The sequence below is a fragment of the Polypterus senegalus genome, chromosome 4 (assembly GCF_016835505.1).
Source record: "Polypterus senegalus isolate Bchr_013 chromosome 4, ASM1683550v1, whole genome shotgun sequence".
Classification (NCBI taxonomy): Eukaryota; Metazoa; Chordata; class Cladistia; order Polypteriformes; family Polypteridae; genus Polypterus; species Polypterus senegalus.
In genome coordinates this window covers 222,195,306-222,339,484 of record NC_053157.1, presented here as the reverse complement: position 1 = coordinate 222,339,484, position 144,179 = coordinate 222,195,306, and the positions used below count along the sequence as shown (strand labels likewise).

The window sequence follows — 144,179 nt, the reverse complement described above, 5'->3', positions numbered from 1 at the left end:
TTTGCTAGCTAAGTTAAGGAACACCCCCTGAAGTTGGCGAGTGAGTGACGAAGGCCCTTCCCCTCGGCCTGTAGCCTCTGTTTCGGATTTGCGCAAATAAATTGGTACTGCAAGCAAACTATGATACATGGCGAAATCAACCGGAATGTTCAAGCAAATTATAGAAAAAACCCTGATCTAAATCCGTTAAGTAGTTCTCTCATGAAAAGCGGACAGACATACAGATAGACATACATTGGATTTTATATATTATATGTTAGTAAACCTTCAAAATAATGTGCAGTTAAAGTCTCAACACTTCTGGAGCTTAGTAGAGCCAGATAACTATAAGAATCTTCACCAAGCAGCTCTGAAAATGTCTGCTTTGTTTGGGTCTCCATACCCCTGTGAGTCTGACATGAATGTCATGAACTTAAAGTTCAGAACAAGACTGACAGATGAACATTTAAATGACTCCAGAAGAGTGAAGCCAAGTGGCTCCACTCCACCAGACACCCTGCCTCTCTTGTTGACTCCATGCAGTGCCAGTCATCTGACTAACTAAAAAACACATCACACATGCAAATGGACATGTGAAATGAAACAGTGACATGGAACAAAATGACAAATGAATAAGTCATATCTGTTGTGGACTATGGCCGGCCACTTATCCCAGCCAATACCCCCAAGCCACCAGATGGAGACCTCCCTGCGACATGGAGATGCCCCGAATTCCAGCTGGGCATCATGGTATGTGGAGTTTTAATGCACGGCCCTGCTGGATAATTTCGGGGCTGCCAGGGGACGCTGCAGGGAGGCCCAGAGACGTATATTTTCCATACAGCCTGGAAGTACGTCACAGTCACGAGGATGGAAGAAATAAAGCACTTCCTGGCTGAAGAAAAAGAGTTTTCATCTGACCCGGAAGTGCTGGGAAATCACATGGACTGGGGGATCAGAAGCACTTCCGGGTCAAGGACTATAAAGGACTATAGGAAACCCCAGCGAGTTGAGCTGAGTTGGGAGGAAGGGTGAGAACACATCTGGGAGTTGGAGGATTTAGTATTGTGTAGTGATTATTGGTTCTTTATTGTATACTGTGTAAGTGGAGGTGCTTTGTGCACTTTATTATTATATTAAATCAAATATTGGGACTTTTATCTGGTGTCTGGTTTCTGGTCTGAGGGTTCAAGGGGATGACAGCGCCCCTATCTCTCACACTGTGTATTTGGAATTGCATTGTTTTGTTTTGACAGCTTTCATGTTTTAATTCAATAGTGTGAGATTAGAAAATGCATACAGACATACGAAATGCACTTGCAGGTGAACTAAATATTTTTTGTGATGTTTTAATGCAACATGTAAGTTGTAGACACCAACATTTTGTAAATGTTCAGGCAAAACAAGTTTATTCAGTTTGTTTGGGTTGAAATAAGCTATGAGAATAAATGTTAGAAAACATGAGTAGCTCGCGGCCATTTTCATTTTGTAAAATTAGCTCTCAGTGGAAAAAAGGTTGGAGACCCCTGTTATACAGTATTTAACAAAGAAAAAGGTAGGGTCAAATGGCCCAGAGGACAGAAAAAAACAAAACAAAAAAAATTCCAGTTAGACTGGGGAAAAAAAAAAAATCTGCAGGGGTTCCAAGGCCAAAAGACCACCCAGCATCCACAGGACATTCTACCTACTGTAAATGTTTTCAGATTTCACATGGAAGAAATTGAAGATGATGGTGGTCATGTGAACATCTGAGATGGCCGCCATTCAATCCATTAGCACATGGAACTGGAGCAGCGTGGCACCTTGATCAGGAGGTGGTGGCGCAGATCGTCACCACAGCAGAAAAGGAAAAGACAGAATAGAATAGTAGAGATTACTGTAGTAGGGAAATGCAGAACCTAGAGGAAAATGATAATTCAGTGCCCAGATAGACTAAAATGTAGCTATGAAAAAGCCATTTTTATAATAATTGGTTTTTAGCAGTTTTTAAAATTATTCCACAGTATTAGCCTGGCAAATTTCTACTGATAAAGTATTCCAAATATTACGTGCACAACAGCAAAAAGCCGCCTTACCTCATTTTTTCTGGTTGGCTTTTTGAATTATAAGCAGACCTTTATTCGAAAATCTGAGGTTACGACTTGCAGCGTGAAGGGACAAACATTCCAAAATATAGGACTTGATGAAATTATTTAAGGCTTTGTAAACCATTAGTAATATTTTAAAGTCAATTCAAAGTGACACAGGTAACCAAAGTAACAGTGCTAAGACTGGGGAGATGTGCTCAGATTTTCTTTTTCTAGATATAAAATTCTTGCTGCTGCATTCTGCACTAATTTCAACTGACTGATGTATTTCTTAGGTAATTCTGTAAGGAGTGGATTGCAATAATCTGGACGACTGAAAACAAAAGTGTGAACCAATATTTCAGCATCTTGCAAAGTTATAAGAGATCTAGCTTTTGCTATATTCCTTAAGTGAAAAAATGCAGTCCTAGCAATCTGATTTTAATATGTGATTTAAAATTTAGGTCAGAGTCAATAATTACCCCTAAATTCTTTACCTCATAATTGACTTTTAAGCCTAATGGTTCAAGTTATTTTTCTAATATCCTCACTGTATCCATTTTTTTACATTCACTAAGCTTTCTGTTTTCTCCTTATTTAGTCTGAGAAAGTTGCTGCTCATCCTTTCAGAAATACAAGTAAGACACAGGATCAGAGATCCAAGAGCATGAGGGTAATCAGGCGCTATCAATAAATACAGTTGTGTGTCATCAGCATAGCTGTGGTAGCTCACGTTATGCCTTGACATAATCTGACCTAACGGAAGCATGTAAATCGACAAGAGCAGCGGACCCAGGATATAGAATATCATGTGTCTTTGAAGTATAACAACTAACAAAGAATTTTCTACCTGTTAAGTAAGACTCAAACCAATTTAAGGCACTGCCGAAGAGGCCCACCCATTGACTAAGGCGATTTCTAAGAATATTATGATCAATGGTATCAAATGTGGGACTCAGGTCCTAGAGCACGGGTGTTGAACTCCAGGCCTGGAGGGCCACAGTGGCTTCAGGTTTTCATTCTAACCACCTTCTTCATTAGTGAACAGTTATGGCTGATAATTAACTTTTTTTGCATTATTTTAATTAACTTGACTCAGGCTCCTTAGTTGTCTCTTTTTTTAATTAGCAGCCAAACAATAATGAGACACAAAACGAGCCGCCACATAACCAGCTCACCTGTGCCCGTCACACAATATCTGAAAATAAAGAAAAGTGAAGATCTCAGTAAGGTTGATCTCTCAGGTCACCAAAATAGTTTGATGAACAGAAAATAAACAGTTTTGGAAATGTCTGCTGTGGCAGAATGAGAGCAGCAACAGACCACAAAATTAAATAGCGGGCTTAATTAACAGCAAGAATAAGCTTCTCATTAATAGATTGGGTGGAGTGAAATTGGTTGGAGTTTGAAATCCCAGTTTAGCTGCTCATCTATTGGCTCGTTTCACATCTCATTTCTGTTTGGCTGCCATTTCATGAAGAAACGAATCAATTCAGAGGACTGAATCCTTAAAAACAGGGCTATTAAAATGAAGGGAAAAGGACTTAATTAGCAATGAAAACTGGTCAATGATTAGGAAAAGGGTCAGAATGAAAACCTGCAGCCACTGTGGCCCTCAAGGCCTGGAGTTTGACATCCCTGTCCTAGAGGATGAGACCAGATACACGACCTCTGTCTGCATTTACCCGCAAGTCATTTACCACTTTAACTAGCGCAGTTTCTGTACTGTGATTTGTTCTTAAGCCTGACTGAAACTTGTCAAGAACAGAATGTGTATTCAAGTAATTATTTAGCTGTGTAATAACTGACTTTTCTAGGATTTTACTGAAAAAAGACACGTTAGATGTTTGTCTAATATTGGCAAACCTAGAAGAGTTGATTATTTCTCTTGAACAGGGGTTTAACAACAGCAGTAGACCCCAATATCTAATGATGAGTTCACTATGTCAAGTATATTGTCAGTTAGCACAACAGAGACTTCTTTAAAAAAAGGTTGTAGATATTGGGTCAAGGATGCAGATGGAGGGTTTCAGTTGAGAAATTATTCCATATAGAGGTAACATATATGTAACATCAAAGCTCTCTTTTTGCCCCCTTCCATTCATAAAATCTTCTAGAAATGTCACTGGTTTAAAAGGCTGACCAAGCAATAATAAAGCACAACTTATCAGCCATTTCACTTCTCCAATTAGCAGTAGAATAGTTTGATTTTAACACCATATCAATTATGAAGTAGATGGTGCCATTTTCCTTGATTTTGCAGAGCTCATATAAATCACCAATTAAAATTATTCTGAACCCAGGGCCACTTTGGGTATGACTCTGAAGAACACCCGGATTTTACTCAGCATAACCAATTGAAATCCTTTTGAACTCATTTAGAACAACTATACTGTCTTGTGTATGACTCCACAGAGTAACCTTCATCATAAGAATGAGAGTCTCTCACAAATCTGGATTACCTAACTTGCATATGCTGTGACACAAAGACCTTTCCATTTAAACACAGAAGAAGAAGAAGAAGAAGAAGAAGAAGAAGAAGAAATTGAAAACCAAAAGATTAACAACATCAGAATGTAAAGAAGATGACTGCTGTAAAGATAAGCAGTAATATACAGTCTGCTTTCAAATTAAGAGCTTTGAGTTATGTTGCGTTATTAATGTTATTAATATTAGACAGTAGGTGGCACTGTAATAAATGATATATAAGGAGCTGGGTTAGGGAATTGGAAGAGAGGTCTCAGAGTGAGAGTTATGAGATGGAGAGTTTCCTGTAATTTGGAAATTACAACCAGGAGATTTACAGGATGTACTGATCGATAAAATGCAATTTGTGTTTGTGTGTGTGTAGTAAATCTTCTGTGTGTACATGTATTCATCTCAATTATTCATTTGCTGTTTAACCTTTTTATATTGCTATAAATTGGTATTATTTCCTGATATAAAGACACCTCCATACAGGACAGGTTCAGTGCTAACTCTAAACAGGCCCTTTATTAGTGAGTGAGTGTGTATGTGTGTGGGACTGTGATGGACTAGCATTAAATCAGGGTTGGTGGCCTCCTTGTAAGTCTACGAGTGGATTACACAGGTTTATAAAAACTGAAGGTAGGATGGATGAGTTATAGAAGGCCAGATATCACACCATACTGCAGAAGGTAAAAGCTACACTGCTGTGTTTATCAACATGATACAAGGAAGAAGGAAGGAAGAGCAAAAGGAGACATCAATTTCAAATTAAACAAGGTTTAAAAACATGGATCTCTACTTGGTCTGGCACTTTTCCTCACAAAAAAAGCCCCCACTCACCTTCTGTAATTCATTCATTCACCCTTTTGTGCCTTTGAAATAAAAAAAGGATTGGTAAATCTTTTTATTACTGCAATAACAAATCTCAAAAATTAGTGCAGGCTTCAAAAACTGCAAGCCATAATTGCCCTCTCTACAGGTCTGGGTTCACTGGTTAGCTGAAGGTCTTAAGGGGGTTGTGAAGATGTAACTCCCTTCACAACAATACAGATGTTGTGACACAAATAGACAAAAGACATCATAAAGGTTTGGAGGCTGCCACCCGTATAATATGTCCTGGCTGCAAAAAGTTGAGTTCTTTACAAGAATGAGTCCAAAACAGAACTGATTTAACAAAAGCAAGATGGTGGCTTTAAAGGTCTGTATAGGAAGTGACATCCTCCTGGGATCCGGAACCAGAAGTGACATCGTCATAGGGGCCAGAACCAGAAGTGATGCCATCCGAACCAGAAGTGACATCATCTAATGCATCAGAAACGGAAGTGATGTCATCTGATGCCCTAGAACCGGAAGTGACTTCATCGAAGGTGCCGGAACTCGGCGGGATTACCTGGGAAGAGTCTGCAAGGAACTGAGAAAGACAGCCAATGCACCCTGCCACCCCCCTGGTCTGATGTGGTATTACAATTACTTGAGCCCTTTAGCTGCCGCCTACTCGCACGTGTGTGACAGCATATATATTAGCGTTTATCAGCTTCTTGCAGGGAAGTTTATAGTTCATCCCAGAGGTGTCCTGATGATTATAATTCACTGTGCTCTGTCCATCCTCGTTAATATAAATAGAAACTTTGAGAAATGGCATGTACCTGCATCCTTTAGGTAGATATTAAATTTCAAAACCTTGATGTCAAATTTTATAAGCCTGATATCAAAATTCATAAACGTGATATCAAACTGACAAAATATGATGTGAGTGTTTAAAATGCATATATATTAGCATTTAAGCTATCATTTAAAATTTCAAAAGTGTGATAACAAATTTTAAAAACTTTATAGCGTGATATCACATTTTATACACCTGATATCAAATCCCTAAGTGTTGATATCAAATGTAAAACTCATGATGTCAATGTTTTGAAAGCAGATATCAGATTAAAGGAATTACATATTTAAACGGCTTGCCATAATTCTGCACAGGTGCTACATTCAAGCTTCTCAAGGCAGGTATTAAATAGGCTAGTGGCCTTGCGTGGGCGCCAGAAAGAGTGCACACCCGCCCGGCGCGCTCATCTTCGGAGTGTCAACTGCTGATCAGTTCTATGAAAGTAAGTTACTTTTTTTTGTAACCTTACCTCTGAAATTTATGTTGGGGATCCCCTTCTCAGACTAACGCATGTATGCTCGATATTAGCTACATTAAAACACTTTTTCTTTATCCATGGCAGGGGTAAAGGCAAAGATAAAATTCTTGTGGAAACGCACTCCCGCACTTCAGCAATTAAAACAGGTATGTATTTTTTACTTTTTAGTCCATAAAAGTTGACGTTACCCTATTTTTAATGCCTGGTTAGGCCGATTTCCTTAGGATGGAAGGATGGGCAGTGAGCAGTTTGTATTACAATTGACAATGAACCCCTCTGAAGTCTGAGGAGCCTTGCTATCAGTGTTAGCAAAGGGAGAAAAACAAAATAAAAAACATCACCTAAGAATTAAAGGAGTGCTAAGCCACAGGTCTGTGAAATGCCAGGAGAGTTCATATATATTCAGAACGATATATTCCAGCTTTACTGTATATAATTCCTTTTGTGCAAAGCTATTAACAGTTTGATACCAGATGAAGCTAGAGATCTGATAAATTCAGTTGTCTGTTGTTACTGGAGAGTGGAGGCGTGACCACGGGGGGGCTGGGGTGGGCACTGCCCCCCCAGAGACAAGCCGTGCCCACCCAGCGAAATGCTCTGTCTGTCCAATGAAAACTCTGGAGAAGAATAACATTTGATTTTCACAGTTCACTTCGCCGCACATTTTGCAGCACGTTTTGAACCTGTTGACCGCATTCTTTAATTAAAACAGCATATACTTTCCATTCTTCTTTTATTTTCTGGTTGGTAACACCAAAGGCTATGCATAGGTGGCTTATTAAAAAGCAGACATCTTCAACCTCTGTCCCTCCACGAGCTGCTGGCTCCACAGTTGAGCCCAGCACCGCCGCTACCAACACGCAACACAGCGTACCCACGTCGGGAACTGAAACTCCAAAAGATGTAGATAAGCCTACACAATCTTCCAGCTCTGCACCCGTGTCGGGTACTCCAAACCTTTGCCTTCAACAAAATATACAGTCTGGCCTACCTGACTTAAATATGGATAGCATGTTCCAGCCTATTTTAATTAATTATCCTAAGCGCGCATTCGGAAAGACACTAAGATGTTTTAGTGCAAACTGGTATCAGTCTCGACCATGGCTTGAATATTCTGTTGTCCGTGATGCCAGCCTTTGCTTTGCCTGCCGCAAATCTAGTGTTTCCAATTCGGACCGCGAAGACGTATTCACCAAACACAGCTACACTAATTAGAAAAAAGCTCTAGAAAAAGACGGTGGCGGCTTCCACAAACACGCATCTAGTATCCCGCATGTCAGAGTCATGTCTGCATGGCAAGAGTATCGGCGCCAGGCAGAGACGGGTGAAAGCATAGTTCAACTACTGGGTCCAACCCAGACAGAAAAGAATATACATATTATGTGAAAAGCATTGCGGAGGCCGTTCAGCTCCTTGCAGTCAATGAACTGGCTTTGCGTGGTCACAATCACAAAGGTGGGGAGAAGGGACTATTCCTTAAGTTCTTTGATTACATAATCAAAAAGGATGCCAAACTTGCAGAAATTGTAAAATACATACCAGACATGCAAAATACACATCCAATGTAATTCAAAATGAAATAATTGAAACTCTTGCCAAAATGGTGGTTAAAGATATCAGGACCAAATATGAAAAAGCTGACTCTCCTGGATTTTGCATTAAAAGTGATGGTACCAGGGATCGCTGTAACATTGAGAATTTGTCTGTAGTGATTAGATTTGTCCAGAACTCCATCCCTGAAGAACACCTGATTGGCTTAATTCAACTGAATCAGCTTGATGCTGAATATATTTGTAACCAAATTCTGTCGCATCTCTCTGAGCTAGGTTACAGCCCAGACAATTTAGTGTGTCAGTGTTTTGATGGTGCTTCTGTCATGTCTGGTGCAAGGGGTGGTGTCCAGGCTTTGTTACAAAACAAAGTTGGTAAGTATATTCCATATGTACAGTACACTGCTATAACCACCACCTCCATTTAGCAGTGATACATGCAATGGAATCAGAACTTCTGGCTAAGAAGTTCTTTGACTGGTCAAATTCATTGAACACATTTTGTCACAGACATTATGTTTCACACACATACAATATACCCACACTGGCAAGACTTCTAGAAATATGATGGACCAGTCATTATGATGTCACAAAGTCCATTGTCAACAATGAGGAAGCTATAAGGGGGCTTCTCTCAGAGGTAGTAGAGGCTGACACTGCCCTTTTGACATTTGCATAGAGGCATGTGGTCTTCTGACCCAATTAAAAAAGCAGAATTTCTTCAATACAGGAAAATTCCTCCTTCATGAGCTTGGTGTGCTGAAACCAGCCAATGCAATTTTACAGACACATGCAGTGGATTTGTGCACTGCTGGGGAGGTGGTGACAGATTCACTGGCCACACTGAAGGAGATGAGATGCGACTCATTCTGGGAGCAGCATTTCTCTCAGTGTGAAAGTAGGCCTACCAATTCACTCAAAAGGAAACGGAAAGTTAATTCACAGCTTGATGATAGTATTGTCGTGTCTACGCTTGGGCATGGTGACTCTGATGAACAAATTGCTCCTAATCAGACTTTTAAAAGGGCTATGTTCAGCATTCTTGATAGAGCTATTGTGGAAATGGAGACAAGATTCTCTCAGAGAAATGTTGAATTATTGAGGGCCACATCGCTTCTCCTGCCAAAATCAGAATTATTTCTTGATCATTCTCTCCTGAAACCACTTCAGGCACTTGCAGGCACAGAGCAAAACAGCATGAGCTTGCAAAATGAAATTGCTGTGGCAAAAGCAATGTTGATTAATAAACTGCCAGCTGATGCTAATCTCTCTGAAGCATGCAAATGCATTCAGCAGTACAAAGAGGCCTTCCCTATGTTGCATTCGCTATATGTCACAGCACTCATCGTTGGTGTGTTTTCAGCTGCATGCGAAAGCTCTTTCTCTACTTTGAACTGCTTTCTCATTCCACTCCGCCCAACAATGCTGCATTCAAGGAAGAGAAATTTAGTCATTCTGGCACATGAGAAAAACATCACAGAAAATCTAGACATGAATGAATTAATTTCAGAATTTGCCAAGAGTAACTGCAGACCGGTCCTATAGATAATATCCAAGTTAAACACTGGAAACTGATATCCTATAGCCTCCCTGATGACTACAATGAGCCACGTTTCTGTTCTTGCTCTCATATGTTGCATACATTTGACTTTATTGATATTTACCTTGTATATGTAGTTCTATATTTGTTCACAAAAAATAATACAAGTTCCATTGCCTCTGTTAATTTTATTGAACAATAGGCTATGATTTATGCCACAATTTTTGCTTTTATATGTTATATAAAACTAGGTTGTTATTATTATTTGACCCCCCTACAAAAATGGGGATGGATGGATGGATGGATATTTTTTGACCCCCAGACAAGCCAAATGCCCATGATGTTCTGGTCAGACCTCTGCTGGAGAGACATGAGCGTTGCTCTACCAGGACAGTAATTCACTTCCAACCAATAAGCTTTAAACTTTGCCTGTGACATTATATTGAAAGACCTGCCTTATGGTAGATAACTAAAGAAGAAGGTTGAAGGTAAATGCCTGCGTGGAACAACAGCTCTAATGTACTTTCTGAACAACATAAATACAGTAATGAAATAAACATATCCTTACATTAAAGTTAAATCATTCATGTGAACAAAACTCTGATGTTCTTTAAAGAGCACACTGGCCTTCAAGTATCTGATTGTGTCTCCTTCTGTCTGCAGGCTCATCTAAGAAGAGTGTAACATCACCAAATTCTGGCTGAATCCCAGCAATGGCACATCAAGTATCCAGTTTAAGTTCCACATTTACAGTATATACAATACTAGCAAAATACCCGCGCTTCGCAGCGGAGAAGTAGTGTGTTAAAGAAGTTATGAAAATGAAAAGCAAACATTTTAAAAATAACGTAAGATGATTGTTAATGTAATTGTTTTGTCACTGATATTGAGTGTTGTTGTCATATCTATTTATATATATATATATATTTATATATATCTGTATATATCTATATATATATATTTGTATATATCTGTATATATATATATCTGTATATATCTGTATATATATATATATATATATATATAGCAAAATACCTGCGATTGGCAGCGGAGAAGTAAAAAGAAAAGGAAACATTTTAATAATAACGTAACATGAATGACAATGTAATTGTTTTGTCATTGTCATGAGTGTTGCTGGCATATATATATATATAAATATATATATATATATATACATCTATACACATATATATACACAGTTATATATATATATATACATATACACACATACATATATATACATACTGTATATATACATACTGTATATACACATATACATATCTACATATATACTGTATATACACATTTATATATACAAATCTACATATATATATCCACATATATATATATATATTAGGGGTGGGACTCGATTAAAAAATTAATCCAATTAATTAGAGGCTGTGTAAGAATTAATCTTGATTAATCGTATGTAATCACACACGTAAATTTGCCCCAAATCGCAAATGTTTTTTTTTTTTAATTTAAAACGGTTTTAGTGGGCGACAGAATCAAATAATAGACATGTACATGAATATTGTAAACTGAACCTGTTTTAATTTCTGGAAAAAAAAAAGCCTTTAAACTGCATTTGAATTCAAAACAGAAACAAAAATATCATCCCTGGTTAAAATTGGGCAGACTTAAAAATAAAGTGGTAGTTTAAGTACTTTAAGTAGATTTTCAGAATAGTATTGTCTTTAAATAATAATAACCAAAATTTCAACATAAAGTGCAGTTTTTCTTCTTAAAAAATAAGTCAGAAACATAAAAGGTAATTTGACCAACTTAATCTTTAAACTCTGAGTAACCTTAGCCAAAATTATTTTGTACATTAGGCTAAAACAGTGTGATCATTGAACATTTTGTAATTAGATGTATTTAGAACTACTAACGGTCACGGAAGTCCAATGATCCCCAGTAAGAGCCACAAAGTCCGCTTTCTGTAATGCATCTAATTTTGCTTGCTTTTCAGTGTGCACAAAACCATGCTTTTATCAAGGCTTCGCTCGGGAAGTCGAAATGATCAGTCGTAGGAACGCGCTTTATTCCGACTCTAACATTTTTGTAGCTGTGATGTGTGCATCAGTGTAATGGATGTACCAGGAAATCATGCATTGACAAAAGTTCCCGTTTGCTTGGAATTGAAAGTGTGATTAAATGCGTTATTTTTTTAACGCGTTATGGAGTACATGCATCGAAGCTTCTCAGCTGTGCTTGTGCTAATAAAGGGAAACATTTTAAAAATAACGTAACATGATTCTGCGTTAACCGAATATTTTTTCATACGTCCCAAACCAAGGAGATGCGAAGGTAAAATGAATCAGTAGCGCGCGTACATACTCAGTGCATCCCCTCTCGGGAATCGAACCTTGAATGTCGGCATTAGAGGCGAAGACTCTACAATTGCGCCACAGCATGTGGGCTTGTCTATGCGAGAGTATTTACTGTAGATCGGGGTATATATATACATTTAAATATATACCCGCGTATCGCAGTGGAGAAGTAGAAGTTATGAAAAAGAAAAGGGAACATTGTAAAAATAACGTAACATGATTGTCAACATACAGTAATTGTTTTGTGAGTGTTATTGAATGTTGCTGTCATCAAGGATTTGATTATCATTATTTCTTTCAATCAGGGTCGTATTTGTACGATGTGTTGTGTTCAAGTTACATTCCGTGTTTGTCAATCGTTGTAAAGATGACAGGTTTCTTTCATCGATTCGTTTCTTACTGCATCAATAAACAGCTCATCTTCTTCTTTATCTGAGACCTGACACACTGCATGCACGGGTTTTTTTTACACTGTCTTCCTTTAGCGGGACATTGACTTTTTCCACCGTGTGCTTTGTTTCCACAGTAGCTGCGCCTCTCCCAGCAGCCGAGAGTCGAGGTCATTCTTGGTAGCGAGAACCAATCGGATCGCTCTCCGCTACCAAGATTCTACCAAGAATTGAAAGCACGGGCCAATCGCGGCCCGTATCGGCTACCAAGAATTGACCAATCGCGCCCCGTTTCGGCTACCAAGAATTGGCCAATGACGGCTCGCTCTGCTACCAAGAATTGACGAATCACGACTACCAAAACTCGGAGAGGGCGGGCCAACCTCTTGTCAGTTAATGTATTCTGCAAAAGCTTCTTGAGTCGGCACACACACTAACGCTTCGCGATTTGCGTGCGCCTTTTGAACTGTCTAAAAATGTTACTCACTAGTGTCGGTTTGTGCAGATATATTTACGTTCACCTACACATGTTCTGAATGATTTTTTTAAACATTCTTGGTTAAGTTTCTTACATTTACTAAATATTTGTGCAACACGTGTAAAGACAGATATAATAATGTATAAATACAGTATAATAAACATTGAATTGTATAATCATAGTTTAATTTTACAGAGTGAGCTTTAAAAATACTAATATGAAGTGCTCATTAATTATAAAAATACAAATTATAGAAAATCAACTATGTGTACATATTTCCTACAAAAGACCCTTGGGAAGTCTTTCTGGTATATAAATATATATGTATATATATGTACCTGTAAAACAAAAGATTGGTATGCTTTTTTTTAATACTTAACACTAAGTTATTCTTATAAAACAGACCTACACCTTTAATACTCAGATGATTCTACTCATGCTGTAGAATTGCATATATATTATAGATATACATGCTGTAAAATAGCATGCATATTATAGATATATATAGTTAATTATATATATATATATATATATATATATATATATATATATATTTATTTATATATATATATATATATATATATATATATATATTTATATATATATATATTTATATATATATATATTTATATATATATATATATATATATACACTCAGCAAAAAGAAACGTCCCTTTTTCAGGACTGTGTATTTCAACAATAATGTTTTAAAAATCCAAATAACTTTACAGATCTTCATTGTAAAGGGTTTAAACAATGTTTTCCATGCATGTTCAATTAACCATAATCAATTAATTAACATGCACCTGTGGAATGGTCGTTAAGACCTTAACAGCTTACAGAAAGTAGGCATTTAAGGTCACAGTTCTAAAAGCAGGACACTAAAGAGACTTGTCTACCGACTGTGAAAGATGCCCAGGGTCCCTGCTCATCTGCGTGAGCGTGCATTAGGCCTGCTGCAGGGAGGCATGAGGACTGCTGATGTGGCTATGGCAATAAATTGCCATGTCTGCACTGTGAGACGCCTAAGACAGTGCTACAGGTAGACAGTGGAAGAGCCCGGATCTCAATCCTATTGAGCACGTCTGGGACCTGTTGGATCGCAGGGTGAGGGCTAGGGCCATTCCCCCCAGAAATGTCCAGGAACTTGCAGGTACCTTGGTGGAAGAGTGGGGTAACATCTCACAGCAAGAACTGACAAATCTGGTCCAGTCCATGAGGAGGAGATGCACTGCAGTACTTCAAGCAGCTGGTGGCCACACCAGATACTGACTGGTACTTTTGAATTTGAGCCTCCCTTCATTCAGGGACACATTGTGAAACATTTTTAGTTTATGTCTTATGGTGTTGACTCTTTTAGTGTTCATACAAATATTTACATATTAAGTTTACTGAAAGTAAAAACAGTTGAAAGTCAGAGGACGTTCTTTTTTTGCTGAGTGTATATCTATCTATCTATCTATAGATATAGATATATATCTTATATATATATATCTTATATATAGATAGATAGATAGATATACTGTATATAGATAGATATAGATAGATAGATATATCATGCAGTAGAATAGCATATATATATATAGTTAATTATGCTTGTTTACTAGAACACATATAGCTGTTTTGCACTAAGTATATAAACATTTCCCTCTGCAATATTTCCAAATATTTATTTTTACCTACTTCAAGAATGTCAGTTTGTGCAGATATAATTACATTTACCTGCACATTTTTTGAATGATTTTTTAAACATTCTTGGTTAAGTTTATTACATTTATTAAATATTTATGCAACAAGTGTAAAGACATGTATAATAATCTATAAATATAATAAACATTGAATTGTATAATCAGTTCAATTTTACACAGTGAGCTTTTAAAATAATATGAAGTGCTCTATAATTATAAAAATACAAATCATAGAAAGTGAAAAGTTTTTTTTTCTTTACTTTATCTTTGCCAATTTAAAACTTTAAACTGAATTGTTTGGGTGAGTTAATTTTTATCTGAAAATGATAAATCAACTATGTGTACATATTTCCTACAAAAGACTCTTGGAAAGTCTTTCTGGTATATAAAGACCAATGAATTACTGCAGTAAAAATTATATATATACTGTGTATATATGTACCTGTAAAAACAAGAGACCGGTATGCTTTTTTTAATACTTAACACTAATTTCACAAATCGTTCATATCAAGGCCAATATAGAATAATAATAATACTCTATATTAACATTGATGTTATAAATTATGCTTATAAAGTAGACCTACACCTTTAATACTCAGACAATGCTATATATATATAAGTGCTGTTTACTGTTTACTTTGCAATATTTCCAATTTACCTACTTCAAATTAATTGTCAGCATCAACTAGAATATACAGGTATTACTTTCCAAATGTTACAAATATATACAAACACAAATCTGTGCACTATTATTTATTAAAGTGCTTTCATTTTTATTTCATCCTTCTTGATTATGCTGTGCAGCCGTCTCAGACGATAGTAAAGGCACTTTATAAGGAAGTGAAATGCATTATTATTTGTTATAATTATGATTCAATAGAATGGGCAGGCAGTTTGTTTAAGTGTGATTTTTAACTTTGCTTGTTGTCTGTGTGTTCCTTGACAAATCATACACTAAACAGTTTTCGTTTAATCAAAAAAATTTTTTCCATTCGGCAATGTGCCTTGAGCGGGATTCGAACTCGTGTCCCTGCAGTAATTTTTGGTAGTTCGTCTCTCAAGAATTGCAGCCGTACCTCGACTCATGCGCGATATTCTTGAGAGACGAACTACCAAAAATTACTGCAGGGACACGAGTTCGAATCCCGCTCAAGGCACATTGCCGAATGGAAAAAAAAAACTTTCTCTTCAACGAACGGTGCTTTGAATCCTACATTGCAGTTGTAGTTTGTTTATTTTTCTTTTTTGATTAAACGAAAACTGTTTAGTGTATGATTTGTCAAGGAACACACAGACAACAAGCAAAGTTAAAAATCACACTTAAACAAACTGCCTGCCCATTCTATTGAATCATAATTATAACAAATAATAATGCATTTCACTTCCTTATAAAGTGCCTTTACTATCGTCTGAGACGGCTGCACAGCATAATCAAGAAGGATGAAATAAAAATGAAAGCACTTTAATAAATAATAGTGCACAGATTTGTGTTTGTATATATTTGTAACATTTGGAAAGTAATACCTGTATATTCTAGTTGATGCTGACAATTAATTTGAAGTAGGTAAATTGGAAATATTGCAAAGTAAACAGTAAACAGCACTTATATATATATAGCATTGTCTGAGTATTAAAGGTGTAGGTCTACTTTATAAGCATAATTTATAACATCAATGTTAATATAGAGTATTATTATTATTCTATATTGGCCTTGATATGAACGATTTGTGAAATTAGTGTTAAGTATTAAAAAAAGCATACCGGTCTCTTGTTTTACAGGTACATATATACACAGTATATATATAATTTTACTGCAGTAATTCATTGGTCTTATATACCAGAAAGACTTTCCAAGAGTCTTTTGTAGGAAATATGTACACATAGTTGATTTATCATTTTCAGATAAAATTAACTCCCAAACAATTCAGTTTAAAGTTTTTAAATTGGCAAAGATAAAGTAAAGAAAAAAAAACTTTTCACTTTCTATGATTTGTATTTTTATAATTATAGAGCACTTCATATTATTTTAAAAGCTCACTGTGTAAAATTGAACTGATTATACAATTCAATGTTTATTATATTTATAGATTATTATACATGTCTTTACACTTGTTGCATAAATATTTAATAAATGTAATAAACTTAACCAAGAATGTTTAAAAAATCATTCAAAAAATGTGCAGGTAAATGTAATTATATCTGCACAAACTGACATTCTTGAAGTAGGTAAAAATAAATATTTGGAAATATTGCAGAGGGAAATGTTTATATACTTAGTGCAAAACAGCTATATGTGTTCTAGTAAACAAGCATAATTAACTATATATATATGCTATTCTACTGCATGATATATCTATCTATCTATATCTATCTATATATAGTATATCTATCTATCTATCTATATATAAGATATATATATATAAGATATATATCTATATCTATAGATAGATAGATAGATATACACTCAGCAAAAAAGAACGCCCTCTGACTTTCAACTGTTTTACTTTCAGTAAACTTAATATGTAAATATTTGTATGAACACTAAAAGAGTCAACACCATAAGACATAAACTAAAATGTTTCACAATGTGTCCCTGAATGAAGGGAGGCTCAAATTCAAAAGTACCAGTCAGTATCTGGTGTGGCCACCAGCTGCTTGAAGTACTGCAGTGCATCTCCTCCTCATGGACTGGACCAGATTTGTCAGTTCTTGCTGTGAGATGTTACCCCACTCTTCCACCAAGGTACCTGCAAGTTCCTGGACATTTCTGGGGGGAATGGCCCTAGCCCTCACCCCTGCATCCAACAGGTCCCAGACGTGCTCAATAGGATTGAGATCCGGCTCTTCCACTGTCTACCTGTAGCACTGTCTTAGGCGCCTCACAGTGCAGACATGGCAATTTATTGCCCTAGCCACATCAGCAGTCCTCATGCCTCCCTGCAGCAGGCCTAATGCACGCTCACGCAGATGAGCAGGGACCCTGGCATCTTTCACAGTCGGTAGACAAGTCTCTTTAGTGTCCTGCTTTTAGAACTGTGACCTTAAATGCCTACTTTCTGTAAGCTGTTAAGGTCTTAACGACTATTCCACAGGTGCATGTTAATTAATTGATTATGGTTAATTGAACATGCATGGAAAACATTGTTTAAACCCTTTACAATGAAGATCTGTAAAGTTATTTGGATTTTTAAAACATTATTGTTGAAATACACAGTCCTGAAAAGGGACGTTTTTTTTGCTGAGTGTATATATATATATATATATATATAAATATATATATATATAAATATATATATATATAAATATATATATATATATATATATATATATATATATATATATATAATTAACTATATATATCTATAATATGCATGCTATTTTACAGCATGTATATCTATAATATATATGCAATTCTACAGCATGAGTAGAATCATCTGAGTATTAAAGGTGTAGGTCTGTTTTATAAGAATAACTTAGTGTTAAGTATTAAAAAAGCATACCAATCTTTTGTTTTTACAGGTACATATATATACATATATATTTATATACCAGAAAGACTTCCCAAGGGTCTTTTGTAGGAAATATGTACACATAGTTGATTTTCTCTATGATTTGTATTTTTATAATTAATGAGCACTTCATATTAGTATTTTTAAAGCTCACTCTGTAAAATTAAACTATGATTATACAATTCAATGTTTATTATACTGTATTTATACATTATTATATCTGTCTTTACACGTGTTGCACAAATATTTAGTAAATGTAAGAAACTTAACCAAGAATGTTTAAAAAAATCATTCAGAACATGTGTAGGTGAACGTAAATATATCTGCACAAACCGACACTAGTGAGTAACATTTTTAGACAGTTCAAAAGGCGACGCAAATCGCGCTAGTAGTGTGTGCCACTCAAGAAGCTTTTGCAGAATACATTAACTGACAAGAGGTTGGCCCGCCTCTCCGAGTTTTGGTAGTCGTGGATTCGCCAATTCTGGTAGCAGAGCGAGCCGTCATTGGCCAATTCTTGGTAGCCAAACGGGCGCGATTGGTCAATTCTGGTAGCCGATACGGGCCGCGATTGGCCCGTGCTTTCAATTCTTGGTAGAATCTTGGTAGCGGAGAGCGATCCGATTGGTTCTCGCTACCAAGAATGACCTCGACTCTCGGCTGCTGGGAGGCGCCAATGAATATGCTTATCAGACGCTTCATATTTTTTGCTGCCTTTTCAATTGTGTAATTTGGTTTTTGTTCAGCGCTCTTTGGAACTGTTGCTTTTTATCTGTGCACTGCGTCAGTTCACGTGAGCCGCTCGGTGTACTTGCATCGAAGGTTCCCAGCTGTGCCGGTGCCATCTCGTGCTATGTCCATAGCTTTATTTAATGTTACCTTAGTCCTGGCACTTAAAACTTTCTCTCGCAGTTTCGCTGAGTTTGTGTCAAACACCACCCTGACCATCTCATCTTCCTCTCCATAAGCACAGTCCTTCACCCGTGAATATTTACCCGTGGCAGTTTGCTATTGGATTGCCGCTGATGGACGGCCTTATATGGGCAGGCACTAAATTACAAACGCCAGCGCAGCCTGTCTATGAACTTAATTTAAAGTGTAGGTTTACATCGTGCTTTGTTTCCGAAGTAGCAGAACTCGCTTCTTATTGTTTCGCTGCCTTCTCAATTATATAATGCATGTTTTCTTGAGTGCTTTTTTGAGGTCTTCCTGGTTTTCTATGTACTGCGTGATTACGTGGGAGGCGTGATGATGTCACACGAAACTCCGCCCCCACGGCGTTGAAGCTCATCTCCATTACAGTAAATGGAGAAAAACTGCTTCCAGTTATGACCATTACGCGTAGAATTTCGATATAAAACCTGCCCAACTTTTGTAAGGAAGCTGTAAGGAATGAACCTGCCAAATTTCAGCCTTCCACCCACACGGGAAGTTGGAGAATTAGTGATGAGTGATGAGTCAGTGAGTGAGTGAGTGAGTCAGTGAGTGAGTGAGTGAGTGAGTGAGGGCTTTGCCTTTTATTAGTATAGATATGGGCTTATAATGAGGGCTTTGAAATGATTCATTTAAGAAATGATGAAACAGAATAAACAAATGCATGTCAGAAATGACCAAGCTTTTTTATACAGTAAGCTTTCCTTTTGTTTTAATGAAGCCATTTGCCTCTAATAATGTATTCTGCTTTTGGATTTTTAAATAGATTACTTTTCTCTGGGACTAGCTTAAATAATGTTGGCTAATGTGTGTTTTGATTTTAATTATTCAGTAGAGATGGTGGTCCAAAATAAAGAGAAACTTGTGCTTATTCATAAAGAGCTGCTTCTTGTTATGTCCAGTACTGTATATGTGTGTGGAGCTCGCTTACAGACAAGCCTTTTTAAAGTAATCTTTCTGGCCTTTAGAACATCACACCCTGGTCAATATCAATTCATTAATAAATGCTGATTCTCGGAATACTCAGACCTACCAGAAGTATTTATCAGAACAAATAGTTTTACAGAACAAGCTTACATGTGAGAAAACCTCAGGCCTGCACTGCTCTGTATTTGTCAGTTTTACTAACCCCAAAGGAAGCGGTCGTAACTCTTTCAGCTCCTTCTGATACAAAAAGTAAATGTGACAATTATACATAAAGATGCATAAAGAAGGGCGGCACAGTGGTGCAGTGGGTAGTGCTGCTGACTCGCAGTTAGGAGACCCGGGTTCTCTTCCCGGGTCTTCCCCACATGGAGTTTGCATGCTCTCACCATGTCTGTGTGGGTTTTCTCCAGGTGCTCTGGTTTCCTTCCAAAGACAGGCAGGTTAGGTGCATTGGCAATCCTAAATCGTTGTGTGTGTGCCCTGTGGTGAGCTTATGCCTTACCCAAGGTTTGTTTTCTGTCTTGCCCCCTATGCTAGCTGGGATTGGCTCCAGCAGATCCCCGTGATCTTGTGTTAGGATATAGTGGGTTGGAAGCTGGCTGGATACATAAAGAAACAAAACATCTCATCTACTTCTTTTTCATGTCTTATCTATTACTCTAACTATGACTACCAATCTAATGATTACAAGCAGACAGAGTTTACTTTCTGATGTGAAAATGCAGAAGTTAAAATAAATGAATAGACAGTAATCAAGGAGTTAATATGTAACCACAAACAGCCTGTCAGTTAAGCTTATGAGCCCACTGTGCTTCCACCCAGGACTCCAGGGGTTCCAGAATTTCCCAAGCAGACCCCACAAGGTCATCATCTACAGGTAGTAGTGGGGTATTGAGTGGCTTGGGCTGAGCCTCTTCTGAGCTGAATAGTGAAGGTCCTGGTCTGCTCTGTGTTTTGGTTTGGAGGCCTCACACCCCTCATTTGCCATGTTTGAGACTTTAATTCACAATACTTGCATTGTTTTGATTGTCACGTGATTCCTGTCACAACAAGCTCAAAAATGGGGGCAGGCCTCAATGACCCATTAAAAACCAGACTTGCCCACCTTACAGGTTTGGTTGTGGTGAACAGGCCTCACCCTAAGTAACCTAGCTCCAAACTCACATTCAAGGCTTCAGGGTGACCAAGGCCCAAAATTGGGAATGAGCTTTTTAAACTCAAAGGGTTAGATGTAGTATCCTATGGGTTTAAGATGATCTGGACTTGGTTTACAGTAACATGACCAATATTTGGGTTTAGTATTGTGGCAGTGGGCTTCAGTGCTGTGGACTAACAGAGGACTGAGATTAAGACTAAGCGCAGTTGGAGTGTTCTTCTAGGAGTCGGAGAAGGAGAACAAAGTTGTGTGCTAACTTAGAGCACTTCATAAACGGGTTTAATGGACTGAGTATGGTGGGTAATGTTACAAAATTAATTCTGCATGTATCAGACAGACTGTTACGGACATGAAAAAGCATACATATTTAAATAAACAGTGTTTTATATTTAGACTTGGACTGAATTATAGCATCAAACCCTAAAAAAATTTATTTGTCACATACAATTATACGCATAGTGCAAGTGATAGTCACATGCTTATTTACTTTATACTTATTTAAAAATCTAAATCTGACTGAAGTCCATCCTCACGTTCTTAAGGCGTGTGCTGACCAACTTTGTGGTGTCCTCTGTCATCTGTTCAGTTTGTCCCTAAGGCTTCAGAAAGTGCCACTGCTGTGGAAAACATCCCGCATTGTTCCTGTTCTAAAGACAGCAGGCGCCTCCTCACCCATCAACTACAGACCTGTGGCACTTATTGTACATCGCACATCACAAAGCCCTTTGAGAGACTGGCCCTGCAGTCCTCTTGTGGTAGACCACCTAGACCCACTACAGTTTGCTTATTGGAAAATGACTGGACTGGAGGATGCAATTATCTCTCTGTCCAACAAGGCTTATTCTCTCTAGGACAAAGCTGTCAGCGCTGTGATGGTTATGTTTATTGATTTCGCCTTTGCCTTCAATACCATCCAGCCATCCCTGTTAATGAGTAAACTCAGAGATATGCAGGTGAATGAGCCTGTGGTGTCCTGGATAATGGACTATCTGTCAGGCAGACTGCAGTTTGTGAGACTCAAGGACTGTGTGCAACACTGGAGCACCACCAGGAACAGGCCTGTCTTATTTTCTCTTTACTCTGTACACATCAGACTAATAACACCAGGTTATGTCACTCACAGAACTTTTCAGATGTTTCTGCACTTATGGGGTGGAAAAATTTGTTTCTTGGTGCAAAGAGAATGGTCTGCATCTTAACATCTGCAAAGCCAAGAAACTGCTTATTGACGTCTACTGCACCAAAGGGCCTCTGTGTCCTGTCACAATTCAAGGAGTGGAGGTTGAGGTGGTCTACTGCTACAATTACTTGAGGGTCCACATTGATGACAGATTGGACTGGTATCAGAACACACAGGAAGGGCAGAGCAGGCACCTTTTCTAAGGAGGTTGTGTTCCTTTACTGTTGGAAGTGTCATTCTTCATATCTTCAATAACTCTGTGATGGCCAGTGCGATTTCCTTTGCTGTGTTGTGCTGGGCTGGTAAAATCACTTTAATAGAGGCCCACTGAATCAACAGGCTAAATAAAAGGGCAGTCTCAGTTATATCGCTCACTGTGGACCCTCAGGAGGTCATAGCAAAGGAGAGAATTAAAACAGAACTGAGTGCCATTATGAACAATGCTGCACACCCTCTCTGTGACACACAAACACTGAAGGCCAACACATTATACCGCAGAAGTGCGTGAAAAAACACAAAGGGGTCTTCTTTATATTGAAAGGAAATAGTCTGCATAATACCTCACTGGCCATTCCAGTGTGTGTTCAGACCAAACTATGTGTATTTATTATTTATTTATTTGTGTACTTGCCTATCTATCAATCTATCTATTTAAGTTTTTATTTATTTAAAGAGCTTCTGTTAAAAGCAAAATTTCCCCATGGGGCTATCTATCTATCTATCTATCTATCTATCTATCTATCTATCTATCTATCTATCTATCTATCTATCTATCTATCTATCTATCTATCTATCTATCATTATATAGTGCCTTTCACTATCTATCTATAGTGCCTTTCACTATCTATCTGTTATTATATAGTCTATTTCACTATATAATATAATCTATCTATCTAAATATTGTGGAGACTGGCCCGGATACAGACAGACAGACACGTTCATGTCACCCACAACATGTTTATTTACAATATTTACAGTGCTCACAAACCCTAAAAGTCCCTCAAAGTCCTGGCCAACACACAGCAATGCCTTCTCTCTTCAGGCCTCCTCCAGAGACCTCGTCCTCTTTCACCTGACTCAAGTCATTCTACGAAGGGAGGCGGCCCTTTTTATATTCCCCCAGATGTGCTCCAGGTGTGTCCCGGCAATCTTCCACCGTCATGCCCCAGTGTTGCGGAAGTGCTGGCTGCATCCCCGGAAGCATTCCGGGTGTCCCTGCTCCTCTTCCCCCCAGCGCAGGCCCCTACAGGGTTTAGCTTCAAAGCTCTGTACCCGTGACCCCCAAAGACACCAGGTCGATCGCCCCCACATGGTCTGGGGAAGGCATAAGCCGGGTCGCCCCCCCAGCCATCTCCGACACTATGTTAAAGTTAAAGACACTTTTAGATGGAAATAAGATGGTTCCTTATTTTGAAAGAACTCTAGAAAGCATAGCAACAAGAAGGCAAGAATTCATAAATTTACTTTGGACTTCCTTTTATACAGTAACTGAAGTGGCGAATTGTTGATCCCAACTTTAAAGCAAAATCTAAAAGTATCTTTGACCTTTGAATTACTTCCATCCATCCTTCCATTTTCCAACCCATTGAATCCGAACACAGGGTTACGGGGTTCAGCTGGAGTCAATCCCAGCCAACACAGGGCACAAGGCAGTTACCAATCCTGGGCAGGGTGCCAACCCACCACAGGACACACACACTCACACCAAGCACACACTAGGGACAATTTAGGATTGCCAATCCACCTAACCTGCATGTCTTTGGACTGTGAGAGGAAACCAGAGCACGCGGAGGAAACCCACGCAGACACGGGGAGAACATGCAAACTCCACACAGGGAGGACCTTAATTACTTTCTTTTTCTAATTCTTGATTTATTGTAAATATCATAACTTGATCAGGAGCAAGCTGTCTTAAAACATGTAGACTGCAAAGCAGAAATCATACAAGACATTTAATAGGTGGTTGGGGGTGGGCTGGCGTGTTGGTGGTTTGTTTGAGTGCTAACTTATATTAAAATATACTTCTGCCTTTCAAAGTGTTACATTTCAAAACTTCAAGACAGCTTTAAGATCAGACATTTGTTGAAATTCTGCAACACATTCTTAACATCTTTTTTTTCTGTCATCTGTAAGTATTCTGTATTTTATGTATTTAAATTGTCTTCTGAGTCTGACCATTTGTGCTGTGTGAATGTAGGTAGAGTACTGGGTTATTTCCAACAAAGAATACCTGCACCGGCTTTATATATTATTGTGTTTGAACTTTTAATGAAATTAAGCAGATGTGATTATTCATTTCATGCATTTATTTGGTAAATGTTTACTAATATTGATTCAGTAAAATAATGTTTACAATGTGACTAAGCAGACATGCAGACCACCACATGCAAGCCTTAGCAGTTGATGTTAACAGTAATGAGGGGAAATCAAGAAAAACTTTCTCATGGCTACCATAATGAAAGCAAACTTAACATGATTTTTAAAAATATTTTCAAAGTTACTATTAAATAATTTATATGGTGCTATCTATCTAACAGAGTGTAAATACTAAATATTTATGTGACTGACTTTCTGTTCACTTTTACAAAATGTAACATATGTAACATAAATATAAAATATGCAAAATATTTTATAAAACACACATATATATATAATAATATCTTTCATATATATTTCAGTATACTGAAATGTGTGTTAAATTTGTAAACTATTGTCATTTTTGTCTATTGCAATATTTTTTTCCAAGCTATAAAATATATTTCCTAAAATCTATTCAAATCTAAGAATAATATATTATAAAATTCATTTTAGAAGCTATTACACAATATTTTTTTTAAATATTCTGTTAATTCTAGTTATACTGTACAAAATATTTCTGAGTTTATATTTCGAGATACTTATTATTTTGATATAGTGTGGTATATTTTAGACATGCATTGATAATATCATCCCAAAGACAACTCCTAGGCGATCCTGATACTGAGATCTATCGTAGGCCAGATCACACTGTGAAGCACAAATTATAAACTTATTATTGACTGAGTTCAAGTATCTAATAAAGCTGTAAACTGTCGCCCACACATGCTGCCACATTTAGTCACTTGCATTACTTTTAGTGAGTTTCAGGGAATTCAAACAAATGTGAATATTTGGGAAGACGGGGTTTAGCTTTTTTCAGCTGGTAAAAACTCACCTCATGAATGATCTGCCCTGGGTCTGAGTGCACAGTGTAATGCACGTCTTATACTTAATACGTTTGGAAATGTGTTTGAAGGAAAATAGATTTCAAATATAGTTCAAAACCTGGGGTGGGCTGGTGCCCTGCCCAGGGTTTCTTTCCTGCCTTGCGCTCTGTGTTGGCTGGGATTGGCTCCAGCAGACCCCCCCGTGAGCCTGTGTTAGAATATAGCGGGTTGGATAATGGATGGATGGATGACTTTCATACTAATAAAACCAGGAAACTTGAAAATCACACTTTATATCTTTTGTGCCACATTACTTAACTCCTTTAATTTTTAACACCAGCCTTTTATCACTTTAAATGTATTCGTCATCCTGTTAATATTTACCTTTTCCAAGGTGCTGTAACTCATCCCTAGTAGAGTCTGAATTTTGCTTTGACATATCACTGTACCTTAGTCCTTCCATGAAGTGTTTGCTCTCTGGGTTTTTGGCCATTATGACAAGTCTTTGAAAAGCAACATAATAAGAAGTGAAAGGTCTTTGCAGTTGATAGTGTGTATAATTTAAAATGTTTTGTTGGTTTTATTTAGAAAATTTGTTTGTGTTAATCAGATTAGTAAATAAAAATTTATTTGGGACTTTAACAACAACTCAATGTACTGAATGTCGAAAAAACACAATAATGGGATTTCCCAGCCAAGAACTCTGCTCACTCCTTGTTTTGTCTTGGTAGATATTGCTCTACTTTCCCCTTTTTGTATTATTAATATATAGCCTATGTCAGAATGCCTCAAATCTCACAGACTTACCTCTGTTTATAAGGTATTGTACCTTATAACTTCTCCCCACTTTCCTTTCTACATTTATAACCTCAGTCAATTAGATGTAGTAAAAGACAAGCAGGAGTTAAGTTACACTTTAAACAATGTATTATTGATAATATTCATAAATAATAAAAATATGCAAAGTACAAGTACAAGTTAATATTACCAACCATACAACCTGATAAATGATCATGTGTAGTTTTAGGCGGCACACAGACTTGTTAGTTACTTAAAATGTCTCTAGTTAAGTCTTCATTTCCTGCTCTTCATTGTGTTGTCCTTTTCAGTTCATGGTGTGTGAGATGGTCTTTCATCACTTGGTGGGGGTGGGGGTGGGGGGGTAAAGCAAGCACATTTACAGGTTTTCTGTCCAACCCCTAGAGCCAATAGAGAATCATTGTACTTAAAGGCTTTTGATACAAGCCAATTCCAAACAGCCATACGTCAGACCAATGGGGCAGAGAACACCTTCACACCTGCCACCACTCAAAACCATTTGCTGAGCTGAAGTTTGCCAGCTAGGCAGTGTGGCTTTCCTGTGGGGGTTGACTGAGAGACTCCAGCAGAGAATCACTTGCCAAACTGGTTTGAGACACTTCCCCCAACCCTGTTGTATATTTACAAAGGTCTGGTTCTTAAAAGGGGTGGGGGGGGGGTTGGGTGGTTCTTAACCATCTAACCATTGCTGTTCTTATCAATGATAGACATTAGTGTTACATGTTATTATTAAAGATTTACAGAATATTTATCAACTTATATGCAAAATTTCACACCACAACACACCTCCTCTACTTGCTCAGAAAGTTTCTTTATTTTAGCTTACATCTCTTCTGTCTTTTATATTACTCTAGGAAACTGGGCTTTGTGTTTTATATTTGAGGATGAAGGAGCATACACAGTTTGGAGGAGGAGGAGGAGTGTCTTTGACATGACTCCTTGCATTTCAAGGTGTTGTCAATGAACAGACAGACCAGCACAGTGATTTGTGTTGCTACCTCAAAGCGCCTGAGAGCTGTTGTCCTGATTACTCTTTGAATGTTATTATGTTCCACTTCTCCAAAATATGCTGTATGTGTTAGGATATCACTCAGTCATTCATTCATTTAACAACAACATGTATTTCTATTGCACATTTTCATACAACAATATAGCTCAAAGTGTTTAATAAGATGACAAAGAGAAAGTTACAAAAAATGGAAAACAAGTTAGATTAAGTAATAACATTAAAGAATTGAGTAACAACAAGAAGGTGAAATCAGACAGCTGGGAGGACAGAAAAAAACAAAAACCGGTAGGTTGGAGAAAAAACAAAATCTACAGGGGTTCCAATGCCAAAAGACCACACGGCCCCTACTGCACCTTCTACCTAACACCTTTTTCTTTTGGTATATCCCATTAGGGGTCCCCACAACGGATCATGTTCTTCCATATCTTTCTGTCCTCTGCATCTTGCTCTGTTAAACCCATCACCTGCATGTCCTCTCTCACCACATCCATAAACCTTCTCTTAGGCCTTCCTCTTTTCCTTTTCCCTGTCAGCTCTATCCTTAACTTCCTTCTCCCAGTATACTCAGCATCTCTCCTCTGCACATGTCCAAACCAACGCAATCTAACCTCTCTGACTTTGTCTCCCAACCGTCCAACTTGAACCGACCCTCTAATGTCCTCATTTCTAATCCTGTTCATCCTCGTCACAGCCAATGCAAATCTTAGCATCTTTAACTCTGCCACCTCCAGCTCTGTCTTCTGCTTTCTGGTCAGAGCCACCGTCTACAACCCATATAACATAGCTGGTCTCACTACTGTCCTGTAGATCTTCCCTTTCACTCTTCCTGATTCCCGTCTGTCACAAAGTACTCCTGACACTCTTCTTCACCCATTCCACCCTGCCTGCACTCTCTTTTTCACTTCTCTTCCACAATCCCCATTATTCTGTACTGTTGATCCCAAATTTTTAAACTCATCCACCTTCACCAACTCTACTCCCTGCATTCTCACCATTCCACTGACCTCCCTCTCATTTACACACATGTATTCTGTCTTGTTCCTACTGACCTTCATTCCTCCCCTCTCTAGGACATATCTCCACCTCTCCAGGGTCTCCTCAACCTGCTCCCTACTATCACTACAGATCACAATGTCATCAGCAAACATCATAGTCCACGGAGACTCCTGTCTAATCTCGTCTGCCAACCTGTCCATCGCCATTGCATATAAGAAAGGGCTCAGAGCCGATCCCTGATGTAATCCCACCTCCACCTTGAATGCATCAGTCACTCCTACCGCAGACCTCACCACTGTCACACTTCTCTCATACATTTCCTGTACAACTCTTACATACTTCTCTGCCACTCCCAACTTCCTCATACAATACCACAACTCCTTATGAGGCACCCTGTCATATGCTTTCTCCAGGTCCACAAAGACGCAATGCAACTCCATCTGGCCTTCTCTAAACTTCTCGATCAACATCCTTAGAGCATCTGTGGTGTTCTTTCTTGGCATGAAACCATACTGCTGCTCACTAATCATCACCTCACTTCTTAACCAAGCTTCCACTACTCTTTCCCATAACTTCATGCTGTGGCTCATCAATTTTATCCCCCTGTAGTTACTACAGTTCTGCACATCCCCCTTATTGTTAAATATCGACACCAGTACACTTCTTCTCCACTCCTCAGGCATCCTCTCAATTTCCAGAATTCAATTAAACAATCTGGTTAAAAATTCTACTGCCATCACTCCTAAACACCTCCATGCTTCCACAGGTCATCTGGCCTTTCCATTTTTCATCCTATTCAAAGCTGTCCTTACTTCCTCCTTGCTAATCCATTGCACTTCCTGATTCACTATCTCCACATCGTCAAACCTCTTCCTTCTCTCGTTCTCTTCATTCATCAGCCTCTCAAAGTACTCTTTCCATCTGCTCAACACTCTCCTCGCTTGTGAGCACGTGTCCATCTTTATCCTTTATTACCCCAATCTGCTGCACATCTTTCCCAGCTCAGTCCCTCTGTCTAGCCAGTTGGTACAGGTCCTTTTCTCCCTCTTTAGTGTACAACCTATAGCCTTCGCCACCTCTCTCTTCACCTTACGCCTTATCTCCTTGTACTCTTGTCTACTTTCTGCATCTCTCTGACTATCCCACATCTTCTTTGCCATCCTCTTCCTCTGTATACTCTCCTGTATTTCCTCATTCCACCGCCAGGTTTCCTTCCTCTTTCCAGATGTCACACCAAGCACCCTTCTTGCTTTCACCCTTACTACATCTGCTGTAGTTTCCCAGCTGTCTGAACTCTTCACTGCCACCCACTGCCTGTCTCACCTCCTCCTTCAACTCAACCTTGCAGTCTTTCTTTTTCAACTTCCACCATTTGATCCTTGGCTCTGCCCTCACTCTCTTCTTCTTCTTGATCTCCAATGTCATCCTACAGACCACCATCCTATGCTGCTTAACTACGCTTTCCCCTGCCACCACTTTGCATTCTTCAATCTCCATCAGATCAACTCTTCTGCATAGGATGTAATTTACCTGTGTGCATCTTCCTCCACTCATGTACATAATCCTATGTTTCTCCCTCTTCTTAAAATACGTATTCACCACAGCCATGTCCATCCTTTTCGAAAATCCACTATTATCTGACCTTCTTCATTCCTCTCCTTGACACCATACCTACCCATCACCTCCTCATCTCCACTGTTCCCTTCACCAACATGCCCATTGAAATCTGTTCCAATCACCACTTTCTGTCCCTTGGGTACACTGTTCATCACTTCATCCAACTCCAAAAATCTTCTTTCTCACCCATTGCACACCCAACTTGCAGTGCATATGCACTAACAACATTCATCATCACATCTCCAATTTCTAGCTTCATAATCATCACTCTGTCTGACACTCTTTTCACATCCAAAACTCTCTTGACATACTGTTCCTTCAGAATAACTCCTACGCCATTTCTCACACCATGATAGAACAATTTGAATCCACCTCCGATCCACCTGGCCTTACTCCCGTCATTTAGTCTCTTGCACGCACAATATACAGTTTCAACCTTCCTTCTCTCCTCATATCTGCTAACTATCTCCCCTTACCAGTCATACTGCCAACATTCAAAGTTCATACCCTCAGTTCCACTCTCTTTATTTTCCTCCTCTCCTCCTGCCTCTGGACACGTCTCCCCCTCTTCTTCTCCTTCTTTTTCATCAGCCAACAGTAGCCCAATTTCCGCCAGCACCCTGTTGGCTAACAGTACTGGTAGTGGTCGTTGTTGACATGGGGCTTGACCAGTCCAGTATGGAAATTCGTATTATTCATAAATGTTCCTAAATCAATCCTCTTAGTTTTCAGGCTTCACATGATAGGAATTTGATGAAATTGTTGGACATTTCAGACACCCATCTTCATTCAGTCATTCAGGGAGCTGTATGGTGCCTTGATTAGGTGGAGATGGCGCAAACCACCACCACAGAAGAACTGGAAAAGACAGCAGAGAATAGTGGGGATTAGTACAGATTGAGGACCCCTGAAGAATATAATAATTCTATGTCCATATAGTCTATCAGGAATACAACTAAAATGTAACGGGTTTGTAGCAGTTTTTTAAAATTTCATCCAGCGTAGAGCCCACTTAATTCAGTCCAAAGAATGTATCAAAGTGTCATCTCTGAGTAATTCTAGCTGTGTAGTATGAGTGACTGTGCCCTACTATAGACTGGCACCCCGTACAAGGTTGGCTTTTGCCTTGAACTTAGTGATGCCATGACAGGCACAGATTCCTGCAAGTCAAGAAAAGAGCTTGGATGTTTTCTCTTTGTCTGGGCTCAACATCTTATGTTACAATTTACATCTCATTTTTGATCATTTTTCCTCCCCATTTGCGTTGTAAATAGAATATAATGTGGGCACGTCAGATATTGTAAATATAATGATGATATACATTATTGAATTATAGAATGTGAAAGAGTGAAACCCATGACCCTGTAGTTAGGATATAGTAGGTTGGATAAAGGATGGATGGATGGAAAGAGTGAAAACCAGAGGAAGAGTTCTTTGTAAGAATTCAGTGTTTTGACATATTTTGTTTCTTTCTTACAGAAAGGAGAAATAAAATTACAAATGTCTCCATCTGCTGTCTCAACAGTCCTCCTGCTGCTTTTTCTAATTTTTGTGGATGAAGCCAGTTTGGTAAGTCGTCTCTTACAAAGGCACACACCACAAATATCACTCACTATACAGTCGCACTCTCACACTGCCACACATCTCAATCAAAGAACTAGCCGTCTATCACACAAATAAAAACACTGGAGCAGCAGATATAGTCAGCATCGTTACTTATAATATATAATAATCCAGAAAAGGCATTTAGATGACGATGAGCTGGATCTGTAACCAGTGATCAGACAACAGATCTGAGCCAGCACAATACTGTTTAATATATAAAGTAAAAGCGTATTGAATTTGATTGTATCAGCTGCTCCAGCATCTACACCAAAATGAAACAAGTTAATGGAGAATGAAAATGAGCATTAAACATAGAAGAACAATATTAAAATAAAAAAAGAATATCTACATCACCGTTCAACTAGTTTGAACACAGAAAATTCAATAAATGATGATAAACTTTCTCCGTCTCTTTATTAAAGTAGATACACCAAGCAACGGAAAATGTTCCTGAGGATGTACCCAAGTGGCACTGCCCAAACATCCCTTCATACTGCTTAATGTGCTTGATGTGTGTGCAGATTATCTTTAAAGTGATGCTATTTATCTTTTAAGTCAATATAACAATTAATTGGCTGTTAACACTGGTCATAATCTATACTCATATACTGTGTAGTTTGTATTAGAATGTAGGGATTTGGGTTCATTATTATGCTGAATGTAAGTGTTAGCTGAGGTGGCACTGTGGTGTAGTAGGCAGCAATGCGGCCTCAAGAATTTAGTGACCTGGGGTCTCATTTATAAAACTTTAGATGCACTCAAGCATGAAAGTACACATATGCCAAAAAACACAACAAATAGATTTATAAAAGCTGCATATTTTTGTATGCAATTTACACTTTATTAATTACAATCACTTTATAAATGTGCATACATGAAGGCACCATGAACTCCACCAGGTTGCCACCTTGAATCAACCATAGGTGAACCTCGCTAATCAGCCTGCTTGGGCCGTTCACCTGACACTTCTGGCCGTCACATACAACACCCTCAATCAGCAAGTCATCTGCCAATGTTACTTTGCCTCCAAATAAATGAACCTCAGGTCACTGGGCCATGACATTTGTTAGTTTCATCTTGGCATCACAGATGACTTGTGTGCTAACGGAACGTAACTTCTTGGCAATTAACAAAAGCAGCTTCATTCTTGCTAGGCACCCTTATTGTAACATGAGTGCAGTAATTTATGCAGATTAAATTAGGTAAACCAGACACTGCTGCAAATGACATTTTAATGTTGGCTTGTCCACCCACACCATACAGAAAGTGAATGGAGTGCTTCGTCAGTCATTTACGGCTTCCAGCACAGTGGGCATGATGGAGCTGGAGCTTGGCTGAGGTATTCCTGATTTATTAGCCAATTCCTTCTGGTAGGTGCCTGTTGCCAGAAAGCCAATCGTTGACAAAACCAGGTTATGCTGCCCGATTTCAGAACATCTGTCTTTGTAATGTTGGGTCCAGCTGTACTCATACTACAGTTCCAAGAGAATGGCTTTTGAGAGCCTACATCGACTCATAAGTCCATCATCATCATGGGCAACAAAATCAAGCCGGTCCCTAAAAGATCATTCTCTTCATATATGAGCATTTACATAGTCTTCAAGCAGCGACCACCAAACCACGTTGTGTCAAACCGTTAGGCTGTATTTAGGATTCAGGGTATGATTTTTTTCAAAGCTGTGTTTCTGCTTCATGCAAGTATTGATAACAAGCGATGGCCCAGGTTTCTTATCCTGAGACGTGACAGCAGGTAGCCGATATAAATTAAGGACAAAAAAAGTTCTTAACTGCAAATATGTGCCGCATCGTCAATGATATGAATTATTACTCTTGTGGTTTGTTATTTCGCTGGTTAGCTGCAATTCCTTACTTGATCAAGGAGGTCTTCATTACCCATTTTCTATGAAATATTGCTTATTGATGCGGCAAATGTATTGCTGTAAATAAATATAAGTTCTCCTGTCAAGTTTTCTTTTGTATATTTTGACAATTACATGGAAAGTATACACAAAAACCCAAAATGTGCATACACAAGCTTTATAAATCTGACGCGGTATCCTGCCCTGTCCTTAGAGCTACCAGGAAAAACTCGGGCCTCCTTCAAACCTGAATGTATTTAAATGACTTTCAAAATGACATTTTTCATTACGTCAGTGTTAGTTATGAAATCAACAGGAAAGAGCCATATTCTCATATAGTGTAGTAATGTAAACTGCGTATTGTAGAATGAAATTAAACCGTTAATCCACCCATACATTACTGAACCTAACTGAAAAATGCACAAGTTTTTGCTCTGAGTGATCATCCTTTTGATTCTACTTTCTGTCTTGTTTTAGAATCCACACATACATGAAAATTCCTATGATGATGAATATAATGGGTGCCAAGGAGAAAGAGAAAAGGAAATTAGAGAGCGTTACTTGAATTATGAGTTAAGTAAGAACAAAAACCTGTCATCAGGCTGGAATGAATCGAATCAAACACTGGCACTCAATAAATAGATCTGGTTTGGACAACTACACCGCCCTGGCTGTTAGGGCATACACAACAGATAAATTCTATTCTGAGCTGAATGAAGTGGTGCAGTCTGGTGTGGATTCGGTGACAAAGAAGTACTACAGGTCTATGCATTTCCTGCTCACCAAAGCCATCCAGACCCTCAAAGGAAAAAAATGCACCAGGGTTTACAGAGGAGTTAAAGTAGAGATACGACCAAAAGTGAGTGATGCTTTCCGCTTTGGAAGATTTGCATCAACATCTACAAATATTACAGCAGCAAAAGATTTTGGCAATGGAACATTTTTCAGAATCAAAACATGCCATGGGGCAAACATTTCAACATATTCTGTTTATCAACATGAATCTGAGGTGCTTATCCCACCCTACGAAGAGTTTACTGTCACAGAAGTTAAAGGCAAAGATGTTACTCTTGAATCAAAGAAGGTTACCGTGTACAAGAGATGTGCGCCTCTGCCTGGTAAGTTGTGCGTTTATTTGAACTTCCATTTGTTTAGGAAACCATCTACCATGTCTGTTGCATTGACCTGCTTTGCTTTTTTCTAGCTCAGCAATGATCCATACTTTTATTGAGGTGATCATAATCTTGATTAAATGAACATCAATGGTCTTCTTTGTTAGTTTTTGTGTTCATCTAATATTTCAGCCAAAGGTAAAATATAAATTAGGGTGTCTCCGTGTGGTAGTGCTTAGTGATCCTGCTTCACTTCTCCAGAGTCAAATCCTGGCCTTTTCACTGCCTGTGTGGATGTTGCACATTGTTTTTGTGTCTGTGTGGGTCTTTTTTCTCCAAATTCTCCAGTTTTCCTACAATGTGCCGTATGATTGGTTGGTTCCAGCTTTCCAATGAATTGTGCTGAAGATAGGGTCAGGTTCACTGCCACCCAAAACTAGATTTTGTGTCAGAGTCAGAGCATTGGGTCAGCCATTTTATAGCACCCCTGGAGCAATTTTTCAAGTAAAGGGCCTTGCTCAAGGGCAAACCAGCTTAACATAATATGGATGTGTGACGGTGCAGGTCAGCTCCAGCTCCCAGTTCGGCTTTTGGGAGCCTCTTGAACTCGACACCGTCCGTACCATCAACGAGATGAGCCTGGCAGATGAGGACGAACACACACATAGCAAGGGGATGGTGAAAAGAGCTCTTGAATTGAGTTGGTATATTCTAACTACATCTTGTCTCTTTGACTATAGAATCGTGTCAGTTAGTGACCTGTCCTGCAGACAGTAAAGCATGGAGGGCACACAGTTTTAAACTAAGCCTTAACGTGCTCAATAGTATGAAAGTTAATGTGCTCTATTGAACTAGCAGTGCCGTACGTTTAGAGCGTACAGAAGAAAAGCTCAGTTTAGAGAAACAACATATTGTCCAGTTTTTTTGGCTTTTTATTCTAAGTGTGTAACAGCCTTTTATCTTTATTCTTCTGTGGACTGTTTGCTTTGAATTTTCACATAATCGTTTAAAACAAACTTTCTTTCGCCACGCGTCTGGATCCTGCCTTACGCACCAGCAGCTACAGTGCTCTAGTGCTTTTATTAAAAGACAATTCAAAACAAATGTCCAAACAAACTGTGCAGTGCTTCCAAATATGTCCAATAAAGAAATAATCCAATAATTACAATGAAAGGTGCTGGTGGAGGTTAAAAACAGTGCAATAAATAAACATTCCATTAAAAGCTGAGGTTAAAACCCATGTAGATACACAGTCTTTAAAAATAAAAACACAAACACACACAAGCCCCAATGCTTCCCTCTAAAAACTGCCCACCAAAAGGTGCCAGTCAACCTTTAAGTCCCAACTCAGGTCCCTATTGCCATTCCTCTGGCAACCCTGGGGTGCCACGCTGAGCCACACGCGTCTCCCGCCGCTCACGCTCGGCCCTTGAGGGAGACTTTACTGTTGGACCGTTCCTACTTCTCCAGCCCCTGGCTTCTTTGGGCTCCAATCCAGACCACCTGCCTCCGTTAAACTGCTTTGGAAACTTCATTTCAAAAAAGAGAGCATAGAAAGCTAATATATTATGGGTAGGCTAGTTTAACATTTAATCCTTTTTCATTTTCATGAAATTTGATATAATATGTGTATAAAATGTGATATACTTTTAAAATTTGATATCAAGTTCTTAAAATTTGATATCACACTTTTGAAATTTGATCACATCTTCAGACTTGATATCATGCTTTTAAAGTTTGATCTCAAGTCGGAAGATGTTATTAAATTTCAAAAGTGTGATATCAAATTTTACAAGCCTGATGTCAAATTTCATTAATGTGACATCAAAATGACAAAATATGATGTGAGAGTTTAAAATCCATAAATATTAGCATTTAAGCTCTCATATTAAATTTCAAAAGTGTGATTTCAAATTTTAAAACCTTGATGTCATATTTCAAAAGCTCCATATCAAATTTTAAAGGAACATCAAGTTTCAAAAGCTCAATATCAGATTTGAAAGAGAGATATCAAACATTACAATGTTGATATCCATTTTTACAAACTTGATATCAGATTTATCTAATTGATATCAATGGAGTAGTATCAAATTTTAAAAAGCTGATTTCAAATTTCAGAAGCGTGATGTCAAATTTTAAAAACGTGATATCAAATTTTATAAGCCTGACATCAAATTTCATAAACGTGAAATCAAAATATGATGTGAGAGTTTAAAATGCATATATATTAGCATTTAAGTTATCATATCATATTTCAAAGGTGTGATAACACATTTAAAAAACTTGACATCAAATTTCAAAAGCTTGATTATCAAATTTTAAAAGCGTGATACCAAATTTTTATACGCCTGATGTCAAAATTCTAAATGTTGATGTCAAATGTAAAACTCATGATATCAATGCTTTGAAGGCATGAATGAAATGTTTAACAGCTTGCCATAATTCTGCACAGCCAGCAGCTTCACGTGGGCACAAGCGAGTGACCTGGAGCGCATCCTGACAACCTGATCCATTCTACGAAAATACATTAATTATTTTTGTAACCTTACCTCTGGACTTTCTCTTGGGGATCCCCTCCTCAGACTAACTCATGTATGCTCAAAATAAACTGAATGAAAATGCTTTTCTCTTCATCCATGGCAGACCCTAGGAAGACACTCGCCTTTATGAAGGGGTACGCACAGCGTCGTTCAACAGGCCTGACCTGGAGGCGCGCCCGTCCCATCGACAGAGCCAAATCAAAGGTACCTGCTAAAGGCAAAGTTAATGCATTCCCGCACTTCAACAACTAAAACAGGTGAGTGTTTTTTTTTTTCTTTTTACTGTGTAAAAGTCGACTTTCCCCTATTCTTAAGTTAGCAAAGGGAAAAAACTAAGAATTAAAGGAGTGCTAAGCCACTGGTCTGTGAAATGCCAGTATAGTTCATATATATTCAGAAAGATATATTCTAGCTTTATTGTATACAATTCCTTTTGTGCAAGGCAATTAAAAGTTTGATACCAGATGAAGCTAGAGATCTGATAAATTTAGTTGTCTGTTGTTACTAGAGACATGAGCGTTGCTCTTCCAGGACAGTAATTCACTTCCAACTAATAAGCTTCGCCCATGAAATTACCTTTGAGTCAATTGGCCAATTACTTTTGAGTCCCTGAACTGAAGGGATTGTGTTAAAAATGTTTTAGTTCCCTCACATTTTTAGGCAATCTTTTTGCTCAACCCACTGAATTAAAGCTGAAAGTCTGCACTTCAACTGCATCTGAGTTGTTTCATTTAAAATTCATTGTGGTAATGTACAGAACCAAAATTAGAAAAAAGTTGTCTCTGTCCAAATATTTATGGACCTAACTGTATATTCAGAAAGATATATTCCAGCTTTACTGTATATAATTCCTTTTGTGCAAAGCGATTAACAGTTTGATACCAGATGAAGCTAGAGATCTGATAAATTCAGTTGTCTGTTGTTACTGGAGAGACATGAGCGTTGCTCTACCAGGACAGTAATTCACTTCCAACCAATAAGCTTTAAACTTCGCTTCTAACATTATATTGAAAGACCTGCCTTATGGCAGACAACTAAAGAAGAAGGTTGAAGGTAAATGACTGTCCTGGAGCAACAACTCTAATGTACTTTCTAGACAAAATAAATACAGCAATGGAATAAGCATATCCTTATATTTAAAATTAAATCATTCATCTGAACTAAACTCTGATGTTCTTTAAAGAGCACACTGGCCTTCAGGTATCTGATTGTGTCTCCTTCTGTCTGCAGGCTCATCTAAGAGGAGTGTAACATCACCAAATTCTGGCTCAATCCCAGCAATGGCACTTCAACTATCCAGTATAAATTCCACATTTACAGTATATACAATATAAAGGGCTTGTAATGAGGGCTTTACATTGATTCATTTAAGAAATGATGAAACAGAATAAATGAATGTGTGTCAGAAATGATTAAGCTTGCTTTCCTTTTGTTTTAATGAAGCCATTTGCCTCTAATAATGTATTCTGCTTTTGGATTTTTAATAGATTGCTTTTCACAGCGACTAGCTTAAATAATGTTAGCTAATGTGTGTTTTGATTTTAATCATTTAGTACAGATGGTGGTCCAAAATAAAGAGAAACCTGTGATTATTCATAAAGAGCTGCTTCTTGTTAAGGCCGTCAGTGTCACATACTTTTTCAAGTTGTTTTTATGAACTCTGCCTCCTCTGATAATGTGTCTTCGTGCAAGTTGCTTCTAATTTACCACATAAGGCACTTTGTTTCCTTTGAGCACGGTGTTTTCCAGAAGTAATATCATCAAACTTATTACTCCTTCTTTTCCTATTCACTGACCATTTGAAATGGAATCTGTGAATAAAGGAGGTTAATTGAAATAAAACTGGGAGACACTGGAGTCTTCATTCAAACCAGCTAATACAAAAAAATGTAAAAACCAGTCTTAAATCCCTCCACTGACACCAGTAGAAGGAGTTCAGTATGAATTTACCAAAATCAAATAACTTTATTTCTTTATCTGTCACAAGTAAGGATTTGTGTTTGTCACACACACAGACAGAGCCCAGCTGTATGGCTTGTGTACTGTAATGTGTGTGCAGCTCGCTTACAGACAAGCCTTTTTAAAGTAATCTTTCTGGCCTTAAGAACATCACAGCCTGGTCAATATGAATTCATTAATAAATGCTGATTCTCAGAACACTCAATTGATCAAACAGACCTACAAGCTTACATGTGAGAAAACCTCTGGCCTGCACTACTCTGTATTTGTCAGTTTTGTTAATCCCAAAGGAAGCTGCTGTAACTCTTTCATCTCCTTCTGATACAAAAAGTAAATGTGACAATTATACATAAAGATACATCAAGAAACAAAACATCTCATCTACTTGTTTATCTATTACTCTAACTATGACTTCCAATCTAATGATTACAATTAGACAGAGTTTACTTTCTGATGAGAAAATGCAGAAGTTAGAATAAATGAATAGACAGTTATCAAGGAGTTAATTTGTAACCACAAACAGCCTGTCAGTTAAGCTTATGAGCCCACTGTGCTTCCACCCAGGACTCCAGGGGTTCCAGAATTTCCCAAGCAGACCCCACAAGGTCATCATCTACTGGTAGTAGTGGGTTATTGAGTGGCTTGGGCTGAGCCTCTTCTGAGATGAATAGTGAAGGTCCTGGTCTGCTCTGTGTGTCAGTTTCGAGGTCTCACACCCCTCAATTCACAATTCTTGCATTGTTTTGAGTGTCATGTGATTCCTGACACAACACACTCAAAAATGGATGCAGGCCTCAATGAACCATCAAAAACCGGACCTGCCCACCTTACAGGTTTGGTTGTGGTGAACAGGCCTCACCCTGTGTAGCCTAGCTCCAAACTCAAATTCAAGGCTTCAGGCTTCCCAAGGCCCAAAATTGGGAATGAGCTTTTTAAACTCAAAGGGTTAGATGTAGTATCCTATGGGTTTAAGATGATCTGGTCTTGGTTTACAGTAACATAACCAATATTTGGGTTTAGTATTGTGGCAGTGGGCTTCAGAGCTGTGGACTAGCAGAGGACTGAGATTAAGACTAAGTGCAGTTGGAGTGTTCTTCTAGGAGTCGGAGAAGGGGAACAAAGTTGTGCACTAACTTAGAGCACCTCATGAGCAGGTTTAATGGACTGAGTATGGTGGGTAATGTTAGTGTTTTATATTTAGATTTGGACTGAATTACAGCATCAAATTATAGCATAGTGCAAGTGATAATCATATGCTTATTTACTTTATACTTATTTAAAAATCTAAATCTGACTAAAGTCCGTCCTCACGTTCTTAAGGCATGTGCTGACCAACTTTGTGGTGTCCTCTGTCATCTGTTCAGTTTGTCCCTAAGGCTTCAGAAAGTGCCACTGCTGTGAAAAACATCCCGCATTGTTCCTGTTCTGAAGACAGCAGGCGCCTCCTCACCCATCGACTACAGACCTGTGGCACTTAATGTACTTCTCACATCACAAAGCCCTTTGAGAGACTGGCCTTGGAGTCCTCTTGTGGTAGACCACCTAGACCCACTACAGTTTGCTTATTGGAAAATGACTGGACTCGAGGATGCAATTATCTCTCTGTCCAACAAGGCTTATTGTCTCCAGGACAAAGCTGTCAGTGCTGTGATAATTATGTTTATTGATTTCTCCTTTGCCTTCAATACCATCCAGCCATCCCTGTTAATGAGTAAACTCAGAGATATGCAGGTGGATGAGCCTGTGGTGTCCTGGATAATGGACTATCTGTCAGGCAGACCGCAGTTTGTGAGACTCAAGGACTGTGTCTCTGATATGAATGTGAGCAACACCGGGGCACCACCAGGAACAGGCCTGTCTTATTTTCTCTTTACTCTGTACACATCAGACTAACAACACCAGGTTATGTCACTCACAAAACTTTTCAGATGTTTCTGCACTTATGGGGTGGAAAAATTTGTTTCTTGGTGCAAAGAGAATGGTCTGCATCTTAACATCTGCAAAACCAAGAAACTTGACTTTCACTGCACCAGAGGGCCTCTGTGTCCAGTCACTTTTCAAGGAGTGGAGGTTGAGGTGGTCTACTCCTACAATTACTTGAGGGTCCACATTGAAGACAGATTGGACCAGTATCAGAACACACAGGAAGGGCAGAGCAGGCACCTTTTCTAAGGAGATCATGTTACTTTACTGTGGGAAGTATATCTTCAATAACTCTGTGATGGCCAGTGCGATTTGCTTCGCTGTGGTGTGCTGGGCTGGTAAAATCACTTTAATAGAGGCCCACTGAATCAACAGGCTAAATAAAAGGGCAGTCTCAGTTATATCGCTCACTGTGGACCCTCAGGAGGTCATAGCAAAGGAGAGAATTAAAACAGAACTGAGTGCCATTATGAAGAATGCTGCACACCCTCTCTGTGACACACAAACACTGAAGGCCAACACATTATAAGGCAGAAGTGGGTTAAGAAACACAATGGGGTCTTCTTTATATTGAAAGTAAATAGTCTGCATAATACTGTATCTCACTGGGACTGGGACAGCAAAGTCAGATGTTTTCTTTCATTTGAACTTTCCTGCTTTATAGCTATCTATAGTGCTATAGCTATCTATCTATCATTATATAGTGCCTTTCACAATCTATCTACTATTATTTAGTGTATTTCAATATCTATCTATCTATCTATCTATCTATCTATCTATCTATCTATCTATCTATCTATCTATCTATCTATCTATCTATCTATCTATCTATCTATCTATCTATCTATCTATCTATCTATGTTAAAGTTAAAGACACTTTTAGGTGGAGATAAGATGGTTCCTTCTTTTTGAAAGAACTCTAGAAAGTCTAGTCACAAGAAGGTAAGAATTTATAAATTTATTTTGGACTTCCTTCATTACAGTAACAGAAGTGATTATTTGTTGATTCCAAATTTAAAGCAAATTCCAAATGTAACTTTAAACTTTGAATTACTTTCTTTTTCTAATTCTTGATTTATCATTAATATCATAAAATGTTATTTTTGCTACTTTCTCTCTTCTGTATCCATTACTTGATCAGGGAAGCTGTCTTAGAACACCTAGACTGCAAAACTGAAATCATACAAGACATTTAATAGGTGGTTGGGGTGGGCTGAGGTGTTGGTGGTTTGTTTGAGTGCTAACTTATATTAAAATATACTTCTGCCTTTCAAAACTTCAAGACAGCTTTAAGATCAGACATTTGTTGAAATTCTGCAACACATTTTTAACATCTTTTTTTTCTGTTATCTGTAAGTATTCTGTATTTTATGTATTTAAATTGTCTTCTGAGTCTGACCATTTGTGCTGTGTGAATGTAGGTAGAGTACTGGGTTGTTTCCAACAAAGAATACCTGCACCGGCTTTATATATTATTGTGTTTGAACTTTTAATAAAATTAAGCAGATGTGATTATTCATTTCATGCATTTATTTAGTATGCATTTACTAATATTGACTCAGTAAAATAATGTTTACAATGTGACTGAGCAGACACGCAGACCACCACATGCAAGCCTTAGCAGTTGATGTTAACAGTAATGAGGGGAAATCAAGAAAAACTTTCTCATGGCTATCATAATGAAAACAAACGTAACCTGATTTTTAAAAATATTTTCAAAGTTACTATTAAATAATTTATATGGTGCTATCTATCTAACAGAGTGTAAATACTAAATATTTATGTGACTGACTTTCTGTTCACCCTTACAAAAAATAACATATGCAAAATAAATATAAAATATGCAAAATTTTTTATAAAACACTTTAAATACATTGCGATATCTTGCAGTATATTGAAATGTGTTGTAAAATTTGTAAACTATTCTCATTTTTGTGTTTTGCAATATTTTTTCCAAACTATAAAATATATTTCCTAAAATCTATTCAAATCTAAGAATAATATATTATAAAATACATTTTAGAAGCTATTACAAAATATTTTTAAACATACTGTTAATTTTATTTATACTGTACAATATATTTGTGAGTTTATATTTCGAGATACTTATTATTTTGATATAGTGTGGTATATTTTAGACATGCATTGATAATATCATCCCAAAGACAACTCCTAGGCGATCCTGATACTGAGATCTATCGTAGGCCAGATCACACTGTGAAGCACAAATTATAAACTTATTATTGACTGAGTTCAAGTATCTAATAAAGCTGTAAACTGTCGCCCACACATGCTGCCACATTTAGCCACTTGCTTTATTTTCAGTGAGTTTCAGGGAATTTAAACAAATGCAAATCTTTAGGAAGACGGGGTTTAGCATTTTTTAGCTAGTAAAAAGTCACCTCATGAATGATCGGCCCTGGTCTGTGCACAGCATAATGCATGTATTATACGTAATACATTTGGAAATTTGTATGAAGGAAAATATATTTCAAATATAGTTCAACAATATATATTTGAACTACATACAGGTTACGATATACTGAAAGATATACTCACATCATTTTAAGGTGCATTGTAATATACTTCATTTTAGTAACAGCTTTATGCATCAGCTGTCCTCAACAGTTCATTTACATTATCTATTTATGCCAAGTTTATGGGGAAATTATATCAATGAATAAATACATTCATACAATCACACATTCAATTCATGCTTCTCTATAGTTTTGTGATAAACTTATTTGCCCCCTTCCTGATTTCATCTCTTATTACATATCTTTAACACAAAATACTTTAAGAACGTCAGCCAAAATTGAATAATAGATTCACGTAAGTGGACACATCAACATAAAGCCATAGTTAAATACTGAACTGGCAAGAAACAACATTCAGGTACAATTTCTGTATGAGTTTTTTTGGTAATGGTTTACAGCAAGAAGTCTTTTGATATGTTATTTTAAATCTTACATATTTAATTAGACGGTATGACTTTCATGCTAATAAAAACAGGAAACTTGAAAATCACACTTTACATCTTTTGTGCCACATTACTTAACTCCTTTAATTTTTAACCACAGCCTTTTATCACGGCTGTCTTGAAGGTGATTTAAATGTATTTGTCGTCCTGTTAATATTTACCGTTTCCAAGGTGCTGTAACTCATCCCCAGTAGAGTCTGAATTTTGCTGTGACATATCACTGTGCCTTAGTCCTTCCATGAAGTGTTTGCTCTCTGGGTTTTTTGGCCATTATGACGAGTCTTTGAAAAGCAACATAATAAGAAGTGAAAGGTCTTTGCAGGAGATAGTGTGTATTATTTAAAATGTTTTGGTGGTTATATTGAGAAAATGTATTTTATGTGTTAATAGGATTAGTAAATAAAAATTTCTTTGCATCATTTGGGACTTTAACAGCAATTCAATGCACTGCATTTCCCAGCCAAAATCTGTGCTCACACCTTGCTTTGTCTTGGTAGAGTAATATATTACTCTTCTGTCCCCTTATTGTATTATTATTATTATGTAGCCTTTGTCAGAATGCCTCAAATCTCACACACTTACCACTCTTTATAAAGTATCATAGTATATAACTTCTCCCCACCTTCCCTTTTACGTCTATAACCTCAGGTTTACACAGAGTCAAGCAGGAGTTAAGTTACAGTTTAAATAATGTATTATTGATAATATTCATAAATAATGACAATATGCAAAGTTAATATTAGCAACCATACAATCTGATAAATGGTGATGTATAGTTTCAGGCGGCACACAGACTTGTTAGTTACTTAAAAATATCTCTAGTTAAGGCATCATTTTGTGGTCAGCTTTCTTCAGAACAGATCACATGCCTTTATCAATGTGGCTGCCAAGCTGTGCTCTTCATTGTGTTGTCCTTTTCAGCTCATTGTGTGTGAGATGGTCTTTCATCACTTGGTAAGGGGGGAGGGGTAAAGCAAGCACATTTATAGGTTATCTGTCCAACCCCTAGAGCCAATAGAGAATCATTGTACTTAAAGGCTTTTGATACAAGCCAATTCCAAACAGCCATATGTCAGACCAATGGGGCAGAGAACACCTTCACACCTGCCACCCCTCAAAACCATTTGCTGAGCTGAAGTTTGCCAGCTAGGCAGTGTGGCTTTCCTGTGGGGGTTGACTGAGAGACTCCAATAGAGAATCACTTGCCAAACTGGTTTGAAACACTTCCCCCATCCCTGTTGTAAAATTACAAAGGACTGGTTCTTAAAAGGGGGGGGGGTTGGTGGTTCTTAACCATCTAACCATTGCTGTTCTTATCAGTGATAGACATTAGTGTTACAAGTTACCAGTAAAGACATACAGAATATTTTTCAACTTATATGCAAAATTTCACAACACAACACACCTCCTCTCCATGCTCAGAAAGTTTCTTTATTTTAGTTTACAGCTTTTTTATATTGTTTATATTACTCTAGGAAACTGGGCTTTGTGTTTTATATTTGAGAATGAAGGAGCATACACAGTATGGAGGAGGAGGAGGAGTGTTTTTGACATGACTCCTTGCATTTCAAGGTGTTGTCAATGAACAGACAGATTGGTACAGTGATTTGTGTTGCTATCTCAAAGCGCCTGAGAGCTGTTAGAAGATAGAAGATGATGTCCTGATTACTCTTTAAATGTTATTATGTTCCACTTCTCCAAAATATGCTGTATGTTTTAGGATATCACCAGTCATTCATTCATTTAACAACAACATATATTTCTATTTCACATTTTCATACAACAATATAGCTTAAAGTGTTTAACAAGATGACAAAGAGAAAGTTACAAGAAAAGGAAAACAAGTTAGGTTAGGTAATAAAAGTAAAGAATTGAGTAACAACAAGAAGGTAAAATCAGATAGCTGGGAGGACAGAAAAAACAAAAAAAAGGTAGGTTGGTGAAAAAAAAACAAAATCTGCAGGGGTTCCAATGCCAAAAGACCACACAACCCCCACTGCACCTTCTACCTAACGTCTTCTTCTTTCAGCTGCTCCCTTTAGGGGTTGCCACAGCAGATCATCTTCTTCCATATCTTTCTGTCTTCAGCATCTTGTTCTGTTACACCCATCACCTGCATGTCCTCTCTCACCACATCCATAAACCTTCTCTTAGGCCTTCCTCTTTTCCTTTTCCCTGACAGCTCTATCCTTAGCATCCTTCTCCCAGTATACTCAGTATCTCTCCTCTGCACATGTCCAAACCAACGCAATCTAACCTCTCTGACTTTGCCTCCAAACCGTCCAACCTGAACCGACCCTCTAATGTCCTCATTTGTAATCCTGTCCATTCTCGTTACACCCAGTGCAAATCTTACCATCTTTAACTCTGCCACCTCCAGCTCTGTCTCCTGCTTTCTGGTCAGTGCCACCGTCTCCAGAACATATAACATAGCTGGTCTAACTACCGTCCTGTAGATCTTCCCTTTCACTCTTGCTGATACCAGTTTGTCACAAATTACTTCTGACACTCTTCTCCACCCATTCCACACTGCCTGCACTCTCTTTTTCACCTTTCTTCCACAATCCCCATTACTTTGTACTGTTGATCTCAAGTTTTTAAACTCATCCATCTTCGCCAACTCTACTCTCTGCTTCCTCACCATTCCACTGACCTCCCTCTCATTTACACACATGTATTCTGTCTTGTTCCTACTGAACTTCACTCCTATCCTCTCTAAAGCATAACTCCACTTCTCCCGGGTCTCCTCAACCTACCCCCTACTATCGCTACAGATCACAATGTCATCAGCAAACATCATAGTCCACGGGGACTCCTGTCTAATCTCGTCTGTCAGCCTGTCCATCACCATTGCAAATAAGAAAGGACTCAGAGCCGATCCCTGATGTAATCCCACCTCCAACTTGAATTCATCCATCAGTCCTACCACAGACCTCACCACTGTCACACTTCCCTCATACTTATCCTGTACAACTCTACCATACTTCTCTGCCACTCCCGACTTCCTCAAACAATACCACAACTCCTCTCGAGGCATCCTGTCATATACTTTCTCCAGGTCCACAAAGACGCAATGCAACTCCTTCTGGCCATCACTAAACTTCTTTTTTAACATCCTCTGAGCAAACATTGCAACTGTGGTGCTCTTTCTTGGCATGAAACCATACTACTGCTCACTAATCATCACCTCACTTCTTAACCAAGCTTCCACAACTCTTTCCCATAACTTCATGCTATGGCTCATCAATTTCATCCCCCTGTAGTTACTACAGTCCTGCACATCCCCCTTATTCTTTAATATCGGCACCAGTACACTTCTTCTCCACTCCTCAGGCATCCTCTCACTTTCCAAGATTCCATTAAAAAATCTGGTTAAAACCTCCACTGCCATCTCTCCTAAACACCTCCATGCTTCCACAGGTATGTCATCTGGACCAAGGGCCTTTCCATTTTTCATCCACTTCAAAGCTGTCCTTACATCCTCCTTGCTAATCCATTGCACTTCCAGATTCACTATCTCCACATTATCCAACCTCTTCTCTCTCTCGTACTCTTTCCATTTTCTCAAAACACCCTCCTCAATTTTGAGTATGTTTCCATCTTTATCCTTTATCACCCTAACCTGCTACACATCTTTCCCAGCTCGTAACCACTGTCTAGCCAATCGGTACAGGTCCTCTTCTCCCTCTTTAGTGTTCAACCTTTCATACAACTCATCATACACCTTTTCTTTAGCCTTCACCACCTCTCCCTTCACTTTGTGCCTTATCTCCTTGTACTCTTCTCTACTTTCTGCATCTCTCTGACTATCCCACTTCTTCTTTGCCATCCTCTTCCTCTGTATACTTTCCTGTATTTCCTCACTCAACCACTAGGTTTCCTTTTCCTCCTTCCTCTTTCCAGATGTCACGCCAAGCACCCTTGTTGCTGTCACCCTTACCACATCTGCTGTATTTTCCCAGCTATCTGGTAACTCTTCACTGCCACCCAGTGCCTGTCTCACCTCCTCCCTAACCTCAACCTTGCAGTCTTCATTTTTCAACTTCCACCATTTGATCCTTGGCTCTGCCCTCACGCTCATCTTCTTCTTGATCTCCAATGTCATCCTACAGATCACCATCCTATGCTGCTTGACTACACTTTCCCCTGCCACCACTTTGCAGTCTTCAATCTCCTTCAGATTGACTCTTCTGAATAGGATGTAATCTACTTGTGTGCATCTTCCTCCACTCTTGTATGTCACCCTATTCCTCCCTCTTCTTAAAATACGTATTCACCACAGCCATGTCTATCCTTTTGGCAAAATCCACTATCCTCTGGCCTTCTTCATTCCTCTCCTTGACACCATACCTACCCCATCACCTCCTCGTCTCCACTGTTCTCTTCACCAACATGCCTATTGAAATCCGCTCCAATCACCACTTTCTGTCCCTTGGGTACGCTGTTCATCACTTCATCCAACTCACTCCAAAAATCATCTTTCTTATCCATTGCTCACCCAACTTGCTGGGCATATGCACTAACAACATTCATCATTACACCTCCAATTTCCAGTTTCATAATCATTACTCTGTCTGACACACTTTACACTTCCAAAAGTCTCTTGACATGCTGTTCCTACAGAATAACTCCTACCCCATTTCTCCTCCCATCCACACCCTGTTAGATATTTGAATCCACCTCCAATCCACCTGGCTTTTACTCCCATTCCATTTGGTCTTTTCTACACTCAATATATCAGCGTTCCTTCTCTCCATCATATCTGCTAACTCTCTCCCCTTACCAGTCATACTGCCAACATTCAAAGTTCCTACCCTCAGTTCCACTCTCTTTACTTTCCTCCTCTCCTCCTGCCTCTGGACACATCTCCCCTTCTTCTTCTCCTTCTCCTTCTTCTTCTTCGACCAACAGTAGCCCAATTTCCGCCAGCACCCTGTTGGCTAACAGTACTGGTAGTGGTCATTGTTGACCCGGAGCTTGACCGATCCAATATGGAAATTTGTATTGTTATAAATGTTCCTAAATCAAACTTCTTAATTTTCAGGCTTCACATGATAGAAATTTGAATGTATCAAAGTGGCATCCAGATGGGCCACCAGTTGTTGAGTTATCTGAGCAATTCTAGCTGTGAAGTGTGAGTGACTGTGCCCTGCTGTAAACTGGCACCCCACACAAGGTTGGCTTTTGCCTTGAACTTAGTGATGCCATGACAGGCACAGCTACCTGCAAGTCAAGAAAAGATCTTGGATGTTTTCTCTTTTTGTCTGGGCTCAACCTCTTATGTTACAATTTACATTTCATTTTTGATGATTTTTCCTCCACAGTTGCGTTGTAAATAGAATATAATGTGGGTACGTCAGATATTGTAAATATAATGATGATATAAATTATTGAATTATAGAATGTGAAAGAGTGAAACCCATGACCCTGTAGTTAGGATATAGTAGGTTGGATAATTAATGGATGGATAGATGGAAAGAGTGAAAACCAGAGGAAGAGTTCTTTGCAAGAATTCAGTGTTTGACATTTTTTTTCTTTCTTACAGATAGGAGAAATAAAATTACAAATGTCTCCATCAGCTGTCTCAACAGCCCTCCTGCTGCTTTTTCTAATTTTTGTGGATGAAGCCAGTTTGGTAAGTCGTCTCTTACAAAGGCACACACCACACATATCACTCACCATACAGTCGCACTCTCACACTGCCACACATCTCAATCAAAGAACTAGCCGTCTATCACACAAATAAAAACACTGTCGCAGCAGATATAGTCAGCATCGTTACTTATAATATATAATAATCCAGAAGAGGCATTTAGATGACGATGAGCTGGATCTGTAACAAGTGATCAGACAGCAGATCTGAGCCAGCACAATACTTTTTAATACATAAAGTAAAAGCGTATTGAATTTGATTGTATCAGCTGCTGCAGCATCTACCTCAAAATGAAACAAGCTAATAGAGAATGAAAAAGAGCATTAAACATAGACAAAACAGTATTAAAATAAAAAAGTACATCTGCATCACTGTACAACTAGTTTGAACAAAGAAAATTCATTAAATGATGATAAACTTTCCCCATCTCTTTACTAAAGTAGATACACCAAGCAACGGAAAATGTTCCTGAGGATGTACCCAAGTGGCACTGCCCAAACCTCCCTTCATACTGCTTAATGTGCTTGATTTGTATGCAGATTATCTTTTAAGTCAATATAACAATTAATTGGCTGTAAACACGGGTCATAATGTATACTCATATACTTTGTAGTTTGAATTAGAATGTAGGGAATTTGGTTCATTATTATGCTTAATATAAGTGTTAGCTGAGGTGGCACTGTGGTGTAGCGGGCAGCAATGCGGCCTCACAAATTAAGTGACAAGGGGTCTCATTTACAAAACTTTGAATGTACTCTACCATGAAAGTCCACATATGTCAAGAAACACAATAAACTGATTTACATAAGATGTAATGCATATATTTGTATGCAATTTACACTTTATAAATTACAATCTCCTTATAAATGTGTGTACATGAATGTACCACGAACTCCACCAGGTTGCCACCCTGAATCAATCATATGTGGACCTTGCTAATCAGCCTGCTTGGGCCGCTCACCTGACACATCTGGCCGTCACGTACAACACCCTCAATAGGCAAGTCATCTGCCAATGTTACCTTCCCTCAAAACAGATGAATCACGGTGTTGACTCAGGTCACTGGGCCATGATGTTTGTCAGCTTCATCTTGGTATCATAGATGACTTGTGTGCTAACAGAACGTAAGATCTTGGCAGTTAACAAAGGCAGCTTCATTCTTGCTAGGCGCACTTATTGTAACATGAGTGCAGTCATTTGCACAGATTAGATTAGGAAAACCAGACGCTGCTGCAAATGACATTTTAATGTTGGCTTGTCCACCCACACCATACAGAAAGTGAATGGAGTGCCTCGTCAGTCGTTTATGGCTTCCAGCACAGTGGACATGATGGAGCTGAAACTTGGCTGAGATATTCCTGATTTTTCAGCCAATTCCTTCTGGTAGGTGCCTGTTGCCAGAAAGCCAGCCATTGATAAAACCAGGGTATTCTGCACGGTTTCAGAACGTCTGTCTTTGTAATGTTGGGTCCAGCTTTGTTCATACTACTGTTCTAAGAGACTGGCTTTTTGGAGCCTACATCAGTCCATCATCATCATGGGCAACACAATCCAGCCGGTCCCTAAAAGATAATTCTCTATATATAGCTTATCATCACCAGCGTATGAATGTGTGTGTGAATGGGTGAATGACTGTTGTGTTGTAAAGCGCCTAGGGGGGTTCTTGAACTCTAGTAGGCGCTATATCAAATACAGGCCATTTACCATTTACCATATATATGAGCATTTGCATTCTCTTCAAGCAGCAGCCAACAAACCACGTTGTGTCAAACCGTTAGGCTATATATCGGATTCAGAATACGATTTTTTTTCAAAGCTGTGTTTCTGCTTCATGCAAGAATTGATAACAAGCGATGGCCCTGGTTTCTTATCCTGAGATGTGACAGCAGGTAGCCGATATATAAATTAAGGACAAAAAAAGTCCTTAACTGCAAATATGTGCCGCATCGTCAGTGATATGAATTATTACTCTTGTGGTTTGTTGTTTCACTGGTTTGGATGCAATTCCTTACTTGATCAAGCATGTCTTCATTTCCCATTTGCTATGAAATGTTGTATATGAATGCGGCAAATGTATTACTGCAAATAAATATAAGTTCTCCTGGCAAGTTTTTTCTTTTATATATTTTGACCATTACATGGAAAGTATACACAAAAACCCAAAATGTGCATACACAAGCTTTATAAATCTGACGCGGTAACCTGCCCTGTCCTTAGAGCTACCAGGAAAAACTCGGGCCTCCTTCAAACCTGAATGTATTTAAATGACTTTCAAAATGGCATTTTACATTACGTCAGTGTTAGTTATGAAATCAACAGGAAAGAGCCATATTCTTATATAGTGTAGTAATGTAAACTGCGTATTGTAGAATGAAATTAAACCGTTAATCCACCCATACATTACTGAACCTAATTGCAAAAATGCAGAAGCGCTTGTTCTGAGTGATCATCCTTTTGATTCTACTTTCTGTCTTGTTTTAGAATCCACACATGCATGAAAATTCCTATGATGATGATTATAATGGGTGCCAAGGAGAAAGAGAAAAGGAAATTAGAGAGCGTTACTTGAATTATGAGTTAAGTAAGAACAAAAACCTGTCATCAGGCTGGAATGAATCGATCAAACACTGGCACTCAAGAAATAGATCTGGTTTGGACAACTACACCGCCCTGGCTGTTAGGGCATACACAACAAATAAATTCTATTCTGAGCTGAACAACGCGGTGCAATCTGGTGTGGATTCGGTGACAAAGAAGTACTACAGGTCCATGCATTTCCTGCTCACCAAGGCTATCCAGACCCTCAAAGGAAGAAACTGCATCAGGGTTTACAGAGGAGTTAAAGTAGAGATACGACCAAAAGTAAAAGATGCTTTCCGATTTGGAAGATTTGCATCAACATCTACAAATATTACAGTAGCAAGAAGATTTGGCAAAGGAACATTTTTCAGTATCAAAACATGCCATGGGGCAGATATTTCAAAATATTCTGTTTATCAAAATGAATCTGAAGTGCTTATCCCACCCTACGAAGAGTTTATTGTCACACAAGTTAAAGGCAAAGACGTTACTCTTGCATCAAAGAAGGTTACCGTGTACAAGAGATGTGCGCCTCTGCCTGGTAAGTTGTGCGTTTATTTGAACTTGCATTTGTTTAGGAAACCATCTACCATGTCTGTTGCATTGACCTGCTTTGCTTTTTTCTCGCTTAACAATGATCCATACTTTTATTGAGGTGATCATAATCTTGATTAAATGAACATCAATGGTCTTCTTTGTTAGTTTTTTGTGCTCATCTAATATTTTAGCAAAAGGTAAAATATAAATTAGGGTGTCCCCGTGTGCTAGTGCTTAGTGATCCTGCTTCACTTCTCCAGAGTCATATCCTGGCCTTTTCACTGCCTGTGTGGATGTTGCACGTTGTTTTTGTGTCTGTGTGGTGCTTTTTCTCCAAATTCTCAAGTTTTCCTACGATGTGCCGGTTGGTTGGTTGCTTCCAGCTTTCCAATGAATTTTGCCGAAGATAGGGTCAGGTTCACTGCCACGCAAAACTAGATTTTTCATTTTAATTTGATATACTCTGCTATAGCTCGAGGGCAAATTACATTCTGGGAGTCAGAGCATTGGGTCAGCCATTTTATAGCACCCCTGGAGCAATTTTTTAGGTAAAGGGCCTCGCTCAAGGGCAAACCAGCTTAACATGGATGTGTGACGGTGCAGGTCAGCTCCAGCTCCCAGTTCGGCTTTTGGGAGCCTCTTGAACCCAACATCGTCAGTACCATCTACAAGATGAGCCTGGCAGATGAGGACAAACACACACATAGCAAGGGGATGGTGAAAAGAGCTCTTGAATTGAGTTTGAATATTCTAACTACATCTTGTCTCTCTGACTATAGAATCGTGTCAGTTAGTGACCTGTCTTGCCGAGAGTAAAGAATGGAGGGCACAAGGTTTTAAACTAAGCCTTAACGTGCTCAATAGTATGAAAGTTAATGTGCTCTATTGAACTAGCAGTGCCGTACGTTTAGAGCATACTGAAATAAAGCTAAGTTTAGAGAAGAGACATATTGTTCAGTTTTTTTGGCCTTTTATTCTTAATGTGTAACAACTTTTTTTCTTTATTCTTGTGTGGACTGTTTACTTTGAATTTTCCCTAAATCGTTTTAAACGAACTTTCTTTCAGCACGCGTTTGACCCGTGCTTGATCCTGCCTCACGCACCAGCAGCTACAGTGCTCTAGTGCTTTTATTAAAAGACAATTCAAAACAAATGTTCAAACAAATTGTGCAGTAAAGAAATGATCCATGACACCCACTGCACGCCCAACCTACCTGGAAAAGGGTCTCTCTTTGAACTGCCTTTCCCGAGGTTTCTTCCATTTTTTCCCTACTGGGGTTTTTTTTGGGAGATTTTTCTTGTCTTCTTAGATAGTCAAGGCTGGGTGGCTGTCAAGAGGCAGGGCCTGTTAAAGCCCATTGCGGCACTTCCTGGGTGATTTTGGGCTATACAAAAATATATTTTATTGTATTGTACAATGAAAAGGTGCTGGTGGAGGTTATAAACAGTGCAATAAATAAACATTCCATTGAAAGCTGAGGTTAAAACCCATGTAGATACACAGTCTTTAAAAATAAAAACACAAACACACACAAGCCCCAATGCTTCCCTCTAAAACTGCCCACCAACAGGTGCCAGTCAACCTTTAAGTCCCGACTCAGGTCCCTATTGCCATTCCTCTGGCAACCCTGGGGTGCCACGCTGAGCCACACGCGTCTCCCTCCGCTCACACTCAGCCCTTGAGGGATACTTACTGTTGGGCCGTTCCTATTTCTCCAGTACGACTGCCCCTTCTCCAGCCCCTGGCTTCTTTGGGCCCTGAGGCTCCAATCCGGACCACCTGCCTCCATTAAACTGCATTGGTTTTGGCTCTCCTGTCTCTCTTTTCAGAACTCTCACTTCTTTCAGCCTCCTTCATCTCTCTCACTGGCCACCCCATTATCGCCTTTCCTCTGATCTGCTTTCATTCCTCTTCTCTTGCCCTCGTGCTTCCCTTTTAAAACGGGGACGTGGCACAGCTGCGGCAATCAGCAGCTCCCAACGTCAGTTAGGGTCGAGGATGATCGTACATCTGTGCACTAAGTGCAGGGTGGTCCACTCCAGCATTGCGTACAGGAACCACTCTTGCCACGCTACCACATCGCCCCACACAAAGACTCAAGTGTGGTGATTATTTATTTAAAAAACGCCAACCAGACGCAGACCTCACTTTACTTCACACCTCCACCTATTTGAAAGTCCCAAAATGAAAAATAAAGACGAAAAAATGTATATTCACAAAAATGTAGTCTTTGTAAAGTAAGAAAACAACAAGAAAGAAACTGCACACAACAAAATCCAAAATATTTATAATAAAAGTGTATATGCAAGAAAAACAATACAATAACTAGGAGATATCTACTTATATACAAGAAAATATTTACAAATAAATGCACAAGACACTGTTTGGTATACTAAAAAAAATCGCTATGCCAACCACAGTATCCACAGCAACGAGTGTAAAGATAACCCCTCGCGGCAGGAAGTGCCTCTTATACCTGCGTTCAAAATCTTCAGCCAATCCTGCGACACGCTGCTCCCTTACACCAATCGCGAATGACGCAGGTGCATTCTGAATGGCTGGCCGTTTTAACATTGAATCCATTTTCCTTGATATCAGCAGTTATAATCACTGGTTTTAAATTTGATATCAAGCTTTTAAAATTTGATATCAGGTTTTAAAAATTTTATATCAAGGTTTTAAAAATTTGACATTGTGATTTTGAAATTGGATATCAAGTTTTTAAAATTTGATATTGAGCTTTTGCAATTTAGTATTAAGTTTTTGACATATTATATTGTACTTTTGAAACTTAATTTTAAAAAAGAGAGCTTAAAAGCTAATATATTATGGGTAGGCTAGTTTAACATTTAATCCATTTTCCTTTTCATGAAATTTGATATCGTATATAAAATGTGATATCACGTTTTTGAAATTTGATATCAAGTTCTTAAAATTTGATATCACAATTTTGAAATTTGATATCAAACTTTAAAAGCATGATATCAAATTTCAAAAAGGCGTGATATCAAAATTTTAAGAACTTGATATCAAATTTTACAAGCCTGATCTCAAATTTCATAAATGTGACATCAAAATGACAAAATTTGATGTGAGTTTAAAATCCATAAATATTAGCATTTAAGCTGTCACATTAAATTTCAAAAGTGTAATTTCAAATTTTAAAACCTTAATATGATATTTCAAAAGCTCCATATCAAATTTTAAAGGAATATCAATTCTCAAAAGCTTAATATCAGATTTAAAAGAGTGATATCAAACATTAAAATGTTGATATCCATTGTTACAAACTTGATATCAGATTTATCATATTGATATCAATGGAGTAATATCAAATTTTAAAAAGTTGATTTCAAATTTCAGAAGCGTGATGTCAAATTTTAAAAGTGTGATAACAAATTTTAGTAACCTGACATCGAATTTCATAAACGTGATATCAAAATATGATGTGAAAGTTTAAAATGCATATATATTAGCATTTAAGTTATCATATCATATTTCAAAAGTGTGATAACACATTTAAAAAACTTTTAAAAAAGCTCGATTATCAAATTTTAAAAGCGTGATATCAAATTTTATACACCCGATATTAACATTTTAAATGTTGATGTCAAATGTAAAACTCATGATATCAATGCTTTGAAAGCAGGAATGAAATGTTTAACAGCTTGCCATAATTCTGCACACGTGCTACACCCAACCCCTGCAAGGCGGGTATTAAATAGGCCAGCGGACTCATGTGGGCACAAGCGAGTGACCTGGAGAGCATCCTGACAACAACAACAACAACATTTATTTATATAGCACATTTTCATACAAACAGTAGCTCAAAGTGCTTTACATATTAAAGAATAGAAAAATAAAAGACACAATTATAAAACAAAATAAATCAACATTAACATCGAATAAGAGTAAGGTTCAATGGCCAGGGGGGACAGAAAAAACAAAAAAACTCCAGACGGCTGGAGAAAAAATAAAATCTGTAGGGATTCCAGACCATGAGACAAGCTGATCTATGCTATGAAAATACTTTAATTATTTTTTCTAACCTTACCTCTGGACTTTCTCTTGGGGATCCACTCCTCAGATTAACTCATGTATGCTCAAAATTAACTGAATGAAAACGCTTTTCTCTTCATCCATGGCAGAGCCTAGGAAGACACTCGCCTTTATGAAGGGGTACGCACAGCGTCGTTCAGCAGGCCTGACCTGGAAGCGCGCCCGTCCCATCGCCAGAGCCAAATCAAAGGTACCTGCCAAAGGTAAAGTTAACGCATTCCTGCACTTCAGCAACTCAAACAGGTGAGTATTTTTTCTTCTTTTTACTCAGTAAAAGTCGACTTTACCCTATTCTTAAGTTAGCAAAGGGAAAAAATAAACGTTAAATAAGAATTAAAGGAGTGCTAAAAGCCCACTGGTCTGTGAAATGCCAGTATAGTTCATATGAATTCACAAAGATATATTCCAGCTTTACTGTATATAATTCCTTTTGTGCAAAGTGATTAACAGTGTGATACCAGATGAAGCTAGAGATCTGATAAATGCAGGTGTCTGTTGTTACTGGAGAGACATGAGCGTTGCTCTTCCAGGGCAGTAATTCACTTCCAACCAATAAGCTTTAAACTTCGTCTCTGACATTATATTGAAAGACCTTCCTTATGATGGATAACTAAAGAAGAAAAAGGTTGAAGGTTAATTGCCTGTGTGGAACAACAATTCTGATGTACTTTCTGGACAACATAAATACAGTAATGGAATAAACATATCCTTACATTAAAATTAAATCATTCATCTGAACTAAACTGTGATGTTCTTTAAAGAGCACACTGGCCTTCAGGTATCTGATTGTCTCTCCTTCTGTCTGCAGGCTCATCTAAGAAGAGTGTAACGTCACCAAATTCTGGCTGAATCCTAGCAATGGAACTTCAAGAATCCAGTATAAGTTTACAGTATATACAATATATGGGCTTATAATGAGGGCTTTAAATTGATTAATTTAACAAACGATGAAACAGAATAAACAAAAAGCCTTTTCTGTGTGTCAGAAACAATCAAGCTTTATTTTGTTGTTTTAATGAAGCCATTTGCCTCTAATAATGTATTCTGCTTTCAGCTTTTTAAGTAGATTGCTTTTCACAGTGATTAGCTTAAATAATGTTGGCTAATGTGTGTTTTGATTTTAATCATTCAGTAGAGATGGTGGTCCAAAATAAAGAGAAACCTGTGCTTATTCATAAAGAGCTGCTTCTTGTTATGGCCGTCAGTGTCACATACTTTTTCAAGTTGTTTTTATGAACTCTGCCTCCTCTGATAATGTGTCTTCATGCAAGTTGCTTCTAACTTACCACATAAGGCACTTTGTTTCCTTTGAGCACAGTGTTTTCCAGAAGTAATATCATCAAACCCATTATCATTTCTTTTCCAATCCACTGACTATTTGAAATGGAGTCTTTGAATAAAGGAGGTTAATGGAAATAAAACTGGGAGACACTGGAGTCTTCATTCAAACCAGTGAACATGTCTCTCTTTTTTACAGAGTTAAAAACCAGTCTTAAATCCCTCCACTGACTCCAGCTGAAGGAGTTCAGTAAGAATTTACCAAAATCAAATAACTTAATTTCTTTATCTGTCACAAGTAAAGATTTGTGTTTGTCACACATACAGACAGAGCCCAGTTGCACTGTATGTGTGTGCAGCTCGCTTACAGACAAACCTTTTTAAAGTAATCTTTCTGGCCTTAAGAACATCACAGCCTGGTCAATATGAATTCATTAATAAATGCTGGTTCTCAGAATACTCAAGTGATCAAACAGACTTACCAGAAGTATTTCCAGTCATGGCCGAAATTATCAGCACCCCTGGAATTTTCCCAGAAAATGCACCATTTCTCCCAGAAAATTGTTGCAATTCCAAATGTTTTGGTATACACAGGTTTATTTCCTTTATGTGCATTGGAACAACACAAAAAAACAGAGAAAAAAAGTCAAATCTGACATCATGTCACACAGAACTCCAAAGATTGTCCAGACAAAATTATTGGCACCCTTTCCAAATCAACTTCAAAACATATTCAAGCTGTTCTGCAGACTCCGGGTACATCAGTGTCAGCTCAAACTATCCGTCGACATCTGAATGAAATGAAATGCTATGGCAGGAGAGCCAGGAGGACCCCACTGCTGACACAGAAACATAAAAAAACCAGGCTGGAGTTTGTCAAAATGTACTTGAGGAAGCCAAAATCCTTCTGGGTGAACGTCTTGTGGACAGATGAGACCAAGGTAGAGCTTTTTGGTAAAGCTCATCATTCTACTGTTTACAGAAAACAGAATGAGGCCTACTTAGAAAAGAGCACAGTACCTACAGTCAAACATGGTGGAGGTTCGAAGATGTTTTGGGGATGTTTTGCTGCCTCTGGCACTGGATGCCTTGACTGTGTGCAAGGCATCATGAAATCTGAAGACTACCAAAAAATATTGGGGCGCAATGTAATGTCAGAAAGCTGGGTCTGCGTCAGAGGTCATGGGTGTTTCAGCAGGTCAATGACCCCAAACATACCTCTAAAAGCACCCAGAAATGGTTGAAGACAAAGCGCCGGAGAGTTCTGAAGTGGCCAGCAATGAGTCCGGATCTAAATCCGATTGAACACTTATGGAGAGATCTCAAAATTGCTGTTGGGAGAAGACGCCCTTCAAATCTGAGAGAACTTGAGCAGTTTGCAAAAGAAGAGTGTTCGGAAATTCCAGTTGAGAAGTGTCACAAGCCTGTTTATGGTTATAGGAAGCGTTTGATTTCAGTTATTTTTTCCAAAGGGCGTGCAACCAAATATTAAGTTGAGGGTGCCAATAATTTTATCGAGCCCGGTTTTTGAGTTTTTTGTGAAATTATGTCAAATTTTGTTTTTTTCTCTGTTTTTTGTGTTGTTCCAATGCACGTAAAGGAAATAAACATGTGTATACCAAAACATTTGTAACTGCAGAGAGAAATGGTGCATTTTCTGGGAAATTTCCAGGGGTGCCAATAATTTTTGCCATGACTGTATCAGAACAAATAGTTTCACAGAACAAGCTTGCATGTGAGAAAACCTCAGGCCTGCACTGCTCTGTATTTGTCAGTTTTGCTAACCTCAAAAGATGCTATCGTAACTCTTTCATCTCTTTCTGATACAAAAAGTAAAGGTGACAATTATATATAAAGATATATCAAGAAACAAAACATCTCATCTACTTGTTTTTCCTGTCTTATCTATTACCACCCTAATGATTACAAGCAGACAGAGTTTACTTTTCTGATGAGAAAATGCAGAAGTTAGAATAAATGAATAGACAGTTATCAAGGAGTTAATTTGTAACCACAAACAGCCTGTCAGTTAAGCTTATGAGCCCACTGTGCTTCCACCCAGGACTCCAGGGGTTCTAGAATTTCCCAAGCAGACCCCACAAAGTCATCATCTACAGGTAGTAGTGGGGTACTGAGTGTCTTAGGCTGAGCCTCTTCTGAGATGAATAGTGAAGGTCCTGGTCTGCTCTGTGTGTCAGTTTCGAGGTCTCACACCCCTCATTTGCCATGTTTGAGACTTCAATTCACAATACTTGTATTGTTTTGATTGTCATGTGATTCCTGTCACAACAAGCTCAAAAATGGATGCAGGCCTCAATGAACCATCAAAAACCGGACCTGCCCACCTTACAGGTTTGGTTGTGGTGAACAGGCCTCACCCTGTGTAACCTAGCTCCAAACTCAAATTCAAGGCTTCAGGCTTCCCAAGGCCCAAAAATGGGGATGAGTATTTTAAACTCAAAAGGGTTAGCTGTAGTGTCCTATGGGTTTAAGATGATCTGGTCTTGGTTTACAGTAACATAACCAATATTTGGGTTTAGTATTGTGGCAGTGGGCTTCAGAGCTGTGGACTAGCAGAGGACTGAGATTAAGACTAAGCGCAGTTGGAGTGTTCTTCTAGGAGTCGTTGAAGGGGAACAAAGTTGTGCGCTAACTTAGAGCACTTCATAAACGGGTTTAATGGACTGAGTATGGTGGGTAATGTTACAAAATTAATTCTGCATGTATCAGACAGACTGTTACGGACATGAAAAAGTATACATATTTAAATAAACAGTGTTTTATATTTAGACTTGGACTGAATTATAGCATCAAATCATATAAAATTTTATTTTTCACATACAATTATACGCATAGTGCAAGTGATACTCATATGCTTATTTACTTTATACTTATTTAAAAATCTAAATCTGACTAAAGTCCGTCCTCACGTTCTTAAGGCATGTGCTGACCAACTTTGTGGTGTCCTCTGTCATCTGTTCAGTTTGTCCCTAAGGCTTCAGAAAGTGCCACTGCTGTGAAAAACATCCCACATTGTTCCTGTTCTAAAGAAGGCAGGCGCCTCTTCACCCATCGACTACAGACCTGTTGCACTTATTGTACATCGCACATCACAAAGCCCTTTGAGAGACTGGCCTTGGAGTCCTCTTGTGGTAGACCACCTAGACCCACTACAGTTTGCTTATTGGACAATGACTGGACTCGAGGATGCAATTATCTCTCTGTCCAACAAGGCTTATTCTCTCCAGGACAAAGATGACAGTGCTGTGATGGTTATGTTTCTTCATTGCCTTCAATACCATCCAGCCATCCCTGTTAAGGAGTAAACTCAGAGATATGCAGGTGGATGAGCCTGTGGTGTCCTGGATAATGGACTATCTGTCAGGCAGACTGCAGTTTGTGAGACTCAAGGACTGTGTCTCTGATATGAATGTGAGCAACACCGGGGCACCGCCAGGAACAGGCCTGTCTTATTATCTCTTTACTCTGTACACATCAGGCTAATAACACCAGGTCATGTCACTCACAAAACTTTTCAGATGTTTCTACACTAATGAGGTGGAAAAATTTATTTCTTGGTGCAAAGAGAATTGTCTGCATCTTAACAACTGCAAAACCAAGAAACTTGACTTTCACTGCACCAAAGGGCCTCTGTGTCCAGTCACAATTCAAGGAGTGGAGGCTGAGGTGGTCTACTTCTACAATTACTTGAGGGTCCACATTGAAGACAGATTGGACTGGTATCAGAACACACAGGAAGGACAGAGCAGGCACCTTTTCTAAGGAGGTTGTGTTCCTTTACTGTTGGAAGTGTCATTCTTCATATCTTCAATAACTCGGTGATGGCCAGTACGATTTGCTTTGCTGTGGTGTGCTGGGTTGGTAACATCACTTTAAGAGATGCCCACCGAAACAACAGGCTAAATAAAAGGGCAGCCTCAGTTATATCGCTCACTGTGGACCCTCTGGAGGTCATAGCAAAGGAGAGAATTAAAACAGAACTGAGTGCCATTATGAACAATGCTGCACACCCTCGCTGTGACACACAAACACTGAAGGCCAACACATTATAAGGCAGAAGTGGGTTAAGATACACAATGGGGTCTTCAAATGTAACTTTGACCTTTGAATTACTTTCTTTTTCTAATTCTTGATTTGTTGTTAATATCATACAATGTCATTTTTGCTACTTTCTCTATTCTGTATCCATAACTTGATCAGGAAAGCTGTCTTAGAACACCTAGACTGCAAAACTGAAATCATACAAGACATTTAATAGGTGGTTGGGGTGGGCTGAGGTGTTGGTGGTTTGTTTGAGTGCTAACTTCCAAAGTGTTACATTTCAAAACTTCAGCTTTATGATCAGTCATTTGTTAAAATTCTGCAGCACATTCTTAACATCTTTATTTTTCTGTCATCTGTAAGTATTCTGTATTTTATGTATTTAAATTGTCTTCTGAGTCTGACCATTTGTGCTGTGTGAATGTAGGTAGAGTACTGGGTTATTTCCAACAAAGAATACCTGCATCGGCTTTATATATTATTGTGTTTGAACTTTTAATAAAATTAAGCAGATGTGATTATTCATTTCATGCATTTATTTAGTATATTTTTACTAATATTGATTCAGTAAAATAATGTTTACAATGTGACTGAGCAGACATGCAGACCACCACATGCAAGCCTTAGCAGTTGATGTTAACAGTAATGAGGGGAAATCAAGAAAAACTTTCTCATGGCTATCACAATGAAAACAAACTTAACATGATTTTTAAAAAATATTTTCCAAGTTACTATTAAATAATTTATATGGTACTATCTACCTAACAGAGTGTAAATACTAAATATTTATGTGACTGACTTTCTGTTCACCCTTACAAAAAGTAACATATGCAAAATAAATATAAAATATGCAAAATATTTTATAAAACACTTTAAATGCATTGCGATATCTTGCAGTATATTGAAATGTGTTGTAAAATAGGTAAACTATTCTCATTTTTGTGTTTTGCAATATTTTTATCAAACTATAAAATATATTTCCTAAAATCTATTCAAATCTAAGAATAATATATTATAAAATACATTTTAGAAGCTATTGCAAAATGTTTTTAAATATACTGTTAATTCTAGTTATACTGTACAATATATTTGTGAGTTTATATTTTGAGATACTTATTATTTTGATATAGTGTGGTATATTTTAGACATGCATTGATAATATCATCCCAAAGACAACTCCTAGGCGATCCTGATACTGAGATCTATCGTAGGCCAGATCACACTGTGAAAGCACAAATTATAAACTTATTATTGACTGAGTTCAAGTATCTAATAAAGCTGTGAACTGTCGCCCACACATGCTGCCACATTTAGCCACTTGCATTACTTTTAGTGATTTTCAGGGAATTCAAACAAATGTGAATCTTTAGGAAGACGGGGTTTAGTATTTTTTATCTGGTAAAAAGTCACCTCATGAATGATCGGCCCTGGGTCTGAGTGCACAGCGTAATGCATGTATTATACTTAATACGTTTGGAAATGTGTTTGAAGGAAAATATACTTCAAATGTATTTGAAAAATATATATTTGAACTACATACAGGTTACGATATACTGAAAGATATGCTCACATCTTTTTAGGGTGTATTGTAATATATTTCATTTTAATATGGGCTTTATGCATCAGCTGTCCTTCATTTACATTATCTATTTATGCCAATAAATACATTCATACAATCACACATTCAATTCATGCATCTCTATAGTCTTGTGATAAACTTATTTGCCCCCTTCCTGATTTCATCTCCTTATTACATATCTTTAACACAAAATACTTTAAGAACATCAGCCAAAATTGAATATTAGATTCACGTAAATGAACACATAAACATAAAGCCGTAGTTAAATACTGAACTGGCAAGAAACAACATTCAGGTACAATTTATGTATGACTTTTTTGGTAATGGTTTACAGCAAGAAGTCTTTTGATATGTATTTTAAATCTTACATATTTAATTAGACGGTATGACTTTCATGCTAATAAAAACAGGAAACTTAAAAATCACACTTTATATCTTTATATCTTACTTGACGTCTTTAATTTTTAACTCCAGCCATTTATCACGGCTGTCTTGAAGGTGATTTAAATGTATTTGTCGTCCTTTTAATATTTACCTTTTCCAAGGTGCTGTAACTTACGGAAGCGTATTAGGGCCACGGGTGAAAAAAAATACGGACACAGTGAAGAAAAAAAAATCTAAATGTCGAGATTAAAGTCGACATGTTGACTTTATTCTCGACATTTCCACTTTATTCTCGCCATTTATGTCGAGATTAAAGTCGACATTTACACTTTATTCTATTGTTTATTTTGTCAGTAGAAGGTCGCAAACTAAACATCTCAAAATGAATGTTCAATTTACTAGATTTTCTCAAACCCCTTCATTAATTAATGTAGCACATTAAATGCTTTATATTAAGTGTTCCCCGACCCAGTTTTTAATCTCTATGCGCTTCTTCAACTGACTTCCTCTTGCACTGAGAGGCGCAGACAGCGATCGCCGCACATTGACTTCATGATGTTCCTGCTCTAAGAACATTCAGAATACTAAGAGAAATACTTGATATCTTCTTCACGATGAAATGCAATAAAGCATGTATTAAACATGGGTGGCGGGGGGCACGGTGGCGTGGCTATAGAGCTGCTCCCTTGCATTAAGGGGTTCCCAGTTGTATGTTCTGTGTAGTGAACTTTATGGCAAGTGTGACGAGGCTCCAAAAAACTGGATATATAAATGGGTATCGCACAGGTTTAACTGAAATATCGTGTAAATGTTGGGTTCGTGATGTGGTGGTCGGAGACACGAACGCAGAATTCAATGGATGTTCTTCTGAGCGGGCTTTCTTTATTACATGCGCGCTGTCTCTATCTAGCGTACTAAACTTCCAGTTCCAATCCTTGTTTTAACCAATCACCACACGATAAACGTCTTTGTGAAATTAAAACAAGTTATAAACCTAGACTCCAGAGTTTTCAAAACTTAAAATGTACAGAACTTAAAATGTATTAAAGCATATGGGGGCACGGTGGCGTGGTGGTTGCACTGCTGCTTCGCAGCAGGGGGGTCCCGGGTGTTCCCTGCCTTGAGTTTGCATGTTTTTCTGGTGGGTCTACTCGGCGTGTTTCAGTTTTCTTTCAAAGACATGTAGGATGTGGGGTTTTGTTATGTATTATTGACCCTGCTACTTTATATGTTGCACGTATTCACCCTGCGATGTGTTGGCGTCTCATTCAGGATTTACTCCTGCCTCGCACAAGATGCTTGCTGGGATGGGCGCAACCCTGAATGGATGGCATAATTAAGCATGTATAATGAAGATTTTTTTTTAATTTCTGAAAACTCTATCCCAGCAAGCACCGTGCCCCACATGCTTTAATAATTTAAAGTTCTGAAAACTCCGAGGTCTAAGTTAATAACTTGTTTTAATTTCAAAAAGACGTTTATCTTGTGGTGATTGGTTATGTGCAGAAAAAAAAGCAAGGATAGAAACTGGAGGTTTAGTACGTCAGATAGAGACAGCACGCATGCAATAAAGAAAGCCCGCTCAGAAGAACATCCATTTAATCCTGTGTTCGTGTCTCCGACCCACCAAGCCCAATATTTACACAATATTTAAGTTAAACCTGTGCGATACCCATTCATATATCCAGTTTTTAGGACTTTGCACTACACTGAACATACAACTGGGGGCCCCTTAATGCAAGGGAGCAGCTCTATAGCCACGCCACCGTGCCCCCCGCCAGCTATGTTTAATACATGCTTTAATGCATTTCATCGTGAAGAAGATATCAAGTATTTCTCTTAGTATTCTGAATGTTCTTAGAGCAGGAACATCATGAAGTCGATGTGCGGCGATCGCTGTCTGCACCTCTCAGTGCAAGAAGAAGTCAGTTGAAGAAGCGCATAGAGATTAACAACTGGGTCGGGGAACACTTAATATAAAGCATTTAATGTGCTACATTAATTAATGAAGGGGTTTGAGAAAATCTAGTAAATTGAACATTCATTTTAAGATGTTTAGTTTGCGACATTCTACTGACAAAATAAACAATAGAATAAAGTGTAAATGTCGACTTTAATCTCAACGTAAATGGCGAGAATAAAGTGGAAATGTCGAGAATAAAGTCAGCATGTCGACTTTAATCTCGACATTTAGACTTTTTTTTTCTTCGCTGTGTCCGTATTTTTTTTTTCAACGTGGCCCTAATACGCTTCCGTAGTAACTCATCCCCAGTAGAGTCTGAATTTTGCTGTGACATATCACTGTGCCTTAGTCCTTCCATGAAGTGTTTGCTCTCTGGGTTTTTTGGCCATTATGACGAGTCTTTGAAAAGCAACATAATAAGAAGTGAAAGGTCTTTGCAGGAGATAGTGTGTATTATTTAAAATGTTTTGTTGGTTTTATTGAGAAAATGTATTTTATGTGTTAATTGGATTAGTAAATAAAAATTTCTTTGCATCATTTGGGACTTTAACAGCAATTCAATGCACTGGATTTCCCAGCCAAGAACTGTGCTCACACCTTGTTTTGTCTTGTTAGAGTAATATATTACTCTACTTTCCCTTTATTTTATTATTAATATGTAACCTTTGTCAAAATGCCTCAAATCTCACAGACTTACCACTCTTTATAAAGTATCATAGTATATAACTTCACCCCACCTTCCCATCTACATCTATAACATCAGGCAATTACACAGAGTAAAAGACAAGCAGGAGTTAAGTTACAGTTTAAATAATGTATTATTGATAATATTCATAAATAATGACAATATGCAAAGTACAAGTTAATATTAACTACCATACAATCTGATAAATGGTGATGTATAGTTTCAGGCGGCACACAGACTTGTTAGTTACTTAAAAATATCTCTAGTTAAGGCATCATTTTGTGGTCAGCTTTCTTCAGAACAGGTCACATGTCTGTATCAATGTGGCTGCCAAGCTGTGCTCTTCATTGTGTTGTCCTTTTCAGCTCATTGCGTGTGAGATGGTCTTTCATCACTTGGTATTGAGGGGTAAAGCAAGCACATTTATAGGTTATCTGTCCAACCCCTACAGCCAATAGGGTGTCATTGTACTTAAAGGCTTTTGATACAATCCAATTCTAAACAGCCATACGTCAGACCAATGGGGCAGAGAACACCTTCACACCTGCCACCCCTCAAAACCATTTGCTGAGCTGAAGTTTGCCAGCTAGGCAGTGTGGCTTTCCTGTGGGGGTTGACTGAGAGACTCCAGCAGAGAATCACTTGCCAAACTGGTTTGAGGCACTTCCCCCAACCCTGTCGTAAAATTACAAAGAACTGGTTCTTTAAAGGGGTGGTTCTTAACCATCTAACCATTGCTGTTCTTATCAGTGATAGACATTAGTGTTACAAGTTACCAGTAAAGACATACAGAATATTTTTCAACTTATATGCAAAATTTCACAACACAACACACCTCCTCTCCATGCTCAGAAAGTTTCTTTTTTTAGTTTGCAGCTTTTTTATCTTGTTTATATTATTCTAGGAAACTGGGCTTTGTGTTTTATATTTGAGAATGAAGGAGCATACACAGTATGGAGGAGGAAGAGGAGGAGTGTTTTTGACATGACTCCTTGCATTACAAGGTGTTGTCAATGAACAGACAGACTGGTACAGTTATTTGTGTTGCTACCTCAAAGCGCCCGAGAGCTGCTAGAAAATGTTGTCCTGATTACTCTTTGAATGTTATTATGTTCCACTTCTCCAAAATATGCTGTATGATTTAGGATATCACTCAGTCATTCATTCATTTAACAACAACATGTATTTCTATTGCACATTTTCATACAACATACCTCAAAGTGCTTAACAAGATGACAAAGAGAAAGTTACAAGAAAAGGAAAACAAGTTAGGTTAGGTAATAACATTAAAGAATTTAGTAACAACAAGAAGGTAAAATCAGACAGCTGGGAGGACAGAAAAAAACAGAAAATAGGTAGGTTGGAGAAAAAAACAAAATCTTTAATGGGTTCCAACACCAAAAGACCACACGGCCCTTACTGCACCTTCTACCTAACATCTTCTTCTTTTGGCTTCTCCCATTAGGGGTTACCACAGCGGATCATCTTCTTCCATATCTTTCTGTCCTCGCCATCTTGTTCTGTTACACCCATCACCTGCATGTCCTATCTCACATCCATAAACCTTCACTTAGGCCTTCCTCTTTTCCTCTTCCCTGGCAGCTTTATTCTTAGCATCCTTCTCCCAATATATTCAGCATCTCTCTTCTGCACATGTCCAAACCACCACAATCTCACCACTCTGACTTTCTCTCCCAACCATCCAACTTGAGCTGACCCTCTAATGTCCTCATTTCTAATCCTGTCCATCCTCATCACACCTGGTGCAAATCTTAGCATCTTTAACTCTGCCACCTCCAGCTCTGTCTCCTGCTTTCTGGTCAATGTCACCGTCTCCAACCCATATAACATAGCTGGTCTAACTACCATCCTGTAGACCTTCCCATTAACTCTTGCTGATACTCGTCTGTCACAAATTACTCCTGACACTCTTCTCCACCCATTCCACTCTGCCTGCACTCTTTTTTTGCACCTCTTTTCCACAATCCCCATTACTCTGTACTGTTGATCCCAAACTTTTAAACTCATCCACCTTCGCCAACTCTACTCCCTGCATCCTCACCATTTCACTGACCTCCCTCTCATTCACACACATGTATTCTGTTTTGTTCCTATTGCCCTTCACTCCTCTCCTCTCTAGAGCATATCTCCACCTCTCCCGGGTCTCCTCAACCTCCTCCCTAATATCGCTACAGATCACAATACAAACACAGCAAACATCATAGTCCACGGAGACTCCTGTCTAATCTTGTCTGTCAGCCTGTCCATCACCATTGCAAATAAGAAAGGGCTCAGAGCCGATCCCTGATGTAATCCCACCTCCAACTTGAATGCATCAGTCGCTCCTATCACAAACCTCACCACTGACACACTTCCCTCGTACATATCCTGTACAACTCTTGTGTACTTCTCTGCTTTTCCCTACTTCCTCATACAATACCACAGCTCCTCTCGAGGCACCCTGTCATATGCTTTCTCCAGGTCTACAAAGACGCAATGCAACTCCTTCTGGCCTTCACTAAACTTCTCCATCAACATCCTTAGAGCAAACATTGCATCTGTGGTGCTCTTTCATGGCATGAAACCATACTACTGCTCACTAATCATCACCTCACTTCTTAACTGAGCTTCCACTACTCTTTGCCATAACTTCATACTGTGGCTCATCAATTTTATCCCACTGTAGTTACTACAGTCCTGCATATCCCCCTTATTCTTAAATATCAGCACCAGTACACTTCCTCTCCACTCCTCAGGCATTCTCTCACTTTCCAAGATTCCATTAAACAGTCTGGTTAAAAACTCCACTGCCATCTCTCCTAAACACCTCCATGCTTCCACAGGTATGTCATCTGGACCAACAGCCTTTCCATTTTTCATCCACTTCAAAGCTGTCCTTACTTCCTCCTTGCTAATCCGTTGCACTTCCAGATTCACTATCTGCACATTACCCAACCTCTTCTCTCTCTCGTTCTCTTCATTATTCAGCCTCTCTAAGTACTATTTCCATCTGCTCAACACAATCTTCTCGCTTCTGAGTACGTTTCCATCTTTATCACCCTAACCTGCTGCACATCTTTCCCAGCTCGGTCCCTCTGTCTAGCCAATCAGTATAGTGTCCAACCTCTCATACAACTCATCATACGCCTTTTCTTTAGCCTTCGCCACCTCTCTCTTCACCTTGCGCCTTATCTCCTTGTACTCTTTTCTACTTTCCAAATCTCTCTGACTATCCTACTTCTTCTTTGCCATCCTCTTCCTCTGTATACTCTCCTGTATTTCCTCACTCCACCACAGGTTTCCTTTTCCTCCTTCCTCTTTCCAGATGTTATACCAAGCACCCTTCTTGCTGTCACCCTTACTACATCTGCTGTAGTTTCCCAGCTGTCTGGTAACTCTTCACTGCCACCCAGTGCCTGTCTCACCTCCTCCCAAAACTCAACCTTGCAGTCTTCCTTTTTCAACTTCCACAATTTGATTCTTGGCTCTGCCCTCACACTCATCTTCTTCTTGATCTCCAATGTCATCCTACAGACCACCATCCTATGCTGCTTGACTACACTTTCCCCTGCCACCACTTTGTAGTCTTCAATCTCCTTCAGATCATCTCTTCTTCATAAGATGTAATCTACTTGTGTGCATCTTCCTCCACTCTTGAACGTAACCCTATGTTTCTCCCTCTTCTTAAAATACATATTCACCACAGCCATGTCCATCCTTTTGGCAAAATCCACTATCCTCTGACCTTCTTCATTCCTCTCCTTGACACCATACCTACCCATCACCTCCTCGTCTCCTCTGTTCCCTTCACCAACATGCCCATTGAAATCTGCTCCAATCACCACTTTCTGTCCCTTGGGTACACTGTTCAACACCCCCATTCCATTTAGTCTTTTCTACACTCAATATATCAATCTTCCTTCTCTCCATCATATCTGCTAACTCTCTCCCCTTACCAGTCATACTGCCAACATTCAAAGTTCCTACCCTCAGTTCCACTCTCTTTACTTTCCTCCTCTCCTCCTGCCTACGGACACGTCTCCCCCTCTTCTTCGGTCAACAGTAGCCCAATTTCTGCCAGCATCCTGTTGGCTAACAGTACTGGTAGTGGTCGTTGTTGACTCGGGGCTTGACTGATCCGGTATGGAAATTTGTATTGTTATAAATGTTCCTAAATCAAACTTCGTAGTTTTCAGGCTTCACATGATAGAAATTTGAATGTATCAAAGTGGCATCCAGATGGGCCATCAGTTGTTGGGTTATCTGAGCAATTCTAGCTTTGAAGTGTGAGTGACTGTGCCGTGCTATAGACTGGCACCCCACACAAGGTTGGCTTTTGCCTTGAACTTAGTGATGCCATGACAGGCACAGCTACCTGCAAGTCAAGAAAAGATCTTGGTTGTTTTCTCTTTTTGTCTGGGCTGAACCTCTTATGTTACAATTTACATTTCATTTTTGATAATTTTTCCTCCACAGTTGTGTTGTAAATAGAGTATAATGTGGGCATGTCAGATATTGTTAATATAATGATGATATAAATTAGTGAATTATAGAATGTGAAAGAGTGAAACCCGTGACCCTGTAGTTAGGATATAGTGGGTTGGATAATGGATGGATGGATGGAAAGAGTGAAAATCAGAGGAAGAGTTCTTTGCAAGAATTCAGTGTGTGACATTTTTTTTCTTTCTTACAGATAGGAGAAATAAAATTACAAATGTCTCCATCAGCAGTCTCAACAGTCCTCCTGCTGCTTTTTCTAATTTTTGTGGATGAAGCCAGTTTGGTAAGTCGTCTCTTACAAAGGCACACACCACAAATATCACTCACTAAACAGTCGGACACTCACACTGCCTCACATCTCAATCAAAGAACTAGCCGTCTATCACACAAATAAAAACACTGTCGCAGCAGATATAGTCAGCATCGTTACTTATAATAGAGTATATAATAACCCAGAAGAGGCATTTAGATGACGATGAGCTGGATCTGTAACGAGTGATCAGACAGCAGATCTGAGCCAGCACAATACTTTTTAATATATAAAGTAAAAGCGTATTGAATTTGATTGTAACAGCTGCTCCAGCATCTACCCCAAAATGAAACAAGCTAGTAGAGAATGAAAAAGAGCATTTACAGTTAAACATAGACAAAACAGTATTAAAATAAAAAAGAACATCTACATCACTGTACAACTAGTTTGAACAAAGAAAGTTCATTAAATGATGATAAACTTTCCCCGCCTCTTTACTAAGGTAGATACACCAAGCAATGGAAAATGTTCCTGAGGATATACCCAAGAGGCACTGCCCAAACCTCCCTTCATACTGCTTAATGTGCTTGATGTGTGTGCAGATTATCTTTTAAGTCAATATAACAATTAATTGGCTGTAAACACGGGTCATAATGTATACTCATATACTTTGTAGTTTGAATTACTTTGTAGAATGTAGGGAATTTGGTTCATTATTATGCTGAATGTAAGTGTTAGCTGAGGTGGCACTGTGGTGTAGCGGGCAGCAATGCGGCCACACAAATTTAGTGACCCAGAGTCTCATTTATAAAACTTTGGATGCACTCAAGCATGAAAGTACACATATGCCAAGAAACACAAAAAATAGATTTATAAAAGCTGGAAAGCACATTTTTGTATGCAATTTACACTTTATAAATTACAATCACCTTATAAATGTGTGTACATGAATGTACCATGAACTCCAACAGGTTGCCAACCTGAATCAATCATATGTGGACCTCGCTAACCAGCCTGCTTGGGCCGCTCATCTGACACATCCGGCCGTCACGTACAACACCCTCAATCAGCAAGTCATCTGCCAATGTTACCTTCCCTCAAAACAGATGAATCACAGTGTTGGCTCAGGTCACTGGGCCATGATGTTTGTCAGCTTCATCTTAGCATCACAGATGACTTGTGTGCTAACAGAACGTAACTTCTTGGCAGTTAACAAAAGCAGCTTCATTCTTGCTAGGCGCCCTTATTGTAACATGAGTGCAGTCATTTGCTGCAAATGACATTTTAATGTTGGCTTGTCCACCCACACCATACAGAAAGTAAATGGAGTGGTCGTCAATTGTTTATTGCTTCCAGCACAGTGGACATGATGGAGCTGAAGCTTGGCTGTGATATTCCTGATTTATTAGCTAATTCCTTCTGGTAGGTGCCTGTTTCCAGAAAGCCAATCGTTGACAAAACCAGGGTATGATGCCTGATTTCAGAACGTCTGTCTTTGTAATGTTGGATCCAGCTTTGCTCATACTACAGTTCCAAGAGAATGGCTTTTGGGAGCCTACATCGACTCATAAGTCCATCATCATCATGGGCAACAAAATCCAGCCAGTCCCTAAAAGATAATTCTCTTCATATATGAGCATTTACATAGTCTTCAAGCAGCGACCACCAAACCACGTTGTGTCAAACCGTTAGGCTGTATTTAGGATTCGGGATATGATTTTTTTTCAAAGCTGTGTTTCTGCTTCATGCAAGTATTGATAACAAGCGATGGCCCTGGTTTCTTATCCTGAGATGTGACAGCAGGTAGCCGATATATAAATTAAGGACAAAAAAAAGTCCTTAACTGCAAATATGTGCCGCATCGTCAGTGATGTGAATTATTACTCTTGTGTTTTGTTATTTCGCTGGTTTGGTTGCAATTCCTTACTTGATCAAGCATGTCTTCATTTCCCATTTGCTATGAAATGTTGTATATGAATGCGGCAAATGTATTACTGCAAATAAATATAAGTTCTCCTGGCAAGTTTTTTCTTTTATATATTTTGACAATTACATGGAAAGTATACACAAAAACCCAAAATGTGCATACACAAGCTTTATAAATCTGACTCAGTATCCTGCCCTGTCCTTAGTGCTACCAGGAAAAACTTGGGCCTCCTTCAAACCTGAATGTATTTAATACTTACTTTCAAAATGACATTTTACATTACGTCAGTGTTAGTTATGAAATCAACAGGAAAGAGCCATATTCTCATATAGTGTAGTAATGTAAACTGCGTATTGTAGAATGAAATTAAACCATTAATCCACCCATACATTACTGAACCTAATTGCAAAAATGCACAAGTTCTTGCTCTGAGTGATGGAATGAATCCTATGATCAAACACTGGCACTCAATAAATAGATCTGGTTTGGACAACTACACCGCCCTGGCTGTTAGGGCATACACAACAAATAAATTCTATTCTGAGCTGAATAACGAGGTGGAATCTGGTGTGGATTCGGTGACAAAGAAGTACTACAGGTCCATGCATTTCCTGCTCACCAAAGCCATCCAGACCCTCAAAGAAAAAAAATGCACCAGGGTTTACAGTGGAGTTAAAGTAGAGATACGACCAAAAGTAAAAGATGCTTTCCGATTTGGAAGATTTGCATCAACATCTACGAATATTACAGCAGCAAAAGAATTTGGCAACGGAACATTTTTCAGTATCAAAACATGCCATGGGGCAAACATTTCAAAATATTCTGTTTATAAAATGAATCTGAAGTGCTTATCCCACCCTATGAAGAGTTTATTGTCACACAAGTTAATGGCAAAGATGTTACTCTTGAATCAAAGAAGGTTACCGTGTACAAGAGATGTGCGCCTCTGCCTGGTAAGTTGTGCGTTTATTTGAACTTGCATTTGTTTAGGAAACCATCTACCATGTCTGTTGCATTGACCTGCTTTGCTTTTTTCTCGCTTAACAATGATCCATACTTTTATTGAGGTGGTCATAATCTTGATTAAATGAACATCAATTGTCTTCTTTGTTAGTTTTTTGTGCTCATCTAAGATTTTAGCAAAAAGTAAAATATAAATTAGGGTGTCCCCGTGTGGTAGTCCTTAGTAATCCTGCTTCACTTCTCCAGAGTCAAATCCTGGCCTTTTCACTGCCTGTGTGGATGTTGCACGTTGTCTTTGTGTCTGTGTGGGGCTTTTTCTCCAAATTCTCTAGTTTTCCTACGATGTGCCGGTTGGTTGGTTCCAGCTTTCCAATGAATTGTGCCGAAGATAGGGTCAGGTTCACTGCCACCCAAAACTAGATTTTTCATTTTAATTTGATATACTTTTTTATAACTCAAGGGCAAATTCCCTTTTGTGAGTCAGAGCATTGGGTCAGCCATTTTAGATGTTTTTCAGGTAAAGGGCCTCGCTCAAGAGGAAACCAGCTTAACATAATATGGATGTATGACGGTGCAGGTCAGCTCCAGCTCCAAGTTCGGCTTTTGGGAGCCTCTTGAACCCAACATCGTCAGTACCGTCAACTTGATGAGCCTGGCAGATGAGGACAAACACACACATAGCAAGGGGATGGTGAAAAGAGCTCTTGAATTGAGTTGGTATATTCTAACTACATCTTGTCTCTTTGGCTATAGAATCGTGTCAGTTAGTGATCTGTCTTGCTGAGAGTAAAGCATGGAGGGCACAAGGTTTTAAACTAAGCCTTAACGTGCTCAATAGTATGAAAGTTAATGTGCTCTATTGAACTAGCAGTGCCGTACGTTTAGAGCATACTGAAGAAAAGCTAAGTTTAGAGAAGAGACATATTGTTCAGTTTTTTTGGCCTTTTATTCTTAATGTGTAACAACTTTTTTTCTTTATTCTTGTGTGGACTGTTTACTTTGAATTTTCCCTAAATCGTTTAAAACGAACTTTCTTTCGGCACGCGTTTGACCCGTGCTTGATCCTGCCTCACGCACCAGCAGCTACAGTGCTCTAGTGCTTTTATTAAAAGACAATTCAAAACAAATGTCCAAACAAATTGTGCAGTAAAGAAATGATCCATGACACCCACTGCACGCCCAACCTACCTGGAAAGGGGTCTCTCTTTGAACTGCCTTTCCCGAGTTTTCTTCCATTTTTTTCCCTACTGGGGTTTTTTTGGGAGATTTTTCTTGTCTTCGTAGATAGTCAAGGCTGGGGGCTGTCAAGAGGCAAGGCCTGTTAAAGCCCATTGCGGCACTTCCTGGGTGATTTTGGGCTATACATAAATATATTTTATTGTATTGTACAATGAAAGGTGCTGGTGGAGGTTATAAACAGTGCAATAAATAAGCATTCCATTGAAAGCTGAGGTTAAAACCCATGTAGATACACAGTCTTTAAAAATAAAAATACAAACACACACAAGCCCCAATGCTTCCCTCTAAAACTGCCCACCAACAGGTGCCAGTCAACCTTTAAGTCCCGACTCAGGTCCCTATTGCCATTCCTCTGGCAACCCTGGGGTGCCACGCTGAGCCACACGCGTCTCCCTCCGCTCACACTCAGCCCTTGAGGGATACTTACTGTTGGGCCGTTCCTATTTCTCCAGTACGAGTGCCCCTTCTCCAGCCCCTGGCTTCTTTGGGCCCTGAGGCTCCAATCCGGACCACCTGCCTCCGTCAAACTGCATTGGTTTTGGCTCTGGGGACGTGGCACAGCTGCGGCAATCAGCAGCTCCCAGCGTCAATTAGAGTCAAGGATGATCGTACATCTGTGCACTACGTGCAGGGTGGTCCGCTCCAGCATTGCGTACAGGAACCACTCTTGCCACGCTACCACATCGCCCCACACAAAGACTCAAGTGTGGTGATTATTTATTTAAAAAACGCCAAACAGACGCAGACCTCACTTTACTTCACACCCCCCCTCTTATTTGGCAGTCCCAAAATTAAAAATAAAGACAAAAAAATGTATATTCACAAAAATGTAGTCTTTGTAAAGTAAGAAAACAATCAGGAAGAAACTATGCACAACAAAATCCAAATAATTTATAAGAATAAAACTAGGAGATATCTACTTATATATAAGAAAATATTTACAAATAAATGCACAAGACACTATTGGATATACTAAAAGAAATCGCCTTACCAACCACACTATCCACAGCAACGAGTGGAAAGATAACCCCTCGCGGCAGGAAGTGCCTCTTATACCTGCGTTCAAAATCTTCAGCCAATCCTGCGACACGCTGCTCCCTTACACCAATCGCGAATGACGCAGGTGCATTCTGAATGGCTGGCCGTTTTAACATTGAATCCATTTTCCTTGATATCAGCAGTTATAATCACTGGTTTTAAATTTGATATCAAGCTTTTAAAATTTAATATCAGGTTTTAAAAATTTTATATCAAGGTTTTAAAAATTTGACATTGTGATTTTGAAATTTGATATCCAGTTTTTAAAATTTGATAATGCGCTTTTGAAATTTCATATCAAGTATTCGAAAATGTGATACTGAGCTTTTGAAAAATGGCATTAAGTTTTCGAAATATAATATTGTGCTTTTGAAACTTAATTTCAAAAAAGAGAGCGTAAAACCTAATATATTATGGGTAGGCTGGTTTAACATTTAATCCATTTTCTTTTTTATGAAAATTTATATCATGTGTATAAAATGTGATATCATACTTTTTAAATTTGATATCAAGTTCTTAAAATTTGATATCATGCTTTTGAAATTTGATCACATCTTCAGACTTGATATCATGCTTTTAAAGTTTGATATCAAGCCTGAAGATGTTATTAAATTTAAAAAGTGTGATCTCAAATTTCATAAATGTGACATCAAAATGACAAAATATGATGTGAGACTTTAAAATCCATAAATATTATCATTTAAGCTCTCATATTAAATTTCAAAAGTGTGATTTCAAATTTTTAAAACCTTGATATCATATTTCAAAAACTCCATATCAAATCTTAAAGGAATATCAAGTCTCAAAAGCTCAATATCCAATTTAAAAGATTGATATCAAACATTGCAATGTTGATATCCATTTTTACAAACTTTGATATCAGATTTATCAAATTGATATCAATAGAGTAATATCAAATTTTAAAAAGCTAATTTCAAATTTCAGAAGCGTGATGTCAAATTTTAAAAATGTGATATCAAATTTTATAAGCCTGACATCAAATTTCATAAACATGATATCAAAATATGATGTGAGAGTTTAAAATGCATATATATTAGTATTTAAGTTATCATATCATATTTCAAAAGTGTGATAACACATTTAAAAAACTTGACATCAAATTTCAAAAGCTCGATTATCAAATTTTAAAAGCGTGATATCAAATTTTATACCTGATGTCAAAATTCTAAATGTTGATGTCAAATGTAAAATTCATGATATCAATGCTTTGAAAGCAGGAATGAAATGTTTAACATCTTCCCATAATTCTGCACAAGTGCTACACCCAACCCCTGCAAGGCAGGTATTAAATAGGCCAGCGGCCTCACGTGGGCACAAGCGAGTGACCTGGAGCGCATCCTGACAAGCTGATCCATTCTACGAAAATACATTAATTATTTTTGTAACCTTACCTCTGGACTTTCTCTTGGGGATCCCCTCCTCAGACTAACTCATGCATGCTCGAAATTAACTGAACTAAAACGCTTTTCTCTTCATCCATAACAGAGCCTAGGAAGACATTCGCCTTTATGAAGGGGTACGCACAGCATCGTCCAGCAGGCCTGACCTGGAGGCGCACCCATCCCATCGCCAGAGCCAATCAAAGGTACCTGCCAAAGGCAAACTTAAAATCCTCATTGGAAATGCATTCCCGCAATTCAGCAACTAAAACAGGCGAGTGTTTTTTCTTTTTACTGTGTAAAAGTCGACTTTACCCTATTCTTAAGTTAGCAAAGGGAAAAAAACTAAGAATTAAAGGAGTGCTAAGCCACTGGTCTGTGAAATGCCAGTATAGTTCAGATATATTCATAAAGATATATTCCAGCTTTACTGTATATAATTCCTTTTGTGCAAAACGATTTAACAGTGTGATACCAGATGAAGCTAGAGATCTGATAAATTCAGTTGTCTGTTGTTACTGGAGAGACATGAGCGTTGCTCTACCAGGGCAGTAATTCACTTCCAACCAATAAGCTTTAAACTTCGTCTCTGACATTATATTGAAAGGCCTGCCTTATGGCGGATAACTGAAGAAGAAGAAGTTTGAAGGTAAATGCCTGCCATGGAACAACAACTCTAATGTACTTTCTAGACAACATAAACACAGCAATGGGATAAACATATCCTTACATTAAAATTAAATCATTCCTGTGAACAAAACTCTGATGTTCTTTATAGAGCACACACACTGACCTTCAGGTATCTGATTGTGTCTCCTTCTGTCTGCAGGCTCATCTAAGAGGAGTGTAACATCACCAAATTCTGGCTCAATCCCAGCAATGGCACTTCAACTATCCAGTATAAGTTCCATGTTTGCAGTATTTACAATATATGCGCTTATAATGAGGGCTTTAAAATGATTCATTTAAGAAATGATGAAACAGAATAAATGAATGTGTGTCAGAAATGATCAAGCTTTTTTATACAGTAAGCTTTCTTGTTGTTTTAATGAAGCCATTTGCCTCTAATAATGTATTCTGCTTTTGGGTTTTTAAGTAGATTGCTTTTCTCAGGGACTAGCTTAAATAATGTTGGCTAATGTGTGTTTTGATTTTAATCATTCAGTAGAGATGGTGGTCCAAAATAAAGAGAAACCTGTGCTTATTCATAAAGAGCTGCTTCTTGTTATGGCCGTCAGTGTCACATACTTTTTCAAGTTGTTTTTATGAACTCTGACTCCTCTGATAATGTGTCTTCATGCAAGTTGCTTCTAACTTACCACATAAGGCACTTTGTTTCCTTTGAGCACAGTGTTTTCCAGAAGTAATATCATCAAACCATACCATTTCTTTTCCTATCCACTGACCATTTGAAATGGAGTCTGTGAATAAAGGAGGTTAATGGAAATAAAACTAGGAGATACTGGAGTCTTCATTCAAACCAGCGAACATGTGTCTTGTTTTTACAGAATTAAAAACCAGTCTTAATCCCTCCACTGACATCAACTGAAGGAGTTTACCAAAATCAAATAACTTTATTTCTTTATCTGTCACTAGTAAGGATTTGTATTTGTCACACACACAGACAGAGCCCAGCTGCAAGGCTCGTGTACTGCATATGTGTGTGTGCAGCTCGCTTACAGACAAGCCTTTTTAAAGTAATCTTCCTGGCCTTTAAAACATCACACCCTGGTCAATATGAATTCATTATAAAAATGCTGATTCTCAGAATACTCAAGTGATCAAACAGACCTACCAGAAGTATTTATCGGAACAAATAATTTTACAAAACAAGCTTGCATGTGAGAAAACCTCAGGCCTGCACTGCTCTGTATTTGTCAGTTTTGCTAACCTCAAAAGATGCTATCGTAACTCTTTCATCTCCTTCTGATACAAAAAGTAAATGTGACAATTATACAAAAAGATACATCAAGAAACAAAACATCTCATCTACTTGTTTTTCATGTCTTATCTATTACCACCCTAATGATTACAAGCAGACAGAGTTTACTTTCTGATAAGAAAATGCAGAAATTAGAATAAATGACTAGACAGTTATCAAAGAGTTAATTTGTAACCACAAACAGCCTGTCAGTTAAGCTTATGAGCCCACTGTGCTAACACCCAGGACTCCAGGGGTTCCAGAATTTCCCAAGCAGACCCCACAAAGTCAACGTGTACAGGTAGTAGTGGAGCTGAGCCTCTTCTGAGATGAATAGTGAAGGTCCTGGTCTGCTCTGTGTGTGGGTTTGGAGTTCTCACACCCCTCATTTGCCATGTTTGAGACTTCAATTCACAATACTTTCATTGTTTTGACTGTCACGTGATTCCTGTCACAACAAGCTCAAAAATGGGGGCAGGCCTCAATGACCCATCAAAAACCAGACCTGCCCACCTTACAGGTTTGGATTTGGTGAACAGGCCTCACCCTGTGTAGCCTAGCTCCAAACTCAAATTTAAGGCTTCGGGCTTCCCAAGGTCCAAAAATGGGGATGAGTATTTTAAACTTAAAGGGTTAGATGTAGTGTCCTATGGGTTTAAGATGGTCTGCTCTTGGTTTACAGTAACATGACCAATATTTGGGTTTAGTATTGTGGCAGTGGGCTTCAGAGCTGTGGACTAGCAGAGGGCTGAGATTAAGACTAAGCGCAGTTGGAGTGTTCTTCTAGGAGTCGGAGAAGGGGAACAAAGTTGTGCGCTAACTTAGAGCACCTCGTGAACGGGTTTAATGGACTGAGTATGGTGGGTAATGTTATAAAATTAATTCTGCATGCATCAGACAGACTGTCATGGACATGAAATTAAATAAATATTTAATTTAATAATAATTTATATTTAGACTGAATAATAGTATATTTAAATCAATCCATCCATCCATTATCCAACCCACTTATCCTAACTACAGGGTCACGGGGGTGTGCTGGAGCTAATCCCAGTCATCACAGGGCTCAAGGCAGAAACAAACCTCGGGCAGGGCGTACACACACACACACACACAAATTAGGGAGAATGTAGGATCACCAATTCACCTAACCTGCATGTCTTTGGACTGTGGGAAGAAACCGGAGTACCCGGAGGAAACCCATGCAGACACGGGGAGAACATGCAAACTCCACGCAGGGAAATGAACCCAGGTCTCCTAACTGCTACGCACTGCACCGCCTTGCCACCACATTTAATTCAATATAATTGAAAAAGACAAGCAATGCATGGAAATATTTATGTTATGGAATGTAAGAAATAGAAAAATACAGCTCAGTATACATTTATTTATTAATCTTCAGTTAATAGATAAAGAGCAAATGTCTTTAACTAAGAAATTGCCCTCCAGTTCACAAAGCGCACATTGAAAGAGGCCTACAGTTTCTTCCATGCTGTATTCCTTTGGAGTGTCATGGAGGCATTTAATCATATCAAATTTTATTTGTTCCATACAAATATACACGTAATGCAAATAGTAGTTATAGGCTTATTTACAGAAGCTCAAGAAAAATGTAAAGATTTTAAAAATTCACAATCCACCACAACACTCACAACTCCAGATCTGATATAAAATCTCTCACAATTTGTGTTCTATTATGAAGTTTGAGGTACAGTACAACGAGACATTTATTTATGAATATTATCCCGTCTCTGTCAAGGTGTTTATTGCGCTTTGGTGACTCTTGGATTAATTCAGTTTTTAGGAAAAGATGAATGACAAGTAGCAAATCTTCAGGTTTATGTGTTGTAACCACAAGGGGGTGCCACTCAGCCCAAACCACAGACCCAATAATGTCCATACACAATTCTGGTTCAAATAAAAGGTTTTTATTCACTACTAATACCTTCTTTACAATAACACTCGCTACCAATTCAAATACAAATCATCTCTTTCAACTTTCAAGAGAGTATTGGTGGGCTCTCTTTTAAACTGGACCCAGGAACTGCTTCTGGTCTCCTGTCTATGTCCTCCAAAGCACTTTTGGGTCGTTTGGAAACCAGGGCAGTCGTCCACCAGCAATGGTCCCCAAAGACCCCAACAGGACTTCGCCTCTGGACTCCAACTCCCATGCCATCCTGCAGGTGTCATAAACTGGTCCAGCCTGGAAGAACACTGCCACCTGTCTTGTGGAGGAATGACATATATCTGATAAACCTATTCACTCGTTGCTTCCATTATGGGCTCCTGGCACGGGTATGAATCCTTCCTTTATCCTGGCCAGGAATGCCCATCCTTCCTTCCAGGCACCTGCAGTATGTAATTAGGAAATGAGCCACAGAGGCACAGTTATGCTTCAGATACCTCTTGACGACGTTATTCTTTATTTCCTTTCGCTTTGGATCTTTCCATATGCTCAAAGTGAGTTACGTTTACAATAATGACTGCGACACTCAATTCAATCTAATGTAACTTAACGACTGCAATTATTTAAGTTTAAATGAGTATGCACTTCTTCCCTGTGCTCTGTCCCTTTAAATTGAGAGAAATGTAGCTGTTGGGAGAGGGATACATGTTAATTGTTGGCCCGCCACTATTAATGGGCAATCAGCCAGTCAGTTGAGCAAACACAAAGCCAAAACAAGACTAGCTATAGATTATTTAAACTTGGTATTGGTCTTGTTACACTGTTCACTGCAACAAAACTTAAACCTCAGGTTTAGTGCCGTATTACGTAGACTGGTCTTAATCTTCGACTACTACAGTGCAATCTCAAGTACACCACAAGCAAGTCAAATAGTTCAAAGATACCCTGTAGCGGTCCGGTGCCGCTAAGATTCACACTGTTGAAGAAACGGTGATTTATTTATTTATTTATTTTGGTGGAGATTCCGGAGGCGCACCGAGCCTTGGCCCGACCCGCACACACTCACAAGCAGAGACAAAAAACAACAGGCGATAAAACAATTAAACAATGTATTAAGCACTAATAAACAAAATGTAATTACACGCTAAATAATCCCACCCTAGTCCCTTTACGGCAATTTACAATAAACACCAACAACCCACAACAATAAACACTCACTATAAAATCGATGGAAAATGGCGACGGATGAAATGCAGTGATGTTGGTAGATAGTCCAGAGATCAGCACGTTGAATGGGAATGTAAAGATAGTCCTACCGGTATTTCCCAATGAACTGAAGATGGGTGAATGGGATCAGGAGCACTCCTTTCTTCACTGGACGGCAACAAATCCTCAGACAGTCCTCATGTGCAGGAAGACACCAGACAGACCACAGCTCAAAACAAGAGACGATCCCGGACAAAACAAGAATCCACAGGTATCAGAACGAAAGGTAGACAGACAGGAACTTCAGAAACAAAACACAAAATACTTCCTCTCTTTTGGTATCGCTGGCCCTCTTTTAAAGGTCACACTGGCCTCCTTGTACCCCACAGCCCCTACACCCTAAGTAGATGACCGATAAGAGCCACTGCAGAGACTGCTGGGAGTTGAAGTTTCAATTCCCAGTAGCACCACTTCAATCCTTTAAGGAGGAGAAGGACAAAAGTGCTTGAAAACTCTGAGCCAAAGGACAAATCGAGCATAGTTTCTTTTTATCTAAAAAAACTGATTAAGTTAAAAAAAGGAAGGAAAGTCAATGCAGGAAAAAAAGAAGAATAAAACATTTTCCTCAAAAGGAAAACCCTTAAGCAAACCACAGTTAAGTCCATCTATAATAAGTACCTTAAGTGAAGGAAGGTGCAAAGTCAAATGCAAAAGACTTACAAAATTATAAAAATAGGATCTGAGTAGTGTGGACCACCAGGGGGTGTACCAGACACCCTACCTGACACAGAGATAAGCAAGAGGCGCAAGTTCAAGCACACAAAGTTTTATTTTTTATTTTTCCTTGCGGGAAACGTCTTCCCCCTTTTCCCACAAGTATAACACAGTTCAACACTCAGCACTCTTCTTCTCTTTTCTCCTCCGTTCCTCCTGGCCACCTTTGTCTACTCCCACCCGACTCTGGCTCCTGGAGTAGTGGCTGCCAGCTCCATTTATAAGGCACCTGGCACACTTCCAGGTGCTCATTGATGCCTTTGTGAAGAGCTGCACTCAAGGGCTCAACAGCAGCTGCAGCACCCCCTGGTGGCGCCCACAGAACCCAACAGGGCTGCACCAAATTCTAGCTCCCATGGAGCCCTGCGGGAGTCCGAGGCACTGCTGAAACCCGGGGGGCTGCCACCTGGTGCTCCTGGGGAGGTAATACCCTGGATACGCTCCCTCCCCCGGTTCTTCCAGCGTGAAGGGGCCCCAGCTAGGCCAACCGTCACAGTAGCTTTGGCTTTAATACTGCTGGGCCTTGTACCCTAGCTGCCAAATTAGGTGGTCCTGCCTCCTTAGTCTTCAAATACAGGAGACAGGGCTGAGAACAAAACACAACATAAAAAAAAAATGAACAAGTAAAACCATATTAAATAAATAACGCACAGAGAGCATGTACAAAGCCTGAAAGTGAAATAATAACAAAATATATATAATAATAATACTTGCAAAACAAAAGAAATGGTTAAATAAATAGTAAAAACAACACTTGAGGCATGGAAAGAAATCTGGATTGAACCATGACCGATTATTGTTTGGGCTCTGAACCGCAGCAATGTATTTAAGTTTCTTAGAAAATCTGATGTGGTGATGTTTTACTTCAGGGTCCACACACTCAAATGGGGAGAGGGTATTTTGAAAGAAATGGAGCAGAACATTAGACGTAGTTAAAATACACACAGAAAGTCAAAACGAGAATCAACAAGCCAGAACTGAAACTAGGAAATCAGAGTCAAAGAACATTGCAAAAAAAGTCACACGTCTGGGAGTATGAAAAAGAAAGAACAACACAAAGTCTTTTAGGGAAGTATCAGCAGACTCAGGTGAACATATGGCTACCAATGCCGATATTTAAACCTGAAAGTAGGGTGAAATGACACCTTTTATTGGCTAACTACAGTAAATAGATTACAAATGTAAGCTTTTGAGGCAGCTAAGGCTCGAAAGGTACACCTTGCCTGATGAAGGGAGGGATAGATAGATAGATAGATAGATAGATAGATAGATAGATAGATAGATAGATAGATAGATAGATAGATAGATAGATAGATAGATAGATAGATAGATAGATAGATACTTTATTAATCCGAAGGGGAAATTCACATAACCCAGCAGCAGCATACTGGTAAAAAAAAACAATATTAAAGAGTAATAAAAATGCATGTAAAAACAGACAATAACTTTGAATAATGTTAGCATTTACTCCCCCGGGTGGAATTGAAGAGTCGCATAATGTGAGGGAGGAACGATCTCCTCAGTCTGTCAGTGGGGCAGGACGGTGACAACAGTCTGTCGCTGAAGCTGCTCCTCTGTCTGGAGATGATCCTGTTCAGTGGATACAGTGGATTCTCCATGATTGACAGGAGCCTGTTCAGCAACCATCACCCATCACGGATGTTAAACTGTCCAGCTTCATGTCTACAATAGAGCCTGCCTTCCTCTCCAGTTTGTCCAGGCGTGAGGCGTCCCTCTTCTTTATGCTGCCTCCCCAGTACACCATCGCGTAGAAGAGGGCGCTCACCACAACCGTCTGGTAGAACATCTGCAGCATCTTATTGATGTTATTAATTAATCTTATTGATCTTATTAATTAATACATAAAGACAAGAAAAAGATATAAATGAAAACTAAAAAAATGAATGAAAAACAGAACCATAACATAGGACTGAAAGTTCTGGTCACCCAATGTTAACAGACATCACTCACATCAAGTCATTCATGAAGAAGAGATGCAACTGACCCATAACTACATTAGCCACATAGTGTCTGCTACCTTATGCATCATAATTCTTTAATTCTCCATTGCAATTTACTACACGGTGGACCTTGGGTCATCTTTATAGTCATAGTAATAGAGACAAGTTTATGGCCACGTGTACATAGTACAAGTAAATTTACATTTGCATGCTTCCATAATGAAATGTTGTAGTTTACCACTCACAAGTAGAGGACTGGCCCTGGTAAAGATGACTAGGCAAAAAATATAAGAATGTGTATTGCTCTCTAATATTAGAACTAGAACAAAACAGCCATGCTGACTTGGTTCTGAAACATGGTCTAAAAATACTGCAAATTACAAATGCTAGAAACATAACTTAATATGGGTAATATGTTGCATATCTGGGAGCCTTTTTAGAAAAGGCAAATACTTCACGTCCCAAAATCTTTGTGTAAAAGTAATTTTCCATGAAACAAATATCTATGCAAATAGCACAGAATAGCACGTCAGCCAATGGAGTCTGCTGTAAGTGAGCCTGCACTTGATCGATGCAAAGGTACAGTATAGGAGGAATGCTTATACATGTGCATAAATGCGATAAGAAGTTGTTTTCCAGGAATTAGTGCAAAAAAAAAAAAAAAACAAGTAGGAAGATAGTAAGTCAGAGCACACGTCACCCACACGAAGGGTATTTGTGAGGCCATTTTGCAAGTCGTTCAAGCACTGGGAAGTCTCTCTTCAGTTTGAAGCTTATGAAGTATTGAAGATAGACTGGGTAGGGTCACTTTTTGTACTTTGTTGTTTTTTTATGTAAAGCAGATGTTAAAGAGATGAAATTATTTGTCGGGCGGCACAGTGGCACAGTGGGTAGCGCTGCTGCCTCACAGTTAGGAGACCTGGGTTTACTTCCCGGGTCCTCCCTGCGTAGAGTTTGCATGTTCTCCCTGTGTCTGTGTGGGCTCCCTCCGGGTGCACCAGTTTCCTCCCACAGTCCAAAGACATGCAGGTTAGGTTCATTAGCAATCCTAAATTGTCCCTAGTGTGTGCTTGGTGTGTGCGGGCTGGCGCCCTGCCCAGGGTTTATTTCCTGCCTTGCACCTTGTGTTGGCTGGGATTGGCTCCAGCAGGACCCTGTAGTTAGGATATAGAGGGTTGCATAATAGATGGATGGAAATTATTTGTCATCATGGCTTCACATTTGCCAGCATAAAACAAAAGCTAAGTCTTAATCTGTATAGCGATCTCTTTGATTTTAAGGTGACTAATTAATTAGTCTGAAGGAGCAAAGCATTTGAAATCAGGTCAGAAAATAACATATCATGTACTTACTATCACTGTTTTTCACTGGTAATTTTTCAGGATGTGCAGAATAAACTGATACTGTAAAGAGTGGTAATGATCTATAGGTAGACTCTACTTTCAATTAGCCATAATGACAAAGTGAAAAAATGTTTTCAGAAAGGTTTGCACATTTACTAAAAATCAAAAACTGAAATCTCTCAAGTATTCAGACTCTTTGCTTTGGAACTCCAAATTATGCACAGGTGTCTCTTGTTGGTTTTAATTCTCCTTGAGATGTTTCTAGAACTTGATTGGAGTCCCAATGTGGCAAACTGAATTGAATGGACATCATTTAGAAAGGCACAAGTGTAGCTGTGTATAGAGAGGGCCAATTCACAATTCCTTCTGTAAGTCAGGACAAACACCAAGGTATGAAATCCAAGGAACTGTCTGTAAATTTTGGTGTGTGGCATAGATCAGGGCACAGGGGTCAAACCATTTCTAAAGCGCTGCGTGTTCCCAGGAACACAGTTGTACCTCCATGATTGAGAAATTGAAGAATTTTGGAACCACCTGAACTCTTCCAAGACTCGGCCGTTCAGCCAAACTGATTAACTGGGCAAGAAGTGCCTTGGTCAGGGAGGTGACCAAGAACCCAGTGGTCACTGTAACAGAGCTTCTAATGTTCTCTGCTGAGAACCTGTCCGAAGGGAAAATCATCTCAACAGCACTCCATTAGTCATTTGTTTGTGGTAGAGTATCTAGACAGAAACCACTCTTGAGTAAAAGGCATATGACAGCCCACATGGAGTTTGCTATGTGGCCTTAAATAACTCTGGTCTGATGAAGAAAAAAATGAACTTTTTGTGGCAGAAGTCTAATGTCTGTTGAAGGCCAGGTACTGCTCATTACCTTCCTAACACCACCCCTACAGTTAAGTATGTTGGTGGCAGCATCATGCTACGGGGCTAGGGAGACTGGTCAGAAATGAGGGAAGGAAGAATGCGGACAAATACAGAAAGGCTCTTGAAGAAAATCTGCTCACCTTTCAGCACAATAAACAACCCAAAGTATACAGCCAAGTACTTCTAACTTGTTTCTTTCTGACTGTCCTGGTCCTGAGGATGGCCGGATACACACACTTCCCACTCAATCTAGTCTTAAACTGCCCAAATCCAGGTGTAGATAGATAGATAGATAGTAGTAGTAGTAGTAGTAGTAGTAGTAGTAGTAGTGTTTATTTATATAGCGCCCTTCACAGACAAGAGGTCACAGAGCGCTGAACAGCAAATACAGAATAAATACAAACAGTTGAAGGAAAAACATAAACAAAAGCAGTAAAAAAAAAACAATAAATAAACAAACTGGAACTATTTAGCACTAATTAAAAGCTTGTTTAAAAAGAAATGTTTTTAGTTGTTTTTTAAAAGAATCAACAGACTCGACTCCACACAGACAACAAGGCAGGCTGTTCCATAGTCTTGGTGCCACAGACTGAAAGGCACGATCCCCACGGGTTTTTAGCCGAGTGCGTGGGACAACTAAAAGGCCCTGTTGACCAGATCTTAGAGTCCGGCAAGCTGTATAGCGTTGGAGCAGGCTGGTTAGGTACTCAGGGGCCTGTCCATGCAAAGCTCTGAAAGTGAGTACCAAAATTTTAAAATGAATTCTATAAAACACTGGGAGCCAGTGCAGTGTGTACAGAATGGGAGTGATATGATCACTCCGGCTAGCACGAGTTAGGAGCCTGGCAGCTGCATTTTGAACTAACTGGAGGCGTGACAGAGAGGACTTGCTCAAACCTGTAAAGAGAGCATTACAGTAATCAAGCCGTGAAGAGATAACAGAATGAACAAGCATCTCCAATTCTGATTTAGAAACAACATTTCTTAGTTTTGAAAGATTTCTTAAATGAAAGAAACACGAGCGGCTGACTGACCGTACATACTCATCAAGTGTCAGGGACTGGTCAAAAATAACCCTAAGGTTACGTAGACTCGACTTACAGTAATAACAGGAGAGACAGAAGATAATTTTAAACTGATCTCAGAATGAAGAACAGGAGGAGCAACAATTAGTACCTCAGTTTTTCCTGAATTCAACTGCAGGTAATTACTACTGAGCCAGTCGTTAACCTCAGACAGACAATCAACTAAAGTGACCAAAGTATTAATTTGGTTAGGCTTAAATGAAAAATAGAGCTGTATATCATCTGCATACAGATGATACGAGATGTCTTTGAAAGAGTTAAGAATCTGTGATAAGGGAAGAATATATAAAGAGAAAAGTACAGGTCCAAGAACCGATCCCTGTGGCACTCCACATGTCAAAGGAGCAGGAGTCAGATGAAAAACCAGCCAGACCGACTGAGAAACTCCTATTTGACAAATAAGAGGAGAACCAGTCCAAAGCAGAGCCACAGATACCTAACAGCTCTAATCTATTAATTAAGATCTGATGGTCTACCGTATCAAAAGCTGCGGTAAGATCTAACAGTATAAGTACAGAGCACCTGCCTGCATCAGCAGCAATTAAAAGATCATTAAAAACTTTTAGAAGAGCTGTTTCTGTAGAATGTCGCCTCCGAAAACCAGATAGATAGATAGATAGATAGATAGATAGATAGATAGATAGATAGATAGATAGATAGATAGATAGATAGATAGATAGATAGATAGATAGATAGATAGATAGTGAAAGGCACTATACATATTCTAAACACTACGCAGACTCTAAACATACATTGGAACCAAATTTTTAAAGACTATAGTATTTGTAGGTGAAAAACATAAAACTGATATACTTTATTACTCCCTAAGGGGAAATTGTCTCTTTGCATGACCCACTGGAGGTCATCAGCCATACTAAGGGAAATAGAAGTTGGTTGTTTATTCAGTGCGTCTTTGGCTCGCAATCGGCCTTCTTATCTTCAGCTCTGCATTTGTCTGCTATTGATAAGTAATGAAGTGAATATGAAAAGGTGTGACTTGGCAGTTTAGGAGGCATGGTGACTTGCAATGAAATGCATTTTTGCCATACATTTTTCTGTCTATCCTTTTTTTGTCACTGTCCTAAGGGGAAACTGGCTGGGTTACTTCTGCACTTGTTTCTAAAGAATAAAATTATAGATATGGAAGGGGTAACCAGGGCAAAGAATGATGTGCCTCTACAGATTTCCCTAGTAAATCATCATGTTATTTTGCAGACTCATAATTGTTCTGTGTGGTGAGATACTTAAATGCCTTTTTTATAATCTTTTAATTATCTTAATCATGTTGTTCATAGTGTGTTCTTTCAGCACAGCAGCATCTGTCCTCATAATATAAATATAATATAAATGCATAGGAATGCTTTGATGATTTTTCTGAACAAAGATATTGTTGTAGCTAAAAAAACGTGTTACATGTTTTTTGTTCTGACATTGGTCACAATTTTGCAGAAGAAGTTTAAACTTCTGCCCCTGCCATTTGAAATGTTGTATATGCTCCACCTTTAAAGACAACAGCAGCAACAACAGCATTCATTTCTGTAGCACATTTTCATTTTATAGCTCACATTGCTTTACAAGATGTCAGACAAATAGTTACAAGAAAATTAGCAACGAATGATAATGAGTAAGTGATAAAAAAAATAAATCAATGCAGGCTTACATGACACGGATGTATATTTTGCCCACTGGGCTTTGGTTATGTTTAGATATCAAATTAATGTTTTGTGCTATTTTATTATTACATTTATATGATTCAAACTAAATGTAGTATTACTGTTTGGGATAATACTATATATTCATTTTAAAAATTGTAAACATAAAATTCAGTGCCTGAAACTGGATATTGTGACCTACCTTGTTATTCAAAAATCAGTGGTAACAAATAATTTAAAACTAATATCAAACAGCAAGTTAATATATTGCAAAGGTAAGGACATGTGTGTTACATCCACATTAGTACATTTTCATTTAAAAAATTATGTTTTCAACAAAAATGATCCACATCACTCATGAAAGTACGAGGGACGTTCAAAAAGTTTCCACACTTTTTTTAACTCAATTTATTAAGAATTTCAAAAACAAATTACATCATGGGTGGCACAGTGGGGCAGTAGGTAGTGCTGCTGCCTTTCAGTTTGGAGACCCAGGTTCGCTTCCCATGTCCTCCCTGCATGGAGTTTGCATGTTCTCCCCGTGTCTGTGTGGGTTTCCTCTGGGCACTCCAATTTCCTCCCACAGTCCAAAGACATGTAAGTTAGGTGCATTGACGAGTCTAAATTGTACTTGGGGTGTGTGTGCCATGTGGTGAGCTGATGCCCTGCCCGGGGTTTGTTTCCTGTGTTCCGGCAGACCCATGTGACCCTATAGTTAAGATATAGCAGGTCGGATGGAATTCCATCACTTTTATACATTGTCACATGACACTCTTAGACATGACCAATTACTACTCCTCCTGCCTTCACCGTTTCCAATGAAAATATAAAAGTACAGAAACTTTTCGAGCGTCCATCGTACTTACATCCATGCTAAAATGACTTAAAAATGCGTATGACGTAGTTGTCCCCTAACACTGGGCATGCGCAAGGCATAGACATCCTAAACTGGGCATACACTGTGAAATTGTGGCCCAATTTTAAGCCTGGTCTGCATTTGCCGACAGACTTCCTGTTTTATGTGCAGTATTGGGAGGGTTGTAACTTATGACTGGGCTATAATGAAGTCAAAAGAATTTCTGTCATAAAAGAAATTTCAGTCAGCTTTTGTGTAATGGAAGCTGTGTCACAAGCTGATTTTCTAATGTTGACATCTAATATACCAAAATTTGCTACCTGTCCAATTTTGCTATGGATCTCTGCTGTAGATGCCATATTATTTTCCTGGATCAGTGACCCTAAGTATTTGAAGTCCTGAATCTGCTTAATCTGGACACCCACATGGTGGACAATGGCCTGTGACCTGTCCATTGTCAGTACCTTGGTCTTGCCCATATTGATTTTCAAGCCGTACAATTGGGTGATATCATAGAGGATGTCTGTGGGCTCTGCATCATTGTCTGCGAAAACGGCATATCACCAGAAAACATGAGGTCAGTCACGAAGTGGTCCTCCTCAAACTGTACTCCACATCTGTCTTGTAATGCTTTTCTCATGATGGCATTGATTACGATGTTGAAAAACAGTGGAGAGACTATGTCCCCTTGGCGGACTCCAGTGGAAACAATCGAAATTTGGGGATGCTAACCAAATCTCCCCTTTTAATCGTCGTAAACAACAAACAAATAAAAATGAAAATTAACAAAAAACCGTGCCAATGCGCTATTCCCAATCAGGGATCCCTCTTTCTTTAAGTACTTTTGAGAGTCTCGTGCTCTGCCGTGTGGCTCGTTTGGGTCTTCCGGAAAAATACGCCTTTTTCTTAGTCGCAGCTTCTTTTATAGCGAAACTTCCAGAATGGGCGGGGTTAAGTGCCCTTACTGGGCAGCTTCTCGGAGCTGTGAGGGAAGAAGAACAACAGGACAAAGTCAGTAGTAGCCCCCCATCTCATCTTGGCAGGTTATTGCATACCATTCCCCGGCCTTTAGAGGAGTCCTCCGACGCCCATGCGTCATAGTTCATTTCGGATAGGCACCTAGCTGGTTGAATCACGGAACACTGTTTGGAAGAGTGTGATGACTTTCAGTGGCATGTCTTCACTCTCCAATGATCTCCTCAGGACAGGGCAGTAAACACAGTTGAAAGCTGACTTGAAGTCAGTAAATACGATGACGGTTCGCCACATTGGATTCTTTACTCCATTAGTTGACGAATTGCAAATAGTTGATTGCAGCATTCCCAGTTCCCAGTTTTTCCAGCCTTGACTGAACCATCTTGATGAAGACCTGGCTGACGATGGAAACGAGGCTGATGCCTCAATAGTTCTTGCATTCTCGGTTGCTGCCCTTCTTGTGGATGAACACAATGACAGCTGTCTCCATGTGACTGGTACCTTTTCCATGCACCAGATGGTTTGAAAGAATGAGTGAAGTCAATAGAGCAAGGTATCTCCTCCAGTCTTGAGCGCTTCCGCAGTAAACTGGTCCACTCCTAGAGCTTTGCTGTTCTTCAGTGATCATTTGGCTGCTTTCACTTTTTCGATCGTAGGCTCAGCATCAACCATTGGTACCTCGGTGGGATTAATTGGGGGTGGAGATGCTGGTGGTACCTGGGATGGGTTGTGATTGTACAGCTCATCATGGAATTCTGTTCACTGCTGAAGGCATTCAGCAGGTGATAGCATGAAAGTCCCATTCACTTTTCTTGATGTTTGGTCTTCCCACTCTGTCATCTGAGGATGTGGTACTTGTGTTTGGATGCTGCTTTTTCAAGATCAGCTGCCACCTGCTTTATTTATACCTTTCTCTCTGCATTCATCTTCAGTCGGACTTCTTAATTGAGCTGCCGGTAATGTTCATGGTTGACTAATTTTGTCAGGTTTTGTTTGTCCACCAGATTCATGCATTTGTCTGATATCCATGGTGGCATTTGAAAATGGGCAGGTGGGCACATTGGTTCGTATATTCCAGGGTGGTGTCGGAAATCCACTTTTCTTCTTCATCTACCTCCTCCAACACAGCCAAAGATGAAAAACAATTGGATAAGGCGATCTGGAACTACTTTTTGTGAATAGTGAACATCAGCTGCTTTCAATCCAACCTGGCTGGCAGAAATGGCATCCGTGGCTTCCACTTCATACATTGTAATCTGAGTTGCACTTTGGCACAGATGAGGTAGTGATCGGTTCCACAGTTGGGTCCCATCTTGGCACAGTCTTCCTTGTGTGATAAACAGAAGTAGGATATACTGAGGCATTGCCTGATGAATCTCGCTATGTGATTTGCTGTTTTTGGAGAAGTTGAAAGTGGCTGTTCCCAACTATCAAATTGCTGGATGCAGTGAATGACAGGAGGTGTAGGCCATTGTCATTGATCTCCACATGGCCAAACCTGTCCATCATTGCCAGACCTTTCCCTGCAAATGTGGGTGTTGGAATCTCCAGCCAAAATGTGGGATTGAGTCCAGCATATATTGAAGCTGGTTGTAGAAGTCACCCTTGGCTGGGTCTGAGATGGTGATGCCAGTGGTGAGGACTGCCAGGTGATCTGATATCGGTCGGAACAAGCAGCCCGAGTGTCTGACATAAATCCCACACCAGTTTTTTTATTTCTCACTGCCAGAGTAGAAGAGAATCATCATTTCATTAATAGCTGGTGGTTGAATGGTCACCGTTCCAGATCCGGCAACTCGCAGTTCAGTTAATGCTGTGATCAATATTTGACATTTGGATAATTCTCACATGGTGGTTTCCTTGTGGCAAACATGATGTGTGCTTTGAATGTTCCATGAGGTCATGTTATTTTCCATTTTCAGTTTGACAAATTACTTTCTTCTGCCAGTAGACTACTTCTCACCAGCAACCTGGGTCTCCAGTACTCAATTTGATCCATTTTCCATATGGTTTCTTGCCTGCTTTCCCAATTTCCCAGTTCTGGTCATCTCAGTAGGGTGATCACCATCCTCCTTTTGCAGCCGGGCTTTGGACCGTCCCTGGCGGAGTTTGTAGAGTGATAATTTTTAAAATATTGAACAGTGTGTGCCCAACTTAACTTAAAACACTGGAGCACACATGAAAAAATATCTCCACAAGCTTCATTGAGGACATGTTATTAGTTCATTTCTGGCCTGAGAGATATATTTGTTTATCTTATTTATATTGTTATTTGACCATATGATTGTTAAAATTGTTCCTTTTTTTAATCAAGTGTTCTTTGTCTTTTTGTAAGTTTGTTGGTCTTTTGGACGATTTCTATTTGGCCTCAAGACTTTGAAATTATCTCTTATTTTTTGACTTCTGATTTAGCAGACTTGCTTTTCACTTTTGTAGAATTGTATTTAATTTTTCTTCTTTCATTATATTTTGGTTTTCTAATGGATTATTTTCTGTATTTAATTTCTGATTTTTGATCTTTTGGGATTTTTAAGATTTTTGATTGTGTTTTGAGTTCTTTTGGAATTCCATTATTTACTTTAATAAATTCAATTAAATATTCATAGTTTTTTGTGCTTGGTCAGAGTGTTTATCTGTGATTTTGGCCTTATCTCTTGAAGTAATATATAATGATATAATGATGGTAGCAGCTTGGGCAATGGACCCTGCACCAGCCACGTAGCCTGCTAGAGCTGTAAATGTCAAGCAACTAATGGTAAAGAGTTGTAAAGCATCCTGATCTTGTAAGAGGTTTTGGATGAAGGTGTCAGCCAAATGCAGAATAATAACAACATACATACTGTGATGGATGGCCACCAGCACAACGCAGCCAGGACACCCAAAGACTGGAAGGATGGGGTAAGGCAGCTACTTTGGGACATTGCCTCCCCCAACAAGCTAGATGGCGACTTCCCTGTAGCAGAGCGGTGCCCCAGATTCCTGCAGGGTACCATGGGATCTGGAGTTCAGCTTCACAGCCTTGCTGGGTACCGTGGGTGCCAACAGGAGATGCTGCAGGGGAACCTGGGAGTTTTTATTGTTTGCAAAGCCCAGAAGTACTCCAAAGTCATGGGGACGGAAGCCCCGAAGTACTTCCGGGCTGAAGAAAAAGCCAATTCTCCATCTGACCTGGAAGTGCTAGCAAGTCACATGGATGGAAGGACAGAAGCAATTCCGGGCCAATAATTATATAAAGGACTGCTGTGAACCCAGCATGTGAGCCAGAGTTGGGAGGAGTAGGACAGAACTTGCTGGGAGGTGTGACTTGTGTTTGTTACTAGTGTTATTGGTGTTTTCTTGCCTGTTTATTGTGGTGGAGGTGCTTGAGGGCACTATTGCAGGAAGAAAAATATTAAAAGACCTTCTTGTTGCTTTTAACCTGTGTCGAGTCCATCTGTCTGTTGGGTTTAAAGCTGCGACAGCGACCCCAAGCTCTTACAATACATACAATTGGCCCTTCAGCCAAGTGGTCATCATATAAAGTTTTATCTATCTATCTATCTATCTATCTATCTATCTATCTATCTATCTATCTATCTATCTATCTATCTATCTATCTATCTATCTATCTATCTATCTATCTATCTATCATATAGTGCCTTACAGATATTTATCTATCTATCTACATTTCTCAAAACTGAATTTAAGTTTTCTACAAATAAAAAAGAAAATGAAGTAATGATGGAAGATGTTAAAAAAGCCCCTCATTAAAAAAATGTTTAAAATCTGAAGAATCAGATAAGCTGCATACAGATGCTAATTCCATGTCTTATGGAATTTTATAAAAATGGCTAAAATGTGTAGACTAATCATCCTTACTTCTGTCTGGTCTAAGATTTACCTACATGCAGAAATTGTGTCAAGACTTTTGTGTATGTGGTTAGCAGAGGAAGATTTAACCTTTTTCATTTTACTTTTTTGTTCAGCTTTAATGGAGTCCCTGTGGGCTGGGCATTACTGGTATGTTCATGACATATAAATGTACATTAGTTCAGTTTTAAATATATATATATCAAGCATCCTTCACACAGTATATATTATAAAGAGTCTGTTACTTACCTTACCTCTTAAGTTATAGTGACCACTAGGGGTTGCTCTTGAGCCAGTCCTAAACACAGAAAGACCCAGAGACACCACAGTTCAGTAACAGGGGGTTTACTGAAGGAAAGCATTTTGGGGGTTTATGCTGGGAAAAGAAAAAGAGCAAACACTAAGCCCCTAGGGGCCTGACTCTATAATATACAATACTTTGTCACCTGTTTACCATCCTCTTCCTTTTCCAGCTCTCACAGATAGCATCAGAGTTTCCTCCTCCTCTTCCTCCATCACATTGTAAGTCAGTCCTGACTCCAAGCATGTCAGCTGAGGGTAGGAGGTTCTTTTTAAAAGGGCAGCACAAGATCAATTCTGACATTATGGCCATTTGTCCAACTAATAGTTCAGGGCCATTTTTAAAATCCTGTGGCAGGCATGCATCTTTATTTTTAAGGAGCTAAGCATGTATATATTTCGCCAGGCCATGTCTCCATCCTCCTGTTCCTCCTGAGTGAGCTGGGGGGGACTACCAGATGGTCTTTTGACCTCCTCTGGTCAACATTAATATCCCATCTGGAAAGGGACGTCCAACTTCTGGAAAACTCCTTTGGCTTCCACTGGTGGTCCAGACTGACTGATATACAGGAGAAAGAAACCTCAGGACCCTGATGTCTTTAAGGGCATAGTGCAAAAGTCGTAAGCACTTTAGATAATTCAAAGTGGTCTGAGATGGTTATTTTATGTCTTCTGGATTAGTGTGTCAATAGAGAAAAAAACTATTTTCGAGTTCCAGACATTCCTTTTGCAAATAGTGAGGCGATGCAACAAGATATTTGAATGCACTTAAAGAAAGTAACCATCCTTGTAATTGAACACTATAATGTTTTTAGTCATACAGCCCAGTGTTCAATGAAGGTGCTAATGATCAATGACATCATGTGGAGGTTCTTTATAAAAGAAACACCAAAAAGCCATTCCTCAGAAAGTGGAAATATAGTCAAATGACTCACTTATGGCAAAAACACAAGGGCCGAGGTGGAGGAAAATGACAGCAAGTCCTCTGGACTGACGAGTGCAAATGTGAAATGTTTGGTTCACCGAAGGACTGGAAAACAATAAGGATGAATTGTAAAAATGAAACACAATGGAGGTTTGAGGTTGTATTTCTCCAAAAAGTATTGGAGATTTGATCCAAATTGATGACCCCATCACTGCCGGAAAGTACAGGCAGATTATTATCCGTCATGCATTACCGCCAGGGAGACATCTAATCGATTCCAACTTCATTCTGCAGCACGACAATGAGCTCAAACACATGAGCCAAATCATCACCAGACGTATGGCCGACAACAGAGCTCTAAACCACACCATCAGGCCAGTCTGGGATTACAAGCAAGAAAGCCAAAGTGCAGTGGAACTGACAAAACTGCATGAGAGTGAAGCTAAGGGGAGGCAAAGGGTACTCATGCCAGGAATTCATTTATGATTTTCTTTTTAGTTTATTTGTTTGTTTACTACACTTTATAGCAAGTTTATTGATTAATACAATCTGTTCACATCATTATTTTTGAAAACATTCTTATTCTTATGTCACCCAGACACACACACACACTGTTGGGTCACTTTACCATCATCCATCCATCAAACATTGTGGGAAAAGCAGCAGGAGGGAACATGTGGAGAACATGTGCAAGGTTTATGGATGGAAAAGCAATTTCCAGAAGGTGCAGGGGAAATAAAAAGAACAAACTCTAAGCCCCCTAGGGGCCTGACTCCACAATATACAATACTTTGTCACCTTGCTTACGTTCCTCTTCCTTTTCCTTGTCTCATCAATAGCACTGGTGTTTCCTCCTCTTCGTCCTCCATCACGTTTCAGGCGAGCTTTTGTCTGTTCAGATTCCTGTTGAGATTTTTTTTAACAGAAACACACATACACTGGAGGGTCAATTTAACATCCCCAACAGTAACCTAACCTTTATGTATTTGAACTGAGGGAAGAGCCCAATGGAACATGTGGAGAACTTGCAAACTCCATGCCGGGAGCACCTGGGACTTGAACCCATTCTCCTTCTTGCTACATACTGTAGAAGAAAGCCAGGGAGAGTCTTCACTGACAGCGCACCCTACCATCCCCAAGGAAACCCTACAGGGCTGCATTTCCATACCCCAACTCCCATGCAGCCCTGCCGGTATCCAGATTGGGACCCTACCTGAGGGAGACTGCCACCAAGAATGGACAGGGATGAATTGCTCTCCTGCTGTTCTGATGTCTTTGTGCATCCCAATTACGATGGGTATCATAAGGTGTTCCAGCCAGGTATTGCCTCCACTTATTTCATCATTCCATTATGGCATCCTGGCTGGATAAGGAATTTATCCTCTGTCCTGGGATGCCCAGTCAACCTCTGGGGCATCTACAAAACATTTTTATAAATCTCTCTATTATATAAAAAAATCTTAGGATGAGACAAGACTTTTTCAGAGAGACAAGGCAAGACATTTTCAGAGAGATAATTTAAAGTCCCGTGAGACAATGCTTTGTGCCAAGAGATGAATTGAAAACCTAACAGGTCCAAACGGGGATGGAAATAAAAGACAAAGAGTAGAAGACAAAGTAGAATGTCATTAAGAGGTTTCAAAACGTTTGTGTGATACACATGCAGAGCAGGTTAGAGATAATGGAAGTACTAAAATTCGAAAATCTCAAAAAACTGATAGTAAGGATTGCATTAGTGCTATAAAACAGAAATTATTCCTCGGTGAAATAACAGAACAATGAAAAGAGATCCAATATATGGACATAGGTGATATGACAGAGCTACTACGAATTTAATTTCAAAGATTCAAATTCGGTCAGGTTTATATTTATGATCACAGAGAAGTGATGGAATACAGAATCGAGAGAGTTTTTATCATGTTTATCCAAAAGCACAGCGTGATTTATCGCAAGCTGCAGAGTCCTCTAATATATATATATATATATATATATATATATATATATATATATATATATATATATATCTTTACTAATAAAAGGCAAAGCCCTCACTGACTGACTGACTGACTGACTGACTCATCACTAATTCTCCAACTTCCCGTGTAGGTAGAAGGCTGAAATTTGGCAGGCTCATTCCTTACAGCTTACTTACAAAAGTTGGGCAGGTTTCATTTCGAAATTCTATGCGTAATGGTCATAACTGGAAGCTATTTTTCTCCATTTACTGTAATGGAGTTGAGCTCGAAATCCGTGGGGCGGAGTTTCGTGTGACATCATCACGCCTCCCACGTAATCACGTGAACTGACTGTCAACGCAGTACGTAGAAAACAAGGAAGAGCTCCAAAAAGCGCTGAAGAAAACATGCATTATATAATTAAGAAGGCAGCGAAACAATAAGAAGCGAGCAAGTGACATATACAACCATATTCATGAGTACTGCTACTTCGGAAACAAAGCACGGTGTTAACCTAAAGTTTAAATTAAGTTCATAGACAGGCTGCCGCTGGCGTTTGTCATACCCACGGGTAATGCGGGATACAAGTTTAATGAGAGGACGCAGGATATAAACGAGATTTGATCACTTTGTAACTAAGTTAAAATTGCAGGTGAAGGGGTGTGCTTATGCAAATTCCGAGAGACTGTGTTTGTGGAGGATTGACAGTTAAGGTGGGTGGGGGAGTCACGTCATCATCTCCCCTCCCATTCACCTCATTTCGCTCTGAGCTGAGCTCCGAGGCTAACACACGGAGTGTTACGGAAGCAACTTTGTGACGCTGCCACCAAATACTCACAGAAAAATCCACAAGTTAATACACACGCTGTCTCTAGAGTTTCTCCAAACTGAATCCTCCAGGCACTACTTACAAAAGATTACATTGACAATCGTGCTATGTTATTTTTAAAATGTTTCCTTTTCTTAGCACAAGCACAGCTGAGAAGCTTTGATGCATGTGCTCCATAACGTGTTAAAAAATCACGCATTTAATCACACTTTGCAATACAAGCAAAGGGGAACTTCTGTCAATGCATGATTTCATGGTACACCGATTACATTGATCAGCGCTTCCCGATTCATTTTACCTTCGCACACCCTTGGTTTGAGAAGAAGTATGAAAAAATATGAGGTTAACACAGAAAAACAGATCACCAATTGAAGCTTTATGAATAATCGATTCGCCATCAATAATTGTTTTGGTAAAGCCATACTCAGTGTAATCCTCCTTCCATTTTATAATTTTTCGGCCACTAGCCATGATTGAATGAACGGTAAAAAAGTAAGAGCGAAGCGACGGTGACTTATTCAGGCAGGCAGGCGACAGCTCAATAGCTCGAATTTGGATATAAGTAGGTTCTATTTAGTCGCCAGAAATATTTTTGTTAGGAATGGAAGTTGAATTTAGTCTTTAAATTTCTATAGTAAAGAAAAAGCTATGCAATGATGACTACATTTAACTATATAAAGTCAAAACTTGTATATATAAAGTCATTCGTGAATATATAAAGTCAAAACTTGAATATATAAAGTCATTCCCAAATATATAAAGTCAAAACCTGAGTATATAAAGACGGCGTTGGAATATTTCTGAATATATAAAGTCAGCGTCGGAATATATAAAGTCAGCGCTCAAGTTTTCAAGTTATATATTCAAGTTTTCACTTTATATATTCCAGCACTGACTTTATATATTCAGAAAAAAGTTTTGACTTTATGTATACCGACGCTGACTTTATATATTCAAGTTTTCACTTTATATATTCCGACAGATATATATATATATATATATGCCAGCAACACTCATGACAATGACAAAACAATTACATTGTCAATCATGTTACGTTATTATTAAAATGTGCTATATATATATATATATATAGTGTGGAGCCGACCCGGACACAGACAGGCGGACATGTTGTTCATCACCAGCACACGTATTTATTTACAAATATTTACAATTTAAAGTCACTCGGACTCAGTATAAAGTCCGTATCTTCACACCCCCTCTGTCAGGAGCAGAAAATGTCAGAGAGAGTGAGAGAGACAGAGATAAGCAAACAATCAAAAATCAATACGTGCTGTTAGAGCTTTTAAGCTTTTAAGTGTGCGAGGCACAGCGCGGGAAGCATATCGTATATCATTGAGGAGTTTTATTTAATATGTAATACGTGCTCTGATTGAGTAGCTTCTAAGCCATCCACCAATAGCGTCCCTTGTATGAAATGAACTGGGCAAACAAACTGAGGAAGCATGTACCATAAATAAAAAGACCCATTGTCCGCAGAAATCCGCGAACCAGCGAAAAATCCGTGATATATATTTAGATATGCTTACATTTAAAATCCGCGATGGAGTGAAGTCGCGAAGGTTGAAGCGCGATATAGCGAGGGATCACTGTAATTATAAAAAGAAGGTGGAGAAGCAACTGATGACAGCCATTTAAAAGTTTATGATGGCATAACATTTTCCCAGAAATGGACAGAATAAATGAAACATAATGAAAATGTTAGGTTATATCGCAACACTTATAATTGCAGCATAAAAAGTATTTGCTCCCTTCTTATATTCTTAAACAGCATATTAATCACAGATCTGTTGTCACTTTGACAATGATAATCAGCATTGAAAGCTCAAATTGAATCCACTTTGATTCAATGTTGAATAATAAGATGTGAAAGCTTCCAGTGAAGTGAATACGTTTTATAAGCGTAGGTAAATATAAATCAGTCAGTCAGTCATTGTCCAACCCGCTGTATCCTAACACAGGGTCACGGGGGTCTGCTGGAGCCAATACAGGGCACAAGGCAGGAACAAACCTCGGGCAGGGTGCCAGCCCACCGCAGGGCACACACACCCACACACCAAGGACAATTTATGATCGCCAATGCACCTAACCTGCATGTCTTTGGACTGTGGGAGGAAACCCACAAACGCGGGGAGAACATGCAGACTCCACGCAGGGAGGACCCGGGAAATGAACATAGGTCTCCTAACTGCGAGGCAGCAGCGCTACCACTGTGCCAATGTGCCACCCGGTAAAAATAAATATTAAATAAAAATAGATATAATATAAAAAATATAGATATTCCACTGCCGCACTCATGATATTTAGAGTACGCTCTGCAGGTCTGTCTTAATATTCTGCGGGGTTCTGTTCACATCTTCTCTAAGTGTGCTGGTGTTTCCTCCCAAATTCCAGAGGTGTGATTAATTTGAGGCTCAAAGCTGGCTTAATGGAAGTGAGTGCCATGCTACAGTCTCCTCACCACCCTTCAGCAGGCTCTGCAATGGTTTTTAATAGTAAATGCTCTGTGAGGACCTAATGCAGGCACTCTGAAAGGCACTGATAAAGCTGATTCCACCCCCTATCAGGGGGTAAGTAGTAAATCTCATGTTTGGGGACTCCGATTTACATTAATGGAAAGTGAGTTGGAATGTCGGAAGTTGAAAGGGTCATGGGAATCCAGAAATAAAAAAAGAGTTATGAGGCTGAAGTAGGGGCCCTGACAACTTTTAAATGGATATCGGAGCAACCAGACGAGACTGAGCAGAATTGTAAATGTTTCTGAGTAGGTTAAGTTTGAATTTTATTTGTATGCTGAAAATCAAATGTAATTCTGCAGTGCACAGGCTTATAATTGGTGTAGCACTTACAGCCACATGTTGAAGCTTACTTGGAACTTCTTCTTTTTTTGTAAAGAATTGAATCCAAAATTGCAACACTATCCGTAAAGGACATTTAAGGCAGAAAAAAAGTTTGTTCACCATTATACAAGGAACTCCAAAACAGTTAATAAAGTGGGAACAAACATGCCTTTGATTTCCTGTCAATCAGCGAGTGTTTGAGGGTCCCATGATAAAAAAAAAAAATAGCAACTGTAACGTCTACATAAAGAGAAACTTTAAATGCATGCATTGTGTGTCTTTCTCCAGATTTTCGTTTTAACTGACATAACATGGGATTTTCATTGTAGTTTTGCGTTCTGCAGAAGAGGTCAAAAAACAATAGCTGGTGAGCCTTCCTTGAACATCTGGACTGTAATGACAAAACCCCCACTAAACATTTAGCAGCAGATTTGGGTGGGTGGAAGTTTTGGGGGTGACAAGTCAAACTTAAACACTCCCTGGACTTCTGAACAGTTGCATTTCAAACCTACGGGCTTCCCTCTGCACTGTTAGTTCTCCACGTCTTTCCTGTCCTTCTCTCTCATTGTCTGTAAGTATGTCTGATTTATTATATTTAAGTTGAGTGCTTTGTGTTTGGCTATTTGTGCTGTAGGGTGGATTTGCTAAAAATAAATGGCATCAACATCATGAATGGCTTTTCTTAAAATGTTTTCTTCTATGAATGTGTACTATCAAGTGTCAGACATAGGAATTATTGTAAATAAGGCAAGTGAACAGACGTGCAGGCAGACAGACAGACAGGCGTGAGCTCGGGAACCAAAGCAGGTTGAATTTTTTTTTGATCAGTTATTTATTAAACTTAACAGAGAGCAATGACAGGAAATATAGGAAGGAGCTGAACTGTAAAGGTAAAGCAACCCACCGCAATTCCACCTAACCCAGGAGATAAGATTAGAATAATAAAGACCACCACCAAAGAGTGGGACAGCAACAAGTGAGCTGAGCTGAAACAAATGCCGTTTTTACTTAATCTGCTGGATGCCCCGTTGCTCAAATGATTCAAGGTCGCAGAAATTGTGAAGAAGAAGGTTTGTGGTAAAATTACAGAAAGATAACAGTCAGAGAAAAGAGTAATGATGAACAAAACAGCAGAGTTTGGTTTGCATACAGTTTGGCCCTAAAATTCATTTCACAATTGCTTTAAAAGTTTTAAAAAAGTTGTTTGGAGTAAGAAGCAAGAAATATTGTTCCCTCGAGGTTATTCCTCAGCCAAAACAGACATTTCCTTCCTCAGCCGCTCTCTAGTTTTGCTGTTGCCTGCATTGCAGCTCCCCACTGTCATGCACTGCCTTCCTTCTGGCTTGCCCCGCTCATTTTGGGTGACAGGTACTGACATCTACACTCCCTTTCTCCAACTCCACATCCTCCTGGAGACTTGCCATTTACCCAGGCCATTGGATTTCAGTAGTGAAGAAGTGCATGCAGGTACCATGCACACCCAGGCTTTTCCACCACAAACTACTTTGCACCGCTCACTTCACAAGAGAGGTAGCACCATACTTGCCCCGACCTCACAACCATCTGGAGGCTTATTGGCAGCCATTCACCAAGGTATTTTAATGAAATAATAAAATGTAAAGTAAATAAAGTAATAAAGTAAATGTATTGACCCAGGTCAATATATTTTAGAGGCAGAGATGTGTGTGCAGATGTGCAGTCTCTATCCACTGGCCCATTTTCACATTCTGCACAAGAATATGTCAATGTCAATTTATTTATATAGCTGTGACCAAAGTGCTTTACAATAAAAGAAGAAAAACATACAATTAACATAAATAGAAATAAAATAAATGAACATAAATAAAATACATAATAAATAGAAGTAATGTTATATAATCACAATAAGGAAACCATCAGTATTACTGAAGGTCACTGAATGCAAGTGACTAGAAATTAGTCTTTAATCTCGTTTTGAACAGTTTAATTGTAGACGACTCCTTTATGTGATGAGGTAGAGAGATCCACAGGCGAGGGGCAGCAGCTGTAAAAGCTTGTCTGTCCCCCTTAGTTTTACACTTGGTAAGAGGGACATCAAGAGACAACTGACCAGAAGATCTAAGCACTCTGGATGGCTGGTGTACAACACACAATTCAGATAAATAGGCAGGAGCAAGCCCATGTAAAGATTTAAAAACTAGCAACAAGATTTTAAAATTAATTCAAAAACTGACAGGCAGCCAGCGTAAAGAAGCCAATATTGGAGAAACAGAATCAGACGTTCTTGCCTCAACCAGAAAGCGAGCGGTAGCATTCTGGACCAACTGTAACCTGTTTATCAGGGATTTGCTAATCCCAGAATACAGCGAGTTACAGTAATCAAGGCGAGAAAAGATAAAAGCATGAGTAGCTTTCTCAAGATCGCTAGAAGATAAAAAAGGCTTGATCTTACCTAATAGACGAAGCTGGAAAAAGCAACTCTTGACTACAGAATTACAGTAATCCCTCCTTGATCGCGGGGGTTGCGTTCCAGACCCCGCGATAGGTGAAAATCCGCGAAGTAGAAACCATTTTTGTATGGTTATTTTTATATATTTTAAGCCCTTATAAACTCTCCCACACTGTTTGTAAATATTCCCCACACAGTTATACAGCATAAACCCTTTGTATTCTCTTAGATATTAGGTAAGATTCATTGAAATTATGTATGTAAACACACTGTTTATATACAGTAAAACCTAAATATTATTTTAAAGAAATCGAGTGTCTCCGATATCACATATGTTACAGCCATTACAATAGACAGGCCACCAGCAATAAATACGTACAATGCAAGAAAAATTGTATACAGTAAATGTGTGTACAGTGACACTAAACATACGTACATGTAGTAAGTACTGTAAGTAGAAAATTAATTATAGTTACTCACCAACAATGACATTAAGGCTTGTCCAATAACGATGAGTTTAGTTTTGCTGCACAACAAAGGAGAGAGTTACAGCCCTTCTAAAGGAGCCTCTTCAGACGACTGTGTAGCACCGCCATTGTTCTTCTTCCAGCAGTTTTCAATCCAAATCCCTAAAGTAGATTCCATCCGGACTACTGCCTTATTACGTCCACTTACAACTCGTTTTGCGCCCTGTTAAAAGGACACTGCGGCCGTAGATCTTATATTCGTTTCCTCCTTTTTAAATAAAAAGAGTCGTAGCCTCATTGATGCCGTATTGGTGTCCTACAGTGGTGTAGCTTTTCCCTTCCTTCAACATATCCAAAACTTTTACCTTTTCGGCAATCGTTAGCATCTTCCGTTGGCGCTTCGGCACAGCCCCTGAAGCAGTAGCAGGAGCAGATCATTTTGAAGCCATAACGAAGGGCTTGATTATGCACAAAAATTAACTCTTTACACAGCGAAACACGTTGATGCTGAATGAGCGAGACAAGACTTCCTGGTTAACGCCGCGGAATCGAATTCGTCACTGAGCCAGTCAGCACACAGGAACTTAACTGCATGCTCTGATTGGTTAGCTTCTCAGCCATCCGCCAATAGTGCCCTTTGTATGAAATCAACTGGGCCAAACCAACTGAGGAAGCATGTACAAGAAGTAAAAAGACTTATTGTCCGCAGAACCCGCGAAGCAGTGAAAAATCCGCGTTATATATTTAGATATGCTTACATATAAAATCTGCGATAGAGTGAAGCCGCGAAAGTCGCACGATATAGCGAGGGATTACTGTAATCTGTTTCTCAAAAGAGAGGTTACTGTCAAAGATAACACCAAGATTGCGGACTTGAGGTTTGCAAAAGACAGAGAAAGAGCTGAGAAGTCCAAGACCAATTTGGGCTTTAGCTGATGGACCCACTATAAACACCTCCATTTTATTTTGATTCAGATCAAGAATATTATTAGCCATCCGGGATCTTATTTCAAAAAGATAGTTAGGCAGTTGATTTATTGCAGAGTTGCAGACAGGAATATAAACCTGTGTATCATCAGCATAGCAGTGAAACGAAATGCTAAATTTCCTAAAAATAGCTCCAATTGGGTGAAGGTATATAGAGAGTAAAATAGGACTCAAAATGGATCCCTGAGGAACACCACATTTAAGAGGAGCAGTAGACGAAAAAGAGGAATTTAAAGTCACTGAAAAGTGTCTACAGTTAGATATGACCTGAACCAGTTAAGAGCAGCCCCTTTAAGCCCAACAAGATGTTCAAGCCGTAACAGCAATATCTCATGCTCTGTAGTGTCAAAGGCAAGAATATATTCCTCCATGCTTCTGGACATGGGTAAGAAAGTTACAAATCAGATGAAAATATTTTTAATGACACCAATTTTTTTATTACTTTGCGTTGGGTATGTTGGGGAAAAGGATGCTAAGGATAGAGCTGCCACGCAAAGAGGAAAAGAGGAAGGCCTAAGAGAAGGTTTATGGATGTAGTGAGAGAGGATGTGCTGGTGATGGGAGTAACAGAACAAGATGTAGAGGACAGAAAGATATGGAAGAAGATGATCCGCTGTGGTAACCCCTAACGGGAGCAGCTGGAAGATGAAGAAGAGGAGATTTGTGGATATGGTAAGAGAAGACATGCAGGTAGTGGGTGTAACAGAGCAAGATGCAGAGGACAGGAAGGTATGGAACAAGATGATTTCCTGTGGCCACCCCCAACTGGAGCAGCTGAAAGAAGAAGAAAGCCATGTAGATGCTGTGTGTGCGATACTACAATGGTTGTTTCCTCTGCACATGTCCAAACCAACGCAATCTCGCCTATCTGACTTTGTCTCCCAACCGTCCAACCTGAGCCGACCCTCTGAAGTCCTCATTTCTAATCCTATCCATCCTTGTCACACCCAATACAAATCTTAGCATCCTTAACTCTGCCACCTCCAGCTCTGCCTCCAGCTTCCTGGTCAGTGCCACCGTCTCCAACCCGTTTAACATTGCTGGTCTGACTACCGTCCTGTAGACCTTCCCTTTGACTCTTGCTGATACCCGTCGGTCACACATCACTCCTGACACTCTTCTCCACCCACTTCACCCTGCCTGCACTCTCTTCTTCACCTCTCTTTCACAATCCCCATTACTCTGTACTGTCGACCCCAAGCATTTAAACTCATCCACCTTCCCCAACTCTACTCCCTACAGCCTCACCATTCCACTGACCTCCCTCTCATTCACACACATGTATTCAGGCGACTGTGTAGCACCGCCATTGTTCTTCTTCCGGCAGACTTCAATACAAATCCCTAAAGCAGATTCCATCCGGACTACTGCCTTATTACATCCACTTACAACTCGTTTTGCGCCCTGGTTAAAAGGACACTGCGGTCTTAGATCTTATATTCTTTTCCTCCTTTTAAAATAAAAAGAATCGTAGCCTCATTGATGCCGTAATGGCGTCCTGCAGTGGTGTAGCTTTTCCCTTCCTTCAACATATCCAAAACTTTTACCTTTTCGGCAATCGTTAGCATCTTCCGTTGGCACTTGGGCACGGCCCCTGAAGTAGTAGCAGGAGCAGATCATTTTGGAGCCATAACGAAGGGCTTGATTATGCACAAAAGTTAACTCTTTACACAGCGAAACACGTTGATGCTGAATGAGCGAGACGAGACTTCTTGGTTAACGCCGCAGAATCGAATTCACCCTGCCTGCACTCTCTATTGCACCTGTATTCCACAATCCCCATTACTCTGTACTATCGACCCCAAGTATTTAAACTCATCCACCTTCGCCAACTCTACTCCCTACAACCTCACCATTCCACTGACCTCCCTCTCATTCACACACATGTATTCAGGCGACTGTGTAGCACCGCCATTGTTCTTCTTCCGGCAGACTTGTCTTGTTCCTACTGACCTTAATTCCTCTCCCCTCTAGAACATATCTCCACCTCTCCAGGGTCTCCTCAACCTGCTCCCTACTATCACTACAGATCACAATGTCATCAGCAAACATCATAGTCCATGGGGAGTTCTGTCTAATCTCGTCTGTCAGCCTGTCCGTCACCATTGCAAATAACAAAGAACTCAGAGCCGATCCCTGATGTAATCCCACCTCCACCTTGAATGCATCCGTCACTCCTACCGCAGACCTCTCACAGCATCTACATGGCACTATTTCCTTAAAATGTGGCTGTAATGTGTGATGCTGATCAGAAATAGGTTTAAATAGGAGCTGGTTTAACATTACTTTACGGATTCTATATCCATGTATTTTATGTGGCCAAGATGTAGCTGTCTTGTAGTGTGTAGGAGTGGGGAGCTGGGAACAGTGCCCAGCCTCATATCAGAGTCAGCTGCTTGCTCTCATGAAGGTGTTCTGTCTGTTGGGAAGGGCAGAGGGCTCAATTGTTCTCTTGCTCAGCTTGATCAGAAACTACTTGAGTTTATTGCTCTATAACTTGTATGTTGCTAGTTCACTTCCCAAGGTCCAGTGTGACAACCATAAATCTAATTATCAGGCTGAAACAAATGATGGCTTCACCCAGATTTATGTTTTGGTAGGGGGCAGTGGATGAGTATAACATTCTGGCCTTACATGAAGTTGTTTTGTCAGCTAGGTTATGGTGGGATTGGTTAGGAGTTTCTCACTTGCTCAGCTTTATTAGATAGATCTCAGAGTGTCTCCCTGATCCCAAAGGACACTGCTTCATGTCCCAAGTCCGGCACTAATAGTGACATTCACAGAGGAAATTATCAGACTGTGATAAATGGTGTCATGGGTTCACTTTGTGGGGGTATGAAATGTAACAGTCTGGCAGTGAGTGGGAACAAGGAAATGGGAATGGTGCCCATAGTGGCCTCAGAGCGTGCTGCTTGCAGTCATGAAGGTGTTTGGTCAGATGGTTAGGGAGTATTTCTCAGCGACTCAACTTGACAAGAAATCTCTGAGTGTGCAGTATCTCAGTAACCCGAAGGTCGCTGACTCACATCCAAGGACCCAGGATGACATCCACAGAGTGAATTGTTAGACCAAGGCGAATGTTGTTATGACTGAGATTTGATTATGATGTTTTGAATATAATGTTGCAGCAGCACATACTGTAAGAGCAGGGAACTAGGAATAGGGCCCAACCTCACGTCAAAGCATGCTGCTTGCTTTCACAAAGCTGTTCTGTCAGCTGGGGTTGTGTTTGTGTTCGGTTAAATCAGAAATCTATGATTTCATCTCTTTGTGTCTTTCTGGGATGGCGCACTACCTGAGCCATTCCTTAAAGTGAATAACAAAGCCCAAACCAAACCAAAACCCCTAGTCAAGAAACAGGCAGAACCCCGAGTCCCTAAGTGTTCTTTTCAATAGCTAAGAAAATTTTCCCTAACAATCTTAAATCTTCAATGCTTGAATTACAGTGATGTCATCCTAATGTAAAGGTGGAAAATAATTATATCACAAATAATGTGACTTTTAGTCACATGACCAGAAATGGTCCTGTTACCCACAAAAGCGACAAAAAAAAAACATAAAATGGCAGCACCTGTGAGGTAAAAGTGACAGAACGTAACAATTAAAATAGTATGCTTAAATGACAAAATAGACACTGATGCATAATAATTATTCTGGTTAAAAACCCTAGAATTATAACAGTATGATGTGATTCATCTACCTAATATACAGTATGCATATCCTATTCCCCATAGCTAATTTATTGTATATTTCACGGACCCAGAGGAAGCATTAATGGCATCCCCTGATTACCATGAAGTATTCTGAACCCTAATACCTGGGTGCAACCACAGGGCTGGCTGCCAGTATTGAGCGCAGCATTTAGAAAAATGGGTGTGTGAGTATGCCATCTTTAAACAGCTCCACAATGCCAGACTCTGATGGCTTACCACAAGACACGATGCAGTGAACAAATGGAGATTTAGATATTTAGGAACAGAACACCCTGGAAAGAAAGCACAGAAGAAAGTAGAAATTCAATCAGCATCCACCGAGTTGATTGGGAAAAAAGTATATAACCACGATCAAGTAGGCCACAGGGTTTAAATCATGAAGCAACATCCCAACTCTCAGTTTGTCATGAACTATGTCAAGTTGGGTGCTTAAAATGAGTTGTTTTATCGTTTTACAGAAAACTAAAACTGACATCAGCGCAATATTTAGTGGGAGTAGAGAGTGGAACCATAGTCACAGTCAACGCGAAATTTATTGTCATACTCTATACAAGTATACAGAAAGACGAAATTGTGAAGCTCAGGGTCCATAGTGTAACAACATGAAGTGCAAATGAAAAATTTAAATTAAATTAAAAATAGAATAAAATGTTACATTTAAAATTTAAATTTAAAATAAAAATTAAAACACAAACAAGACAAGACATTTTGTAAAGACAAGACAAAGAAGTAGCAGCAACATTGACGTGTAGTAAGCAATATAAACATTGATGCAATATATGTTATTGCGCAATCTAGAGACATAATTATAGTCAATAAATATGTAATATAATAAATAAATAATAAATATAGATAATACAGAAATTATCAGTGTATGATAATAGTTGTTTAAGACATGTAAATAATGACAGGTCAGAGTGTTTCACAGAAGAAGGATGTCAAAGAATGTCAAAGTGCAAAATCCTTAAAGGTCAGTATGAGATTTTCAGTTCTTTTTCTACAAGCATACTAGTCTTTGCAGGAAAGTGGCTTGCATGTATAAAAGGTCTGTTCTCCAGTTATTAATAGAGGGTCTTACATCAGAGAGAATGTGGCGGTAGTTCTTAAAGGATATAATTGTGCTAATGATAAAAATCTGCAACAATCAGGCACAGGAATAAAGTGGGAATGCAGAACAGGCTCAACATTTAAAGTCATTGAGAACTAAATGACAGAATTAATCTAATTAATTTTATAACCAGTTAAGATTTCAGCTGTCCCAGATAAGTTTCAACCCTGGTAGATATCATATGGAAAATTACCCTAGCAAAGAACATTATCTGCATGTAAAAATAATTACGTAACAGGAACTGAAAACTAGATTAGGAGTTAAAAGCTGGGAGATTTGGACGGCAACTACAAGCAGTGTAAGATATAAATTAAAAATCAGGGGGAAGAAGGCAGTTCTGCCTGGCTCGTCTACTAATGAGAAAGGATTTGAGATGTTTGTTGGTCTCAAAGAGTGTGGTGGGGAATGTATGTAGAGTCATATTCAAGTTTACAAAACTAAAACCAATTTTGCCCATGACCTGTTATAAGTAAGGCCAATTCATGTGGTTGAAAGCTCAACATAAAGGGAAAGGAGAGCAACTGGACTTGTAAGAGATAAAACAATCAATAATATTTAGAAGTTTGTGGATGTTGTTACAGGCCAACCAGACTGAGCAGGATAAATAAATTATCTAATGACTTTATGTAAATGACAAGCCATGACTTTAGCTAATAGTTTTGCATCTGTGATCATAAATAAACAGAAAACTGTAAATTTAAAAAAAAATGAGAGTGGTCTCCCCTCAACTTTCTCATATACTCAGATATGGGGATGGATATCTGAGGAGTAAACCACAAGAAAATGATTATATTTTTATATTATGTACATTAAAGAACCATCAACAACAAATCACATCAGATTAATAATACTTTATATTGAACAATTATTACAAAAGTCAAGTTGAATAAATTGGACTCTGCTGCTGCATGAATAAAAGGTAAAGTACCACCTCCGGTTAGCGGAATAGCCCAAAAGTCGATAGAAATCTATGTTTTGTACCTAATACTTGCATACAAAATTTGGTTGAACTAAGTGAAAGTGTACTCAAGTTATCGTGTTTACACACACACACACACACAAAACAGACACACAGACATTATTCCAAAAATGGCATTTTCTTACTCAGGGAGGTCTAAAACATTGAGATTCATCAAAATCTCGAAATGGATCTTTTGTGGGGTTCCAGTACTTTCCCCAAACTTCGTATACGAGAAAGTCAGGGAGGTCTAAAATGTTGAGATTCATCAAAATCTCGTCATTGAATTTTTGGATGATTACAACTCTGCTGCTGCATGAAAAAAAGATAAAGTACCACCTCTGGTGGAAATAGCGGAAATAGCCCAAAAGTCGATAGAAATCTATGTTTTGTACCTAATACTTGCATGCACAATTTGGTTAAACTAAGTGAAAGTGTACTCAAGTTATCGTGTTTACACACACACACACACACACAAAAAGACTCACAGACATAATTCCAAAAATTGTATTTTCTGACTCAGGGAGGTCTAAAACATTGAGATTCATCAAAATCTTGAAGTGGAGCTTTTGGGGGATTCCAGTACTTTCCCCATACTCTAAACCTTTGGGGCGGGCCCCCCTAGAGGGGCGCGAAGTAACAAAAAGGGGGACGCGAAAATGTGAAAAAAAGAAAACAATCAAAAATATGAAAAAAAAACATCTGTTGAAACCAAAACAAATTAACTTAAACTACATTCTGATACTAGAACAATAAATATAGAGTTAGATAAATGTCGATAAAAGTTAAGTAGGTATAATAAAATATGCATCTACATTTTAAAAAAATGTTAGCGGGGCACGATTAAAACTGTTATGAAAACTCAGGTCGCAAATACTTAAACGTTGAGTAACACTGCCATACTTCGTATACAAGAAAGTCAGGGAGGTCTAAAATGTCGAGATTAATCAAAATCTCGACATTGAATTTTTGGATGATTACAATACTTATTCTTTGTATATGAAAAAGTAAAAAGGAATTTCCTTGCCATGCTTTAAAGATCATCAATGACTGCCATGTTTGTTCTTGGGTTTAAGTGATTAGATAGGGTTGCCAGATTAGAAAATTAGAAATATGGGAAAATCTCTCTCTATATTACTATATATATAAATTTATACATGCCCCCTACACACCCAGACCAATCTATTATATAAAAGTAGAGACATAATCTAAAAACACAAAGCAAGGATTTTAATGGGTTATGACGAAAACAAAAGTAAAATCATTTGAAAATTATTTAATACAAACTAAAAAAAAATTCTGTGAAAGTGAAATAATTTGAAAATATTTATTTAATACAGACAACAAAGAAATAGTATTATTATTTAATACAGACGGTTAGAAAAAAGTTAAGTACCTTAAAAAGGTAGTAAAAAATATGTTTTATTACGAAATTTGAAAATGAACTAAATACGGGATAAATAAGTACGGGATAGGGGACAAAATGATCAAATATGGGACATGTCCCGTATATAAGGGACGTCTGCCAACCCTATGATTAGATGAAGTGACATTTATCATATTGAAGATATGGAGGCATAATTAGTTTCCAAAATGACAAAATTAATTGAAGAGCAACCCTATCCATCCCTTAGGCCATCTAAGGAGGAGGCCCATCAAGCCCTGGGGCCTTCCCAAAAATTATAGTGTCCAAGTTTTCTTGAGAATCCATCCATCCATTTTCTAACCCGCTGAATCCGAATACAGGGTCACGGGGGTCTGCTGGAGCCAATCCCAGCCAACACAGGGCACAAGGCAGGAACCAATCCTGGGCAGGGTGCCAACCCACCGCAGGACACACACAAACACACCAACCACACACCAAGCACACACTAGGGCCAATTTAGAATCGCCAATCCACCTAACCTGCATGTCTTTGGATTGTGGGAGGAAACCGGAGCGCCCTGGAGGAAACCCACGCAGACACGGGGTGTAAACATTAATTGATGGGAAAGGTTACTAAGAAATGATTTGATATTGGAGGAAGCAGAGCTGGTCCAACCTAAATAATGCTAATGGGGTGGATGATGTTTGATTGCCGGAATTCAGTATTAAAAATGTTTGTGTATTTTTTTTTTTTTACAGACAGAAGAAATGCAATTTCAAATGCCTTCCATCATCTATACAATCCTCCTGGTGTGCTTTCTAATTTTTGTGAATGATGCCAAGTCGGTAAGTTGAATATGGCAATTGCCTCGTACAAAGGGCACACATCGGGATCACTGTGCAGCATCACTTTTACCCTCTTTGAAGCTGGTGGCAAATGAAAATGGGCATTTATAGCAAAAGACAAGTTAGAAAATGTGCTCATAACACAACATTCAGGTGTATTCAAGGAATTAGTAAACTATTTTGGAGCAGTTTTACATTTTGTGCTTTCACTTCACTAAAGATATGCAGATCACATTTATGCTTTAAATATTTTGTAAAATGTGTCATGTTAAAAATAACAGTGACATTGAAATTACATACTTTAGTTCCATGAAAAAAGTAAATTATCTCCTTTTCAATAGCATTTTGCAAAGTCATGTTAACAATAGCCCTGCGGTGGGCTGGCGCCCTGCCCGGGGTTTATTTCTTGCCTTGTGCCCTGTGTTGGCTGGGATTGGCTCCAGCAGACCCCCGTGACCCTGTAGTTAGGATATAGCGGGATGGACAATGGATGGATGGATGTTAACAATATGCAGTAATTTTGAAAATATTGTTTCAGTCAAGAGTTAAATCATTACAGATAGTATAGCAGTAAAGTTGCTTTGGTTATTTTTTATGTTTTATAAATGCTGAGTACACATGTATTCATTCTGGTTTTCAAAGTGACACTTTAGAAGCTCCTTTCACCTTCCATTCATTGCTAGGTGCATTAAGGGATTCTTTTCTTTCATTTTTGTTCTTTTTTATGATCCCAAAAGATCATTTAACTTACCTGGCATGACTTCATGCAACAGAAGTGAATTAGTGTGGCAGAGGTTCACAACAGCTACCAGGGCTTCCATGGCAAAATGGCGACATTCAGTGTTGTTTGAATAGCTCAGGCAGTGCGGTGTAGTGATTAAGTCTTTGGACTTCAAATCATGAGATTATGGGTTCAAATCCCACCACCGATACCATGTGACCCTAAGCAAGTCACTTCACCTGCCTGTGCTCCAATTGGAAAAACAAAAGAAATGTAATCAATTGCATCTTAAAATGTTGTAAGTCGCTTTGGATAAAAGTGTTGGCCACATAAAGAAATGTAACTCTGCTGGCCCACAAGACAAAATGGCAATAATAGGTGCTTTTCAATTTTGTACAAATGTATCCAAAGTTAATACTAAAATTGAATGAAAAGCAAACAATTGCACCAGCGTTCAAATAAGACTGAACAAAAAATATATTAAATTATGATCATTTTCCAAATGTCATTCCTAATTTAAATATAACAAATAATTGAAAATGTTCTTAAAATAAAATTCTCCAGACTCTATTCTGCTCCATGTACTTGATGCATGTGTGAATTTTTTTTTATTGTGTAAAACAACAATAAAACACCGCAGCATTCCACAAAATTCAACAAATTTGTCATACATTTATTATTATGGTTCCAAAGTGTGATACAATTTGAACATGTACTGATTTGCTCTGTTTAAATTGTGCAATTAGCATTGTCCTTTCTTGTTAGATCAGACTGTTATTCTTTTTCATTCACAGTGTTGTTGGTATTGTTGAAGCAGGCTGACACGGGCACACTTAGCCCCAATGAAGGCACTCGGAGACTCAGGGCAGACAGCAGAATCGGGCTTTATTGTATGGCGCACATTCAGATGACTTGAGCCCTGAGTCATAGGCATCTCTAACATTTATTACAATTCTTATCACACGAGCCATTATTCATCCTCATCTGACTCCTATCATTTCACTTCACTAACTTGCCTCTAATTAATTCTAATATTTCTTAGCTAAGGGGGTGTCAAACCCATCTCTGTCCATCATATCTGTCTGACAAGGCCTATCCTTACTCCCACTAGCTCAGCGCTTGCTACCTTTATTTACAGCCAAAGAGTTCACATTCCCTCTCTGAGCGAGGGGCCTATCTTTCTCCAGCTCTCCTTCACATCTAACCTTTGACTTATAAATTATTGGTAGTTTCTAGCTCATACAGAATAATAAAAAATACGCAGTGTCACAAAAACGACCATAAGACGTTGAGAAGGTTTGGGGCAGCCACCCGTATAATTGTTCCTGGCTGCAGAATCGATTCAAAAGAGTAGACATGTTTACATAACAGAGTCCAAAACAGAACTGATTCTCCTGACACAAGATAGCAGCTTTTAAAGGCCAGTGGAGGAAGTGATGTCATCATTACCGGAAGTGACGTCAGTGGCTGCCCCAGAGCCAGGCAGGATTTCCCTAGAAAGGTCTGCAAAAGATCGAAAGGGAAAATTAGTGCACTTCGCCACCCCCTGGTCCGGCGTGGAATCACATGTATTCAAGCCCTTTAGTTGTCTCCTAAACACAGGCATAAGCCTTTTCAATCCTAACTCTTACATCTTAATACTTAGTGAAATATAGTGTCTATTTTTCTCATAGTACATTTCTAATATGTAGAGATTAACAATTTTAAGAATACATTTTTCTATAATATCAACCAAGTTGTTAAACCACTGGAGCCAAAATCATTGTAGTGCATACAACATCGTGTCTGATTTTTGAAAACATTCACGCTACATCTTTTCACTCAGATGTGACACAGGTCTGATCATTTAAAGTAGAGTGATCCGCATCAAAATTTTGAAGACATGATCTAATCAACTTTCGTAGCAATTTGTTTGCTTCCAAACTGTTCACATCGCACTCTCAACAGTGTCTCCTCTCGTGTCGACAGGTTTCTACCATACATCAAGCTCCATCAGTAATAACTGAGCTCCAATGTTTTCTTTCGTTTCCTGGTTCTCCTTCTTGCAGTCATAAGCTGACACATTCAAAGTTATCCTGCACTGAAACTATGTGAAGTGGTGCAGCACCCAGTATAGTGTTGAGAAGGAATAATTTGAATTAAGCCAATCGAACAAATGTAACCTAATACCGACATTAAGCTGTAAGAGTGTATTCTTGTAAGACAAATGTACTAAACTAACTTTTAAGGTAGCTTTTGATATTGTATAAGCAATTATTATGTGTGATGATCATTATGTGCGAAATGTACGCTATAATAAGAATGTGCTGTGCATTAACCGACAGTATAATATTAATCCTTCTATAAGCTGAAATAAGATTCTTAAATTGTAGCTGCCACATGTGGTGTAGCGGGTCCACAGCTCACGTAAAGAGCCGCTTTTTAAATAAATAATCACCGTACTATCTGCATAGAGAGGGGGCATGGCAGTGTGGTTGAAGCGGTTCTCGGGGCGATTTGCGGTGTGGCCACTTCTCACCTAAGTGCACAGGTGAGGGACTGTCCACATCGTAGTTGTTCCCGGGAACTGTTGATTGCCACAGCTGCCATGTCCATTATAAAGAGAAGCCCGAGACGGTTAAGGGGAAGAAAGGAAAAAAAAGAGAATGGAGGTTGTAGAGGAAAGCAGGAAGCAGTGAGAAGAGAGCCGGTGAGGGAGAACAAGCTTGCAGCACCTGGGCAGGCAGCCTGGGTGTTTGGCCGACACCCGGGGAAGTAGTAGTTGTGGTCACTCTCGCAGAGGTTACTTTGGAGGGCGGGAGTGACCGAAAGGCAGAGGACTCTCTGCGGAAGGCAGCGGGAGTCGGGACTTGGGACGTGGTGTCCCCAACGTGAGAGCCTTGGTCATTAGGGGAATCCCAAGTCGCTGTTCAGTGGTGCCAAGGATCGGAAAGGCAACCGACCAGTCAGTAGCAGAGAGAAGGCCAGCTGCAGGTATGGAGACTCTTCTGTTGTGTGGCCCAGACAGAGAAAGCAGGGGAGTCGCATGTGAAAAGGCATCAGGCTTCTTGTTGTTTTTAAAAGAATGCTTCCTGTGTTATATTTTAACCTCCATGTTTCACTTCTGCTTTTATTGGATTATTTATTTATTGACTTTTGGGAAGCACCACACTTGATTTAATTTGAACAATGTTTTGTTCTGTTTATAAATAAAAGCACTTGACACTTTTGCACCATCCCCTTGCTTTGTTGTTGCCTCACTGCTAAGCTCATCGGTGACATTACCGATGGTGACGGGTTCAAGGGCTCCCGGAACGCAGAGGGGAGCATGTAGCAAACCTGCATCATCACACCACATAGCCGTTGAAATGTTGTAAATCTGATGGTGCAGAAGAATAGGGAAGTACTTGTTTTGCAAAGTGCGGTCTCCGTAAGTGTCTTGCAAAACTAGCCATAAAGACTATCGTGTACTTTTGCGCATAATGATCTAATGTGTCATCTTCTGCTACTTGCAAACTCTGTGAGACCTCAAAATGAACTGCCATACTTCCTCCTTTTGTTTAGTAAACAAGCTAGGTATAAAAAGAGGGAAACCCTGTGGCTGTCTATAGCTAACTCAGCTGACAGCTGCTGCTTATTCACCCAGAATAAAGAAATTGCTTCTTATTTTACATTGGTGTCTGTCTCCTGTCGTTCCTGGCTTTCAGCGACCACAGTGCACATATCCGTAAAAACTCCTATCAGATTTGGTTCACGTAAAATAAATGTAAATAGTCAAAATAAATCAGATATGAGGCAAAAATCAGAATGAGTCACTTTTAGATGCATTGTGAAGGTAGCTTTAATAGTCTTATAAATTTGATCATAAAAAGAGCTTGTAACCACAAGACACTGTTGTAACCTCAGACACTGTTCCACATAACACAGTCCCGGGTTCAAATAAGGGATTATTACTGATCACCAACACTGTTTCCAAAGTGAACACAGCCAAATATACTTACTCTGATGCTTCTTCTCTCCTTCCGTTCCTATAGGCGAGTGTCTCCTGCTGCCTCCCGACTCTGACATAAAGCGGCCCCTTTATCTTAAACCCGTGAGTACTTCTATTGTTAGGACACACTCCATTTGAAGCACTTCTGCTTCACACCTTGCACCCCCTCGCTGGTGTAAACCAGAGAAACCAACAGGGCTAAATTTCGGGACTCCAGGAATCAGCATACGTTTTGGGTATCCAAATCCAAATGGCAAATGAAGCCCAGTGATGCCACCATCTAGTGTATTGGAAGAGAAAATATTCACCAGTTTATAATCTCCCCTGATCCTTTCACTGCACTGGCCTGGATGAGTAAGAGTGTGCCATCTATTATTATACGCTATTTTATGTCACCAACAGCATCCAAAAACAAACGTACCAAAAAGCTAAATATAGACATGTTTAGCCACTGTTCTGCTGTAATTGCTTTTAGTTTTTTGGATGGGAGCCCAATCTTTGCAATTGCTATTGCTAGCCACTCCACAAATCTTGTCCCACACTGCACCAGCCTTATACTGGTTGTTTGCAGCTCCTTTACCTATCCAATGCCACAGTCAGATGAATGCCCCCTGATTCTCTTTTCAAGGTTTGCTGCTTTCTCTTTCCCCCTTTGGGATGGTGTGGAGCACTTTTCAAACCACATGAAATCATATGACCCAGGAACTTCACAATTATTACCTGCCCACACCCATTAATGCATCCTTACTTAAGCCAGTAGAGATGCACTCATCCGTACAAGTTAATTGTATAATCTTGGGCTGTCTGAAGACCAACCACAAACACGCACGTCATCCTCACGCACTCCTTGTGCCTAGACTGTGGTGAGTGCCAGAACAAGCAAACACCTAAGATGTAGGAGACATGTGACACTGGAGGCTTCATAACAGCACTTCTGTCCTGAAGTGGCAAAACAATAGCAAGCGGTTTGCACCCCGACACTGATTACTTAGTTTATTTAAGATCAACTTTACCTGATTTTTCCATAACTGAATGTGTGTGTCCATGTTACATTGTGCCACAATCTATGATTCTAAATCAGCCCTGTGAGTGAGTGGCAGTGTAATCAGCTTGTGCTCTGACCACAGCTGTTTTCTTACTTTAGCCTGATGCTTCTTGGTTCTTCCGTTTATGAACCGGAGGCTCCACCAGTGTCAGTGCACCAAGGCCTATTAACCTTACTAGATGGAGAACCGTTGGTCGACTTGCAGAGGTAGCAGTCTCTCAGCTGTCTTCGCCCTGTATCGATGCTGCAAATGGCACTCCACATCCCAGATCTCTCCTTCAGACATCAGTAACCCCTCCAAAGAGCCAAGCAAGTCCATTGTGGTCTCTGTGGTACTCTGTGCTTTCCTAAAATGCAAAGTAGGCCTTGTTCTCATCCCACTGCTAACACCAATATAGCACCCGTTTGAGTGCCAGAATGGATTCTCTGCTCTTTACAAGGCTCTTTTAGATTGCTTGCTATTCTTTGAAGGACTTGTTGCCATTGGCACACTAGATGGAATTCTGTTTGTGACATTGCAGGCTTGCCGTTTTCATAGGAGTCCCTACTGCTGGCTCTGAAGCTGCACATTTGCATGATGTAATGACAGTTCGTACTACGGGTGAGTTATCCTTGGCTGATGCAACTTTTCAGCACTGGTACAACGCATTAGGGAAGTGTTAGTGGTAAGAACTAAGCAAAATAGGGCCGTTTTTTGAAGAACAGCAGATTTTTAAACTGTGGTAAAATACTATTAAATCATTAACCCATTCATCCATTACATGATCTTCCTACCTTCTCTTCTGTTTCAGTCTTCATATATGTATGAGAAATCCTATGATGATGATTACAAGGGGTGCCTGAAAGAAAGAGAAAAGGAAATTACAGAGCATTACCTGTTTCACGAGCTGAATAATAGCGACTTCATATACTTTGTCTGGGAAAATGCAAGCAGTATCTGGGAATCATGGATGCCAGAAGGTTTGGACAGTTATACTGCCATAGCTGTTTTGGCCTACACGGGTGAGCATATGCATTATGATTTTAATGTTGCAGTGGAAAAGGGTGTGAGGGATGTGACAGCCGAGTACTTCAGGTCAATGCATTTCCTGATCACCAAGGCCATACAATCCCTCAAAATCAGCGACTGCATGAGGACTTACAGAGGAATATCACAAGAGTTGCGGCCAAAAAAAGGAGAGACTTTCCGCTTTGGAAGATTTGCATCGTCTTCTAAATATTTTGAGGTCGCAATAGGATTTGGCAATGAAACAGTGTTTAATATCACAACATGCCATGGAGCGGATATTTCAGAGTTTTCCATATTTGGGAATGAATCTGAAGTGCTTATTCCACCCTATGAAGAGTTTGTTGTGAAAGAGACTAATGGTAGATACATTACGCTTGAATCAAACAAGGTCACCGTGAACTACAGATGTTGGCCTCTAAGCGGTAAGTTCTGCTATTGCTTGAACATGCATGTCTGATTTATTTTCTTTAAATCTTAACAATAATCTGAGTTTTTTTATTAGGCTTGACATACTTTTCAACACATAGATGTCATCTCTGCCTATCAGTCCTCTTTCAGTAAATAGATTATAAAACAGGGAGGCATGATGGTGTAGCAGTTAGTGCTGCTGATTCAAATACTGGTCAATGTGTGCAGTTTACATGTCCGCTGTGTCTGCAAAGGTGTTCTCTAGATGTTCCTACTTTCCTTTCACATCCCAAAGTTGTGCGTATTATGAAATTGACTGAGTCTAAGCAAGTGTGTCCGGTGGTTGTCTCATGACTTCTACGCAATAGAATCAGTAACCATCAATACCAGATTGATTGAGCTGCTAAGGACAAACAAAAACTGTTAACGCAAGAAGTTCAATCTCCTTATTGTGAAGAGCCTTGTCCATCCATCCATCTTTTTCCAACTTGTTCATCCAGTTTGGTGTCACAGTGAACATGAGAGTATCTTAAGCACCACAGAGTAGAAAACTATTGACATAACCAGCTCAACATCATTTAAATATCATAAATCTATTGTATACAACAAACAAGAAATAATCAAAGGAAAAAAAATCCTACATCCAGATCATAAGATCCTCATTGTTGGGGACCCAAGTGGCTGGACCAGGCCAAGGGGTCGCCCATGTAACATCTGGCTGTGGCAGATAGATGGTCATTTCTGGAGAGTGGGACTGGACCGCGTGTCTGCCTGGGGGGTTGCCAACGGGCATGCTGAGTTGTTTTGCCGTGTAGTGGGCATGCTACCCAACTTCACTTGACTTGACTTTATATTTCATATAACAAATTGGAACCAGAAACTCACAAAGAAATTGAAATGACCATGTCCCTATCCCTGTATATCCCAGTCTACAAGGGAGAGATAATCCACTGTTGGACAATCACAATTTGTTACAAATGGCTGTCTTAGACACTGCAATTCACACTGAAGCCTGACTGACATGTTTGGAACAAGAAAATTCCATCTTCAGGGCTGTAAAAGGGAGGCGGCCCCTTAAATGGGAACCCGGATGGGCTCCAGCTGCTTCCCGGCAATCAGTCCTAGCCACACCCCAGTGTGGCGGAAGTGCCGGCTGCGCACCTGGAAGCCGTCCGGGTGTCCCCTGTCGTCTTCCCCCCAGCACTTCCTGGTGTGGCGAAAGTGCTGGGCTCCAGGGTTCCTCAGGCACCTGGGCGCCACCTGGCGGTGGCCACGGGCCCCTACAGGGTTGGCCTTCCAAGCCGTCTACCAATATAACCAGGGCGATCGCCCCCTTGCGGTCTGGAGGAGGCACAAGCCCTCCTCTGGTCCTCCTGGAAGTCTGATGTATACAGGCTGAACAGGACCAGAGAAGGTACAGGCCCCTGTGGCGCTCCTGTGTTGCTGGCCACAATGTCAGACCTTTAGTTCCCAAGATGCTCATACTGAGGTCTGTCTGTAAGATAGTCCACGATCAGTGCCACCAGGTGTGAATCTACTCTCATCTCTGTCAGCTTCTCCCTAAGGAGCAGAGGTTGGATGGTGTTTTAAAGACACTAGAGAAGTCCAGAAACATAATTCTTACTGTACCACTGCCTCGCTCCAAGTGGGAGAGGGATCAGTGTAGCATATAGATGATGGCATCCTCCGCACCCACTTTCTCCTGGTATGCGAACAGCAGAGGGTTGAGGGCGTGGCGGACCTATGGCCTCAGGTGGTGAAGTAGCAGCCACTCCATGGTCTTCATCACTTGATATCAGGGTGACAGGCCGGAAGTCATTCAGCTCACTAGGACGTGATACCTTTGGGATTTTGGTGATGCAAGATGTTTTCCAAAGCCTCGGGACTCTCCCCTTTTCTAGGCTCAGGTTGAAGATGCACTGTAGAGGACTCCCCAGCTCCAGCACACAGGCCTTCAGCAGTCACGGCGATACTCCATCTGGACCCACTGCTTTGCTGGCACGAAGTCTCCTGAGCTCTCTGCTCACTTGCGCTGTTGTAATTGTGAGTGGGGATGTCTCTCCTATGCTGGTATCAGCAGAAGGATGGGTGGAGGATGCAGTACTCCGAGGTGAGAGTGGGTTAGGGTGGTCAAACCTGTTAAAAAACTTGTTCATCTGGTTTTCTCTCTCCACGTCTCTCTCGATGGCAGCACCCCGCTTTGAGCTCCAGCCAGTGATGATCTTCATCCCATCCCACACTTCCTTCATTCTGTTATTCTGCAACTTCTGGTCCAGCTTTCTCCTGTACTGCTCCTTCGCCGCCCTGAGCTGGACTCGGAGTTCCTTTTACCATTTTGCTCGCCTTGCTTGTGTATTAGCAGCTAAGCGAGTTTCTCTTTTGTCGGGGGTTTCACTTTGGCAACAGAGTCATTTTCTTTGAACGTTATGCTGTAGCCTCGCACTTCCGGGTCACCTTGGACAGACAGACAGACCCACTAACATGCCTAGACGTTTATATTGTCACAAATACTTAAGCGCATGGGAGGCAGCTAAAGGGCTTGAGTGAAGGCAGTTCGTTAGGCATGCCGAGGTGTGGCAGAGTGCACTGACTCTTTCTCTCCTTTGCCTGTAGACCATCCCGGGATTTCACCTGGATCTCCTGACATCACTTCTTGATGCCGACTGAAAGCTAATGGAACTATTCAGGCCAGTAGCACCAGCTCCAGTTCAATCTGATGTCACCTCCGATGAGCCAATGGTGGAAGACCACGTGCCAGATCCATATCACCTCACTTCCTGTCTCCCCTTTAAAACCTGCCCCTTTCCTTTGTTTCCTATTGTCTTGTTTTGGACTCGGTTGTATGCACTTCAGTGCTCTGTATTTTACAAGAAAACGACTTTGCAGCCAGGATACCACAATATACGGGTGGCTGCCCCAACTCTTTATCTGTCCATGTCTCGTTCTTGTGACAATATATAAGATTGGTAAATACTTAAGTCTCTCGGGGCCAGACGAGAAAACGAGAAAACAATTCTGGAAACAACCCGTTAAAATAATTCGGAGCTGCAAAAGCTACTCCCACAGTGTTTCTTCCTAAAATTCCCTGCCTTCAATTTCTCCAGTCCTTGCATTTTAAACCACCGCCGGGGTATCAGGGAGAGAGTAAAAGATATGAAAGAAAAGACTTGATGCCGAGAGAAAATAAAAAGCTAAAATGGCTGTTATCTATTCAGGAGCTCAGTAGCACCAGGTAACTGAAGTTCAATAATTCATTTGCACGTTTTAATGCGACAGTGGAGACAGATACAGACATACACCCATGTAGATCACCACAGCTACATGGCTCCACATGTTTAAGATATGCCTCTGTCTGCTACAATATCTTTCTGTCATTACAACTATTGCATCCCTATATGACATCACAGCAGAAAACTGAGTTTAGATAAGCATTGCTGTCTATGGATATACAACGTATTAAAACACTGCGGCTATTCAGTCATGGCATGTTTCATGTTTAGATATTCGTTTAGACATGCAGTCAGAAGGTGGATGTGGTGCAGTTTTGTCCATGTATTACTGGTGTTGACAGGCAGATTTGTTGATTTAGATGTTTTGAGCACTGAAACCTGCATCTTGTTGGCTCATCTTTATCAGCTATCTTGATGGCGGTCCTTTTAACAGAGTATCATATACATATACATCAAATGTATATTTTTCTGTTCATATTTTCGTGAATATAGCAACCAATTTTTTCAAACTTACATCGACGACTATACTAGCATGAACAACAGAGAGCACACTGAGCACCTGTGACAACATATTGTTCACATTTCCATTGATGCCTTCAAATACTAATGTATAATCTAATTTTTCCCTTGCTTCAGAAGCATGCAATGTGTTCTCTCGCCACATGCAACCCCCATTTATGTGTTGTGACAGATTAGGGCTGTATCGCTCCCTTGAACCCTTGTCCAAAACGCCAGACAGTAGATAAAAGTTCAAATGTTGACTTTATTCATAAGCCACAGTGCACAAAGCACCCTCTCCTCCACAATACTCATAAATATACTCAAAACAATCACAATAACCAATCCACCACTCCCAGACGCATTGCCCTCCTACCACCCAGCTCAGCTCGCCATCTGGGAGCTCCCATAGTCCTTTTATCCTCCCTGACCCGGAAGTGTTTCCAATCCCCAGTCCATGTGATTCTTTATCACTTCCGGGTCAGGTACAAGTCCTTCTTCTCACCCCGGAAGCACGTCACTCTTCCTTTGACGCACTTCCGAGTTATAGGGCACAAATGAGTCTTTGGTCCTCCCTGCAGCTCCCTCTTGTGGCCCCTGTGGTATCCCTGCTGGTCTTCGGGGCACCTCCATACTGGCGGCCTGGGGGTATTGGTCAGGATAACAAGCAGGCCAAAGACCACAGTGTCTAATAGGGTTATTTTTTTTTTCATTGTAGACGGTTCATTGTAATGAGAAGCTTGCTTTGTTTTGGACCAGATTAATGACAGTAACTCTTATCTTAACAGTTCAAAATCAGTGCCACCTTAATGAGGCATTGGATTGGTTTAGGAAAGTCACACTCATTGAGCTGTCTTTGAGATGTGATGAGTATGGACAGGATTAGAAATGAGCTTAGGTTGGACGGTTGGGAGACAAAGTCAGAGAGGCGAGATTGTGTTGGTTCGGACATGTGCAGAGGAGAGATCCATCCATCCATCCATTTTCTAATCCACTGAATCTGAACACAGGGTCACAGGGATCTGCTGGAGCCAGTCTCAGCCAACACAGAGCACAAGGCAGGAACCATCCGAGTAATCATGACAATCATATAAGCAGCTTCCATGATTGCTTGACTCTCAGTGAGCAGCCACTTCCAGGAATGTTGTTCATCTACTACCTATCATGTAAGGGGATTCTGCAATGTGCTTCATGCCTGGCAGCTTCTTCAATTTGTATCATATCCCGCTAGTGTTGCTGCTCCTTTTCTTCTCTCCGCCATGCCATCTTCTTCAGAATTTTGCCTATGGGGTTCAACAAAAGAAACGCATGAAGTCAGATAACTTGGCAAGGGTTGCTGTCAGCCAAATACGCCTCAATTAAGACCAAGATCAAGGTTGTAGCCCTTGTGGATCTTGGGTAATCATGTGACAGACAGCATTTTATATATGCAGATTGCTTTGTGATTGAATGGTTTCAATTTGTTATATAAAATACTGTACATAATGTATTAAGATTTGTTCTATGTTTACTATTATTTATTTATTATATATATTCAGATTTATGATATTTGAAATGCTTGTGTCAATAGTGTCCTACTCATTGGCAGGGGTACAGATCTTGCCCAAATTCTCTTGGAGGTTTCGCTTAGATGAATAGCAGGTTTGTTTTGGTGGTCCCTTGAGGAGCATTTATTGAGTCGAAGAGGGTGAGTGGAATACCTCATGGAATTTTCACATAGTCATCCATCCATGTCAGAACACAGAATGGAAAGAAATTGGGGCTAACCTCTCAAGGATAAGGGGCTGGATACCTAAAATCATTGAATGGGGTTGGGTAAGGAGGTTCTCAAGGAGCCCACCCCTAAAGATGACACTGCTCAATGGTGCCTAAGATATGTTCAGGTTCAATTTGAAACCAAACTGGATAAGTGGATTGAAAAAAGATGGACGGGCGGACAGGGTGGCACAGTGCTGCCTTGCAATAAGGAGACAGGGGTTTCCATGTTTTGCCTGTGTTAGGGTGGGTTTCCTCCCACAGTTCAAAGACATGCCAGTTAAGTGCATTGGCACTATTGGGTGTGTGTGTTCATCCTGCTATGGACTATATGGGATTGCTCTATACTCTGGGATTGTTCTTGCCCTGGATAAGTGAGTTAAGAAATAGATTGTCATAAATGACCATGCATCATTCTTAGGACTGAGGAGCCACTCGTTCAGTGTTATTTGTGTCAAAATGCACTGAAAACAAAATTAGGAAAAAACATTAATGAAGGGTTTAAGGAGCACTATGGCACTTGTCCAATAGGAAAGAGTCCAGTATCATCATAGTGTTTAATTAGCACTTTTAAGTGTTTCTATAGTCCTACTCCAGATGTGGGGTCTTCACATTCAGTCCTGGGGAGTCCACTGTAGCTGCAGCTTTTCGTCTTCACCAGTTTCCACTCATTAATTTTCCATTATTTTATTACTCCAGAAATGATAAACTGATTATACTCAATGATTATTGGATAGAGTAGGCACATGTGTGTTAGATGGGGATGAAGTCATTCTTTTTCACTAGCTATTTAATATTGTTTCGTTAATGTTCAAGTTATTTAAGCTATTATTTAATAAGTATGCAAGTGGATAACTCTGAAGGAAGTGCTGGCCTCTCTTACTCCTCTGATCATTTATTGAACATGAAAGGGAGGACAAATTCTCAACAGTACACGAACTGAATGCAGATGGATTTATGTGAGGAGAGCAAGGAAGGAAAAACGTGGCATTCGGATTTAAAACAAGTATGTTATGTCAGGGAAGACAAGTTCAAGTTCTCTAAACCCACTCATTCCAGCCTGGGGTCATAAGCAAGGCTGACCCTATTCAGGAAACATTGTGCATATGGCAGGAACCAGCCATGGATGGAATGTCCTTAAGTACTGTGAGCACTGGTTGGGAGGCATCTCTGATCCTCAATCCACTAGTCCTGGGTTCAAATCAATTCTTCATTTGAAGAAATCCCATCAAAACAGGCTTCTTCACATAACAATGATATTCTTTTTCTCCTCCGCTCCACTCCAGGCATGCCTTGTCCTCTCCCTGGGTAAGGTGGATAGTTCCTTTCTCAAGTCAGACCCAGTAATCCTTCTAGTGTGACACTATGGTCTTCCATGTCATGTGGACCCTCACTAGGACAGCTCTTCCCACACTCCCATTGTCCCCAATATGGCTGCCTATGGGGTCTACAGTTCCCACACTGCCACCCAGTGTACTGTTGGAACACTTGGTCTGGGGTGGCAGACTCTTCTTGTCCTTCTCCTTTTTTGGCTTCCCAACCAGTAAAGGGAACATCAGACATCTCAGTTAGGCAGATGGAATACCCATCCATCCATAGTGTCCAAATTAGGAAAGTGAGCACACTGACTCCATTTGTACTGATTTAGATGGGGATAAAAGGTGGACAAGGAGAGAAATGTGAAAACTGCACACCAAAAACTGACATCTGACACACTGAAACTGCAAGACTGCAACACAAACGCCTACAGATAATTCATTAAAAAAAACAGACAAAATTTGAAAGACAAAAAAAAAACAAATATGAAATGAAGTCCATCTTGTTAATCAACTCTTTAAAATAAAGGCAAGGCTGTAAGGTCTTTCAGTCTGCCTAATCACAGACTTGTAGAGCTTTAACAGGCAGACTTGGATGGGTGTAAATAGTTTAGTCATTTTTAAACAAGGGGCTTGTGTCTTTTGAAACAATTGTTCTGTTATTTAGATTGCTTGGTATTAGAATTCTCAATGAAGTTGGCTGAAAGCCTGAAGGAGGCCTCTCATTACGTCAGAGCAGTAAGTTCAGCAGTCTGAACATCAGCAAGGCTTTGTGGATCAGTGGAGTAAGAGGAGCAAAGTTAGGACCTGTTATGGACTGCAATAAAAATGATGTCATATTTAAATCATCAGTTAGAGAACCAAAAATAATATTCAAAATGAAACTGTAAACAGAAATCTGACAAACTATAACGCGTATGTACCTCCACCCACCTGACTGTGTCCTCTCCTGTCTGCAGGGTCTTCTGGAATGAACCCACTGCCACTGAATGTTGTGGCTCTGCTGATGGCGATTCACCTTCTCCTCAATTCTTCCATGTTACAATAAGGATCCAGAAAACTTTTTGACAATATGGTAATGTGTGCTTTAATGGGTTTAAGCGAGAAAAATGATGAGATAAAAAGTTTTTCTATCTACTTTAAAAAAAGATCGCCTTTTTTTTTTTTATAACGCCTTTCAGGGACAGCCGTCTTACTTTTTATTGAATCAAGTGAATCCTTTTGTTTTTGACAATGTGTTCTCACACAAAATTGTTTCCAATTTTTTTAATTAACTTTGGCTGATAATGTGATTTCCGAATTTGAGTTATAAAAAAAAATAAAGAAAAATTGTAAAAATTGATAAAGAATTTTGTTGTGCTAGCACTTTTTAGCATCCATTTATAATGAATCTTATTTCCTCTGGTACCGTTATATTGGTTATTATGGATTGAAATGATACTTTTTCCCAGTTAACATGTATTGGTGTCAAAAATAGGAGCGTCAAGCTGTTCCACCATGGACTTCTGTGTTATCTGCTGAAAGAGGTGTACAAAAGGTCAAAGGATATAGATTATGGCGACAATGCAGTTTTTATTCAAAGCTGCTGAAAGGAGTCTTGTCCTTATAGAATTTCTGGACTCATAAAGGGTTTAAGATTTGATTGGCAGATGTGAAGGAGGTGAAACTTTGAGGTTGTGGACACCATAAGCCTTGGAAATGGACCAACGATTGAGAGGTGGTTTTAGTGAAGGTCAATGACAAGAGGTTAAGGTAAAGGGCCTACACGTATCTTATTATGTAGCTGAGACAAATTAACAGAGGTGGCGGAAATGAAGACGAAATTTGGTAGTAGCGCACAACAATTACATTTTGTGATTAGTAATTTATAAAATAAGTTGTGAAAAACTGAATTTGCAACAAAAATGAAAAAGGTTGCAAAGCAAATGGGGCTGCACTTCCAGCTAAATTTGTGCCACTGACAGAAGGAGAAAGGAGTTTAGCTCTGATCTGGAAGGTGTCACAAAACGACTCCAGGCAATTGCAAAGGTTTGGGGCAGCCACCCATATAATATGTCCTGGCTGCAAAAGGTTGTTGTTCACAAGACTGAGTCCAAAACAGAACTTAATATGTGGAGGTAAGATGGCAGTTTTAAAGGTTGGTGGAGGAAGTGATGTCATTTATGCCGGATATGGAAGTGATTTTTTCGTGACATCTTTGGGACCGGAAGTGATGTCATCATTAGCGCCATGACTGAAAGTTATGCCATCACAGGCCTCCCTGGACCGGAAGTGATGTCATCAGAGGCGCCGGTACCTGACGGGATTTCCCAGGAATGGTCTGCAAGGAACTGAGAGAGACAGTCTGATGGTCTGATGTAGAGTTATAGTTACTCAAGCCCTTTAGCTGCCTCCTATTCGCACGTATGTTACAAAGGGTTTACATGCATTAATCATGTCTGCCTTTCCATTAGTATTTAAAAAAAAAATCTCCAGGGAAGAAAAAACATCACCGGACTCATTTCATGTCTTGTGTAGACATTTTGTTGAGCCATCAGTCATGTGTCTTGCTTGTACTGGCAGTATGTGCTACAATGCCCACTGTGCCTTTTATAATGACAACCTTTGTGATCACAATCCTAAAGATGCCTCAGAAACAGAAAAGTAGCTCCAAGCTCAACTGGGTGGATGTATGGGAAGTGGCCTTCCATGTTTTCCTGTGTAGAAAACACAGTAATGTACACACTAGTGCAAAATAAGCAACATGTCACAGGTGACGGTAATGCACATGAAAGGTATGAAGAGAATTGTGATGGACAACATGCATTACACAGCTGCAGAAAAAAGAACAGAGTTAAACACAAAAGTGTAAGCCAGAATTTAGGCAGTAATTTTCCACGCCCAGAAATATTTAACACCTCTAAAAAAATTATTTTTAGTGAGTTTTGTGTTTCACAAATGCTAAATCACATGCAAAAAAAGTGTAACCTCTTTTACTCATCATTAGTCAAGACCAGCCTGGCACCCACTCTTCATAAAAGGACAAGTGTCTGTGTATATGTATGTCTATGTATATGTGTCCGTTTGGTTGCTATGTCTCAGTCATTCCAACAGAAGGCTCATCACAAACATTAATATTGCTTTTGCGATTAATTTCCTTTCATTTTTTTTTCTACCCTAAAAGAGACTGTTTAAAATCATACCCTTAGTTTATTGTTATTGTTATTACTGCATTAAGGCTTACTATGCTCATTCTATACCACTTTCTAACACCATTCCCCGGGTTTATTATCCGGGTGTATTATCTTAATACATTAAGATTGGTGAAGATTATATACATATTAGGTTCATAGTTTGTCAATGATTATATTTTAGACTAGTATTTAGACTATATTGGCAATAGATATCTCTATTTTTTAATCCTAAAACACCGCTGCTTGGGGACTTGTTTTGCTGGACGTGCTCTGTCTCTGGGTATGTCAGAGGACCGGGACTGTGTGAAGTGGGGTCTAGCCTCACGTGGGGAGGCAATATTATAAGGGGGGGAGAGAAAGAGAGCAGGCCATATCTATATCTAATCTATCCTTTTAATCTTTATAATTATAACTACCAATGTAACAATAAGCTGCATGGCAATAACTGTTGGGAAAATAGGAAATTAAGGTTTAAGCTGTCTCACTTCCAGTTAAGACTATAAAATGACATGAAAAATTCAGAATCAATGTCTTCATGATGGGACAGTTAACTTTGTGAGCTGGAATGTTAAAGGCCTGAATCACGGATTAGAAAGAAAGTATTCTCTCACCTAACAAATTTAAATGCTAAAATAGTATTTTTACAGGAGACTCACTTACTAAGCAAGGATCAGCTGCAGCTGCAAAAGAAACCAAGAAAGTAGCAGAGCTAAAAAGCAAAATTACTAGAATAGATGAAGAACATGCCAGGCTCCCAAGCAAAGGCTCTACATAGGAAAAGGCAGGCTCTGCATTCAGAACTAAACCTCTGAACAACTAATTTAGAAATCCAGACATCATTACTATGAACATGGAGAGAAAGCTAATAAGCTTTTAGCTCAACAAATTCACAAGCAAGAGGTCCGCAACGAAATCCCAGTAATCACCAACACTAACGGAGACAAAATCATCGACCACAAAAATATAATGGACACATTTAGTGACTACTATAAATGTTTATATTCTACTGAGTTTAAAGAAGACAACACACAATCTAATGCATTTCTGGATACATTACAGATACCACAAATAGATACTCCTAGTGCGGAGGAACTGGATAAACCTCTGGCATCAGAATTACTAGATGCTATAAAGTCACTTCAAGGCATGAAAGCAGCAGGCCCTGATGACTACCCTGTAGAATTTTATAAGAAATTCTCCACTTAGCTAGCTCCTCTCTTATTAGCAACATTTACAGAAGCCAGAGATAACCAATCTCTTCCTCAAACTTTTCGCCAAACATTAATCACCGTTTTTCCTAAACAAAATAAGGACTTATTACAATGTGCATCATACAGACCAATTTCACTTTTGAATAATGACGTTAAGATACTCTCAAAAATTATAGCTAGAAGGATGGAGAAAGTGCTCCCCTTGGTAATATCACAAGATCAAACTGGATTTATCAAGGGCCGGCACTTATCCTCAAATCTTCGACGCCTGTTTAATGTAATATACTCACCAACTAAGTCAAACACCCCAGAAATATCATTATCATTGGATGCAGAAAAAGCATTTGACATAATTGAATGGAAATACCTTTTTACTACATTGGAGAAATTTGGGGTTTGGCCCGAACATCTGTGCATGGATCAAACTACTGTATACCAATCCAGTTTGTATCAACAACATTTGTTGAGACTACTTTAAACTAGAACGTGGTACCAGACAAGGATGCTCCTTGTCACCGCTACTGTTTGCAATCACCATTGAACCACTGGCAATACACTGTCGAAATGCTGATCAGATAAAGGGGATTATCAGAGAGGGACTGGAACAGAAAATTTCTCTTTATGCAGATGATATGGTACTGTATATATCAGACCCACAAAATTCTGTGCCTGCAGTCTTAACAGCACTCACAGAATTTCAAAAGATCTCTGGTCTCAGAATTAATCTGAATAAAAGTGTACTCTTTCCAGTGAATTTTCAAGCATATAATATTAGATTAGACACCCTACCTTTTATCATTGCAGAACAGTTTAAATACCTAGGGGTAAACATCACAAGTAAACATAAAGCTCTTTATCAACAAAATTTTGCCGTGGAAAAATTAAGCAAGACTTGCATAGATGGTCAACCCTTTATCTTACTCTAGCTGAAAGAATTAACACTGTTATGATGAATATTCTTCCTAAGCTCCTTTTTATTTCAAAACATTCCAATATACATCAATAAATCATTTTTTAAGCAATTAGATTCAACAATAACCTCATTTATTTGGAACTCAAAACATCCACATATCCAAAGAGTGACCCTACAAAGACAAAAGGCAGAAGGTGGCATGGCTCTACCTAACTTCCAGTTTTATTACTGGGCAGCAAACACCCAAGCTATAAAAACCGGGACACAAATAGATGAACATACACAGGCCTGGTCCGCAATAGAAGTAAAATCCTGCAGTACTTCTTTATATGCCCTGCTCTGTGCCCCAATAAATGCAAGTTATCGGCAATATACTAATAACCCAATTGTGCTTCACTCACTCAGAATATGGAACCAATGTAGAAAGCATTTTAAGATGGAGAAGCTTTTATCTGTGGCACCTCTGCAAGAGAACCACCTCTTTCAACCTTCGCAAACATATGCAGTTTTAGTATCTGGAAAAATTTGGGATTAACTTGCTTAGAGATCTTTATATAGACAACGTCTTTGCATCCTATGAACAATTACATTCCAAATTTAACATTCCAGCTACACATTTCTTTCACGATCTTCAAATTAGGAACTTTGTTAAACAGAACCTGCCTGATTTTCCTCATCTTGCACCCTCGTCCATGCTGGAAAAAATATTGCTCAATCTCAAGGACTCAGACACCATCTCTGCAATATATAAAATTATTTTACAGTCCCTTCCTTTCAAAGATCCAAGAGGACACTGGGAAAAAGATCTCTTAATAAATATATCAGAAAATGAGTGGAAAATAGCAAAGCAGAGAATTCACTCGCGCTCCATATGCGCAAAGCATACAATTATTCAACTCAAAATTATATATCGAGCACATCTGTCTCGCCTAAAACTCTCCAAAATGTTTCCAGGGCAAGATCCAACCTACGAACGCTGCAATAAAGTCACAGCCTCACTGGGTCACATGTTTTGGTCCTGCACAAAGGTAATTTTTAATCACCTGTCAGACAGCCTTGGACTCACAATCCCTCCTAACCCATTAACAGCTGTGTTTGGTGTTCTTCCAGAGGGGTTTAAAGTGGAGAAAGACAAACAAACTGTGATTTCATTCACTACACTTTTGGCACGCAGACTTATTCTGCTAAACTGGAAGAATCCTAACTCACCTCTTTTAAGTCAGTGGGAAACCGATGTGTTATACTATTTGAAATTGGAAAAAATCAAATACTCAGTTAGAGGATCTGTACAGACTTTTTTCAAAACATGGCAGGATCTAATCAGTAATATTTTAGAATAAGCTCTTAAAGCACGGCGGAAGCAATTATTTCTGCATTTCTTCTTCTTCTTAATTTATCTCTATTGGCTTATCAAACTCATCAATTTAGGTATTTAAGTTTTACTCACTGGCCTTGCTCTCTCTCTCAGGGGTGGGGGTCGACTTGTTCTTAATCCTACTTTTTGTAAAAATTGATTGATTTGTATGGAATGATTGCAATAAAATTAATAAAATTAAATAATAATAATAATAATAATATTGCTTTTACGAAACCCAAAGACATATGTATTGCATTGGTTATTACAACAGTGGCAGATAGATAGATAGAAATAAAGGTACTATATGATAGATAGACAGATACTGTAGATAGATCTGTAAGGCACTATATGATAGATAGATAGATAGATAGATAGATAGATAGATAGATAGATAGATAGATAGATAGATAGATAGATAGATAGATAGATAGATAGATAGATAGTAAAGGCTTTTGATTTTGCTGTGGGAAACGTTTCCCACCACCAATTCACAGTACAATCAAAGCAGCATACAGCAATGTTCTTTATCTTCTTTCTTTTTTCTCTTTCTTTCTATCTCTCTCTCTCTGCCTCCACTCCTCCCAGCAAGCTTCATCTCATTCTTCCTGACTCTGGTTCCTGGATCTGTGACAGTAGCCTTCCTTTATTATTAGATAAAATAATATATTAGTACAAATTATATTAGTATTTCCGGTGGCCTGTTAGCACGGTCTGGAAGCAGTTCTGGGTGACATAGGAGCCCAACAAAGTAGTGCTTCCCAGTCCCTGCAGCACCCCCTATTGACACCCCCAGAACCCAACAGGGCTGAGCCCACAAACTGCAAGTCCAGGCATGTCCTGTGGGAATCTGGGCTGCTGTAGCAATCTATGAGGGCAGCCATTTAGTGATCTGGGGGAGATAATGCCCTACGCACACTTTCTCCCCAGGCCTTCAGTACTTAATAATAATAATAGTAATACATTTTATTTATATAGCACCTTTCCCATGCTCAAGGCACTTCACAGAAAGAACGGCAGGGTATACAGTATATAGCATTGTACTAAACCAGATGAATAAATAAAGAAGATTAAGACAGTAAATTCAGAGAAAAAGCCAAACAGACAACATAATTGATGGTCTCTCACACACACGCAGGTTATAAGAGCATCTTGACAGAGAGGTAAACTGAGAGAAGGGTAATAAAGTCAAGTAGAGCTAAAAGCCTTCCTGAACAGATGAGTTTGGAGTTGTTTTTTAAAAGAATTTCTGGAGTCAGCTGATCTGATTAATTTCGGTAGGTCATTCCAGAGTCTGGGCGCTATACAGCTGAAGGCCCTGCTGTCACCCGTGAAGTGTAGATTAGTGTGGGGTACAAGAAGATTGTCAGAATCAGAGGACCTTAGTGGGCAGACAGGCACATAGTGATGGAGAAGGTCACTGATGTAGTTTGGCGCAAGGTCCTTTAAGGCTTTGTAGGTTATTAGTAGAATTTTATATTAAATTCTGTAAGACACAGAGAGCCAGTGAAGGCGAAGCAGGATGGGTGTGATGTGCTCGCTGCTGCTGGTTCGAGTAAGGACTCTTGCAGCCTAGTTTTGAATAAGCTGGAGCTGTGATATAAGATTAGAGCTGTCTTTCTATTGACCAGAAAGCCCCAATATAATGGACAATATGGACAAGTGGGAATCCTGGCCAGGATGATTATCGTTCCCTTTCCCAGTAGAGTTTCCAACATAAATTAAAGACAGAGGGAGACAGTTTCCCAGGGACATGGGTCACCGGCCTCAGCATCCCTCTGGCTTGGCTCACTTTTGGAGATCTGCATGGCTGCATGGGAATTGTAGTGAACAACCCTGTTGGGGTCCACAGGTGCTGGTAGGGGGTACTACTAGGAGGGGGTTCCCCTGTCAGCTAGAGATTCTACTTGGATACGCCACTGATATGTGGGAGTGGTAGTGGGTTCAACTTAAAAGGGATTCGGCCACCTCAACTCAGGAGAGACAGAGAGAAACAGAGATGGGAGTGGAGAAGGATGAAGCTCACTTGGGGTGGAGGTGGTGAAAGAAAAGTAAGAGAGTAAGGCGTAAAGAAAGATTCTTGCATTTTCTTCTTTGTGGAAATGATAGAGTGCTCAATAAAAGACTAATTTTAAAGCTGGGACTTAAGTCTGGAATTGTTTTACTTGTTTAGGGGGTCTGAGACCTCCTCTGTCGAATACAATATACACATATAGCACATGCAGTACACACACACACACACACATATATATATATGTATATAATATTTAAATATATATATATTTATAAAACATATATAGATACACAGTATATTTCTACGATGTATATACAAGAATGTTGAATATAAAAGAGAGTAACGTAACATTCTTTCTTTTTCATATGGACGCAACTGATGCTCAAATTACATTCAATATCCATCACTGTTTTACATCTGTTATATAAATTTTTACTTAGAAAATTGTCTCAAAATTATTATAAAATGCACATCTGGAGCCTTGCCATTGCATGTGTTTTAAAATTCATTGTGAACACAAACCACTGCCCACAGAACTGTGTTGTACTAAAAAGATAATAATCTGATATATTGACTTGTGAACTGTGAAGTTAGTAGCTATTGGCATCAGAAGCGATTCACAAGCAGAGATAATAGAGTGAAGTCTTCACTGGAGTCCTTGGAGATCCATGTTTATGTCTTTATTCTTTCAAATGAGTATTAATGGTGTTAATTTTAGCACACTGACAAAAACTTTGAACATCATCAAATGACACCAAAACAGCAAGTAGTGACGAGGCAGCAAAAGCATTTCATAAGGATCAGGACAATTTTCAAAACCAACTAAACATTTGGAAAATGTACTTTAAAGGACAAAAAACGCTGTGAACAAATGGTGACACTGACCTACAGGAGGCAAGTACTGAAAGGGATTTCAAATTCAGTGTTCTCCAGGTAATCAACAGAAGAAATTTAAAGGCAAATAACGTCTTGGTTACATTCTAAGATTTATCAAATGTAATAATAAACCAAGGAACATTCTGCTCAGGCTCAAAGTATTTGCATCATGTGAAGGGTGCTGTGTGTGTTTCTGGTCAGAATATTCTCCCTGTGTTCATGTGACATTTTCTCTAGTGATTTCAGGTTCAGGTCCTTCCAAATTCCAAAGATGTGATTAATTTGAGACTTCAAATTGTTTCCGTAGGACTGAGTGAGAGTAGATGCTGCTCATGCCAGGGTTTAGCTCTTCACAATCCTGTGGTTGGGTTAACTAATGGATTGTCATGAATGCTAAGTGGGGTCTAAAGTAAAACCTTTAGAATTCTTAAAAGCATTAATAAAACTTATCTGGAAGTGTTCTTTGAGGTCCCTGCAAACCTTCTCAGGTCTAAGTGGGTTTATAAAATGGGATGGTAAGGCATTCTTTGAGGTGACTTGGCACACAGAGTCAGGGTGCCCAGCGAGGAAAAGAATAGGAAATATGATGAGAAAATGGAGTAATAGCAATCAGGAGAAGTGAAAAATCCTAATACACGAACAGGCTGAAGTCAGAAAACAAATAAATAAAAGGAAAAGTAAAAACCAAAAAAAAGAAAAAAGCCAAAATTCATAGTCAAAATTCAAGCAAGATTTTCTTTAATAGATATTAGTTCATAGTGTTTTTCTAAAAATAAATACAGAAACTTAGGTACCAGAAGCTGGATAGGCAGTGGCCCTGAAGAGAATCTCACAAAATGGCAGCATGTTATGATTTTTAAGAAGTTTATATTTTTGAAAGCTTTTCTAACATTTCTTTGAGGCTTTGTATTTTTTAATTTTTATAAGATTTCAAACATTGCTAACTCTAGTTTCAAATGTAGAAAAGAAACTCACACAGTCAAAGATTAATGATTACTACTCATAAGTCAGTTCACTTATGAAGCCAGAGGGAGGGCTCAGGGGTGGTGACGTGAGGATGGCCCCGCCTCTTGCAGCTCCACCCACAAAGGAACAGAACAGAACTTTATTTACAGGGAAAGTACACTATTATAAGCATAACATACAAAAACAGAAATAAAACATACAATAACAAAAAAAAATACAACAAACACATAAACACGTCTAACACCAAAACACTCTACATCTTATGGAAATATAATGTGACTGTTTATCTGTATGTTAATAACAGTTTAATTAGTTTACAGCATAAAGAGAAAAGCATATAGCTTACATGAAATTGCTGTCTGTGCTCAGTACTTTAAAGCACTCTTTTTATTTTGAGTTGAACTATAAATGTATGGTATAACAAGCTCTAGTCAATTCAATGAACACCAGTATGAATACAATAATATTAAATACGCTATTGAATTTTCCAGCATGCCGAACAGCACTAAATGCTGAGAGCAAGGATGGAGTGTTAAAAAAGAGCTTGTGAAATTTGTTTTGTACAGAAAGAAGAAATAAAGTTTAAGATGTCTCCTTGTGGGTGAAGCCGAGCTGGTAAGTTTGAGATGTCAAGTGTGTCTTAATTTAGGCACCATGGAGCATTACTCTCACCTCACCACTCGTCCAGGTCATAGAAGGGGTCTTCCGTCACACAAGTGTCCTTGTAGGATGGGCTGTCAGTGCAGGATAACCCAATGCTGCTGTTTCATGCTAATTACATTTTGTGTTCTGACGTTCAATGATCTACCAGTGCTTCAAAGATCGTACACTGAGGACTGAGATAAAGAACAAACAGAAATATATGTGGCACTGATAAATGAATGTCAGTTTTATAAAAATGAATTTTCAATTTTATTAATATGCCTGTTACTTACATATGTGGGTGTGGTAAGAAAGACAGAAGTATTAAGATTAGGTACTCACTAATGGTGCCGTTGAAGACTGGCAACACATTACATGTTGATTAGCAAATGCAAGTGAGACCTTTACTGTACTCTATACGCTGCAAAGCTATAACAAGCTATAAACTATGAATGGAAACCAAATGCAATCTAAATAATTGTAAGTTAAATGTTAATCCAGAACAGACGGACAAATGATGAGATCAGTGCTCTAATAACTCCAGGAAAACCGTCTAATATACAACATACTGGTGTAAAGGTTTAGATTGAATGAGCTGCTTCAGCATCCCTCTGGCCAAGAACAAAACAAGATGATAGACAATATAAAGGGGCATTTACAATAAAACAAAAGAGGAGGGTGGGAGCGTGCACTGATAGCGCATGGCCTCACCCACCACATGATGAACCCCCTGGATTGGGACCCGAATGCCGCGGGTGACACCTCAGCACCATACTGCAACAGTGTGAGATTTTTTTAACCTTGGCTGGAGTGCCAATTCTGCCACCAATTGCCAAGACCTGCCTGCAGATCAACACCATGGATGAAGCAATTGCAGGTTAAGGGCCTACAATGGAGTAGAGTCACTTCTGCCATTTACGGGATTTGAACCTTCTGATTGCCGATACAGATCCCAAGCCTTAGAGCTACCACTCCGTCCTAATAGTCACCTTAATAATAAAACAAAAGCATGTATGAAAATTAAAAACTGAATAAAAAAAATTGTGCCACCAGTACTATAGGTAAAGTCACTTATATGGGTAGTGGTCACTCAAAATGAGTAGGACATCCATCGAAGTTTATCATTCATCGTTAGATGACTGAGGAGCCCAATTCTTGAGCCACGAATCTTGGATCATTGAGTGCAGGACATTTCATTTGCAAGTAGGTTCTCCTGTGTCCCATTCTATCATCATCTTTTGTCTCATTTGACAGAGATAGTCATCCTCAAGCTGGTTTGCCACCAGAAGTATCATGTGATGCCAAATGGGACATTCTATGGCCAGGGGTTCCCAACTAATGAAGATGAAGGTAGGTTTACAAGGTATATTGGAAATGCTTTCTCTGGCCACCACTAGAACTCTGCCCTCAACTCAGTTGTGAGTAGACTACCAGTTTGGTGAAATGAGAGTCAGGCATTCTGATGTAGTGAGCTGTCCTGAAGAGTTGACTCTGAAGAATTATGAATTGCCATCCTTGTCTCAGTTTAAGATGGCACTCAACATTCTCACTCAATATGGAGAATGTGTCTGAGGTCGTACTGGTGGAATCTACCCAGCGTGGTAATTGCCCCAGTTCTCTCTGTCATAGGGAGAGCAGTGGCACAGACAGCCGTGTAGACAATGATCATGGTGTTATTCTTGAAGTCATGAAGTTTGCTAAAGGAGGCGCAGGCATACTTAGCTGATATGGTGCTGAACTTCATCCTCAATGGCTCTCATTTGGGACCAATGGTTGCTGAGGTATGGGAAGTAGTCAACAACTTCCAGTGTTTCTCTAGCGATAGTAATTGCCAAGCGCCCAGTTACAGCCAGGAACATTTTCAACCAAGATCTTGGTTTTTCTGATATTGAGCAATAGTCCTAGGTTCTGGTAGGCTTTGGAGAAGAGAGGTTCAGAGTGATCTGGAGTTCCTCCACAGAGTGGGCAGACTTCGCACAGTCATCTGCATATTGGAGGTCGATGATCATCCCGTTTGTCACTTTTGTCTTGTCCTTAAGGCACTGCAGATTTAAGAGCCTCCCGTCAAACGGATAATTCATTTTGAGTGGTCAGAGGTCATTAGAAGAATAACGTGGAGGTAGATGGTGAAGAAGGTTGGCTTGAAGACACAAACTTGTTTAATCCCAGTTCGGATGGTAAAGGGATTTGTTTCCATTCCATTGTAGGTAACAGTTGCTGTCATCTGATTGTCTAGCAGCTTCATGATACTAATGAACTAATGAGTCTGGATGGTAGAATACAGCAAATACATTAAATGGTGATTAACTTTTGTCAAGTCTTTACTACAGTAAATACACCTAAAAATGCAAAATGTTTCTAAATTTCACCCAAATGGCATTGCCCAAGCACATTTTCATACTGCTTCCATGTATAAAAATTATTTTTGGTGTGATGTCGTCTTCCCTTTGAGTTGACACAGCAATCAATGCATTGGCAGATGGTGCCATTATCTATACTCTTTCAATATACTGTACAGCTTTCATGACTCAAGAAATTCAGATATTGATTGTGCCAATTGTAAGTGTTAGCTAGAGTGGTGCTGTGGGCAGGGCTGCCAACAATTAAATTCACCTTTTCATTATCTGTGTGGAATGTGCATGTTCTCCCTGTGTCATCCATCAAACCCAAAGATGTGCAGGGTTGATTAAGTGACTCTGAACTGGGTGGGCCCTGTAATGACTGCACACTCTGTCTACATTTATTTCCTGTCTGTGCTCGGTTCTAACAACTAAGAAATAACAGTACTGCTAAGGCCAAGAAAAGGAGGGGCTTTCCACTTTGGAAGATTTGCATGATCTTCTTGTGACAGCACGGGTTCAGCTTCATAGTCCCTCTTCCCTTTTGGGAGCCTCTCCAATTTCGGTATTGAAACTGGATGAGCTTTGCAAATGGGAACAACTCACACTCAGAGCAAGGGGATGGTGCATAAGGTGCAAGTGCTTTTATTACAAAAATCAAACAAAATCAAAACAGCGTCCATAGTGCTGTGCTTCAAAACATTTCCATAAATAAATCATTTTTATTACATCTTGCCTGAAGAAGGGGTCCTGAGTTGCCTCGAAAGCTTGCATATTGTAATCTTTTTAGTTAGCCAATAAAATGTGCCATTTTGCTTGATTTCTCACTGCATTCATAATGGCTAACACGGTACAACATCCTATTACTACATAAATAATCCATAAAATAAGGCTAAAACACAAGAATAACCTGCAGCAGTCATTGGGGCCACACCAGCCAAACACAGCTCCTTCCTAGTCTCTCCAGCTCACCCAAGGCTTGCTCAGCTGAAGAGAATTCAGCAGTCGTGGTTCTCTCGCTACTGACTCGCATCTTGGCTGCCTCCGCCGGTGTTTGCCAGACCGCTCTGGATTCTCCCGTCTTCCTTCCGACACATGTAGTCATCCCTCAGATCCCTAGGGAGAACTCCACCTCAATCAAACTCACTCCTACACATTGTCAGTGAGCGGGAACCATCCCTCAAGCGCCGATCCTTCCCTCCATGCGGGACCCCTGACTGTGCTGACCTCTCTTTCTCTCTCTCTCTTCCTGCCAGCTGGCTCGTCCACTCTCTCTTTTCCTCAGTATTGCTCTTTCTTTTTTCTTCCCGATCTCCTATGCCGGCCCGTATTTACATATATGGCTCCATGGGCGCAGTGCCTCAATCATGCACCGCAGGAAGCCAATGAAGCAATTGAGAACGATGGCACCCTCACGTGAAGGTGCGTCTCACCCCAATTACCTCATCAACTCCCCGCAGCTGCATGATCGTGCCCACAGAGTCTGACACAGCCAAATGGATTATTTAAAAACTGCCCTTTCATTCAGAACTGTGGACCCGCTACACCATATGTCTGCAAGTCTTG

The 144,179-nt window shown here is 39.4% G+C and overlaps 2 protein-coding genes and 1 pseudogene across 3 annotated transcripts; all 3 read left to right on the top strand.

Annotated features, from left to right (window-relative positions):
* The first annotated feature begins 24,396 nt into the window (after nt 1–24,396).
* Nucleotides 24,397–58,537, top strand: LOC120528038 (ecto-ADP-ribosyltransferase 5-like). Of its 2 annotated transcripts, XM_039752003.1 has the most exons (5): nt 24,397–24,466; nt 31,444–31,533; nt 52,077–52,716; nt 56,862–57,015; nt 57,581–58,537. In XM_039752003.1, exons 2-5 carry the CDS (start codon nt 31,465–31,467, stop codon nt 57,588–57,590), a joined length of 873 nt encoding a protein of 290 aa, XP_039607937.1. In that variant the 5' UTR covers nt 24,397–24,466; nt 31,444–31,464; the 3' UTR covers nt 57,591–58,537. The 2 variants fall into 2 exon arrangements, with proteins under 2 accessions (XP_039607937.1, XP_039607938.1); XM_039752004.1 differs by lacking the exons at nt 24,397–24,466; nt 31,444–31,533 and adding an exon at nt 49,504–49,577.
* Nucleotides 58,538–73,770: 15,233 nt separating this feature from the next.
* Nucleotides 73,771–82,153, top strand: LOC120528856 (annotated as a pseudogene).
* A 4,384-nt stretch (nt 82,154–86,537) lies between these two features.
* Nucleotides 86,538–130,444, top strand: LOC120528037 (ecto-ADP-ribosyltransferase 5-like). Its single transcript, XM_039752002.1, has 4 exons — nt 86,538–86,606; nt 115,087–115,173; nt 121,701–122,340; nt 130,085–130,444. The coding sequence occupies exons 2-4, from the start codon at nt 115,096–115,098 to the stop codon at nt 130,171–130,173; spliced, it is 807 nt and encodes a 268-aa protein (XP_039607936.1). The 5' UTR covers nt 86,538–86,606; nt 115,087–115,095; the 3' UTR covers nt 130,174–130,444.
* Nucleotides 130,445–144,179: the final 13,735 nt, after the last annotated feature.

Coding starts and splice junctions, on each gene's coding strand:
- LOC120528037 (XM_039752002.1), top strand. CDS start 115,096: ATGCAATTTCAAATGCCTTCCATCATCTATACAATCCTCCTGGTGTGC. Junction 115,174..121,700: donor TTGTGAATGATGCCAAGTCG/GTAAGTTGAATA, acceptor CTTCTGTTTCAG/TCTTCATATATGTATGAGAA. Junction 122,341..130,084: donor CAGATGTTGGCCTCTAAGCG/GTAAGTTCTGCT, acceptor TCCTGTCTGCAG/GGTCTTCTGGAATGAACCCA.
- LOC120528038 (XM_039752003.1), top strand. CDS start 31,465: ATGTCTCCATCTGCTGTCTCAACAGTCCTCCTGCTGCTTTTTCTAATT. Junction 31,534..52,076: donor TTGTGGATGAAGCCAGTTTG/GTAAGTCGTCTC, acceptor GTCTTGTTTTAG/AATCCACACATGCATGAAAA. Junction 52,717..56,861: donor GAGATGTGCGCCTCTGCCTG/GTAAGTTGTGCG, acceptor CATCCATGGCAG/AGCCTAGGAAGACACTCGCC.